This window comes from Apium graveolens, chromosome 6 (assembly GCF_009905375.1).
Source record: "Apium graveolens cultivar Ventura chromosome 6, ASM990537v1, whole genome shotgun sequence".
Taxonomy (NCBI): Eukaryota; Viridiplantae; Streptophyta; class Magnoliopsida; order Apiales; family Apiaceae; genus Apium; species Apium graveolens.
In genome coordinates, this window is record NC_133652.1 from 38,214,239 (window position 1) to 38,338,440 (window position 124,202).

Below are 124,202 nucleotides of genomic sequence, written 5' to 3' on the forward strand. Positions count from 1 at the left end.
TGCTTGACGGACAAACAACTTTCTCTAGAATGCGCTTGATCTCTCTATTAGACACTTCAGCTTGACCATTAGTTTACGGATGATAGGCAGTAGTGATGCGATGATTCACATTGTAGCGCTGCATCATAGAAGTGAACTTACGATTGTAGAAATACGACCCCTCATCACTTATGATAACTCGTGGTGTTCCAAACCTTGTGAATATCTGCTTATGAAGAAAACTTAACACTACCTTTGCATCATTAGTCGGCAGAGCCTTGACTTCTACTCATTTCGAGACATAATCGACTGCCAGCAAGATGTACTGATTATTGCAGGACGAGATAAATGGTCCCATGAAATTAATTCCCCAAACATCGAAGACCTCAACTTCAAGCATCACATTCAAAGGCATCTCATCCTTTCTGGTAAGATTCCCAACTCTTTGGCAACGATCACACCTTAAAACGAATTGATGTACATCCTTAAACAACGTAGGCCAGAAAAAACCTGCTTGAAGAATACGAGCTGCTGTCTTTTCACCACCATAATGTCCACCATAAACTGTGGAATGACAGTCTCGTAATATCCACTCCGTCTCACAGAATGGGATACATCTCCTGATGATCAGGTCAGCTCCTTGTCTAAACAAATATGGTTCATCCCATATGTACCACTTCACCTCATGCAGAAACTTCTTCTTTTGAGCCGCATTCATATTAGGAGGCATTATATTGCTAACAAGATAGTTCACAATGTCTGTGAACCATGGCTCTTCCTCTTGAATTGCGAACAACTGCTCATCCGGAAAAGATTTGTTGATCAATGTCTTATCATGTGCAGTAGAATCGGGATTCTCCACTCTAGAGATGGTCAGCTACTTGATTTTCAGTACCTTTTCGATCCTTGATCTCTAACTCAAATTCCTGTAGCAAAAGCACCCAATGAATAAGTTTAGGCTTCGAATCGTTCTTTGAGACCAGATAGCGGATGGCAGTGTGATCAGTGAATACTGTCACCTTTGTCCCAAGTAGATAAGATCGAAATTTCTCGAAACCAGAAACTATAGCCAAGAGCTCATTCTCAGTAGTGGTGTAGTTCAATTGAGCTCCATTTAGTATCTTACTACCATAGTAGACCACATGAAAGATATTAGACTTTCGCTCCCCAAGAACTGCTCTCACAGCATAATCACTTGCATCACACATCATCTCAAAAGGTTCTATCCAATCAGGTGCTGTAATAACTGGTGCAGTGATTAAACTCTTCTTGAGAGTCTCAAATGCTGCCAAGCATTCATCATTAAATTTGAAAGGCACATCTTTCTCGAGCAAGTTGCACAACGGCTTAGAAATCTTAGAGAAGTCCTTGATGAAACGCCGATAAAAACCCACATGACCAAGAAAACTACGGATTCCTTTCACAGAAATAGGTAGCGGAAGATTTTCAATGACTCCCACCTTGGCTTTATCCACCTCAAGACCCTTACTAGAGACCTTATTCCCAAGAATGATGCCTTGTTGTACCATGAAGTGACATTTTTCCCAATTGAGCACCAAATTAGTTTCCACACACCTTTTGAGCACCGAACAGAGATTATTCAAGCATTCATCAAATGAATGTCCAAAGACAGAGAAGTCGTCCATGAACACTTCGATATTATTTCCAATTATATCAGAGAATATAGCCATCATGCATCTCTGAAAAGTGGCAGGTGCACCACATAAGCCAAAAGAAACTCTACGGAAAGCAAACATGCCGAATGGACAAGTGAAAGTAGTCTTCTCTTGCCCGAATAACCATCCAGAAGAAAATAATACTCGTGACCAGCCAACCTGTTGAGCATCTGATCAATAAATGGAAGGGAGAAGTGATCCTTCCTTGTGGCTTTTTTCAACTTTCTGTAATCCATGCATACCCTCCAGCCTGTGACTGTTCGAGTGGGGATGAGCTCGTTCTTCTCATTTTCTACCACAGTAATACCTCCTTTCTTAGGTACACATTGTACGAGGCTCACCCAAGAATTGTCAGAAATAGGATATATGATTCTTGCGTCCAGCCACTTTAGAATTTCTTTCTTCACCATTTCTTTCATTATAGGATTAAGCCTTCGCTGTTGCTCAACAGTCGGCTTGCTACCTTCCTCTAGCAGAATTTTGTGCATGCAGTATGAAGGGTTGATCCCTTTTATATCTGCTATAGTCCATCCGATGGCCGATTTGAATTCTCTTAAAATCCTCAAGAGCTTGTCCTCATCACTACCTGAAAGGTCAGATGTAATAATAACAGGCAAAGTAGATGCATCACCTAAAAAGCATACCTCAAGTGTTCAGGCAATAGTTTAAGCTCCAATGTAGGCGCTTCCTCAATAGATGGTTTGAGCTTTCCCTCAGCATTCTTGAGATCAGTATTACCAAGAGATTCAAATGGCATGTCTAGCTTTCGTTTCCGAGGAGAAGCATTTAGATATTGTAACTGCTCATTGCCTTCCTCATCATCACTGTCAAATTCCCCCAATAAGGCTTTTTCTAAGGCATCAGACCTTAGCACATGATCAAGTTCTGAAATAACTACAGAATCGACCAAATCCATCTTGAAGCACTCCTCACCTTCCGTAGGGAATTTTATCGCATTAAACACATTGAATGTCACATCCTGATCTTGCACCCTCATGGTAAGTTCACCTTTTTGTATATCAATCAAGGTACGGCCTATAGCCAAGAAAGGTCTTCCCAAGATTATGGGAAACTTCTTATCTTCCTCAAAATCCAGAATGACAAAATCTGTAGGAAAGATGAGCTTGTCCACCTTTACTAGCACGTCATCCCCGATGCCTCATGAGTATGTAATAGAACGATCAGCCAATTGTAGAGACATGTAGGTGGGCTTTGGATCAGGAAAATTCAGCTTTTTGAAGATAGACAACTGCATCAGATTGATGCTTGCTCCCAAATCGCAAAGGCACTTGTCGAATGACAACTTGCCAATGGTGCAAGGAATGGTGAAGTTACCTGGATCCTTAAGCTTTGGAGGTAACTTTTGTTGCAGCACAGCATTGCATTCTTCCGTCAGAGTAACGGTATCAAGATCATCCAGTTTCACCTTCCTTGAAAGAATACCTTTCATGAATTTCACATAAGTAGGCATTTGCTCCAGAGCCTCAGCGAAAGGTATGTTGATGTGAAGTTTCTTGAACACCTCCAGAAACTTACCAAATTGCTTGTCCAGCTTTTGTTTTTGCAATCTTTTAGGAAAAGGTGGTGGAGGATAGAGTTGTTTCTCCCATGTATTACCCTCAGGAAGAGTGTGTTCAACAGTAGTCTTCCTTGGTTCCCCCTCTTTCTCCTTTTGTTTTTCTTCTTCATCTACGACTTCAGCTTCTCCATCTTTTGCTTTTTCAGCATCATCAACTTTTCCAGACCTTAAGGTGACAGCTTTGACTTGCTCCTTAATTTCCTTCCTGCCTGGCACTTCAGTAACGCTGGGAAGTGTGCTAGGTTGACGATTGAGCAATGCATTAGCTATTTGACCGATTTAATTTTCTAAGGTCTTGATAGAAATAGCCTGACTTTTGCACAACAACTTTAACTCCTCAAAATCAGCACTAGAAGGTGGAGCATCACCTCCTTGTTGAGGATATGATTTCCTTTGAGCATATTGCTTAGGTTGCTGGAATCCAGGTGGATTGAACTGTTTACTTGCAGCTTGATGATATGGTTGCTGAACAGCATTCTTATTATTTCTCCAACTAAAATTGGGATAATTTCTGTTATTAGGATGATAAGTAACTGGCACAGGCTGCTGCGGTCGCTGATAATTGTTCAAATACTGAACAGATTCATTAACAAGAGAACACTGATCCGTAGCATGAGAGCCTGCACAAAGCTCATAGACAATAACTATTTGATTGACTCCATAGTTGGCTAAAGAATCGACCTTCATAGACAGCGCTTGGAGCTGCGCTGCAATAGTTGTAGCTACATCAACTTCCAGAATACCTGCTACCTTACTAGTCATCATCTCCTGAGTTGGGTTTTGATACTCATTTGCAGCCATAGTTTCATTAAGATTATAGGCTTCAGTATAGCTTTTGGCCCACAAAGCACCTCCAGAAGCTGCATCAAGCATGGGCCTAGATTGAGCCCCCAAACCATTGTAGAACCCAGTGATCACCATCCAGTCAGGCATACCATGATATGGACACTTTCTCAACATCTCCTTGTAGCGCTCCTAAGCTTCGCACATAGATTCTCCTTGTTGCTGTGCAAACTGAGTAAGAGCACTCCTCTTAGCTACAGTCTTGGCCATGGGATAGAACTTCACCAGAAACTTTTGCGCGAGGTCTTCCCAAGTAGTGATGGACCCAGCTGGTAAAGAATGTAACCAGTTCTTAGCCTTGTCCCTCAGAGAGAATGGGAAAAGCCTCAGCTTGATAGCCTCATCAGTAACACCATTATATTTGAAAGTACTACAGATCTCGACAAAATTCCTGACATGCATGTTGGGATCTTCAGTCGCAGCACCTCCGAAAGAAACATAATTCTACACCATCTGAATAGTGCCCGGCTTGATTTTGAAAGTATTGGCCTGAATAGCCGGATGAATGATGCTTGACTGAATGTCATCAATTTTAGGCCGAGAAAAGTCCATAAGAGGTGGATCAGCTGGAACTATACGATCACCTATTGTTACAGGTTCTTTCTTCTCACTCTCTATATCTGAATCTTCAAAAACTATCTTCTCCAGAAAGTCAAGAGCTGAATCTGTCTCCTCAGCCGTATCTAGATTTCTCTTACGGGTGCGAGAACATGTTTGCAAAAATGCTCGCTAGAGTACCTGAAACACAACCGGAAGCAGTAAGTAACAAGTCTTAATCAATGAATCTTAATGACCACTGATGGCAAGTACATAAACTAAACAAATTAACACCGAGTCCCCGACAGTGGCTCCAAAAACTTGTTAGGCACAAATCATGTGCTAAATAAATCACGCAAGTATACGCGTTCGCAAGTAATATAGAATGATTTCTAGTTCGTTCCCACAGAGACTCTGGCTAATTATATTTAATCAACACTTACTCACCAATGTATGATTACTCTTTAATGTCAAGATAATAACAATTAAGGTTGATTAACTAATATTAACTACGAGAATTAAACACTTAAATTATCAATATTAAATACACATGAGATCATAACTTCATTAATACTTCATTCAATAGTTATTGTTATTATCCTTAGCATGTAATGGTGATGATATTAATCGAACAACATGAAACTGATAATCGCCAACTTTCGTTGTACGAATACCATTCTACCAAGCATCCACAATTAAGATAGAAGTTGAATAGTCATCAATTATATTGAGACCCTATATGTCTACAGAATTTGACAACATAACGATTTAAGCACAAGTTATTCATTATAATTACACAGGGCAAGTAAAACGGTTAGAGTTACCCACTAATCATGCATACAATACATGAACCTATGCTAGCATGGCAAGTTCTAAATCTCAAGATTCACTATCGCTTCACAAGAGATTAACACGCTATCTTACATGTTCGCGACGCACATAAGACGAATAAGCACAACCTATACTAGATATCATACAATCACCATATACCAAGGTATTAAACAATTAACTAAAGAAATCCATAGTAAATCCGTTATGACCCCATGATCACGATTAGCCCATGATAGAACTCATCATCACCATGGGTTTATATGAAAATATGATATAAACACAACGATATAAACTAATAAAAATTACTTAATAAAAATAGAGTACGTCATAAGAGTATTAAGGTTCAAAGAGTAAAGAAAACTAGCATTCACTGTTACAATGAATTAAAAGAATCACAAGATAAACGTATGCTTCCTCTTCTTCGTTGTTGCGTGCTAAAACGGTCTTCTTAATCTTCTCTCCTTGTTACTTGTTCTTAAAAACAGCTCCCAAGATTACTTATGTAAGAGTCCACAAGAATTAGCAGTCACAGAAGCCCACTACAACTCGAATTAGAAATTCCAGAATATGAAATTCCGACCCCAGGCAGCCGCCTCCTCCTTCCAGGTGGGCGGCTGCTACCAAGCGGTCGCCTGCTACCACGCGGTCGCCTGCTCCTTCGGATTTTGTTGAATTCTTCGCACAACTCCCCGCAACTGATTTTGTTGAATTCTTCGCACAACTCCCCGCAACTGATTCCAAGTACTTCCCTAGGCTTATTTTGATGAAATTCTCCTGTACAAACAAGTCATACCCTGAAATGCAAAAACACTCGAAAACACATTAAATACACAAAATACTTGAGTTCAAGACACCAATTCAAGCCATTATGAGACGCTCTAAGTGGTATAAAATGCCACTTATCAATACTCCTTCGGATTCTGAAGATAATCATTGTACTAATGAACCTGCACATGTTGAGGGGGAGAAGCAACAAGGGTCAGTTGATGGTACTAACACTGAAGAATCATCTCAAGGTTCTTCTCAATCTAGTCTCTCAGAATCCAATGTTGATTCAACATCAGATGGACATGAGTCAAGTCCCAATACTTCATCAGCAGATAACACAACAGATTCAGGGGGAGCCTTAAATGCATTTGATGAGGCATACAATTCAGGGGGAGCATCTAGCTCCAGAAGGACACTTCTCAGTGCCAGAAAATGGACTAAAGATCATACTCCTGATCTGATCATTGGAAATCCTGATGATGGTGTAAAGACAAGGAGTGCAACTCAGAATGAATGTTTATATCACAATCTACTTTCAAAAGAAGAGCCAAAGAAAGTAGAAGATGCACTCAAGGATGTAGATTGGGTCATGGATATGCAAGAAGAATTGAATGAGTTCGAAAGAAATGAAGTGTGGAAGCTGGTGCCTAGACCTAAGAATAGGTCAATTATAGGCACAAAGTGGGTCTTCAGAAATAAGACTGATTCTGATGGAACAATCATCATAAATAAGGCAAGATTGGTGGCTAAAGGATATTCTCAATGAGAAGGCATTGACTATGATGAAACATTTGCTCATGTTGCTAGGATGGAAGCAATCAGAATCTTCTTGGCATATGCTGCTCACAAGAAATTTAAAGTCTTCCAGATGGATGTCAAGAGTGCATTTCTCAATGGAGAACTTGAAGAGGAAGTCTATGTTGAACAGCCACCTGGTTTTGTGGATCCTAAATATCCTGATCATGTTTATAGACTTGACAACGCACTCTATGGACTAAAGCAAACACCTAGGGCATGGTATGAGACTCTTGCTCAGTTTCTGCTGGAAAGTGGATTCAAAAGAGATACAATAGATAAAACTTTATTTTATCTAAATCAAAGTAAAGACCTGCTTTTAGTTCAAATTTATGTGGATGATATAATTTTTGGATCAACTAATCAAAAACTGTGTGATTAGTTCTCAAAGTTGATGCAATCAAGATATCAAATGAGCATGATGGGAGAGATGAGTTACTTTTTGGGATTGCAAATTAAACAGACTGATAATGGGATCTACATTAATCAGTTAAAGTACATAAAGAATATGCTGAAAAGGTTTAATATGCAAGATAGTGCAATAGCAACTACTCCAATGGCAATTGCTACAAAGCTTGATCCTCATGAAGGTACAACAGTTGATGTCTCAAATTACAGAGGTATGATTGGTTCTCTTTTGTATCTAACGGCTAGTAGGCCAGACATTATGTTTGCCATCTGCCTGTGTGCAAGATTTCAGGCAAATCCAAGGGAGCCACATCTTATTGCAGTAAAGAGAATTTTCAAATACCTCAAGATTACTGTATCACTTGGTCTCTGGTATGCAAGGGAAGCTGATTTTGCATTATGTGGTTATTCAGATGCTGATTTTGCTGGATGCAAAATAGACAGGAAGAGTACATCAGGGAGCTGTTAGTTTTTGGGAGGCAGATTAGTCTCATGGTTCAGTAAGAAGCAGAAATCTATTTCTACTTCGACTGCTGAGGCTGAATATATTGCAGCTGGGAGTTGCTGTTCTCAGTTGTTATGGATGAGAAATCAGCTCATGGACTATGGATTATCATTTTCAAAAATTCCTATTTATTGTGATAACCAAAGTGCTATTGCTATGACAGGAAACCCAGTACAACACTATTTTACTAAACATATCAGCATCAGATATCACTTTATAAGAGAGCATGTTATGGAAGGAACAATTGAGCTTCATTTCGTTCCTACTAATCAGCAGCTGGCTGATATTTTCACGAAGCCATTACCTGAAGCAACATTTACAAAGCGTGTCAATGAACTTGGTATGGTTTGTTGGGACAAATAAATTCTTTTAAATTTACATTTGATCAAATCCTGATGTATATTGATCAAATCCTGATATGTCCTAAATGTTGTTCAAAATATTAAGCCAGGAATATTTGATGTATTTTATTGTATGCATGATGAATTAAGTGAATTTATTTGCTAATTGTGCATGTATGAATATATATCATTGTCATCATTGCAAATCAGTCTAGGGAGACGCGCCTCAACAAGACATCTTTTGGTTAAATCATTAAGTTAACTCTACACTTAATAATCAATCAGTCTCCTAGTCCTTTGATATTCCTTTTCTATCTCGATTATTTAAACCATCATTTTCATTTCCGTCAAATCACCTCTGCCTATACAAAAATCATCCTCTTCACTTTCATTTCTCATATTGCTCTTCTCCATCACAAAAATGGTTCTCTACAACATGCTCCTGAACTATGAGAGTTTCAATGTAGAGTTTAGCTGTGATGACTAGCATCAGGAATGGCACATCACTGCCATTCCTGATGAAGTGTGGAACTCGGTTTCACAGGAGATAAAGACAGATCTCATGTTCTTTGAGATGGATTATCATCTTCATCTCGATCGTCTGGAGGAAAAAAGACAAGAAGTTCTTCGTCAGCAAGAACAAATCATCCATCTTGTTGTGCTCTTCATGGAGAGTAGGATGAACTAATAAACATCATCTTATTCATCAAATTAGACTAGGACCTTCTTGTAATCATCTTTTGCATGTAATCAAAAATTTCATGAAATGTACTATCTTGAATTATTAATGCAATGTTGTTTATTTTGCTTACAAAACCTAATTTATGATCTTCAATTGTGTATGCATGTTTTTGTTCTTATGTGTAGCCTATTAATCTCTACATCACATTATTAATATCTATCTTTTGATGATTCTTGAGATTAAAATTGCGGTTTTCTGATAAGCTTGAGTTGTTTTGACAAACACTGATGCATTTGAATCGACAAATCCTGACGATCTCAAATCCTGACAGATAAGAGGTACCAAATATTGATGACATGTCAGCTTATTTTATTTAGAATATTATTAAAAAATGATTTATGAATTATTTAATGCTGAAAATGTGATTGTTTTCTTAATTATTGTTTAAAAGTGGATAAACTGTTGAACAAAGTCACACAGCATTTTACTACAAGAGCAGTGCGTTCTTTGTTGCTGATTCTGCACATTACTCCACTTTCCACTCCAATTTTTTAGTAATCATCCTCTATCAGAAGTCTAATTCACCAAACTTCCTTCTCCAAGTGTGTTACATAAAATTGAACTTTGCAAACTTCTTTTTGCACAAGATACTCTGTGACACATATTATCATACACACAATCTCACTGTTCACATCTAACAAACATCTTTCCTCAATACTTATAATCATCATGTGATCTTCTGAGCTTTCACCCCTCTTCGGCCAAACGACCATTATTCATGGCAACACTTTTGGAACCAACAACTACTTGGCTCCACTTATACATTAGCAGTTTCCTCAGTCTTTTCATGATATACAGGATTTCTTACTCCAATGTCCAATTGGATATGCTCTCACAAATCCTACTAAGGTATCTTACAAGGCTGTAATGCAGGTATGAGATACAGCTCTAGTCAATACAACAAATACTGGTTCTTCTTTTGAATTTAAGGGACACAGGTATGAAGTTGATGCTGATGTTCTTGTTCAAGCATTAAGACTGTCTGCCTGTGATGGTACTCCTGACAATTACACAACCGAGTAGTTGTTTGATATGCTCAGAACTCTGAACTACAAAGGTGACATCACAACTATTGGGAAATTGACAAGAACAAAATTAAAGAGAGAATGGAATTTCTTCTTTGATTGCATCAGCATATGTTTCTTGAATAAGACAACAAATTTTAATGTCCTCCCCTCCACTTCTCTGAAAATTGGGTATTCTCTTCTTCATTCTGGTAATTTTGACTATGTTAACACAATTATTCAATTCATAATTGCTAGAAGAACATATGCATCAGGTGTCATTGGGTATACTAGATTTATTCAACGGATTTTTAATTATCTATGCCCTAATGTTGAATTTGATAATGATAAATTACTTCCTGTATTTCAAATTTCTGAGAAAGCTATTACAGATCATATCAAAAGAGATGAAAAGAATAAGTTTTCAGGACTTCCCTTCCTGTCTCAAGAGGTCATGCAATTTCTATTAAGAAATAGACCTACTCTTGCACAAGTGCCTGCAAATCCTGATGTTGGCACCTCTATTACAATTCCTGATGCTGTGGAACAAGACACTACCCATCTTGTTTCTAACCCAAGCATTTCTTCTACCAAACAAAACTCTAATCCAGCTCCTAAATTAACCTCCTCTGATGTCTCCTAAAAGACATCAGTTGTAATAAAGAAAAGGCTGGTTAAGAAATCTATTCACTCTAAATAGAGCTCAACAAGCCTCATTGAGTGAGAGTAAAAAGAAAGAAGAATGCTTTCCAGTACGGAAACGAAGACTGATCATGCAAGATGATTCTAACTCTGATGATCAATAGTAGCAACTCCTGATGACTCTGTTGACACAATTGGAACTAAAGAGCCAACTACTGATGCTAGTGCTCTGATCAAAAAGATTCCAGTGAACAAAGAAACTGATGAACCCAAGTACACTACCAAGAGTATGCAAAAAAGAAAAGTTGAAGATGTGGTTAGGCACATCAGATAGAAGAAAAAGACTCAGTCCTCTGCTATGGATGTTAGTCCACAAGAACCTAAGTCTCAAAGGGATTTAGATACTGAGGAACATCCAGTCACACAAGAACCATCTTCTCAAAGGGAAGATGCAGACAAAGAGGCTGCACAAATAATTGTTGATTTTGCTCAAGGTGATATCCTCGTTGATTCTGAAAAACTGCTGCAAGAAAAGAAGGCTCATCAGGATGTATTATCAAAGATGGTTGCAGTTATTAATGATCTTATGTTCGAGGAGAGTACACAAGAACCTTCACAAATCATTACTAAAGCAGCTCATAGTCCTCTGGCCCCCATAAGAACCATCATTTCAAAGTACTGATGTTGGTCTAGTGCATTCTCATGACGAATCAAATCCTGACACTACAACAACTCCTGATGCTGACCAATTAACAATTCACGCAGTTTCTACTGATGACTCATTGCTGCGAGCTAGTTTGTTAAAGCATCATGATGCTATGTTTGTCCCTCCACTGACATCACTGCCACTTGATGATTCATCTTCAGGTATTGCTTATTTTTCTCTGTTGTTCTCAATATTTGTATGATTATAAATAGTCTCTTATTTGAGGTTACCTCTATTTATATGACAAGCATACTACTCTTCTCAGCCACCTCTTATTTCTTTGCAAAATGTGTGAATGTGCCTTTCTGTGAGATTGAGTGAAAAGATTTTGTGAGAAAATTCAATTTTGAGTGGCAGTCTCCTGTACTGGCAAAATGAGAGGTAGTTTTGAGAAAAGAATTTTATAAGTTTTTCTTTGCTTATAAACTTTCTTATGTGAGAATCATATTACTATTAAAAGTAATATATTGTGTGAGAAGTGATGAGATCACTTGAAAAGAGAAGAGAGATTTAGGTGTTACAATATTTTCTATTTCAGGATCTCATCAAAAACAGATAATTATTGTTAAGGATCCTCTCAAAGGCAACGCTATTCTACCAAGCTTTGTAAATTCTTCTGAGGGTCTGTCTTGCTCTGATTCTGATGAAGACAATGATTCTGATGATCCTGACACAGCTCAGCTGAAGACTACTATTGATGCATCTAAGAAGTCCAAAATTGGTTCTTCTTCACATTTCAATGTTGGTCCCTCTTATTACAATGCTGATGCTGAGCATTTTCGAAAGGCTGAATGGGATTTTGCATGGAGAGATGCACATACTTCTATCTCCTCAACTGTTGGTATGCAACATGTTCACAGGGCATATGATGAACTTCAAAACCTTGATCTCAAATTGCATCTTAAGGCTTCTACCATTTTTGTGAAAGGAATTCTCTCTGAGCTTGCTGCTATGAAGACATCTCATACCACTTTACAAAATAAGATTGATGCTTTTATGGTTAATCCACTTACTTCAACTGAACTCATAAGTGTGAAGAAAGCTGTTAGAGCTGTGGTTCAATCTTAACAAAGCATGGATACTCAATTTTCTTCCTTGGAAGATAAAGTGTCTTCAATGGCTGATAAACTGGATGCTATGTTTTCTCTTCTTTCAGATGTTGATGCCAAAAAGGGGGAGAAGATAGCTGTCACAAAATGTACACCTGACTCTATTCAATTGAAAGATAAAGATACTGATGATGATGATGGTGATAAGAATCCAGTTGCTAATGTTCTAATTGCTTATGTTGTTCAACAACCTCAACATTCTAAAAAATCTGGTTCAGGACAAGTAAAGACTATTGGTGCTCATGAAGTTAAGCACAAGACTAATGCTGATGTTATAATCTCTAACTTAGCAGATGCTAAAGGATTATTCTTTCCTTACAGACACAAGGAAACATGTGAAGAAATTGTTCTGTATTACAAAGATAAGAGGTTTCAGCAAAAGAATGCCAGAAGTGCTCTTGGGTTGATAACTGAAGAATTTCCTGATTTAACAACTGAAGAAGCAGTTATGCAATAGAAGGAGTTATTTAGGTCAAATTGAAGCTGAAGCAAGCACCTCTAAATGAAGAGGAAAAAGAGGTGGGAGAACTACAAGAGCCGGAGGAAGAAGAGGAAGGGGAAGAATATCTAATTCAAGTTGAGATTCTGCAATTGATTCAGCATTTCTGAATGTTCTATTCAAAGAAGGTTTTGTTCCCATACAAGGAAATGATGTAAAAGAAGAAGCTGAGAATGTTGAAGAAATGATCATTCCCAGGAAGAAGAAATCAACCTTTGACATTGCTCAAGTTGATATAACAAATACAAATGTGTCTCTTGAAGCAGACACAAATCCTGAGGTAAAGGCAAATCCTGATGCTGTGAATCTGAAAACTGATTTTGATATTGATGAAAAGGTGATCAAAGTATTGGATGAATCAATTCTTGATGCACAGGAAAGAACAGAAGGGAAGTTGATCAAGCTTGTAATGACTATATGCAAAGAATTCTAAATTCAAAGAGAGAGCTATGGCAGAAATCAAAAGGAAAGATTCATAATTTATCTACAAGCTATGCTCCTCTTAGCAAGAAGGATAAAATATAGAAAGATATCTACTCATTTAGTTATCCTAAAGGATTCAAGCATATTAATTTTATGTCAGCAGGACTAGGGGATCCTACTCCAGAACAGAAGAATGTTGATAAGTCCATCAAGAAACCTTCTTGGGCGGAACATAATGAAAAACTAAAGCTTATCAAAACTCGTACGAGAGGAGGTATTGGTCATTCTGGAATGGAAACTCTGAGGTCTGATTTACTTAACACAGATACTCTGACTGAAAATCTTGGTGAGAAGATTACTCCTTCACATCTTGAGAAAGTTGAAGCTGTAAAGATTGTCTACAGAAAGATAAATGATAATGATGTCAGAGAGGAGATTTTGTACTTCTTGAGAGATAGTAAAGTGAAAAGCTTTACTCTACAGCAACTCTTGATAAAGACCGTGACAGAGTTGAAATATATTCATTATCTTCTTAGAGTTGAGGACAATGTCGCCAGAAACTAGTCTTCTATGATACTTGAGAGTATCAGAAGAAGAGTCATGACCAGAAAAGACAAATACAATGGTGATTATGTTCCTATGTACAGAACTTACACTGGTCAAGAAATGAAGATGGAAAAGGGAGCTGCAATTCTGAAAGTTTTTCTCAACAATCCTCAGTTATCTTTAAGTCCCGGTCATAAAGATGTCAGTTTAAGCTTTATGTTAATTGGTGATCTTGAAATAACTAAGAGTTCAATTTCTAAATTAAGATCAGCCATTTATCAGCTTGGGGAAGATACTGAAGAAAAGAAAGAGTTGAAGAAAAAGCTTGTCAAAGTCCTTCAAGACAAGGTGGAAGAAAGGTTAAATAAATTTCTGGAAACAATTATCAGTTATCTTAGGATACTGAAGTAAACCTTATTCCTTGTACATTTTGTAACTTGGTTTTGGCATCATTGAGAATGGAATTTATGCTTCATTACATTAAATATAAATTGGGGGAGATTGTTACGTGCTGATTCTCAATGATCAGGAGAAGTTCAGGATCTGGCTGTTCTGGATGTCATCGGTATTTGATGTGCCATCAGGATTTGATGCCCATCAGTATCTGCAGAGGCATCAGTATTTGAATAGCAGTCTGTTGTGAAGATTGAGTCTGTTCCTTATTTTGAGGGATGGATATATGTTCATTCTGAGTGATAGAACTTTGTATATTCAGTTAGAGATATGTATCATTTTCTGTTAGTATTTGATAATGCATATCCTAGACTTATTTGTAGCAGCTGCATATTATATAAACACAGTTTAGGTCATCACATTATGAATAACTCGAGCATTGTACGACTTAGCAGCTCTCAAGAACATCAGTATTTCTTGATAGAGTTTGTAACAGTTTTTATCAGAAATATAAAGAACTGTTATATTTTTATACTTGTTCGAAACATATATACAATTGTATCCAACCCTCTTAAACAATTGTAATTTTACTGGGCAACAGTTTTTGCCACATGTGTAATTATAGGGATTAGATCAAAATTAAAGCACTTCAATCAAAGCCTCTTACCTAAACTTTTTTGGGTGAGAGAAACTCAAACCCCATATTTAGAGAACCAATTTTGCTCCCACATCCATGTCACATCATCTTTCACTAAATTCTTTCACAGTTTTACTAATAAATTATAACATATTATCTCTACCACCTTCCAAACTTATTATTAAATAATATTTTAAAGATATAGGTAAGGATTATAGGGAACATTATTGATATGAAATAACTTTTTGATTTCCTAAATTTTTGGAAAGCAATAATTTACTATATTTTTACTAAATTCTTCCACAATTTTACTAATAAAATATAATATATTATCTCTACCATCCTCCAAACTTATTATTAAATAATATTTTAAAGATATAGGTAAGGATTATAAGAAATATCATTGAAGCGAAATAACTTTTTGATTTCCTAAATTTTTAGAAAGCAATAATTTAACATATTTTTGGGAACCAAAATAGGTAATCCTATTAGAGTTGATCTTAGATCGCAAATCTGGTCATAACACAAATAACGGAACATCTAGGTTGTCAAAATACATTTTCTTATATTGAGAAAAATCTTGATATCCTACTTCATCGTACTCTTTACTATTAGGGGTCATTTGGTTCAAACAATTATATAATCAAGTATGAATTTCGTTCATTCAATTTCCATACCTGGTGTTTAGTTAAGAAAATAATTTTAAACTCATTCATCAAACCCCCAAGATATGGGTTTTTGATAACCAAGAGGGGAGGTGGGTATGAGGGAGGAGTATGAGGAATGAACCTTATTTTCATTATTTTCATTTCTATTTAAGCGATTTCACGTAAAATTTAATATAAGTATAAATTAATGAATCAAAAATTGATTAAATTAATATTTAAATTCATTTTTTTCAAATAATTAAAAATTTAAATACAAAAATATTTTATATTAAATACATTCATTTCAGCACTCAACCAAATACATGATATTAAAAATGATACATTAACCCCATACCACCGTAACCCGATTTCTGATTCCAACCTCGTACCACAATTTGAACTGAACGACCCCTGATAGGTTAGGGGTGATTCTATCTCTGCTAAAATGCAAAGAAATTTCAGAAAAGACTTCTGTGGACTGTATTGACTATTGATGTAGCAACTGATAAATTTTAAGTGACTGTTATTTTAAGAAAAAAGCAATTATATGGTATGTTCAGTGCTTGATAAGATTTTTAATTAATTTTTTTATTTTCACTCGGAAAATGGAAGCCCCGTTTGTTTACCTACTAGTGCCAGTGTTGCAAAAATCAGCAATTTCGCCGATTATTCGGCCACTTAATCATTATACGGCAAGCAACCGATCTGATATGATGAAATCTGAAGAAAAAACATTTTTTGAGTAAAATCGGGTCAACCTAGTCATAAATCGGGTCAAAGTTAAAAAAATCGGATTGTTTCCGACCTCCGTCTTATACAAGCACTGGATCTCCGACTTTCGGCAAGGCTTCTGACAACATAATATTCATTGAAGAAGAAAAAGACTCAAAAACTGGGATACATACATTCGAGGGTGACTCAAAAAAGAAGTTACACTATAATAATCTAAAAATTAGGCAAGTAAATGTTGAGTTATCGAGTTCTGAGTTGCGACTCAGTAAAACAAAAATTAAAGAAGACGGCCGACACGAGAACATAGAACATTTCCTTGGTTTGATGGTACTGATGCGTAGTACTATTTGATGTATTCTACTTTGTACTACTATCTATCTAGTTAAACCAAAATAAAAAGATAGAAAAATAAAGTATAGAAATAATCTACTCCACTTAGTAGGACTACGGGCATAATAGTGATTATATATGACTAGTAGTATACTCTTTTATTTTGGGTGATGCTAAATGCAATAATATTTTACTTAATACAGTAATGAGAAATTATTCTGATACCTCCTAGCTCTTAAATGTCTTCTTAACTTAATAAATGCTATTTTGACTATCTCATTGTTGCTACTGATCATCACACGTTGGTAAAGTCATGTCCTCAAATATCGACATAATTACACTTAATATAAAATTCACTTTGATAGTATTTATTTGAGTAGGTTAAATTATTTGAAAATATGGCTATAATGAATGAAATAAATATATTTATTTTTATAAAATGTGATTTATTAAAAATTACATATTCTAAGTTCATATTAGATTATTCTATTTTCATATAAAATTTTATACGTACGCTATATCTCAATTTAACTGATTCATATTAAATCATATTATCCTAACAAATACATTTAAAAAATAATAATATAATCCTTACAAATGAGCATAAATTATAAATAATATTTTTTTATATTATAATGAGCAAGGAGTTATCTAATTTAAAAATTATATTTTCATATTTATATTATAATTTTGATAGTTTTCAAATACAAAAAACATTTATGATCAATGTAAAACGAAATCATTGCATAGAAAAATTCAAACAAAAGTAAGGGACACAGAAATTCGTAATTATATTAAGTTTTTAGTATGAACTAATATGTTGTAAATAATTATGTATATAGTTATTATAAATTATTTTTATTTGCACGTAAATGAACTTAAAAGTTTATACAAGGAAGAAAGGTCACGTGATAATCACCAGAAAAAATAGAGTTAGCGCTGGAAATAGTGTATCATTAAATAGTCCAGTGGCATAGAAAATAAGCAAAGTTCAAAGTTGTAATCTCTCATTACTCTACGGAGCAAAATTTTACTGCATTTAACAGCATGTTTATTTTATTTAAGGTAGGAGAATGATTTCAAGAAGTTTGAACGCTCTGATCTCATTATTATATATTTCTTTTAAATAATGCGTACAAGTATATTTCTTCATATATATTTATTAATATTATAATACATCCGATTAATGGACTGATTAATCCTTCCTATTAATCCCCGATTTGTCGATTAATCGCTAATCAGTACCACAACCGATTAGTTCCAATAACCGATTTTTATAACACTGACTAGTGCAGATTTAAAAGAAACAATATACTTCCATAAAATACGGTGAGACATTTTTATTGTCAATTTGGAAATGGAGTCCAATCAGGATTTTTTCCCGGATTTCGTGGACACCAAATTACAATTAAAATTTGAAAAAAAAATTAAGTAAATAAATGAACCAAAACATGAACTTGTAAAAAACCAAAATCAATTAGTCCGGAATCCAATCAAGATTACATTCCGAACTTCAAGGGCACCAAATTAAAAATAAGATCTCAAATCTTTCTTCTAAGAATATCTCCAATTATAAGAAGCCCTTAGCTAAAAATTTAGGCAGCACACCAAAAAAATATCTGAAAAATTCATTACTCCAATAGAACAAAACATTTATCTATATAATTTTAGCCAACCTCTTTAGGTTGGCTATATTTGTCGAAAATCTGCTAGCCTGTAGTGAAATTCCACGTCATCAGTTACCAGATAAAATAATACATTCTCTTTATAATAACTTCAAGTAATAATAACATACTATCAATCAATATACTTATATAAAGGAGAAGACGGAGGCGTTTAGGTGGCGCCTCTCAAATCGTCTCATTTTATTTTTCTAATTTTCTCAATTTTTTGAGTTAATAAATAACAAACCTAGAATTACTTTATATTCTCCTAAATATACTATCATTGTTATTAATATTCTCCTAAAATTTTTACAATATCTTCCATTAAGATTATTGAAATCAATTTACCATCACAATATTCTCCTAACACTTCTACTTTCTCTTTAAATGTACTTACCATTATTTTCTCCTAAATATATCATAATTGTTATTAATATTCTTCTAAATGTTTACAATATCATCCATTAAGATTATTGAAATCAGTTTACCATCACGATATTCTCCTAACACTTCTACTTTCTCTTTAAATGAACTTACCATTATATTCTCCTAAATATACCATCATTGTTATTAATATTCCCCTAAAATTTTTACAATATCTTTCATTAAGATTATTGAAAGCAATTTACCATCACAATATTCTCCTAACACTTATACTTTCTCTTTAAATGAACTTACCATCTTGATATTATACCAAACTTACATTTTAATACCATTTATATTATTTAAACTAAAATCAACTTACTATATTATATACTTATGTAAAGTATATGACGAGAGCAGTGAGTTGACGCCTCTCATATCATTTCAATCTATTTTTTTAATTTTCTCAAATTTGGTGAATTGATGCCTTTCATATCATTTCAATCTATTTTCTCAAATTTTCATGTTATTGAATAGAAGAAAACATCACATTGATTATTGACTAAAAAATAATATAATTTTATTGTAATCAGAGAGCGGCTCATTGGATTAAACATGTTTAACGAGAGAACGACTTTTTGAACTTCTTGAATTTTACATTAATTTAATATTCATAATTTCAGAATGACCAAGATCATATAATAAATTAAATAAAAGAATATTATATTAAAAGACCGTTGCGAATCGCGGCTTAGTAAACTAGTTATTAAAATATAGCTAATCATATTAGCTAACTCTACCGAGAAAAATCGCATTACAGGTTCGACAAATTTTACATATCGGTTATTTAAAACTATTTTAGCCAATCACTATACTTAACACCATTGAAAGATGTTCTAAATAAATAAAGAAACCCAACCTTAAACTTGTGAAGAACCAAGATCAATATATAGACTATCCAAGTAAATCCGAAGTCTCTAGGATATCAAATAAAAGATAAAACCTTAAAATTTTCTTAAGGAGTCCAACCTTGAACTTATAAATAATCAAAATCAAAAGACTACCAAGTCAATCCGGATTCTAATCATGATTGCACTCCCCTGTCCCACTCCCCTATCCGGAAAATTCGCATAAGGGAGTGGGGAAAAATGATAGGCTAGATTGTAGGTTAACCCAAATAAAATAACTCAAGGTCCAATAAATCAATGAGCTCGGAAGCAGAAATAGTCAGACGACTCTAGATGCATGTGGAGCCCAGAACACATTGTCACTATAAAATATTCCCACAATCGTTATTTGTGAGTAAGACCATCCGCAATGCGGAGTCCGGATCCTAGTTTTATGGGACCCATTTTTTGATCCATGCAAGCCGAATGTAGTTTTTCACTGGAGTTATCTGCGCTGCCCCAATTCTGAAAGCCCAAGTCCACATAATGAATGGCTTCCATTCATTTACTTCATATATTATATTTAGTAAACATAAAACTACAAACCTTTTTTATTTATTATAATAACATAAATTAAACGTTAAACGATTATTTAAAAAACAAAATATATTATTAAAAAAACTCACAATTAAATGGAAATACATAACAAAAAATGCATTACAAGAATACGAAAAACATAAAATTAAAAACATTACATATTAAATAAATTAATGATTATTATGTAATTGCGAGATATGCTCAATTAAATCAGCTTGTAGTCGGCGATGCTTCTCTCTATCACTAATTCGAACATTATTTTGAATATACCTTTCGTAAGGAATAGAAGGTTCTTCCTCTAGAATCGTTTGTGATAAACCATTTATTGCATCATCGTAAGTTGGTAGAGGACCAAATGGAGTGGCATATGTATCTCTCTCATGCTCGACAATCATGTTATGTAATATGATACATGCCCTCATTATTTTTGTGAGATCTCCTTTGTCCCAAAATCGTGTTGGACCACGTATAATTACGAATTATGATTGTAATACACCAAATGCTTGTTCTACATCTTTTTTTTTGGCCTTCTTGATATTTTGCAAATAATCTTCTCTTATCACCCTGGGGAAGGGGAATATTTTTAATGAGTGTTTCTCATTCCGAATAAATTCCATCTGTTAAGTAGGATCCCATATTATAATCATATTATAATCATGACCATTAACATTGTAATTTACTTCAGGAGCACGACCTTATAGCACTTTGTCAAATACCAGTGACCGATCTAATACATTTATATCATTATTAGAACCGGCAACTCCAAAAAATGTATGTCATATCCATAGATCTGATGAGGCGACTGCTTCAAGTAATATTGTTGGAACCCCTTTATGGACGCTCGTAAACATTCTTTTCTAAGTTGTAGGATAATTTTTCCATTGCCAATGCATACAATCAATACTGCCCATCATACCGTGAAATCTGCGATCCTCACTCTTTTTAATCAACATCGTGCATCATTAGAGTTTGGCTTTCGGAAGTACTCACTCTCACATACCAAAATAACATTAGTGACAAATTTATTCAAGCATTCAATTGCCTTTGACTCACCAATACGCACATAATCATCAACAACATCTGCAGATTTCCATATGCCAACATTCGCATGGCTGCGGTACATGATAAACCTTTTCTTCCTAATGCATCAACTATTTGCTGAAAATATGGATCTAAATTTTAAAGAGCCTCCACAATACGAAGAAAAATATGTCTGCCCATTCGATACCTTCTTCGGAATATCTCAAGAGGATACACTGGATTTTCTAGAAAAGTAATCCCTTACTAAACGGCCATTGGCTGCTTTACGATCTATGTTTATAACTTTTCATTGCATGGATGATGAGCCTTCTCCATAACACTAATTTAAAAGTTGTAGTCGACGCTCCTCAATTGAATTATCGAGTAGCAACTCTTCAACAATTTCTTCTGCCTCTGTAAAGTTGTAATCCATATTATATACTTTGAAGTTGATTTTGAATAATGAAAAAGAATTATGAAATGATGTTGAAACACATATTTATATAGATAATAAAAGGAATATAATCTAACGGCTAGTTTTCAACGGTTACAATACAAGAAGAAAAAAGCAAACACTAACTTCCAAAGAATACAATACAAAAAGAAAAAGACAAATACTAGCTTCCAACGGCTACATCATCTCTGATTTCACTTCAGCAAGCAACTTGGCATGTATTTTCTGTTGAGTATCATTCATTATAGTTGTATCACCCATCAAGATCCGTATATCACAATACTTCTGTCGAACATCATTTAATTTCTTAATTAAATTTAATATTCTGTCAGTATCGGTCTTCAACTCTTCATACTCTTCATCTTTTTTTATTTTTTCCTTTCCCTTTCCTTTTCGATTATTTGGCGCATTTCTACCTTTAGGACGAACATGAGATTCTACAACATTCTCATGTGTCTTCATCATTCATTGATGTTACCGGAATCACTCAATTTCATTCTCTTTTCACTTCCACAACTCGATGTTGGAGTTCTCCACTTGGGCCTCCGAAGCTCGTTGCAATGCTTGTCAACATTTGACTTTTTCTTGTATTCAGTCTTGTGACAAACGTGAGCTTCCGCAATTATATTGTCCATATTTGAACCACTGCCCACCGTTCGTTCAGCTTTTTCGTAACATGCATCATATCATTGAGCCCCTTCATTTATTCGTTGCCACCTTTTCTTCATAGCTATAGCTCCTCTTTTTATAAGCCCTGAAGTACTTTCTTCGCAATACTCACGAATTCGATCCCAAAATGCTTCACTTTTTTATCATTACCGATTATGGGATCAGTTGATACATTCAACCATGCGCTAATTAAAAGTTTATCTTTACTTCACGTCCACTGAGAGATACCTTCTCGCACATTTTCGACTTCGTTGACATCAACATTAAGATCGATAATATTAGTATTATCGAAAGCGGAACCTCGTGATTGTGGGGAATCATTAGTAATAGTAGTTTGTTGGGTTCCAATTTGTGGGGGTATATTTTGAAAATTTTGGACAAATGGAAATTGTGAATGCGAAAAATACGGATTTGGAAATGGAAATTGAGAATTCGGTGCTTGAGGATTGTAAGTTGGATTTTGCGGGTTTGAAAATTGAGAATTTTCCATATTTGGATTTTGGGCATATGGTAAATAAGGATTTGGAAACTGATATGGATATTGAGTATTCAGAAATTGGGAATTTTGTGGGTTTAAAGCAGAATAAATATTTGGATTCATCTTGTATCACAAAAGTAAAAGTTTAAATTTGTAGAAGAGAGTGTGAAATTTTTTATCAGCAAACTTTTTATTTATAATAAAAAATTTGGACCGTTACAAATTTTAAATTTTTTTGAACGTTAATATGTTAACGTTAATATATACGTTACATTTATGCAGGGTCTGTCTGAAGTTTAGCAGTTAAAAGAAAAGTAAAAGAAAAGTAATTACAAGTTAGATTGAAGGGACAAATTCAACGCACTTGCTAGAAAATAAAAAAAAGAGGATAAAAGCTGTTGCAAGTGGCTGGCCACCAACTCGGGCCCTGACCACATCCACTTTTTGCTCCAATGTAGTATACAAAATGGGGATCCAAGTACAGGTCGCCAACGCAGCACTTGGGCCACTTGGGTCTGCGTCGGAGACGGTCTAAGAGAAATATTCTCATGTTATGACACATCTACACCTACATTTACTTCAATGTCCTCACACGTAACGATACTCTAGGTATGTGTCAACACCGACCTGACTCCAATCACAAACATTTTGATACCTAGGTTTCAGAACAATTCAACAGCTACATGTCAGTTATCAGTTCCAAAATCCTAATTGGGGCCTATAAAGTGCCCCTAAAAAGATAATTTTGAGTATTACATTCTATACAAATATATATATATACAATTATACACATTATTTTTACGTAATTCCATAATTACTCTTCCTCTTCAAATTTTCTCTGATTCTCGCTTTTGGGGATTTGCAAGAGCCCATTAACAATTACACGGCCCAATCTGTATTCTGAAATCTGAGTTGGCCATAAGCTACATGGAGGAGTCTGGGGAATATGAGTTATCAATACTAGTATGGATGCCCGCTTCGCGTGGCCTTAGATTTTTAATAAATTCAGAGGACAATCAAGTGATTACACGGAACTACTTTTCCAAAATTAGGAGTTTGGATGCGTATTGTTATTTTTTTTATGAGGGTGGGTTAAATGAATGGGATTACATATTTGTGAAAACCGTTTAAAAAGGATTGAGTGCGACGAATTTTTTTTGCTGAATTACTTCCTCTTCTTTGTTATTTTCGGTCCGTAGTGAAACCTGATATCGAAATCAGTTGAAGATTTTAACATTACGTTGACGGTTTTCTCAGCTATAGAAACTGTACGTTTAACAGTTATAGAGTAGTAGTGGTAAACATAATATGGTAATGTCATAATGTGTTCTGTAGTACATGAATAATGCAAAATGTAATTTAAGAGTCAAAGATCCGTACCTGAGAGGGTGCGTTCTTTACCCGGAATTATCAACTCATTCCTGTACAACAGGTAGCTTCTGCAAATAATAAATATATTTTCAAATTCAACTAACTCTAATATAAGTCTATATATTGAAAGTGTTGAATAATTTGATTTCAATTTTAGTAATACGTAAAATGAATTGTTCCATAAGTCTATATATTGAAAGTGTTGAATAATTTTATTTCAATTTTAGTAATACGTAAAATGAATTGTTCCATAACTTCAACTTTTGCTTTAATAATATTGGACATATCATTTGCGGGAGATATATTCTATAATTAAACTTTTTTGGAAAAAAATAGTTCAAAATTAATTTACTTTGTATAGTTTAAGTTTATTTATTCAAAACAATTGACTCAGGTAATTGTAAACTATGTACGTAGCTTGAAAAAATTTATTAAGTCATCGATATGTTTTTCACCTCCAAATTCCTAAAATTACATAACAATATCGTGTACTCATCATGTTAAGCAAATTGTAATTTACAAATTTACTATGTTTAACTTCTCTAACTTTCTTAAGACCAAAATACCAATTTTAATATACGGATGTCACTACCAATTGCAGTATTTGTTGTTACAATATTTGTTAGGTTAGTGCTTAATATAAATTAATTGAATAATAAAGTTTGTAAAACCTTTTGTAAGGAGTTAATATGTAGATGTGAGTAAATAGTGCATTTTTAATCTGTTTCATTTAAGTGAATAAATACATATCTTAATTTTTAAATATAATGGACGTTTGTAAGTACTTTTTCGTTGTATAGTTTAAGTTCTTTTATTTTAAACCAATGATTAAGGTAGTTTAAAAATTATGTATGTTGTTTGATTATTTTTATTAGGTAATTTACTATTTAACTATTTTTAACTTCTATAGGTTGTTAAAGAACACATTTCCAAACTTAATATTCGGATTTCATTACTCTTTAGCAATTTTAAAAAAAAAATTAACAACATAGGTGCAAATAATAATTGTTTGTTACTATACGTAGTTCTTGAACAATGTATTGGTTTGGAAAAATATTGAAAATTTTAAGTTGAAGATAATTGTTTAATAGCATTTTTTTATTGTTATAGGAATTATGTGATTCTTTTGTAAAAAGTCTTCAGAATTTACATGATGTACTTACGTTACACTAACCAAACTACATGATTATAGTGTCGAAATAATTCTCCTTTTATGTATCCAATATATACGTAATGAAGTACAATTAATGTTTCATTTTAAAAAATCTATATAAAATTTTAATCGTATATTGATTGACATACTATTTTTTTGACATAACTGGAGCCATCATTTGTGGTTTAAAAGTAATGTAATCTATGTTTTTTGTAAAAATCATATTTTTAATTTTTTATTCAATTAAACTCACAATTATGTATTTAAATCAAAGTTATTATTATGTATTTAATTATTTATTATAACAAATACTGATTGATTGAAGCGTTTTCATCTGCTACCTAACCATTCGTCGAAGAGACACGCCTGTTAGATACCGTGTCTTGGTGAACGAACAGACGGACCATTGCATGTGATACACCTGGACTATTCATCTCCCCCAAGACCTCTATTAAAGCAGACTGCATCTGATTAGAAACGGTTCATTCATCATCTCCTCTCACTCATATTACTATTTCTCTTCCGCTTCATTCAAGTTCAGATCAATCACAGCAATGGCCTCCACTTCAAAGAACAGGTGATTCTCTTAACTCATGCATCTAGATACTTATGTGAATACTCCCATTTATCTGAATTTGTACTCCCTTTATATGATTTTTTGCGTTTGCTTACTGTTATATGATTTTCATATTATGCATGTCTTCTTTTTACTCACTTGCATATCTTCTACAACCTTTGTCCTCTTCTCACTTTCATGTGCTGTATAATAGGATGTCCACACCCATATTTGATGTCCTCACTTTATGCCTCAACTTGTGTAGATTAATGGTTCATACCTTGTGTTAAATATAGATTAACTTAGGCCTCTTATTAAAATTTGGATTCATGTGTTGTAAGTGCTAAATCAGGGGGTAAAAGTTTGTAGTTTTCCAGGGTTGGGTTCATTCCTCATACTTGTCATATGATTTCTTTCCCTATTATTTCAACTGACTTATGATATTCTCATCATTTCATTTCTTGTTATTACATTATTGGTGAACTTAGATTTAATTTTTTTTATTTTACTCCTATGATATGGCCTTTTTAATGTGTCCAAACAGTGGTAGCAGTTCCGATGAGTGCAAAAGTGCCAGATATGAGAACCGGAGATTCATCAGGTCAGAGAATATGGAAAAGAGCATGACTAATCTCAATGTTAACCTGGCAGCTGTATCGAGGATGGTAGAGGGGCTGGGGGAGAGCCACATGCAGTTCACTGGGCACATGACGATGCAGCAGGAAGAGTTCAACAATAGGTTCAAGGCGCAGCAGCACCTTCTGCTTGAGGAGATTAGGCTTCTGAGGATTGAGCATGGTGAGATCCGCATGAAGATGAATGAGTGGTTCTGAAGGCTTAAGATTGTGGCTGGTTTTATGTTTGTTTCTATTTAATTACGTTTTAATTTTTTGATGAACAATGCCATTTTATTTTGGATGATCGGATTCAGATGTAAACATATTTATTGGTTTACACTAATGTTTTATGAATGTGGTTTGTTTCTAAATGTTTTCATTCATTTTCATTTTATTTCAAAACTAATTTTATCGTGTATTACCATGGAAAGGTAATGCTTCATTACCTATCTTTGAAGTAGACATTACTTAGAGTAGGACTACTTGGCAAAATAGTGTTTAGAGGCATCTGTAAGTAACTATTAGTAGGAGGAAGGCCAACAGACTGACGTAATTAGTAAGGCTGGTTGGTAGGTAAATATACTCAAGGTTCTGTATACTCAAGGTTCTGTAATGTGGCAAAACTATTACTTCACTTAAACTTACTACTACTCCTAAATATAGATCATGTCAGTAGCCAATTAGTATTGTGCAGCATCGAGCCACTCAAAAGGAGTATGGCTGATGTCCTGGCAGATACAGTTCACGATATTCAGTTCTATATCAGTTTGTGCCAATATTGCTTCTCGTATTAATTTGTAACATTAAATTATAATTTTTAAGAAGAAGAATATAATTTCTGGCATTAATTTTCTTTATTTTTTTTAAATTTATATTTCGATTCTGAAATTTAGTTTTATAATTTTGGTTCGGATTTGAATGCACCTTTAAACGTAGGATGTAATATAATTGTATTTGAAAATTATTTATTTCAGTCAAAGTTAATAAAGCGAGCAAAGTTAATCAATTTATTGAGAAAAAAAATGTAAAAATTGGAGGAAGGAACATGTATTTTATATAACACTATATTTAAAATTGACAAAATTTTGACATGATTATGAAAGAAGAGACAATTTTGTTTATCCTTATATTATAATATATTACAGGAATAACAATTTGTATGGTTACATTTAATTTTAATTAAGATCTTGATAAGTGTGAAATAAAATGGGTGGGTTTTTCAAGTTAGTTGTAGTACCAAATGCGTAAAATCCGAATCCTAGAAATTAGGTAATAAATTTTTTTAGCATAATCATAAGTTAATTTGGTAAAATAGAAAGGTGTGATAAATTTTACAATTATTTATGCAATTACACATACTGTTATATTATTATTATACGTATACATGGTCACACTTGTCAAATATAACAGTTTAGGGTGATTACGCTTGAAAACCATAAAATTCATTATATAATAGTTTAACCTCCTCACTTTGAAGGTTGGAGGGAAAAGTAGAAGCATGGGGACATAGAGTTTCACATTGTACAGGATGCAAAATGCAAGCAAAATAGATTGTGGAAATCATTAGAATATGATTCTTTGTCCTCTACTGGTTTCATGGATTGGGTTTCTATTTTGTTGCTGGAGACCGAAAGGTAAGATTTGACATCATGTCCAGGTGGTAGTTGCTGCTTGATTCCTGTAAAAGGCAGTCAAGCGAAGAATGGTATTGAGAATATACGTTGTTTAATACTGACAGGGGAAGGTTGGGGTGTAATGCCTTACCGTTGTTGTATGTTGCTGCATAGAGGCTGTGGCCTCTGTTAGATATTGGTTTGGATCGATGAAGGCTGTGCAAATGTTTGTTGCGAAGTATGTTTTGGCCTTGTCCAATACATTGAATTCCTTTATGATAAGTTTGATGGTGTATTTCTTGTTAACCAATGCTTTCAACTCTGAAGGGAATAACTTATCTTCTCCCATCTGAAAGTATAGTAAGAAGTTAGCGGTCTTTGGAAGGAGGCATGAAATCATAGGTAAAAGTATTAGATGTTACCTGTTTGAGGAGGTGCACAGCTCTTTTTCCAACGACAGCTCTTACCTGCTGGTCGTTCAGTATGATGTCAATGCAACCCGTGTTATTTGATGCCTTTACAGTTAACTTGAATCTATGTATATTGAAGAGGCCGAAGAAGGTATTAATTTGCTGTCAAATGTAGACATAAAATTCTGTGGTGGAGAAGTTTGTAATCTCTCACTTACATCTTGTCGGGGCAAGGCAGGATATGATTGCAATGCATACAGTACCATTGATCTTCCTCAAATTCTATTTCTCCAAAGCATTGTGTGTAAATTGTCTTGTACCATGGATCGGTCTCTTTGACCGCAGTGATAATGAGGTGTGCACAAATTTATCTCTTCAAGTACATAAACTATAATATTGAACGAAGAAAGAACTGGTACTTGTTTAGGTTTGCATTACCATGATGTATTCCTTCCCCGGGCTTATAATCCTCGCAACATTAAGCATTTCCACCGCTACATGTTTGTCCATTGTATACAATTCTTGTTGGAAAGCAGGTTGTGTCAATCTAATGATATTTGGCGAATGTTGAAATTGTTAGATGCATGACATTAGTGTAAGGATCATGTCAATCTAATTTCTTTACTTACTTCCGTCTTAGCTACATCACACTGTAATGATTGTAGTTGATATAACATTGAGTCCCCCCTACACTTGAAAGATCGACTTGATCTTGGAAGGGAAACATTTGTTCACACATGCACAATGTATATAGAGAAGCGTCAAAAAACGTAAAGAGGTTATGGATTCATCAATACACGGAATAACTTACTACTTTCATACCATTCCACAATCCTATTCGGCTACTTGTAATAATCAGTATAGTAGGTTTTTCATGAACTTCTTTCATCTGTTCATCAAACATTTCAACAAATATATCCCAGAAAGTGACATTGATTGAGGACCTACGCATTATTTCCGGGATATTTGACGATTAAGGACGAAAATAACCTAAAAATATGGAAATGAAACATAGAAGGAAAATGTAACCTTCCATCGGTGAGTATTAGCTTAACTTGCTTCTGAGCATCATTGAATTTGTTAACCAAATGTGTGAGTGGCTGATAAAATTTCACAATTCCAATTACATCTGTGGATACAATTATTTAAAATTGTTAGTTTCAGTTCAAGGTTTACATGTTAAAAACATTTATTTATTGATTTCACCTGCCAAGTGAGTTGTTTGTTTTGTAAGCTCCATCAGCTCACTATGATAATAGAAATCAAAAGCATTGTTTTCAATAGTACATGTACTTTCCTGAATCTCTTTAATTTGAGTGTCTTTTGAGAAAACCAATTGCACATCATTTGTGAGGCATAAGAACTTGTCATCGGGTTTATATGCCTGAACAACAAACTTCCTAATGATATTGCACTTGCCCACAGTGAACTTCTCTCTTAGCGCGTCATCTGCGTTTCCAGGGATGAAAGTGTGCATCCTGCTATTCTGGGGGGTTTGCAGGAAATGGACATTATATTCTGCAGCTGTATGTATAATAGTAAAAGTTCATAACATACTTTACCTTGTCATCTAAGAGAATGATGTTGAAACTTTTGAAAATCTCGCCTTTTCTTGTAGCTCCTCTCCAGAACCTTGTAACTCTTACTCTGATTTTCCAATCAAACTTCCCAACTTTGAGGCTAGTTAGGTCATCAAACTTTGCTTTGGACATGTTGCTCTTCACAGGGTAGGTACAAAGCTCAATTTGTTTGGTGGTTGAAAGTTCTCTGCTGTAAATAACTTTCATTAAAGTCAGAGAAGCATAATGTGTTATGTTTAACACCTACCACCATTTGCACTTGTGTTTGTTTTGATAACAGCATTTACTTACCCACAACTATAAATGATGAAGGAAAATTTTATTTATTTTCCTTTATATTTGATTGTGGTGTGCTTTTAAATTACCTATTTGTTTTTTCCAAATGGCAAAAATGAACAATTGTTCTGTCACACTTTATCTTTTATAGCTTGTAGCCATAGGTGGACAATTTTGCAAATCTTGTATTCTTGTAAGGTGTTTGTAATGTATGCTAATTTCTTTGTAATTACTTGTTGTTTGGCGTCAACAATATGGGCAACTAATTCGTTCATATCTTATCATAATTAAATGCATTCAATTACAACTGATGTTCTTAACAAAATAGATAATGAAATTGTCTGAATAGTTACAACTGCACACATTGGCTTTACGTAGACAAAATTCCCAATGTAAATGAATCTCCTGAGTCTCTTCACTTAGCCTTCTTTTTCTGGAGAAAGTTTATTGATGGTCAGACAACAAAACTAGGGATATTATAACATGCTGTCAAATGTCAAATTCAGGTAACATACTTTGTCTAATTTAGGGTCCTTCTTAAACTGACCTTCTTCATCAAATGGCACTGGTGCGTGAAGTTTCCTTGCTCGAACCTTCTTGCTTGTAGATTTGGTTGTGTTCAGGGCTTGCATTAATGTATCTTCGTTCAGTGATACCTACATGCAAGAAGGTAGTCATACATTAGACATTTTTTAAACGTATATTATACTTTTCATGCTAGTCTCTTACATTCATAGCTGACATTTCATTTGTATCAACAGTTTGGTTAGAAGACGGAGGGAAGCTCCCACCAGATTCATTTTCGCTACCAATTCCAGTAGCTTCGTACACTTCTGAAGCTTTCATGACATTTTCCTCTTTAATGATGACCGTCATTTTGTATTTCTGCTTCTCAAACATTCTCAAAAATGGCGGAAATTGTTGTTCTCCTAGTTCCTACATGTGTAAATGAGTGGTTTCAGTAAAATGTATGTATTAGTTTACAAAATTATTGCAGCACAATGTTGGACGTTAACCTCTTTGTCTGGAGAATACAGATCTTCAACAGTTTTCTGTGAAATTTGAGCAACGGCTATGTGAGGTAAAACTATTGTCAACGATCTAGTGTCATCCGAGCATTTTGTTTCGAACCGAAAACTGTATTACAAAGAAACTGATTATGCATGCAAAAACTGGTCAATGTTCATAGTATTGTAAGTTAATTACTTGTCATATTACCTTCTTCTGGGATGTGGTATGATCCTCTTACAATTTTGACATTTGAATTTGTCAACTATGAATGGAACTTCAAGGAGACATCTTGTGCATTTTGTTAGGTACCAATTAGCATCTTCATTAACCTTGTCAATCACAACTTCACACACAAATTCCCTCTGAAGAGGAATATCATAAGTTAATTCCTCTCCAATGACAATGACAATACCACCTAAATAATTACAGTACCTGAATATGTGTTTCAGTTAACAGAGTAATATCTCTCACAGTTAGTGTCTGTTTGGTGTCTTCTTCATCAACATCTGACATTTCAGTCATTTCATCGCATCTGAAGGCATTGCATAGCATAAATAGGAAGGTATATTATATTTTCTAAATTTTCTTAAGTAAAAAATTAACCTGTTTATGAGGTCATGAACACTGTAATGGTCGGGATTGATAAAAATTCTTGTTGCAGGGTAGTTTGTAAGGTGTGCTCTGCCTATATCCGTAACGCATTTATTACTCAACATTTTAACTTAATTACATAATACAAATCATTATGAGGGTGCCATTACCCATACCTTCATACGAACTCACTCTAGCACAACTGATAATAATAATAGGTTCTTCCTCCTCAAGTTGTTGCAGAGCTTTGTCAATTATAATTCCAAATTCGTCAAACAAAGTGATAGACACACAACACCTACGTAACGAAAAGCTGCTTAAGTAAGTAGCCCAGTATGTAATTATAAAGAACACTAACACATTGTCGAATTAGAAGACAAACCTCCCATCTACCAAATCAAATTTCAGCTTTTGTTTTTCCTGACTATTTTTAGTTGAAGTAATGAGGGGTCTTCGGTTCTTCAAGTAACCAACCATGTCTAAAATTGAAAACATTTTAGTAGTAATAGGTGTTGTTATCAATTACAAAAATAGTATAGCATCCATACCTACTAAGAACCTATTGTCTGTTGCAAGTTTCTCAATTTCAGTCATGTGGAAAAGATCAAAAGCATATTTTTCAATTACTAATCCCGACTCAGTTGCTCTGCTTAATTTTGTGTCCTTGGTGAAGAATATGTGTTTTTTGCTTCTCACAGGGCGATATGTTTCGTCACCTAAAAAGTCCTTCACTTTAAAGTTGTCAACTATGTAAATGCCTCCTTCAACCAAAGGGCAAGTCAACTCCGCACAATATTTTGCATTTGCAAAAGCGTGAATTCGATGGTTCTGCCTATTGTGAATCAGCATCATATTGAAAGGTGTTGTGGAAGTGAGACATGTAGTCCCCAGTTGTAATTATGATGTGCTACTTACCATATCATCGATGAGCAGCATATTAAAACCCCAAAATTCTTGTGTTTCTCTGTTCATTCCTTTCCACAGCGCCTGCACTCTTACTCTACATTTCCAGTCATAACTTGAGTTATCCATATCACTTAAATTTTCGTAGTTGTGTAGATCCATTTGTAGGCAACTTATTGCTTAGTATTAGGTACCTGCAGATCCGTTCAATAAATGTGTTCAGAGGTCACTCAAGTAAGACTATTGAATGTAGAGTGTAAGTGCCAGATTTAAAGATTCATACCTGATATGCTGCGAACTGGAGGTGGAGCTTCACTAAGTCTTCACCTAACTTCTTAATGGTATGTATATTTCAGGCTTCTTAATGGTAACTAAAGAGGTATGTAACCAAAAGCTAATCATGCTCTAGTTAGTGCCTAAGTTCGTACAGTAACACGACATGTTACTTGGTTGATGACTGGTTGAAGATGTGGCACGTAATGGCAGGGTACATTCTCCAACTTAAACTTAACTAATACAGGGAGAGGTTTATACTTAATTTCAATAATATGGTATGACCTCATGGAAGTAAAAAGTGGTAAACACCTAGCTTCCAAATTATTCTAATATATTTTTAAAATAACCTATATCTCGTATAAGTATAATATATTCAAAGTGTTGATAATTTTCTAAATCAAATATAGTAATACGTAAATTTATTTGTTTCATAACTTTGATTGTTGTTTTTATAGTAGTGGATATATTATTTGATCGAAGTTATATTCTATAAATAATATTTCTCACATTATCAAAAAAAATTCAAATTTAATTTACGCCGTACACACTTGGTATATTTATTTGAAACCAACGGTCAAATTAATTTTTAATATTTGTAAGTTACTTCATCCAGTTCATTACGTGATTGATATTTTTTGAAATCCAAACGCCATATATTACATAAGTAAATCGTGTGTTAATGATGTTTAGGAAATTATAATTTACATTTTTTTATTTTTAACTTTTTGAAGAACACAATACCAATTTTAAAATTTGAAAGCTAAGAAATGATTGTACTATTTGTAATTACAAAAAAAATTTAATTGTGTAATAAAATTATTGAGAAATAATATTTATATTTATAGCTGTTTTATTAAACTTATTAATTCCAAACCTGGGATATCTTAATTTATTGAAGGAATCTGAAAGTACAATTTCACATTAATCTTTAGTTTCGTATGCACGTAGCCACATATTATTATATGCAGCATATAAATATTTGTCAAATAAGGCATGTTGTAGTTGTACTACTTACGAAATGTAGTCAAATTATGGTTCATACACTCTAAATAAATACATTGAGCAAAGGTTTATTTAATAGGATGTTTTGAAAATTAAATCATGTGAGATAATACCGTTAGCAACTACATAAAATCTGTGACTTTGAATTGGACCAAGTAAATATTTTATACTGTAAGTTACGGGCCTGTGGAATCTTGGTTCCAACGGATTGCTCGTGCCATTAGTTGAAAATGTAATAGCAGCTTATGTAAAGGGAGGTGCAAAAAGTTTATTGCTTTTGAATATACATAGTTCATAAAAAACGTATCGGTTGGACAACATAATTAAATTTCCTAAGTTAAACCATATTCTGAAAAGAATAGGATTTATGCTTTTATTTTAAATTACATCTTCGACATGTACACAATGATTTACCACCAAGTGCATAGCCAAAGTATTGCAGCTTTGGGTTAACTAAGAAAAAAAACTAAAAACCCCAATGTACATACGTTACATTAACCAAACTATTTGATTACGGTGAGTTAATAATATTTATTCTGTAAATAAATTATGTTTTTTTTAAAAATTATGACATTAAATAAATATGTTTTCATTTAGAATTATATACATACTTAAATTAATAAAATAATATATTAGGTCGTATTTTTATCGTACTCGCATATAAAGTTTTCAATATTTGTACATTTGTATTTGAATAAGGGTACAACATTACGTGAAATAAAAATTACTATTATTTATAACACTATTTTATTGACATTAGTGTCGCGTTTATTGTACTTTTATAATAAGGTATTTTATGTTTTAAAAAAAAATTCAAAATCATTAAGTAATATTTGTAATTAGTCAAATACATTGATAAATTAATAAAGTTTATTATTTTTAATTAAAAATGTCCAAATTAAAATAACAACTACTATTAAGTATTTCATTATTTATTATATGAATTTGTAAGTTTTGTTTATTTCTGTATTTTTAAAAAACGTGGGTGTCAAATTTGGCCAACCAAAAAAACGTGTGTGTCCTCTCACCATTCATTGAATAGTCACAGGTATTACATACGGTGTATTGGTGAACGAACAGACGGTACATTGCATGTGTTAGAACTGGACTATTCATCTCCCCCAATACCTCTATTAAAGCCCACTGCATCAGACTCAGAACGGTTCATTCATCATCTCCTCTCACTCAAATTTCTTCTTCTCTTACGCCACATCAATCAACAGAGCAATCAGAGTAATGGCATCCGCTTCCAACAACAGGTGAATATCTTGACTTGTGCGTGTATACACATATATAAATAAACCTATTTCTCTGAACTGTTAGTCCATTTTTATGATTATTTAGCGTTTGTAATAGGTTTTATGATTTGGTTTCCATGTCTTCTTCTACCTTCTTTGCCTGTGTTGTACACCCCTTGCCATCCTCTTCACTTATGCATGTATATACATATATAAATTGTCCAATTCCTCTGAACTTTTAGTCCATTTGTATGGTTAATTAGCATCCCCTTCATGTTTTATGATTTGGTTGCCAGGTCTTCTTCTTACTTACATGCCTCTCTTCTACACCGTTCCTCCTCATTTCACTTCCTTTTGGTATATTAACATGTCCACACCAATATTACTTGTCATAACTTTAGGCACTTTTGTACTTTAATGTTTCATAGTTTGTGTAACAGATAGATTAAGTTGCCGCTGTTATTAAAAATTTAATTCATGTCTTGTAAGTACTAAATCGAATGGTAAAAGTCCGTAGTTTTACATTGTTCGATTCATTTCCAATACATGTGTCATATGCTTCCTTGCCCTATTCTTTGAAATGACTTTTCACCTTCTAATCCTTTCATTTCGCAGTGTGACATTATTGTTGCACTTATTTTATTTTTTTTACTTTTACTCCTATGATATTGCCTAACCTAATTTCTCCTCCAGTGGTAGCAGTTCGGATGAGTGCGAAAGTGCAAGATGTGAGAACCGCAGATTCCTGAGATCGGAGAATATGGAAAAGAGCATGACCAATCTCAATGTCAACCTGGTTGCTGTGTCGAGGATGGTTGAGGCGCTGGGGGAGAGCCACATGCAGTTCAGTGGGCACATGACAGTGAAGCAGGAAGAGTTCAACAAAAGCTTCAAGGCGCAGCAGCAGCTTCTGCTTGAGGAGATTAGGCTACTGAGGATTGAGCATGGTGAGATTCGCAGGAAGATGAATGAGGGATTCTGAATGGCTAGCAGTTGGGCTGATTTAAAGTCTGTTTATGTTTAATTATGTTTTAATTATGTTTTAATATATTCATGAACAATGGGGTTTTCTTTGGATGTTAACAATATTTGGCCTAATGTAAGGAAGTTTCATGGTTATTATGCTGCTTACATTTCTGTGTTTTGCATGTCAAAGTTGTTTTTTATTTTCAATTTGTCTTCTAAGTAATCCAATCGTCTATTACCTCCATAAAAGTCATGCTTACTTAACTTTCATTACAGTTAACGGAACTTTTAAAAACTGTAAAGAGAAACATAGTTTGTACAACCGTGTGTATGTAACTATCAGTACGGGGAAGTCCAACAGACTGACATTAGAAGAAATTGTACTTGGCAGGTAAAGATACTCAAGGATCTGTTCTCTGCATGATCTATTTATTCATTAAAACTTACTACTTGTGCTAAACATAATTGTGTCATAAGGCAATTAATATTCTGCAGCATCGAGCCACTCAAAGGAATGATGGTTGATGTAGTGCCAAAGGTGTTTGACGTCTGCAGTACTCTTCTCCAACTCCTACATCTGAAACAGCGGTTGTCTTCCACTCCGAACTGTAACCTTTAGTATGATGTATATATTTATTCTGTTATACATGTACTTGTATACAGATATTTGTTAAATACTTAGTTTGGGAGTTTAAAAACCAAATTATTTTGAAATGAAATAGTAAGGTCATATTACAACTAACATTTCAGTACTCTTATTCCTCTCTATTTAGTTTCCTTGAAATATTATTTATCAAGTACAATTGTAACATTAAATTTTAACTTTTTAAAATAAAATTGAAAGTTGTGGCATAATTGGGCTAAATTTTTCTTTTCCTTTTAAATTTCATTCTAAATTGTATTTGATTTTCTTTTTTGGTTGAACTTTTAATATTTAGCAAACTTACACAATTTATTTAGTAAATAAAAATTTAAAAATTTGAGAAAGAAACATGTATTTTATAGTGCACTATATTTAAAAAGTGACCTGCTTTTGACATCGTTATTAAAAAATAGACATTTTAGTTTATCCATGATGAATATTACATGAACAAATTAGTGGTTCTGTCACTTTAGATGACAATATATTACACCCACAACAATTTATATGGTTCAATTTTTTTAAATTTTATATCTTAATGTATTTAAAATGAAAGGGCTGGGTTACCGAACTAAGTTGTAGGACCAAATGCACAATATCCTATTTCGATAACTTATTACAAATATGTCATCATTATAGAACAATAACTTCTCAGTAAATATATATTCTTTACTTTCATGGCTAAATGTTATTATGCATATGATATTTTTTGTAAAAATTCAAATTTAGTTTTCACATATATATGAAACAGTTCTTTAAGAAAAATTATTTTATAAATTGAAATGAATAATATGTTTGGCTAAAGATTGACATATGATCTGACTGCTCAAGCGGAAGAGCTGGTCAATTGCTCAAATTCTAAATTTGATAAATTAATAGATATATTTAATCATAATAAAAAATAACTTTCCAGTACATTTATATTCTTTACATATTCTGTTATCAATCAAATTTAGTTTTCACCTCAATATTAAACAGTTTTTTAAAACAACTATTTTCTGAGTTCAAATGAATAACATGTTCGGTTCTTTTTTAACATATGTGAGTGCTTAAATTGAAGAGCTGGTCAAAATTCGAAATGCAATTTTTTTTAAAAAAAAACTTAACTTTTATTTCTTAATGTATTTAAAATAAAAGGGGTGGGTTACTGAACTAAGTTGTATGACCAATTGACCAAAATCAAATTTGATAACTTATTAAATATTTGTAATCATCATCAAATAATATCTTCTCTTTTAATAAATATTCTTTACATTTTTTGTTGAATGTTATTATATATATGACATATTTTGTAAGAAATGAAATTTAATTTTCACCTAAATATGAAACAGTTCTTTAAGAAAATTATTTGCTAAATCCAAATGAATAATATGTCTGCCTAAAGGTTAACATATGATCTGAGTGCTCAAGTGGAAGAGCTAGTAAAAAGGCAGAAGGCAACAGTTTAGACACCTGAAATTACACGCATAACAATTTCTATGGTTACATTTCCTTTTATTTATGATCTTGATGTATTTAAAATAAAAGAGGGGGTTACTGAAGTAAGTTGTATGACCAATTGCCCAAAATCCAAATTTGATAAGTTGATACAAAAATTTAAATAATTGAATTTTTTTTATCGGCTTACAGTTCAAGATTCTTATAATATTATATATTGTTAGGTTTTAATTTAATATGAATAGTAAGTGAATTAGTATCAACGAATTAAAATAACTTTTTATTAATTATCGAAAGAATAAAATATTGATATATGATATATGATTTGGGAAGTAGATTTTGACCAAATGGTTGTAATAGGTAATCATAGACAATGTATAGTGCCTCCCTTAATTATGGTCGTCAGTCTTCACCGGCCTAAATCTTGTTTATAAACAAACTTCATATTTATATATATATATATTTTTTGATATAAAAATTACTTTCGCAAAATTAATATTTAACGTTTAAGAGAAAAATCTATTGCAAATCGTGATTTGTTTTAGTTATAATTAATAATATGGTTGGTTGAAGATGCATTTGATTTAAATGCTAAAATTCAAGAGACTATGGAAATTCATATATATTATATTAATAAAAATTGTTTTTTTTCCTTTTTTTCCTATAATGGTGTGCAATATTATAATAATAAAATTTTTGAATCTAGTATTTTGGTTAAAAAATTGTATACTCCTTCAAATCGATATAATAAAGAATTGATATAATGTTTGACCGAATATATGGGTTAGTTAAATTCAATAAATGCATAACATAATTTATAGTTATAAAAGACCTCTACATTTTAATTAAAAAAAAGTTGAACTGAACCACATACAACCCAATTGCAGTTGCAAGTTGCAGTTATTGAACAGGCAGGAGGAGAGCCGAGGAAAGGGGTTGTCCAGTAACTTCCACAAACTGAGAAAGGGGTTTCTTAGGTTCTGAGCGGCTCATTGCGCATTGTTAAAGATAAGAAGTTCTTTTCTTCAATCTTTACTATTTGTTCATGTGTGCAATATATATGATCAATTAAACTATTAGACATATATGTACTGACGCAGGAAGAGTGTGTTATTCAGAATGAAAAGAATGCAATTGCTATGTACTGTTTTTGTAGAAGCATATAACAAAGGAGAGCTGGTATGTTGTTTCCTACTTTGTGATGACAAATCCTTATATTAAGGCTTATACTTGTACTTCAGTTCTATTTGAATTTTCTTAGTCAGTACAATTAATCTATTTATATTTTCCCGATTCAGCCTTTGCCTGAGGAGTTTGTAAAAATTGTGGGAAATGAATTGACCGGAAAAGTGTATCTCCGGGTTAGAAATGGTGATGCATGGCAATGTTCGTTGGATAGTGCCAATGCATGCATAGGAAATGTTGGAAAAATTATGGATTTCTATGCAATCAAACCATACAGTGTCTTCATTCTTGATTACAAAGACCATGGACGTTTTCATGTTAAAATATTTGATGGTAATATGGTGGAGATTGATTACCCACTAAGGCCTATTCAATATCATAAAGTGTGCGGTACAGGACGTGATCAGAAAATTTTTAGTCCGGCCGAAATTGAGAAACTAGTAGCAAGGTTCTTCTACAATGCAATGGGTGATAGCCACCTAAGTGATAGAGTTTACATTGAGGGAGAATACCTTCAAAAAAACGCTTACACTCAGGTTATATTTTTCTCAATCGAATGTCAGTTCCGCTTGCTATTTCTACTATTAAGTTTAATTTTAATTCTATATTGGTTAGGTGTTGCCCAATGATGTAATCGCCCGATTAAAGTACATGAACAAATGACCTAGGTTCAGTTATGCCTGAACAAAAGTACTTGGATTATAAACTTGAAATGGGAGAATGGGAATTTGCTCTTTAACAAATAGTGGACAAAATTCTGTGAATATGTGAACTTGAAAGAAGGGGATGTTTGTGTGTTTTCGCGTACAGAGCATTCGCAGAGGTTGAATATAAGTATCATTGACAATGATAATGACAATGAATCAAAAACTGAAGGTATATTTGCAGATCTTTATCAGACCTCAAAAAACTTTAACTGTATATGACAAAATTGTTAACCATGTTGTATTCTTCCTGGGCAGTTCATGGAACTGGAATTTCAGCCAAAAAAATATTTCAAAATGGTTAGTCATGACATGCTACATGACGGGAATCTGGTAACGTAATTGCATAACTTACATTTGTTATAACAATTTTAGGGAGTGGCTAATACATTTATGTTCTTCACATCTATATTTGTACTATATAGGAATTACCATCAAAGTTTATAGACACTTATGGTTCAATGCTGGGTGACAAAGTTAGGCTGTCGTTTGGTGACGGGTGGCAGTACATTGCTAAGTTCTCTGAGCACAATAAAATTTTGTTCGATTTGGATGAAGTTTTCAACAATTATTCTGTGAGGGAGAGTTTTTGGATTTTCTTCGATTGTGTTGGTCCATCAAGTCTATACTTAACAATATTTAGCACAAATTGTATGGATATTCTTCATTCTGCACCCGCTAAAGTGTCTTTGAAAGAGCTGGGGAAAAGACTGTGTTTTAAGGTTATGTCTACGTCAGATTCAGATTCTTCAGGTACTTTTCATTTCAGTATGTAGTATATTACCAAAGAACCATACAAAATAACCAATTTTGTTTGCTTTATAACTGATGCTCATTTGGAGAGATCGCCAGGCCAAACAATAGGTACAATAGTACTCTGTCCATTTAGGTAGGATGTCTGTTGGCCTGTATGCATAATTAATAGTAATTATTTTTATTCCAGGATTGGTTAATCACATTTCATCAGGAGGAAGTCAATTACCTGTGATTTTGCATGATACGGCTGCGGCAAACGTCGAGGAAGGTACCTTTGAATTGATGCCTTAATGACTTGTTATAGTTTTATATGTATGTGTATATTTTGTGCGGGTGATCGTTGGGATGTATGCAATATTATAAATAATTATTTGTATTCCAGGATGGGTTAATGAGATATCATCGGGAGGAAGTCAAATACCTGGGATTTTGCATGATGCGGCTCAGGCAAATGTGGACGAAGGTACATTTCAATTGTTGGGTTATTGACTTGTTATAGTTACATAAGTAATTGTAAAATTTCATGCCGCTTCAGGAGCCACCCAAGCAAATCCAGAAGTATTTTTTGGGGAAGAAGAAAATACCCTTTCCTTCACAGTAACTCTGTTGCCGTCACATGTTGATCAAAGAGGACACGGAGTGGTAAGATTACCTGTACCTAGTCCTTGTAAAAATTTGATCATGCTTAATCCGTACTTGTCCCCATAACTTTTTTTTATCTTCCATATAGTATTTCCCAAGACACATGCTCCAAGTATTTCGACCATGGACCAAATCTACTCTCATCAAACTTCTATTTGGAGATGGTACTTGGTATGTCGCTGTTCAGCGAAAGAGGAAATCATGCCGATTTGGATTGTGCTAGAACGATTTCACCTACGACAATAACTTTGTTGCAGGCATAGACTACGATACATTTACCAAAATAACTACACATTCAGAGTTGTAATCCTTACTTAATTGCACTTCCAATCTGGCATGAAGGTTATTTGTACTTTAATTCGGTACTTATTTATACTTTTGAAGTTTGTTACGTTTGATCAACTATTCACATTTTAATTATACCCCCTTTCTTCACCTATTTCTACGGTCATAGGCGTAATTCTTCTTTATTATGTTACATGTAAGATGAAACAATTCAGAATACATTTGTAGAAGAATAAACTACTACCAATCCGTAACGTAATTTACAATATATAATGGTTAAGAGCAAAGTATTTAACATGGTAAAACATTTTCCCATAATCAGATTTACATAATTACTTGATAACAATAATGTATTCCTACACATTTATAAATTCAAACAAACTAAGCTTCTGGAAGGCCGTAAAAAACTTCTTTATAAACAACGTTCTGGGTGATATTTGTAGCTGCACCAGACTCATCATCAACAAATATAGTGAGGCGAGTGGGTGAGGTTACTCGACTAATAGCAACATAGTACTGTCCATGACTGAACACTGACTTAGGTAAGTATAGCCCAACTGTCTTCAGGGATTGACTTTGAGATTTGTTGATTGTCATGGCATAGCAAATCTGTAAAGGCATTTGTTTCCGTACCAATTTGAATGGCATCTTTGTATTTGAGGGGGAAAGCTCCATACGTGGAATGAAATGCTTCGAACCAACAAACGTACCATAGATTACTTCACATTCCACACAGAATCTCAGGCATTTGGTCACAATCATCCTTGTACCATTACACAAACCTAGGGTTTGGTTCAAATTATGCATTAGCATAACAACAGCCCCAACCTTCAATTTCAGATCATGAGGTGGCATCCCAGCTACATTTAAGGAGTTCAAATACTCTATTGGGAAGGCTTCATTCAGATCCTCATCTGTCCCACCAAATTCCTCTGCAGCATCAACACTAAAATAGGACACAGATTCTCCGGGGAGCTTGTCTACAATAAGCGAATTGAGGTAGCCCACAGTCTGGTTGGTAGGGGTCAAAATAGCTCTCTCGCTCAAGTACTGTGTACTGTGCCCTTTGTGAGCAAAATTAGGATACGTGCTACGAATCATGTTATCAACTGTGTTTTCAGTTTGTACGTCATAGAACTGAGACGGAATCATAATTTGATTTTCAGTGACTGGGAAATTGCAGACTCGAGCTGGACTGACCTGGCCATTACCAATGTCAAGTACCCATTTTGCAAACTTTTTAAACTCTTCACTTTCACTATCACTCTCACCTTGTTTCAAGCGCATGTTTTCTGTCAGCAAGAATACTTGGAAAATGGACCACAGTCGTGACCTAGTGATACAGGCAGCTACAATATCAGCACAATCTCCATACGTAATTACTGGGAGGATTTGACGGAAATCACCACCCAGAACGACGGTAATATCACCAAACGGCATGGCATAACGTTCTGGATCAACAGCTTTCATGATATCCTTCAACGATCGGTCTAGGCATTCAAATGCGTACCTGTGCTGCAAAGGCGCCTCGTCCCATATTATTAGTTGTGTCTGCTTTATGAGTTACGCAACATCTGAATCATGGGCAATATTACATGTTGAACATTCATAAAAAATTATTGGAATTTTAAATCCGGAGTGCGCAGTCCGACCACCGGGCATTAATGTGGCAGCAATCCCTGAAGAAGCAACTGGAAGCACAATTTTACCTTATGAACGTAACTTACATATAAGAGTTCTCCATAAGAATGTCTTTCCACAACCCCCACTACCATAAACGAAGAAAATCCCTCCAACATTAGTGTCAATAGATTGTATTACTGCATCATATATTTTCCTCTGCTCCTCTGTACATTCCTGTAGTAGCTTGGCAGTTTCATACTCCATCTTCCTGGTGTCATAGCTTGTCTCTTCAATTATCAAATTGTTTGTTCCATTGTTCAAATAGCTGCGAGGAGGTTGAGGCAACTGATCAAATTTCTTCAAGGATTTACCAACTGTTATTCCCAAGGAACTAACAATGAGATTTACAGAAGGGGGTTGAATGTAAATCTCAAAACTTCTTCAAGTTTTGAGCAGTTTCAAAGGCTAAGTGTTTTGATGAACAATTGTGTTTAAATTGCTTTGAACAGGTGCAGACAGATATATATTCAAGACACAAATGTAAAGAACACAAAGGCTTCAAAAACTTTTCTGGTGGATTTGTTGTTCCACCAGATATGTGTATTTCAGAAAATCTGTGATTCAAAGAATTGATCACAGTTGCGTCCTAATACAAACTAGATGATTTTCTCTCTGGATTTTTCTAAACAGCTCTGGAAAAATTCACACTCTAATTACTAGTTGCAACTTGGTTTATATATCACCAAGTTTACAAGTGAAGACAATAGTACAAATACAATTAAAAAGGTTCTTCACATGTTTCTTCTTCATTTCTCTATCCAATGCAATCTAGGATAATCTGTGGATCTTTGAATACTTCCTTGTTTGCACCAGAATGGAAATGCTGCATTTTATTGATTCCTCCAAGAGGCTACCATATTCCAATTGTCTTTGTCAACCCATGTGCCTCTGTCAGCTTATGAATTGTAACTGTCAACTGCTATGGAACTGAGCATCCGTTGAAGCTTTCATCCGTTGATGGCTTTATCTATTGATGCACTCATCCGTTGATGCTTTATCAGTTGAAGCTTTATCCGTTGATGCATTAGCAGTTGAAGCTTTAGCCGTTGATGCACTCATCCGTTGAGGGATGTTATCCGTTGAAGCTTTAGAGACATCCGTTGAAGCTTTGTTTCTCATCCGCTGAAGGCCTTTAATTTATCAGTTGATACTACTTCATTTATACAAAATTACAAGGCATGAAATATTTACAATTAGCCCTCCTATTTGCATATCCACTAGTAGTCAACATGACTTATAATTTCTCACAACATCTAAGAATTATAACTTAAATACAGAAACTGAAATGTGCTACAATACTAAACTTATTTCTAAGTAAATCTACTCCATCAACGGATAGCCAGAATGGTCTTATCCATTGAGGCTACAAACACTAGATTTCTACTTAAGTGTTTTGTTTAACTTATCATCAAACTAATACACATATTCCTAACAATCTCCCCCTATTTATGTCTACTAGAATTGTAGGCATGAATTTAGGTTTTACTTGATGATAACAAAACACTTAACAAATATATGAACTGAAATCAAGTAGAAATTCAAAAGTGTTGCAAAAGTGTATGTACTGAGATAAAATTGAAGAATTATATTGTTTCCAAGGATGCTCCTTTAGGCTGAGCAAATTATTTTCTTTTCCTTTGATCCCTTGTTTTCTTCCCTAGCCTCCTGTCATTTTCCTCTACTGGGAGTTGGAGTTATCTGTAGAATTCAGCTTCATCTTCTTCACTGATGTCCAACTTAGATTGCATGTCCTTGAGAGTTTCATTACTATCAATTTTAAGCTGGTCTTCAAGTCTGAAAAATCTTCTGACTCCTTTATTGTCTCTGAACTCCATCAACCAATGAGGTGATTTATGAATTGTAATTCCATGCTCAGGTATGAGTAATGTTCTAGGCAAAGAATTAGACTCCCACCAAGTTTTCCTTATGCTGGCAATCTTGTTGAGAATCTCAGTTTTGGCAGTCCTGGTAAAGCCAGAATCCCTTTTGACAGCTGAGTAGACTCTAACCAAGGTAGAATAGCCTTCATTCAGAATTCTTTGAAGAGGCCAAGTCCTTTCCTCACTTCCTTTATACTTGAACACTAGCCTTTCTGGGAGCTGTTTGTATGCACTTATTCCCCTTACTTCCTCCAGCTCATCCAGATAGAGTTCAATATCTGTAAACTCTTTTATGTCACAAATGTGAACATAATCATCCTTTGAGGCTTGTGGCTTAGGCTTAGGTTTATATTTCTGAGAGAATTTACTTGAGGTTGGGGTAGGTGTTGATTTGGATTTTCTTTTCAGTTTCTTTGGTGGTGGAGAGGTAGTTAGGAAGGTAGGCAAGTTGATGGTATCCCAATCAATAGGTTCCACTTCAGGGATGATTGGTTCACCATGGACATTTATACTAGGATCAACAACAAAAGGTTCAGGAATGGAAGGTAGTGGTTTGGATTTTGATTGGGTTTCCACAGTGTCATCTCCACTCTTCCTTTTTGCATTGGCCTTCTTTCTGTTCCCTTTCTGCCATTCCTTTCTTTCCTCCACACTCTCACCAACCACATTCCCCATATCCACATTTCTGCTTTCAATCTTGTCTTTTTCACTCTTGTCTTCAATCTTCTTCTTTTCTTCAGTCTGACTTGACTTTAGCTATTTTCAAGCTTTGCTTGTGCTCTTTTGTCAGCCTTCAGCTTTTTAGCTTCTTCCTTTAACCTCATGGTTTCTTCCCTCTTGGATTTTGAGAATTTGGGATGTCCTTGCATCACACTGATACTCTTTCCCTCTCTATAAATGATAGCCATATTCATTCTTTCCACTACATCATTGGTCTCTTTGTGCTTTATGATGCTACCACCCAAAACTTTGTCTTCATCAGGTTTTGGAAGAGGAAAATCCACTTCTTTTGGTTGACCAAAGTTTAGAGGGTTCTTTGTAGAGTCCCTGTTGAATCTAGTGGATGGCTTGAGTACCATGGGTTTCCAATTCCTGAAAGAAGTTTCTCCAACCTTATTCCTCCTTACTGGCTTGTGCTCCATAATGATTGGCTCAACCTTTGTGCTATGTTTCACAGATAATGATTTTGAAGTTGTAGAGCCAAACACTTGTTGCATCCTTTCATCAATTTTTCTCCTTTGCTCCTTCACCTTCATCTCAGCTACTGCTATCTGGATAGCTTTCCTTTGATTTGAAGTGTTGGAGAAGTGGTGATGGTAGGAACTATCACTTTGGATATTTGAATGTTTGTAGATGGCTCCCCTCCCCCTTCCACTTTATTCTCCCCCTTTTTGTTATCATCAAGGAGAGGAGTCAAGCCTTGTGCTTTAGCCAGTTGCATTAGAAGACTTGTTTGAGACTGTGGATTTTGAAGAATGGTGACCAAAGAGTTTTCAATGACTTGAACTCTGTCCTCCAACTTGGCCAGCCGCTTTTCAGCAGCTGTTTCTCTTCTCAGTCTCAGTAATAGGTCCTGCATGGTACCATAGGGCATGACTGAATCCAGCTTCTCAGAATTGTAGGACTTCAAGTCAGCTATATCCTTCTTGAGTTCATTCACACTCAGATTCTGTCTTAATTGCTGTAGCTTCATGAGATGTAGAGAATCTAGGTGGGCTTGAAGAAGAGCCTTGGTACCAGTATTGGAGGTGTTCTGAATGGCTTTTTGGATAGACATGATTTGTTTGACTAAGGATACATTGAATTGTCCTGGTGTTGACTCCTTTGTCAATGCCCATTCAGGTAAATCTGGAATAGAACTTGGGCCTTCATCTCCCCCTAAGTTCATGCTTCCATCAAATGAAACAGAGTCATCATCATTAGAATTTACTCCAAATTCTTCAGATGGCTCACCAGCTGTAGAAGGCATCAAGTTGACAGCAGCTTTATCCCTTTGTAGAGATTATGAAGTATGTACTAGATTTAAAGTCTTTTCTGCCTCCTCATTGCCCTGAGTAGCCAACAATTGATAGGCTGACACAGGATGAGTAAAAGTGTCAGCATCCAAGGAAATGTTATCAATTACAGCTTTGTAATGTTGCTGAAATTGTCTTTCCTTTTCAGCATCATCCACAATCATTGACTCATTAGCAATGGCTGGATCCACCCTTATACCATCTATACCTGCTTTTCTCTCAATTTCTCTCTTTTCTTGCATCAGGGGCTCCCCCTGGCTCACACTCCTCACACCCTCACCTTCACCTACTAAGGTGGCACTCCTCTCACTTTCTTTTGCCATGCTGGAAGAAATAGCATGCATATTTAGACTCTCAAGCTCTCCTTTTGCCTGGGAGCAACCCAGCCTCTCACTCAAATTTTCACTCCCTTCCATCAATCCTAGAAGTGATTGTATAGTAACCATGTCTTCTACACTTGGAATTGATTCAGTTATTTGTGTAGAGACTATCAACGGATAGGGAGTATCCGTTGAAGTAGGAACTGATGGTATCAACAGATAACCGCTGTTAAGCTTATTCGTCGAAGAACAACCACTTGTCAACGGATGAGGAATATCCGTTGAAGAAGGAAAAGAAGTAGAAATTGAAAGTGACATAATTGTTGAATTTGTGGGGATTGATTTTTATTTAGGTGACACAGATTCTTCAACTAAGTCTGAAAGAATTGGCTGATGATCCAACAAATCATCTAAAAGATGATGATCACCAGTATTTGAGTGGGGCTCCTCCCTGAGTTGTAAAGAGGGAGAATCGGAAATTGATGTGAATATCATGTCCACATCCAGAGATGGTGATGGAGAATTTGGTGATTGATGTGTGTCAATTTTGAGAGAATGGGGCTGTGACTCCATATTTGTTGGAGTCACATCAAGCTGAATTTGAGAAGGCATAGATACAGGTGGGTGTATCTGTACAGTGTGTGCACCCTGTGTGGAAACTAAGGTTTTGACCCTCTTTCTTCTTGTAAAGGCTTTTACAGGTGAGTGTGTGGCTTCAGTGTCCCTCCCTCTTTTGTTCTGTATCCCTGGTTGGGGACTATTTTCAATAGCTGCACCCTTTTGGGAGGATGCAACTAGGGATGAGTTTGAATCCTTTTCAACCACCACAGTCTTTTGAGAAACTGTGGCTTAGCTAGCTGGGGTACCACTCACCTCTCCTACCTTATCATGGGGGGTTTCTTGATGTTCACCCCTCCCCTCACCACTCACACCCTGTTCACTCCCCTCAGGGTTTATGGTAGTTGTTACAACTGTTGTCTTTTGGGAAACAACAGAGGTGGCTTTCTTTGACTTTGGTTTTGAAACTTTAGGTTTGGTGGCCTTTGTAGGAATCTGTTGGGACAAGGACACAGATTCCATGACCACACTTGAAGGCAAAGAAATAATGGGGTTGGAAGTAGTGGGAGTTGAGGAAGTATTTACCTCACTTACCTGAGGTGCATTCATTATTGGTAAATATACCAATGGCACCTGATTGTTGAGGTTAATTCTCAAAAGATCTGCAAGGACCCTTTTCTCTTGTGCCCAGCACTTGAGTTTATTACTCTCATTGGTTATGACCAAACCTTCAGCAACATGGTTAGCCAATAATATAAAGAATCTAGCATAGTAGATGTTATGAGGTCTATTAGCTTTGTTACCTAACCTGGTACCCAATTCTAGCATAACATAGTTGCTAAAATTAAAATACCTATCAGAAACTAGCATATAGAGCATATTAACAAGAGATGAAGTTATTGCATCAAAATTACTAATTTTCCCAGAGAAAACCTTGATAAAGGCATCACGAAGAAAACTCCATTCTTTCCTAAGGCCTTTTCTTCTAATACTCCCTAAACTAGCAGAATCAAATGAATAGCCTATAGAATCTAACACGCTAGATGCATCATTATCAGTGTGTGGTGTCATGGCATTGTTCTCAGGTAGTTTGAAACAGGATTGTATATCATCATAGTTAATACAGTAATCTTTACCTTTTAGAGAGAAAGTGATGGTCATATCGGTGGGGTTGAACTCTGCAGTTGTCCAAATCTCCTCAATTACCTCACAGTAAATAGTTGGGGCTTCTAGCATTGCATAGCTTAGTTTGCAGTTTTTGATGAAGTCCATCATCTTGTGATAATCTGAGTGGGCTTCACTCTTTTCCACCAAAGCTACGAAATTGTTTTTCTCATAAACAAATCCAGACTGAGACATTATCTTTACTATTGTTGCCATTGTAGTGGGTAGAGGTTGCAGAGAAAAGTTGAGAGTTTTGGGAGAGAAAGAGAGTAAAAGCTTTTGAAAAATTGCAAGAAAGCGTAAAGTGAAAATAAGAATTCAAAGGGCTTTTATACTTTCTCAAATTAAAACATAAGGAGAATGATTAAACAATATTTTTTAAGTAAATTACAGCCGTTTGAGAATAAAGAAAACTGTATGAATTCTAAAAACTACCTTTAATACAAATACATATAAATGTGTATATATATGTATCAAGAGTAAAAGAATCAACGACTGTGACTTACTTAAAACAACTAATGTGACACTTCAACGGATGAGGTAAAGAGTTATTCGTTGAATATTAACACAGTTTTATCCGTTGAAGGATAAAATTACCAGAAATGTATTTGTCTTTCAACGGATAATGAACATCCGTTGATAGAACAATTTTGGCTTTCAACGGACAGGGAATATCCATTTATAGGATAATCTTTACTTAAAGCCAATTTTGTTCTTGCAAAAAATTCATTTCGGGCTACAAAACAAATTATAATAAGGACATGAATTTATGAATAATTAAGCATACCTAGCTCACTTACTAATCTTGTGAATGTTGATTCGTCAAGTAACTGGGTAAATATGTCTGCAATCTGCTTTTCACTTGGAACAAAATGAAGTTCCACTGTACCATTCATCACATGTTCCCTTATGAAGTGGTACTTGATGTCAATGTGCTTGGTTCTTGAGTGTTGTACTGGATTTTCAGTAATGGCAATGGCACTTGTATTGTCATAGAATATTAAAATTTTGTCAACATTTAGCCCATAGTCAAATAGTTGATTCCTCATCCACAGTATCTGTGCACAGCAACTACCAGCAGCAATGTACTCAGCTTCAGCTGTTGATGTAAAAACAGAATTTTGCTTCTTGCTGAACCCTGACATAAGCTTATTCCCTAGAAATTGACAGGTGCCCGTTATACTTTTCCTGTCTATTTTGTAACCTGCATAATCTGCATCTGAGTAGCCAATTAGATCAAAACCAGACTCTCTAGGGTACCAAATTCCTAGATTTGGAGTCCCTTTGAGATATCTGAAAATTCTTTTAATAGCCACTAAGTGAGATTCTTTAGGGTCAGCTTGAAATCTAGCACAGAGATATGTAGAAAACATTATATCAGGTCTACTAGCAGTTAAATATAGAAGTGAGCCAACCATGCCTCTATAACTTGTAATGTCCACAGACTTTTCAGCCTTGTTTAATTCAAGCTTGGTGGCAGTGGCCATGGGAGTTTTTGCAGATGAACAATCCATTAAGTCAAACTTCTTTAAAAGATCATAAATATATTTAGTTTGACTAATGAAAATTCCACCACTAACTTGTTTAACTTGTAAACCAAGAAAATAAGTTAACTCTCCCATCATGCTCATTTCATATTTACTTTGCATTAACTTAGCAAACTTTTTACAAAGCTTATCATCTGTAGAACCAAATATAATATCATCTACATATATTTGAACAAGTATTGTAGAGCCATTTACATTTCTAAAGAAAAGATTTTTGTCAACAGTACCTCTTATGAAGTAATTATCTAGGAGAAATTTTGACAAAGTCTCATACCAGGCTCTAGGTGCTTGCTTTAAGTCCATAGAGTGCTTTCAACAGATAATACACATAGTCTGGAAAGTTTGGATCTTCAAATCAAGGAGGTTGGCTTACATAAACTTCTTCCCCCAATTCTCCATTCAGAAATGCACTCTTGACATCCATTTGATAGACTTTGAAATTGGCATGGGCTGCATAGGGTAGAAAGATTCTGATGGCTTCAAGTCTTGCAACTGGAGCAAATGTCTCATCAAAATCTATTCACTCTTGTTGAGAATAGCCCTTGACATCCAATCTAGCTTTATTCCTTATGACAATGCCATTTTCATCCATCTTGTTTCTGAATACCCATTTTGTGTCAATAGAGCTCTTGTCCTTTGGCTTGGGTATCAGCTTCCATACCTTGTTCCTCTCAAATTGGTTTAGCTCCTCTTGCATTGCTAAAATCCAATCTGGATCCAATAGAGCTTCTTCCACTCTCTTAGGTTCCTCCTGTGATAGAAAACTACTGTATAAACATTCATCTTGAGTAGCCCTTCTAGTCTGCACCTTAGATGTTGCATCACCAATGATCAATTCAAAAGGATGATTCTTGGTCCATTTTCTTTGAGGTGGTAGATTAGCTCTAGATGAGGTTGCCTCAGTATTGTCGTGATATGAGATAGAGTGTTGATTGGTTGAAACTCCCCCTGAGTTACTGATCCTTTGAAAGGAACTGGGAGTTCTATCAACTGATTAAGTAAATTAATTATTCGTTGATAGACTATGATCAACGGATGCTTCATTATGTACTTCAACGGATTATGTACTTTGTCTTTCAACGGATGCTGCATTACTTCTATCAACGGATGCTGAATTATGACTTTCAACTGATGCAGCATTTTGTGTATTATCCAAAGGCAGATTTTGAATCCTTTTCGAGGTGCCTTCTTCATCATTCTCATCTTCACTATCATCACAATATATCTCAATGTTGTCAAATTTGAGTCCTTCATGATGTCCCTCATTTGTTAGTCCATCAATCTTTTTATCATCAAACGTAACATGCACAGATTCCATAACAATGTTGGTTCTTAGATTGTAGACCCTATATGATTTTCCAGCAGAATAACCAACAAATATCCCTTCATCAGCCTTTGCATCAAACTTCCCTTTGTGATCAGGTTGATTCCTTAGAATGTAGCATTTGCAATCGAAGACATGAAGAAAGTTTAAGGTTGGTTTTCTTCTCTTGAACAATTGATAGGGAGTCATACCTTTTTCCTGATTGATTAGAGAAATATTCTGAGTGTAATATGCACAGTTAACAGCCTCAGCCCAAAAATATGTTGGGAGTTTTGACTCTTCAAGTATTGTTCTTGCAGCTTCAATTAGTGATCTATTCTTCCTTTCCACCACACCATTCTGTTGTGGAATCCTTAGAGCTGAGAACTCATGCATGATCCCATTTTCTCCACTGAACAACCTCATGGTAGAATTCCTGAACTCAGTTCTATTGTCACTCTTGCTATTCCTTACTTTGAAATCTGGATGATTGTTGACTTGCTTGATTTGATTGATAATGATTTCACTAGCTTCATCCTTTGATCCAAGAAAGTAGGTTCATGAAAACTTTGAGAAATCATCTACAATCACTAGGCAATATCTTTTCCTTGAAATTGACAATACATTGACTGGTCCAAAAAGATCCATGTGTAGCAGTTGTAATGATTCATCAATTACTGATTCAAGCTTCCTACTGAATGATGCTCTCTTTTGCTTTCCTTTCTGACAAGCATCACACAGTCCATCCCTTGAGAATTCCACTAGAGGCATTCCTCTAACTAAGTCCTTTTTGACTAGATCATTCATTGTCTTGAAATTCAAATGGGACAGCTTCTTGTGCCATAGCCAACTTTCATCTGGACTTGCTTTGCTGAAAAGACAAGTAATTGATTCTGCATCTGTAGAGTTGAACTCAGCCAAGTACACATTCCCTTTTCTAACTCCAGTTAGAACCACTTTGTTGTCCTTCTTGTGACAACACAGGCTTCAGAATTAAAGGAAACAGTATTCCCTTTGTCACATAGTTGACTGATGCTCAATAGATTGTGTTTGAGACCATCAACTAATGCAACTTCATCAATGATGACATTTTCTTTTGAAATCAAGCCATATCCCATAGTGAACCCTTTGCTGTCATCTCCAAAGGTTATGCTAGGGCCAGCTCTCTCCTTGAACTCTGTGAGCAGGGTGAAATCTCATGTCATGTGCCTTGAACAACCACTGTCCAAGTACCATAGATTCCTTCTTTTTCCCTGCACACAACAAAATCAAATCAAGTTAATTTTGGTACCCAAGTTTCCTTGGGTCCAGCCTTGTTAGTCTTTTTCCTAGACCTCATGCTTCCTGCATCTTTTGACTTAGGTAACTTTGGGTCAACCTTGGTCTCTGATGTAGTTGGTTGAAGTATAGGGTTAGTCACAGAATCATTTAGCACATTTGGTTGAATTTAATAAGGCATAGATTGTGCAAACATATTATTCCCCATAGGCATGTTGTATGGTATTTGAGGCATACTGAATGCAGCAAAATAAGGATTATTAACATATGGCATGTTTGCAAAATGTGCATGAGGATTCTGTTGAGACATAATAGGCATAGCATGCAGAGGTGACATAGACATGTTAGGCATGGAAGGAGTTGAAGGCATGGGAGCATTCTTAACAGACTTGCAGTTAGCAGATAGATGATTAACACTTTTACAATGCACACAACTTTTTCTAGGAGCATACTTATCAGGTGTGTAATTGTTATGTTTGTTAATCCCTACCTTCCCACTTCTATTAGATTTCCTTTTGGTTTCCTTTTAATCCTCAACCAACTTAAGCCTATTTTTCAACTGATCTAAAGTCATGTATCCTATATTCACCTTACTGGCATCTTTGGATGTGCTAGCTTCTTCTTTGACAAAGTTCTTGGAAGTTGAACCAAACTTCTTATTGAGATTTTTCAAATTGTTCTTTTTAGAATCACTTGCCTGTTTTAATTGATAAGCCTTCAACGGATGTTCCTTATCTTGCTCACGTTCTAATTGTTTAGAAAGAATTTCTACTTTCTTAACAGATTCTTCTAGTTCACTCTCAACAGATAAGCATTTGATTTTAATCTTTTCAAGCTCAATTACCTTACCCTCTAACACGGCATTCCTATCACTTAAAAACAAATTATTCTCTTTAACTCTTGTGTTTTCTTTAGCTAGTAATTTAAGGGAAACACGCAAATGATATAATTCATTGGGCATGTCATTTATAGCTTCATTGCATTCAATTTTAGAAAGCTGAGAGAGGTCAGTAGTGATTACCTGGTTGCTTGATGAACTAGTTTCATTTTCATCAGAATTAGCCATCAGGGCTAGGTTGACATGTTCCATATCATCATCTTCATTGGATCCATCCGCTGCCCAGTCATCCTGAGTCAGAAAAGCTCTTTCCTTTTGTTTGAGCAAATCGAAATATTTCTTTTTGTAATCCACTTGCTCAAATTTCTTCTTCTCAGAAGTTGGCTTTCTGCACTCATTTGCAAAGTGTCCACTTATGCCACAGTTATAACATTTAAACTTAGATTTGTCCACCATGTTCTTGTTTGACTTAGTGAATCTAGCATTTTTCTTGAATTTCATATTTGCAAATCTCCTGGACAAAAAAGCCAAATATTCATCAACATCATCAGAGTCATCTTGACTGGAACTATCTTCAACCTCAGCTACTTGCTCCTTTCCCTTGCTTGATTCTGATTTGCTTGTGCCAATTTTGAGACTTGGCATTGTCTTTTCTTCATTCTTGGCTTCAGTCTTCTCATTGTCAGCTACAAGTGCAACTGATCCACCTTTTCTCTTTCCCTTTTCCAACAGCTCATCTTACTCCATCTCAAGTTCATAGGTCTTCAAAATTCCATATAATCTTTCAAGTGTGAAGTCCTTATAATCCTGAGAATTCCTTAGTAAAACAGTCATAGGCTTCCATTCCTTTGGTAGAGACCTCAGAAATTTTATGTTGGAATCCTTGACTCGGTACGTTTGGCCATACAGCTTCAATCCATTCAACAGTTTCTGAAATCTATTGAAGGTATCATTCAGTGATTCTCCTTCTTCAAAATGAAAGTGTTCATACTGTTGAATGAGAAGCTGCATTTTGTTTTCTCTAACTTGTTCAGTACCTTCACAGATAAGTTGCACAGTATCCCAAATTTCCTTAGCAGTCTGGCTGTTAATGACATTATCAAACATATCTTGATCTAGGCCATTAAACAGAATGTTCATGGTTTTCTTGTCCTTGTGAACCTCTTCAATATCTTCATCAGTCCATTCTGCTTTTGGCTTGGGAATAGACTGTCCAACAGCAACTGTGGCAGTTGCAGCTGTGGCCACCTTGTGAGGGATGTGAGGACCATTTTCAATGCAGTTGATGTAGCTTTCATCTTGAGAGAGAAGATGTAGATGCATCTTCACTTTTCAGTGATGATAATTATCTCTTTCCAGGATTGGAATCTTTACACCAATATCCTTCTTCTTACTCATGATGTTAGTAGAATAGATCTTTAAACTCTTTGTAAGTTAAGAGCTTGCTCTGATACCAATTGTTATTCCCAAGGAACTAACAATGAGATTTACAGAAGGGGGGTTGAATGTAAATCTCAAAACTTTTTCAAGTTTTGAGCAGTTTCAAAGGATAAGTGTTTTGATGAACAATTGTGTGTGAATTGCTTTGAGCAGGTGCAGACAGATATATATTCAAGACACAAATGTAAAGAACACAAAGGCTTCAAAAACTTTTCTAGTGGATTTGTTGTTCCACCAGAGATGTGTATTTCAGAAAATCTGTGATTCAAAGAATTGATCACAGCTGTGTCCTAGTACAAACTAGATGATTTTCTCTCTGGATTTTTCTAAACAGCTCTGGAAAAATTTACACTCTAATTACTAGCTGCAACTTGGTTTATATATCACCAAGTTTACAAGTGAAGACAAAAGTACAAATACAATTAAAAAGGTTTTTCACATGTTTCTTCTTCATTTCTCTACCCAATGCAATCTAGGATAATCTGTGAATCTTTGAATACTTCCTTGTTTGCACCAGAATGGAAATGCTGCATTTTCTTGATTCCTCCAAGAGGCTACCACATTCCAATTATCTCTGTCAACCCATGTGCCTCTGTCAGCTTATGAATTGTCACTATCAACTGCTATTGAACTGAGCATCCGTTGAAGCTTTCATATGTTGATCGCTTTATCCGTTGATGCACTCATCCGTTGATGCTTTATCAGTTGAAACTTTATCCGTTGATGCATTAGCAGTTGAAGCTTTATCCATTGATGCACTTATCCGTTGATGGATGTTATCCGTTGAAGCTTTAGAGACATCCATTGAAGCTTTGTTTCTCATCCGTTGAAGGCCTTTAATTTATCAGTTGATACTACTTCATTTATACAAAATTACAAGGCATGAAATATTTACAATTAGCCCTCCTATTTGCATATCCACTAGTAGTCAACATGACTTATAATTTCCCACAACATCTAAGAATTATAACTTAAATACAGAAACTGATATGTGCTACAATACTAAACTTATTTCTAAGTAAAGCTACTCCATCAACGGATAGCCAGAATGATCTTATCCGTTGAGGCTACAAACACTAGATTTCTACTTAAGTGTTTTGTTTAACTTATCATCAAACTAATACACATATTCCTAACACCAACTGACCGGAGCAACTCATCTATTTCTGCAATATTTGATATCTAAAACTATTTAACAGCATTCACCCAATTAATGAAAAAATGACGAACAACTAATGGACTGCATTTCCAGCCCACAAAAATTTTAAAATTTGTCCTACACTGTAATATAAAAAGGTGTCATACCTCCTAAAGCATAGAACTGCAGTTGCATGTCATTAAGAGTGAATAAGGTATTTGAACAACTTTGACGTCGTCTGAGTAAAATGTCATCAACCATGCTCTTCCAATGTGTACTCCATAAAGTCTTCAAATCAGTGACTTTACAATTGACAATAATATGGACAAAAAGTTGTCGAACCTGGGGAGGTAATCCACCTGCAGAAGCTTGAGTCAACACTTCATGCCATTCTTTATCATCGTCAAGTAAACCATACTCTTTACAGGCATCACGAAATATACTGTAACATACTCCTTTAACGGTACGTAAAGACTCAAAGGAGGTGGCACCACGTACCTTCGTAAGCAATAAACGAAGAAACCAAGGCTCACCCGTACTGTGATGCACATAACATAATCTACCTATTTGAAAACCACGCTTCCTCATGGTCCATTTCCTCTCACCATCATTCCACACATAAAACTGTGGGATTTCATCATAAGTGTACTTCCGTGCATTAACATCAATAGAGTTTAAATAAAAAAAGGCTTCCAGTTTACTGAACTTGTTCTTCTCCCTGGCAGCAACTTTCCCTAGCGCTTCATTGGCACGGAAGGTGCAGTTTTTGTCACATGGTAAGTGAAATTGAAGTCTCTCAACAGATATACTTCTATGATGGATAGGGAAGCCAAAAATCCTATAGGCTGATTCAGCACCGCATAAATATCTCCCATCAAAATATGCATTTATCTCATCTATTCCCCCTTCATCAGTGTCATTCAATTGCCTTTTTCTCTTCTCTGGACATGAACTGTAGTACGATCATGGCCTTTCAAACAGTATTTAAATAAATACTTAAGAATGCGTGCATGACAACATATTTCCACATTCATATTGCGTTGATACTTGACTAAAAGATCCCGGTTGTATGGTACTACCCACTGGTTGTCCAGCTCAGCCTTCCTTATTTCAACAGTAATGTTAGTCCTGCGTCGCATATACATCGGGAAGCCACTGTCATCAAAAGTAGTTCGAGCACAGTACCTGAAACCATTCAATTATTACAAAGTTTAGGTATTAGGGTAACTTACTGGATTCTGAAATGACACAAAAAAGGGTATGCCTATATCATACTTTTTCGGAAAATGACGTATGTAACGTAAATCTTTCATGCATGGAGACTTTACATTTTGCAAACCACATGGACCGTGGATCATAAATTCCTTCACGGCTGCATAACCAACCGGATCTAATAAAGGATCTGGAATTTCTGCGGATACAAAATTATCCACATTCTGCTTGAGATTTTTTTTGAATTAGCATCTAGCCATATTAACATATGTACATGTGGAAGGCCTCTTTTCTGAAACTCGACGACATACATAACTGCAAAATGGGAAAATTTAGATTATATTGGCAATATGCAAACAAAAATGTAATTAGAAATTAAACTAAGAAAGTCCTGGTAAACAATCTTACCTCCAATACAAACACCAAAGTGTTTTTTGTCCTTAATATCTACCATTAACTGATCAAGTTTTAGCCTAAACACCCTTGATATGATGTCAGGACAGTTTGGAGCAATGCAACCAGGCACATGCTCCATCATCTTTTGAATTTCATCCCAAAGAGAATTACAGGTCATAGTCAGGAATATGTCAGGATGTCCGATGTAACGGCATACGGCCAGCGCATCTTAAAAATTTTGTTGCATGTATCGCTTCGAACCAACGTAGCCAGCTGGCAGAACTATACCTTTACCGGTATTTTAACTGTCCACATCACCTCTGCTAACAGATTTAAAAATATTGTTGTATAATTCATTCCGTAAAGTAGTTTGGTGAGTACGGATCCATCATAGTCGTGTCTGTTCAATGGTAGAAAAAGCATCTACCATATACTGTTGAAATAGTCTTCCACCTAGCCGAGGAATCAAACCTACAATACAACTTTCATTATTTATTTCTGGGGAACATAAATAAACATATATAAATTTCTAAATATACTTTACCATCAGACTCTCTAATTTGGGAAGTATATGAGTAGTAATTCTTCAGAGACAAAAAGCCACGTGGTTTGCAAGAACTATCAGCAGTCTTTTAAAATTTAATCTTTGGGTGAAATCCATCTTCTCCACGTGGAAAGAGTAAAGGATACTGTAAAGCCATCAACTTCGGATGAACATAAGAAACACGGACTAAACCTTTACCTTTTTCGTTAACAACTATATCACGATCGCCACAGGTTTCTTCAGTGTCACCAACTATAATGCCAGCAACTTCATCAGTGCTAGAAATATGACATTCTCTTCCACTCTCAGATCTGATAACTTTGAGTGTAATCTGCAGCTCAACTATTTCATCGCTTTCATACAAATCACGCTGCTGCCTAAACTCACCAACCAATTGATTAGTTTCATCTAACATTGTTATAAGAACTCGTAAAACCTCTTTATCAACACTTTCTCGGTCATGAACACTAACCCACCGAAGACGATTATCAACTTCGTTAATGGTGTCATAAATGTAAAGTTGACAAAATTTGGGGATTTCATTGTCATTCGGTATTAAAGATCCAAAAACATGGTGGTTCTGACCATTTAATCTGTATACATAAGGCGCCCTTCCATTGTTAATTGAATGATCTATGTTACCACCGGTAGAAGTAAAGGCAAAAATTGCATTGTAGAGCCGTATCAATCTATGAAAAGTAGGACCTCTTTTCTTGTCGTTGTATAAATCCAGCAAATACTCGGGGGTAGGAGGGATTGGAGGCAATCTCACGGCACCTTTCATGCAACAAAGAGAAAATATAGGACAACCTTTAGTCACATTTTTATTTACCCTTTCTTCCTTCCACATCCGAGCATGACATTTGGAACATATGGCAGTAGGACCACCCAAAGAAGCATACTCCTCAGGAACGACACGTCGCGGTGCACGTCTGCTCTGCATCAAATTACAATCCAAATTCATCCCATCAATAATGACATCATCATCACCATCAAGCGACCAACTAAGACAATCTGCATCATCTGCATTTTTTTATTTTAGTTTGACAAAATTAAATATGAATACTTTTTTAGGAGTACATCTTTGTTTTTCTTACCACTTGATTCACAATCACTTGCTTCATAATCTGATCCTTCAGAATCATCAGACAAAAACGAAGGAGCAACTACATTCGGACCTGCAAGAAAATATTAAATGGTAAATCATAATTACGTAAGACATAACAATGACGCAATATCACATTCATTTTACCTTCATTAAAGTCATTACTTTCTTCCTCATCATCACTAACAATCTCATCTGCGAATAATTCTCTACCAAATCCAAGATAATTTTCCTTCCCTTTCCGGTTCAAAGGTTCACGTCCATTTAACGAAACATCATTAATGTTTGATCGCGTTTCCTCTGTTTCATAATTAAAACAACTATTATTTAGTTAATCCTGTTACCATAAGGATAGACAAACAAAAGCTTAACAATGCTAGACTCTAATATTTACCTCTCAACATATTTCTAGAAAATGAGGCGCTACCTGAATTTGTTACATCTGATAATGGAGTTCTGTCCTGACTACCTTCAAGAGGATTCATGTAGTTTACTCTGCTATTTGATTGGAGAGTAACAATAGGACTACTACATTCTACTAACCAAATATTAAACGCATTATTGCTTCTTAAACATAAAATAGCAATTGCTTTGCAAGAAAAACACAGAGTAAATTAAGAAAACAAACAATACTTGCAACTGTTTCATTCAAGTGGCCTGACCTAGGCAAGTCACCAAGTTTTCTCCTCTTTCCCACCAACCTAACAATATTTGGCGTGGATTCCGTCAACATACCTGCATTACAGAAAAAATAATGGGTAGTCCGAACATAAGCCTATGTATGTTTTCGGTTTAAATTTTGTAAGAATTAGAATCTGTACTTGTAGGTGTTTTGTTTTGGCTCCCACTACTAACTATTGCTGGGGTGAACAGAGGTGATCGGTTCGTCTTGGTTGACGGAGTATGAACGTTGGCCATTGATCATGTTAACACGGGTGCTGAACAAACACAAACAGAAGTCTTACTTATATTCACGCATACGAAGAGAAGGTATTCAATAACAACTAACTTACCTGTGGTCGTACTCCTTACCTGTGGAAGAAGATAAAGCACAACGATCAGCAACAACAGAGTCGACAACTACATTCTCTTTGTTACGATTCAATTGTTTCGTTCTTCTGTAATTCCGACCATAATCTGCATTCAAATCTTCCAGGTTAAAGAACTTGTCACCTTCTTCACCACCCATACCTTGCACAATGAATCAACCAGTAGTCAAATTAACAACAGGAATTTGTATACACAATATTCAAGTGGGTGAAGACACTATTCAAAAGAGGGGGAGAAGTCACTAATTAACCTAAAGAAACTAATTAGGATTTGAATTTCAAATTCAAAAGTGTATTGGACACATTCTTACCTTCCAAGAGAAGCTTAAGAAGTTTTCAACATAAGCTTTCTTCCCATCCAATATAATCTTTATTCTCATCCAATATGTAATTTTAAAAAACTAATCAGTGGCAACTTTAGTAATTTTTTACAACTTAGTGGGTACAATGCTAAAAAGGGGTTGAAGTTACTATTCAAAAGGGGTAGTAGGAACTATTATATACATAGATATATCAAATTTAGTCACTAATTTCTAGACTCCGATTTTCCGTTTGCAGTGTACTTTTAGAGCTCTAAAAAGGCGGAAAGTAAGCGGAAGGCACATAGAGTAATTTTACTTTCCCTCAAAATTGTACTCCTAAATTTTTTTAAGGAACAAAAATAAGTGATGAAAAATATAAATTATGTCGAATTATTCAAGTCTTCTCACAACCCAAATGCATCCTTAATTTTGTCGCGTTCACCGATAAGAAGGCTAGTTTAAGGGCTTGGATGCAAAGACAAGGCCATAATTACATGTGTTAATTGTTATAGGCAAACTAGAATTGAATTGAACAGGGAAGTTACAAACAAGAGGTAATTTAAAATACAGTTTCCTTGATACTTTTTTTTGAACTTTTGGGGAATAATAAGAACATGTACACTTAATAAATGAGGCGAGTGAAGGCAAAATATACACATGAAATGCCTACAACAACATATATAATCACCGTATATCAAAACCTATAACATTTCACACTTATGAATCTATCAGCGTGGATATATATTTGTGATTGAAGCAAGGTCGATAGAGGAGTCCACTGATATATTTTTGGTTTCACTAGATATTTCATTCACCCTTGAACCACTGCTTCTGCGCATCAAAAACGCAGGCTGTGAAGGACTTTCAAGAGCGAGAGAAGGGCTATTCAGCAGAAGCACCACCGATGCCATGGTAGGTCTTTCCGCAACATTTTCTTGCACACACAGTAGCCCAATGTGAATACACCTTATCATTTCAGGTATTGCTTCTGAACTGTGTTTTAGGATTGGATCTATAACATTAGATGCATTCCCTTGTTGCCAACTCTTCCATGCCTGGGAGAACACAACAGGATGAAACGCGATAAATAGAGTTTAACCATGTGACATTTAACTACTGATGCATCAAATGCAGTGAAAAAGCTTTTGTGTAATTGGACTTACAGCACTGGTCAGGTCCTGGACATTCTTGCCATTTCGAAAGCAGTTGTTTTTTTGACCACTTACTATCTCCAGAACTAATACACCAAAGCTGAATACATCAGACCTAACTGAGAACTCTCCGTACATTGCATACTCAGGTGCCATATATCCACTGCAACATACGGATACAAGATTTCTCATTGTACATCAAATTGATATAAGATTAACTGACATGATCACTGTGCTCCTAATTACTGATGCACGGGTTTCAGAATAATTAAATAACTTACTATGTCCCCACAACTCTACTTGTATTTCCTTGGGTTTCATCCATGCCGAAGAGCCTTGCCATGCCAAAATCTGAAATTTTAGGATTCATATCCGCATCTAACAAAACGTTGCTTGGTTTTAGGTCTCGGTGAATAATACGTAGTCTAGAATCTTCATGAAGGTAAAGAAGTCCCTTAGCAACTCCTCCTATGATTTTGTATCGTTTTTCCCAATCCAGGAATGAGCGCCTTGTTGAATCTGCTGTAGCAAACCAATCATGTATCATAATCTCTCAAATTTAATATGCATCATAGACAATTAACGGTGAAGGGAAAAATGAGTCCTTGTATGCTAAATTGAATCATACGGGAACATTTAACCAAGAATGTAGATGCAAATACGTACCAAATATGGAATGATCAAGACTTCCATTAGGCACATACTCATAAACAAGAAGTCTTTCGGTTCCTTCATAGCAGAAACCGAGAAGCCTAACTAAATTTCTGTGTTGTAGTTGTGCCACTAACAGAACCTCGTTTTTAAATTCTTCTTCACCTTGTTCTGAGCCTCTTGAAAGGCGCTTCACAGCTACTTCTTGATCATTCTTAAGCGTACCCTGTAAAATTAGAAAAGAAAATGTGACTAGATAAGATTTATGGAAAAATAACTATGAATGACAAATTCATATATAAAAAAGCATTAACTAAATATCATATAATTTTCCTTATATACGATAACTTTGACATACGACTTGAACACATTAATACATTATAAACAGCTCCAAATCCACCCTGTCCAAGCTTATTGCTAGGTGAGAAGTATTTTGTAGCGACTTCTATTGTATCAAAGTCATACTGCAAGGAATCAGAGCTTCTTATATCTTCCACATTATCATCTGCAGCAAAACATGGACAAGAATAGATCAAAAAACATAACACTGCATTACAAAGACAAATCGACGAACTGCAAAGTTAAATTATTTCCAAGACTTCTGTTAGACTATAATAGCTAGTTGCCCTAGGTAGATTCATGATATTTACAGTTCTTCCCTCGATAGGAGTATGTAAAGCTCTTTAAACTTCAAAATGTTAAAGTCTCTAACAACACAAAACTTACTCTGCAACGTCGCAGTATCAGTCCTCTGCTTTGGCTTTTTCTTGAACATGCAAACCAAAATAAGCAGGAGTATAACAAAGCCAACAGATACAACCACAACTATAATTACTGTTCGCATGAGAATATTATCTTTGCCTGCACAAAGCACAAATTTTTTATTATACAAGAGAATCTACAGAGGAAATTTGTCAGGTCTAAAACTTAATTACATTTTATCTTCTAGGGTCAGTAGTGAGGGGTGTTCCTTGTTGGGCTTTCTGAGCATACCACATGAGTATAATATTGTCTCCTTTGGACCGAGCCCACACGGGTTTGTTTTTTGGGCAATTCCCAAAAGGCCTCCTGCTGCTTACATGCTAACATTCCTATCTTGCTAACATTCCTATCTTAACAGGGGCTTGCCAAAGCACAGTGTCAAGTTATAAGCAAAAAATTTGTTAATATTATACTAAACTAATTAACCTCTTATCACAAATAAAAATTTTTGATCGTAAATTTTAGTTATAAACATATACCTAAATAAGTTTCTTGAGTACATGTGAAGAATAAATCACAAAAATTTAAACTGATGGTGCAGCGGGTGCCACAAACGATCAGAATTGGACAAGGGGCCAGAGACCCTCTTCCTCTGCAGACAGCAGATATAGCTCCTAGCTAGCAAACTATTGGAATTACATGCAATAGAAAATCATCATTTTTGTTGTGAACTAGCAGAAATAGGGTTTAGGATGTCCTACATGACAAACATGCATTGTAAATTCAACATAGTATGCTATTAATGAGTAATTTTACCATGAGAAGGAGCTGATGACGGTGGTGAAGGCAGTGGTGGAGCAAAAACCAGAGTCGTCTCATTGTAAAAAGGTGCAATATCGAACCTAAGCCTACAACTTGGTTTCATAATTTCTGCTCCTATTCTTCCAGGTGGAAAATCATTTAAGGCCTTGTCAAGACAGTCATGACAGTCATCTAGTACTAAATCGGGAGTGCACTGCATGAGCGCATAAATAGTCCTATGATCTGCTCCACTTCTATTCCCTGTGGCAAACTTTAGTTCAATTGCTTGTTCCCTCACATCATCCAACAAGACTTTAAGATCCTTACCAAACTGAAGAGTATCAGTTGCATTTTTCTCATGCAATGACTTCTTAGTTGGGTCAGTAACTGTGTTGTTAAGAACCGAATCATTAGAATACCTTAACATGCACTCATCGTACCACTCCACAGCCTCCTTCTGATTAGGACATAGCTTTGTTAGATTGTTGATTGAGTCTTTCACACAGCTTCTGCATATATCAGGTTGAACGTCGCCCCTACAGAGCACAAGTACGTTAGCTCTGTCCGAATCTTTGCCCACAGAGGCATTGTAGAAACCGGAGTTACTAGAGTTTGCAGCAGAGTAGAGGTTGGCTAGAGCACTGTCAAGGTTCCTTTGGTAAATACTGTTAGTTGTATAGTTGCCACTAGTTCCACAGGCGTAGTCTATAAATCTGGAGTGACTAAAAGAGATAGTGCCTATGAGAATACTAAAGAAAATTATTGTAGCTGCAGGAGAGGCCATTAGTATCACTGTATTATTAGTATTTTGAAATATGCCACCAAATTTGGTAAAGCATAATCCACAGACACTCCAATATCAGTGTAAAGAATAGTCTTTGCTAGCCAAAGAGTCAAGAGTGTGCAGCTTTGATAATAAAGAGCCTGATGTTCCATTTCCATGTCATGTATTTGATTCCATGTTTCATATCTCGATCTATCCACATCAAAAATTATTAAGGATATCTTAATATATTAAATTGCCATGATAATCAAATTTCCCATTTCGTGTTTCTCAAAATTGCCATGATCATATTAAAGTTTCCAATATACTTTTAAATTATTTTAGACTACTATATACCAACAAATATATAGGCATCACAAGTTTATAAATTCATCAAATAACTAAAATTATTCTCATAATTACAAAATATTGTTTTATAAATATCTTAATTATAATCCTTCTTGAGTGAGTTTCATTCTAGAAATATTAATTCCGTTCTCTAGATATATTTTCTTTAAATATATTATTTTATTTGCCGATCATGCATTAAGTGAGGTCCCTTTCCTTTTCCACAAGTTGTATGAAAGAATATTCAACAAGCTGCTACGATCATGACAAAATAGCGACTTCCCATCAAGGACCAGATTTAAGTTTTAACAAATAAAGAATTTTCTAATTTCTAATAAATTTGAACGTGCCACATTTGACTTATCATTAACTGTACTTTTTTTGTTATAAGATTCAAATACTAATTTATTTAAATATATTATACTCTCTCCCATTTCATAATTTTAGCCAATCTAAATTTGACTAACATTACAAAATTTACAATTTTACTTTTTGAATAAACATATCAAAGTTTTTTATGATATATTTTTTTAAAAAAAAAAATTAATAAATGATGCAATACATTAAGTTTGTTATTTAAAATTGATCAATTAATCTCTTTAAAAATCAAGTAAGACAAGAAACAAGAAACAAGAAACAAGAAACATGATATTGTATCTGTGTTGGCTGTATTTTGTTTAAGGGAGCTTGAAAAGTATTAAGCAAAAATGACCCTTTTGAAAATTCTTTCTAAGAATATATCAAGAGGTAGAGATTATTTTGCCTTGTTGTATGAACATGTGGAAATGGAATGAACTATCGTGGTTAGAGGCTTAGAGCCAAAATGTTGCGAAATGGACAGCCAACAAAGGTATTAATTGGCATGTCATGTAATTTTCAATCAACAACATACACAGCTAGCTAGCTCAATGTAAGAATAGTTGCTGGAGTCCGTAGCATGTGATTTGCTTCGACTCAGCGAGACAACGATAGCATTCTCTACTAGCCAAGGCATTGGAGGGACCAGGATGAGCATCTTCCTGCCCCTCCAGTAGCCAGCCAACTGCAGCTGAGCTTCTACTTCACCCTCATGTTCTTCCAACCAATTAATTTTATTAAGAGCTACTATGGATTGGACACTCGTGAGCTTCTTTGAGCAGGAGTGCAGGATCACTGATTTGCCCGACATAGAATATACGTTAAAAATTGTCAGGAACAAAAAGCTTGAGACGAGGCCAAGTACATTTAAATGAAATGTAGACAACAGAACTGGGACAGAATTAGCGATGCTCTGTAAAATCAATTACTTTGAATTTAACAACACCCTGTAAATTTAATCATCGTGGATATAAATCGGTGATAGAACCTTTATCGACAGAGCAATCTTTTGATTTGCCATTGACCTTTGAAAGCAATGGCATTTCTGCACCAATTGTACTCTGCATAAAGAAAGCAGGCTCAGAAGGTACTGGAAGAGTAAGAGAAAAGCTATTTAGCATAAGCACCACTGAAGCCATGGCGGGACTGGCTATTATATTTTCTTGTACACATAGTAGGCCGATGTGCACACATCTTATCATTTCATGAACTGACCCTGAACTGTTCTTCAGTATGTGATCTATGACATTAGATGTTGCCCCTTCTCGCCAGTTCTTCCAGGCCTGAAAGAACTCATATCATTATATGTTTTATAATTATTTTATAGTTTATAAATGGTGCATGAACGTAGTAATAAACTTTATGAAATCTAACTTACAAAGCTAGCAAGGTCCTCTGCATTGTCCCCATTCCGAAAACAATGGTTTTTCTGACCACTTAAAATTTCCAGGATTACTACACCAAAGCTAAATACATCAGACTTAACTGAGAACTGACCATACATTGCATATTCCGGAGCCATGTATCCACTGAAATGAACAGATAGAGATGTTAACATACCTTTCAACTTCTAGGCTCAAAAAATCAATTTCATTTTCAGTTATATATCATGAGTGGTATAAAATGGTCAGAGACTTACTGTGTTCCCACAATTCTATTTGTAATTCCTTGAGTTTCATCCAAGTTAAATAGCCTTGCCACGCCGAAGTCCGCAATTTTCGGATTCATTTCTGCATCTAGCAAAATATTGCTAGCTTTTAAATCACGGTGAATGATCCGTAGTCTAGAATCTTCCTGAAGGTAGATAAGACCCCTAGCAACTCCACATATGATCTTGTATCGTGTGTCCCAGTCCACATACGAACGCTTCACTGAATCTATAGTAACCAACCATGTATCATTATTGATTGTACCATTCAATTTGGCATTTTAAACTTGATAGAAATACAGGTGCTCTTATTAGTTAAAAGGGGACAACTAGCAAAGCGTTAAAGGGTAAATCACATACCAAAAATGAAGTGGTCAAGACTTGCATTTGGTACAAACTCATTGATAGGCCAGAAGTAACAGGCCCAGATAGAAGAACAGAGGCCCAAAAAGAGATAACACCCCATGCTCAAGCGGGGGTGGTCCCCAGTGCCACGTGGCACAGGACAAAAGAGTCAATTGTCTCATGTTACCCAAAATGTAACAATTGCATCCCAGCCGTTCATGGGTAGATATCCCAAGACAACTCTGATGGAGAAAGGACACCTGACCACACAGTGCATCAGGACCGTCTAACCAATCACCAACCAAGAATGATCAAAGGTCAGGATGAAGAGGTACAAACCCCAAAAACCCTAAATCTTGGGACCTATAAAAGGCCCTAAAAAGAGGGTTTTAGGGGTTGAAAAAATATTTGACTGTTACACACCTACACACACATCCTCACATATATTTTGAATAGCTCATTTTTCCCTCTTCTTCTTCTTCAACAAAGCCCATTTCTTACTCACACACCGGAGTTGCCGCGGGATACAACCCCACCTCCGGTTCTGTTTTGCAGAGACCCCTATTTGGCAGGTTAACCACACTCCAACCGCCACGGAAGTTGGGTCCCAGCGCGTGTGAGAAAGGAGAAGGCCTGGGAAGAAACCGAGTTATCATTGGCGCTAGAAGGAGGGGTCGAACCTCCGGTGACGTGGTGTCATCTCCAGCTACATTACACAGCTACAAAACCAAAGAAACTCTCTCTCTGGTAAGAACAAAAACCCTCACTCTCTTTACAGCTTACTTTTCTTATTTTCTCCTCCAGAACAGTCACACATCCTGGTACCATCACCCATAACCTGTTCTGAAACTAATGACCACGCGAAAAAGCAAAACCTCGATCTCCGAAACCATTCAGCCCACCGTTGCCCCGCCCAGGGACGGCGAGATGGAAGATATAGATGAAGAGCCCCCCACAGCTCGTGCTTCGTCTCAGCTTTAGCACGGAGACCAGGTCAAGAGGGCCACGCTCCGGGACCGCATCCGAAAGGAGGAAGAGGCCAAGGCCAAAGCCAACATTGAAAAGAGAGTCCAAGAGGAGGAAGCCAAACTAAAGAAGAAGGCACGCCGGATCCATGTCTCTTCGGATTCTGAACCTGAAAAGGAATCTAATCAGGAGCAAATGGCCCGGGTTCTCCGGGATCTCAAAAGAAAGGTGGAAAGAGATGTGGAAGTCGGGGCGGCGGCCACGCCCTTCACCAGAAAGCTGGAATCCACCCCCAGGGAACCTACACTCAAGCACTTCAACTTCGACTCTTTTGACGGGCTTGCCGACCCTGAAGAACATCTCAACTACTTTGAACAGATCTCAAACATATATGATTACAATGACCTCACCAAATGTCGTTTCTTCGCTTCAACACTAAAGGGAGGGGCACATAAATGGTTCAGTCGAATTTCCTCCCGGAGCATCGACTCTTGGAAGGACTTTCGGGAGATATTTCTCAATAGGTTCAGGGCGAACCGTATGAACGAGCTCCAGATGTGCCACTTGGAAACCATTCAACAAAGAAGTAGAGAAACTCTGCCAGAATTCATCAAAAGGTTTCAAGAATCAGTCAACCAGCTCTCCAACCTTGAGGAGAAGGAAACCGTGAATATTTTCCTGCGTAATCTCCACCCGGTTTCATGTGAAGGCTACGTGAAGGACCTAATCCATAGGGAGCCCCAAAGCCTCGCCTCGACTTATGCGATGGCTTCAAAGTTCATCAAAGAAAATGACTTCCTCACCTCGATGAAGATGAATAGGCAGATCCGGGATGATGATGAGTCCCCGGAACACCGCCGCGCCTATGGAAAAGAAAAGAGACACAGGACAGACAAACAGATCAATTATGTGCAGCAATCTCGGGGGACCCCACCCCGGGACGACTACTCCAGACCACAGAAGATTGAAAGGAAGTCCAAGCCCAAAAGAGAGCCAAAACCAGAGCCCGAATGGACCCCACTCAACCGGCCCCGGGCCGACATCTTGAGAGAAGTCAAGGGAAAGCCCTTTTATTACCCCCCCCCCCCCGAATCCGCTGTTGGCACCCCCCGGGAATAGGGCCCGAGACAAACATTTTCGGTACCACGAAGATCATGGCCACACCACGGAGAACTGCTTCTCTTTCAAAATGTTCATTGAAGATCAGATCAAAAAGGGCAACATGAACCAGTACCTACAAAGAAGACTTGATGACAGAGATAAGCCCTCTGGTGGCGGGAAACATGTGGTCAACATGATTTTTGGAGGAACCTCCTCCCCACCCCAGAGTCCAGACGAGGGCAATGATGTCCTGATGATCCAGCCTGCTGAAGATGAGCGCATATATTTTTCCAATGCCGATTATGAAGGCCTGGATCCCGAGCACAACCAAGCCCTGGTCGTGACTCTCGACATCGCCGACAATGAGGTACAAAGAATTTTGGTTGATAATGGTTCCTCAGCTAACATTATTTTCGAGCTTACCCTTAACAGGATGAAGTTGGGGCACCTCCGCATGGATCCATGCCTCGAAGTCCCTCTCTATGGATTCGGGAATAATATGATCCCGATCCGCGGGGTAATATACCTCCCCATGGTCTTTGGTGCCGCACCCCGGCAGGTATCTCATATCATGAAGTTCTACATGATAAGTGTTGCATCCTCTTATAACATAATTCTGGGAAGACCCACCATCACCAAGCTTCGGGCCATCCTGTCTACAATTCACTTGAAGCTGAAGTTTCCCACCCCGGGAGGCATCGGAGAACTTAGGTTGGACCGGGGCACTTCGGGAAAATGCTACGGACAGGCGCTGGTCATGGCCGAAACTAATCCAGAAAACAGAAAGAAGGCAATGGCCTTACCCAAAGGCCAAAGCCGCAAGAAGCATCGTGAACATTTCAGCAAAAGGCTAAAGTTGGACGTCAACATAATAGATAATTCGGGATATATCGTAACCAACGCCGACGCCCGGATACAGAAATTTATGGAAATAAGAGAGAAAACCAAGGTAGAACCTGCTGCCCAGACGGTGGAGATAGAATTGGACCCCGGGAACCCCACCCGGAAGTTAAAAATTGGAAAAGGCCTAGAGACATCCTTCCAGGAAGAGCTCATCTCGCTGTTAAGGGAATATGCGGATGTATCCGCATGGGCATCGGAAGATATGCCCGGGATCGATCAGTCCGTGACAATGCACAGTCTGGACGTAGACCCAAGGAAAAGACCGATCAAACAGAAAAGGAGAAACTTCGCCCCCGAACGACAGCAAGCAATAGACGAAAAAATAGAGAAGCTACTCAGGGCCGACATCATCTGCGAAATCAAGTATCCCGACTGGCTCGCCAATATGGTGCTAGTCAAGAAACCGAATGGAAAGTGGAGAATGTGTGTCGACTACACGAGCATCAACGCTGCATGTCCCAAAGATTCCTATCCCCTCCCAAACATTGATCAACTTATCGACGCAACTTCGGGCCACACCATGCTCAGCTTTATGGACGCTTTTTTCGGGATATAACCATGTCCGCATGAATCCGGAAGACATCGCCAAAACAGCCTTCATCACTCATAGGGCAGTCTATGCCTTCATCATGATGCCTTTCGGGCTCATCAACGCCGGAGCCACCTACCAGAAAATGATGAACACAATTTTCAAAAGCTAACTGGGGAGGAATATGGAATCTTATGTAGACGACATGATCTCCAAGTCACTCACGATCCCAGATCACATAAAAGACCTCAAGGAGTATTTTGACAACCTGAGGAGATACTACATGAAGCTGAACCCGGAGAAATGTGAATTCGGGGTACCTTCAGGCAAATTCCTGGGATTCTTGGTCAGCGAAAGAGGAATAGAAGCAAACCCAGAGAAAATCAACGCCATAATAGAAATGAAGATTCCTTACACTCAGAAGGACATCCAGAAGTTGGCGGGATGCCTAGCGGCCCTGCGCAGGTTCATCCTGAAGCTGGCGGAAAGATGTCTTCTATTCTTCGAGTTGCTAAAAGGTGCCCAGAAAAAGAAGTTGGTGGATTGGACCCCAGAATGCCACATAGCTTTCGAAGAAATCAAGAGGCACCTGATGAACCCCCCGATGCTATCCAAAGCCAAGCCCGGAGAGCCTTTATCCCTCTACATCGCCGCTGGCCCCAAGGTTGTCTCTTCGGCACTGGTCCGGAAGGAAGGAGGAATGCAGAGCCCCATCTACTATGTCAGCCAAGTCCTCAAGGACGCCGAGAATCGATAACCAAACTTGGAAAAATTCTCCTTGGCCCTTGTACACTCCAGCAGGAAGCTGAGGCAATACTTCCAAGGCCGAGAGATCAGAGTGGTCACAGATCAGCAGCTCAGGAAGATCATCCACAAGCCAGATGCCTCCGGAAGGTTGGTTAACTGGGCCATTGAATTAAGTCAATTTAACATCAAGTTCGTGCCACGCACGGCAATAAAGGCCCAGGCCTTAGCCGAATTCATCATGGAATGCACCTTCCCGGAGCGGCATCTACCCTCCCCCCAAGAGATAACCCCGGAAGGAACCAACCCGAAAACAGAATTCTGGAAGCTCTATGTTGATGGATCATCCACGGCCGAAAGGTCCGGAGCGGGCCTCATCCTTATCAGCCCGGAGGGCTTTACCATTCAACAGGAAATAACTTTTGCTTTCAAGGCAACGAATAATCAGGCTGAATATGAGGCACTCATCTCCGGACTCAAATTGGCAAAATCTCTTGGTATTTCAAAGATGACCGTTTATAATGATTCTCATATCGTGGTCAAGCGTGGAGAATATATCGTGAAAGATCCAACATTGGCACAATACCAGGCAATGGTACGGAATATCCTGGAAGCCACTCCCGACATCACCATACTTCAAATCAACAGAGAAGAGAACTTCAAAGCAGATGAGTTGTCCAAGCTCGTGCAGAATACTTCGGACCTCGCCAGTTCTGTATACTTCGAAGAACTCAAAACACCCAACACAGAGCGAGCTGAGGTCCTGTGCATCGGGAGCCCAGAAAATTGAATGACCCCCTACATAGCTTACTTAAGGGATGGGACGCTCCCGGAAGACCAGAACAAGGCCAGGTACTTGAAGCACAAAGCTGCTTGTTTCTTCCTGGAAGATGGTCAGTTATACAGAAGAACTTTTTCAGCACCCACCTTGAAATGTGTGGACCCAGATGAGGCTGATTATTGCCTCCGAGAAGTTCATGAAGGCATCTGCGGAGACCACCTGCGGCCAAAGCTCTAGCTTACAAAGTCATCATACAAGGATATTACTGGCCCACAATCCACTCCGACTCCATCGCTTATGTTAAGAAATGCCCCCAATGCCAAAAATTCAGCAATATTCCCAGGCAAAGCCCCAGCCTTCCAGCATCGGTACTATCTCTGATCCCATTTGTTGTTTGGGGCATAGACATCATGGGCCCCTTTTCCCGAGCAAGAGGTGACCTCCGCTACGTCCTGGTGGCCATCGATTACATAACAAAGTGGGTAGAAGCCAAGGCTATGAGAACAATCAATCAACAAGATTGCATCAAGTTAATGGATTCAATTGTCATGAGATTCGGGATCCCTGTAGTTCTCGTCTCCGACAATGGCCCGCAGTTCTTCGGGTCCGAATTCGAGGCATATCTAAAAGAGCTCGGAATCAAGCACAAAAGAGCATCGGTTGCACACCCAGGGGAATGGACAGGTCGAAGTAACAAACAGAACCATATTTCGGGGCCTGGAAAAAAGACTAGAAGAGTCCAAGAAAATTTGGCCTGATGAGCTTCCAAAAGTCCTGTGGTCCTACAGAACAACCCCCAGAACGGGAACCAATGAGACTCCCTTCAAGCTTGCATACGGTACTGAAGCCCGCATACCAACCGAAACCGGGTCCCCTTCCCACAGGGTCATCAACTTTGACGAGATCTCAAACATTGAGGGACTTAAGACCAACCTGGAGCTCCTAGATGAGGTAAGAGACAAGGCGATAAAAAGGATGGAAGACTACAAAAAAAATACAAAACTATACTTTGGGAAGAAGGCAAAAATCAGAGAGTATGAAGCAGGAGATTTGGTACTCCGACACACCGAGGCCTCGGACCCAACCAATCAAGGAAAACTCCAACCCAACTGGGAAGGCCCCTATAGGGTTAAAGAAGTGCTCCGACCAGGAACTTACAAGCTAAGCTACCTCGGGGGAACCGAAGTCCCAAACACTTGGCACGGAGCCCGCCTAAGGAAATTCTACCAATAAATCTAGGGCGCACATTCCGGGATATCCTCTACTTTTAGGCTATAACAGCTGGATGTAATTTTCAACATTTTCCCTGGAATGTATTTTTGCGTTAATATGATTTAAATAAGAACTCCAAATTGAGCACCCCATAGCTCAAGATTATTCTACTATCATTCGATCACTGTCGCTATATTACATAGAAAATTTTATTCAGTTAAAATTTTAAACCCCTTCCCGGGGACCATCACACAACCCATGTGTACTTAGAAAATTTTATTCAGTTAAAATTTTAAACTCCTTCCCGGGGACCATCACACAACCCATGTGTACTTAGAAAATTTTATTCAGTTAAAATTTTAAACCCCTTCCCGGGGACCACTAACACAACCCATGTGTACTTACAAAATTTTATTCAGTTAAAATTTTAAACCCCTTCCCGGGGACCATTACACAACCCATGCGTACTTAAAAAATTTCTACTCAGGTAAAATTTTGACCCCTATCCCGGGGATCGCAACACGAACCACGTGTACTTAGAAAAATTTCGATAAAAGAAAGCAAAACCAAATACGAAAGGAAAATATATTTACACACATCCCCGAGGCAAACCAAGCCCCGGGACAAATCCAAATCAAAGTCATACGGAAACCAAATAACAAAGTCTAAAAGCCACAAGGGCTAAGTCTGAAATAACTGCAAGTTACGAAAAATAAATTATAAGGCATAAGGCCTGGGTCTTCATTCTTCAGTTCTCGGGAGGAGAAGGAGTCTTCTCGCGGCCCTCTTCGGGAGGCGGAGGCGGCTGTGTCCCGGAAGTACCCGCCTCAGCGGCTCTGGCTTCTTCACGGCGGAGCTCTTCGGCGAGGTACAGCTCTATGAATCCGTCCATATCACCACCCGGATTCTTAGCCAGATAAGCAGAAGCAATGTCCCAGCAGATATTGACCTTCTCAAAGATCTTGTTGTTGAGCTCCTCGTAGTAAGCAGGGGTACCCCGGAAGGACTCCAGCACCTCCTCTGCTCGGGGCCTAGAAGCAAGCTCCCTTTTCAATTTCTCCACCTCCGCCCGGAGGGATCCAACCAACTGCTCCGCAGCCTCTCGAGACTTCACCGCCTCAGCAACAGCTTTCTTATGTTCTCGAGACTCATTTTCCTTCACCTCCCGGTACTTGGTGAAGCTTTCCTTCTCCTTAGCTAGCTCCTTCAGCGCGGCCTTATTCTTGGCCTCCCTTATGCGGAAGTTGTGGAGAATGGTGGAACAGCCGCTGATCCGAGCATTGGCCTGAAAATAAAATGACTAAGTACTAACACAAGGGCAGGAAAGAAAATGATAAGGAAAAAGTCTTACCTCCGAAATATCCCGGACAAGATGATCAAGGAAGGTATCCAGATCCTCCGTGGCATAGCAGTCGAAGTCAGCAGGGTGGCATAGTTGTCAAACATCTCATTCTGGCGATCATCCAAAGTCATCCGGGCTAAGAGATTCTTCAGTGCATCCTCCTCCACCAACTTCTGGCTCTCCTCCTCAGAAGGACCCGACCAAGAAACCCTCATACGCTGGGGAGTTCCGAAACCACCAGCATCCTCTGCTGCAGCCTTCCTCTTACGAGGATTCAACGATCCAACCTCCACCTCTTCCAGCTCAACTACCTCAACCTCCTCAGGCTCCGGGACAGCAGGTGTAGTAACCACCGGAGCACTTTGCCTTACACTATTTCCCGAGGAACCAGCATCCCGGGTCTGAGAACCACAACCTCTACCAGCTGATTTCTTCCCCGAGTCCAATTGAACGGCGCCACCAATATTCTTGAACCTTCCGGCCAAATCTTTGAATTGTTGCGACATAGCGTAATGGAAAGGATTAAGGAAGGGGAGGCCTGCACAAGGAACAACAGTTATAAAAAGGAACAGGGCAAAGATATACATCAAGAAAAGTACAAGGGAAAAGCTACTAATGTAAAACACTTACAGCCAACATTAAATAATGTTTGATTATCTAAAAAGGTATCCCGGGTCCACTGGGCACCAAGAGCAACCACAAAGTCATACATCTTCACCAGGGCATCTCCACCGAGCTGCTCAGATGGGAAACTGTTATTTTTCAAAACAGTTTTGTACAAAGGCATAAACTCCAGGTCCCAGCCCCGGACGAAGATGAACTCCTGATGCCAGCCCCGGAGCGAGTTCAACATAAAGACAGGAGCCTTTTTGGCATCGGAAGGGAGCCCACAACCATCTATATTAAAGGTAAACTCAAAAAGGGGAGGCAAGGTGGACTTCTTAATCTTAAAAAGGTAGTGGAAAAGCTTAAAAGTGGGAAGATACTTCTTTACATGGCAGCAGGCCAGGAACCAGGAAACCCACTTAACAGAATTCGGAGCCAGTTGGGTGAAGGGTATCCCGTACACATCACGGCACAGAGACTTGGTAAACTGATGAAGGATGGGCCTCATGCTACGCAGATGCTCTAAAGGAATTCCTACCCAGCCGCCAACAGGGCGGTGATAAACCCTCTCGTGAGGCTCGGGCCACCTCCACTCCATATCATCCCCGAAGTGAAAAATGGCCTTCACCAGGTCATCTATCTGCTGAAAGGTATACTTAGAGAGGTCGGGATGACGGGGAGCTGGAACATACCTAGTCCCGGGAGTATTATAAAAAAGTTGATCCATATGGGCCCCATCATAAGGTTCTATGCCCCCGAGCCTATAAGCAGTAGTAAGGTCCCTAAAGTAGTAATCGTGGGGAGGACTATTCTCACGGGTCTGAACAAAGTAATGGTTTATGTCTATCCAGGACCCGTCTCTCCTACCCAAAGTCTTCCCGGGGTTTAATAGGAAGGTAGGTAACTCCTCAACTATGGCTTGGCGACGGGGAGGCATATTTTCTGGTTCCGGGGAAGAGTCACTCGAAGAATGTTCGGGAAATCCAAAGTGGGGACGGTCAGGTCTACGTTTCAGGTTAGCTAATTGTTTCCTTCTACCCCTCCTAACCATATAACCCCGGAGTCTATGCCATTCCAGAAAGAAAAAGAAAAAGAAAGAAACACAAAAGCTACTCAGAAACAGTTAACCCCAAAATCAAAATACCAAAGTACTTCATACAACCAATACATACATATATACGCCTATAACACATGTTATGAACAGTCATAAAAGCAAAGAACAAACCCAGTTTTGCATAGATTAAAACCCTTATTCGCACATATGCACATACCAAAACACAAACCCAGATTCACTACAAACATCAATTGTTTTTCGCAAACAAAAGCTATAAATCTAAACAACAAACCACCTGTTTGACTCACCAAAACTCGACACAACAAAAATAAACTGATTCAGATACTTGGGCACGCATGCATTCTAAAAACTCAGGCTACAAGTATTCGCCAAACAATCACGAAGAAACAGAGAATAGAACGAAGAAAAATTCGAAAACTTACAAGAAAACAGGTTAAATAAGGCGGCTTCGAAGGAAAAGCTCCCAAATTCGACTTGGAGAAAAATTGCAGAAAATTTTCGTGTTTGTAGTTGCGTAAAGTGAAAAAAAATGAGACAGGTGGAGTATTTATAGGCACAAAGGGAGAGGTAACCCACTTAACTGCCTCGCAATCCGGTCCGTTGATCGAAGACACGGGGCACAATCCTGAGCGTCCAGAAAATAACCGTTGTAGTTAATGATTACATCACTGTAATTATTTAACAGGCGCGGCTTTTGAGGAGAAAAGGAGGGAAAACTGCAACGTTTCGTGCATATACATATACTTACACATATATTCGTACAAGAAGCTCAACCGCCGCCTGACACTCCGGAAAAAGCGCTAAAATACTACTCACCTGTCACATCTGCACCCAGGCCTACCCAAACACAATCCCGGGGACTTATACCCAACAACACCCCGGAGTTAGGGGCCACAAATCAAAGAAAAAATGACAAAATTTTTCCAAGTGCCAAGAACTAAAAGGCCTACCCAAAAATAACCCCGGGGACTTGTACCCAACAACACCCCAGGGTTAGGGGCCACAAATCAAAGGTAAAATGACAAAATTTCTCCAAGTGCCAAGAACTAAAAGGCCTACCCAAACACAACCCCGGGGACTTGTACCCAACAACACCCCGGGGTTAGGGGCCACAAATCCAAGTAAAAATGACAAAAAAATTTCAAGGGCCACCAACCAAAGGGCCTACCAAAACACAACCCCGGGAACTAGCACCCAACGACATCCCGGGGTCAGGGGCCGCAAATCAAAGGAGTGAAAATTTTTCCAAGACAACTACTCCCCCATCCGGGAAAACCCGCATAAGGGAGTGGGAGGCAAATGATAGGCCAGAAGTAACCAGGCCCAGATAGAAGAACAGAGGCCCAAAAAGAGATAACACCCCAGGCCCAAGCCGGGGTGGTCCCCGGTGCCACGTGGCACAGGACAAAAGAGTCAACTGTCTCATGTTACCCAAAATAGAACAATTGCATCCCAGCCGTTCATGGGTAGATATCCCAAGACAACTCTGATGGAGAAAGGACACCTGACCACACAGTCCATCAGGACCGTCCAACCAATCACCTACCAAGAATGATCAAAGGCCAGGATGAAGAGGTATAAACCCCAAAAACCCTAAATCTTGGGACCTATAAAAGACACCAAAAAGAGGGTTTTAGGGGTTGAAAAAATATTTGACTGTTACACACCTATACACACACCCTCACATATATTTTGAATAGCTCCTTCTTCCCTCTTCTTCTTTTTCAAGAAAGCTCATTTCTTACTCTCACACCGGAGTTGCCGCGGGATACAACCCCTCCTCCGGTTTTGTTTTGCAGAGACCCCTACTTGGACAGGTTAACCACACTCCAACCGCCACGGAAATTGGGTCCCAACGCGTGTGAGAAAGGAGAATACCCGGAAAGAAACCAAGTTATCACTCATAATTAATTATGAGTAGTCTTTCAGTTCCTTCAAAGCAAAAACCAAGAAGTCTAACTAAATTTCTGTGTTGCAGTTTTGCCACTAATATGACCTCGTTTTTGAATTCTTGTTGACCTTGATTTGAACCCAGAGAAAGCCTTTTCACAGCTATTGCTTGACCATTATGAAATGTTCCCTAGAGTATTAAACAAAAAATATCGAAAATCGCTTTAGGAAAAGTGAAATCTCACAAGTAACAATGAGAAAATGCATTATCTTGCCTCTTGTGAATTTTGTGATGACTGAAAACTTATTTTAGTTGAACTTGTACTTTACCTTGTAAACAGCTCCAAATCCACCTTGCCAAGCTTATTGCTGTCTGAGAAGTAGTTTGTAGCAACCTCAATAGTACCAAAGTCATATTGCAAGGATTCATTGCTTATATCTTCCATATCTTCATCTAAAGAAAATGTATACAAAAGTGAATTAACAAACATGACTTTGCACAGAAAAAATGCAATCTGAACTTCAATTATATGGAAGAAATCAAACAATCTGATTGTATCGACAACAGGACAAGCAACAAACTTACTCAGAAATCCCCCAGTTGCAGTCCTCTTCTTTTTCCGTCTTCTATATATGCAAACCAAAACAAGCAGGAGTATAACAAAACCAACAGAGAGAACAACCACCATTATAATTACCTTTTGCATGTTGGTATCATTTTTTCTAGCAACTACAAAAACCGTTAACAAATAAGGTTTCAAAATATAATATTTAATCCGTAAATATGGAAAGTAGGATCATCTTTTTACCACGAGGCGCTGATGACAGTGGTGGAGATAGCTGGCGTGGTCCTGGTGGTGGTAATGCATCAAAAATAGTCGTCTCGTTATTAAAACGTGCAACCTCGAACCTAAGCCTGCAACTAGGTTTCATTATGTGGCATCCTACTCCGACTGAACGTGATGAAACAATACTGATTGTCTCATCCAGACAATCACTGCATTGTGTTGAAGATAAATCAGGAGTGCACTGCATAAGCCCATAAATTTCTCCACTTTTATTCCCTGTGGCGAATTATCTTTGAATAGCTTTCCTTTTCAAACCATCTAACAAATCTGTAAGGTCTTTATTAAACTGAACCATATCACTTGCATTGTTCCCATTTACATTAACCCAGTCTGGCTGTGTTGCTAGGTTGTGAAGAATGGAATCATTGGAGTACCTTAACATGCACTCGTCGTACCACTCAACAGCCTCCTTTTGGTAAGGACATATCTCTCTTAAGTTGCTAATCGAGTCTTTGACACAGCTTCTGCATATATCCAATTGAACATCGCCCCTACATAGCACGATCGCGTTAACCATGTCTTTAAATCTTGCCCCGCGGAGACATTATAGAAACCGGAGTTGCTAGTGTGTGCTGCAGAGGAGAGGTTGACTAGAGCGCTGTCAAGATTGTTATTGTAAATACTGTTATTTGCGAAGTTACCATTAGTACCACAGACTTTGGCTACAAAACCGGACTGGCAAACAGAGATACTGCATATGAGAATACTAAAAATGATTGTGATTGCTAAACGAGAAGCCATCTTATCTTAATACAGGGGTTTGTAGTGATTCTAACTAAAGAACATCCACTTAATTTTGTCAAGTGCTGTGACTTTTGAACTTTTTGTTCTTCTCCATCAAGATTAAGATATGAAGATTAAGATATGAAGATATTTTGATGATTGCAATTTGCAATTGATTATGCCATATGTCAAGCTTTGCGTCTTCATACTTAAATGAAGTCAACTAGCACAATACACTATATACGAAAACCACGGCCGGCTCTAACGCCATTTCTAACCATGGCTTATTGGCCTAAATTTGGACAAATCTATCCAATATTAGTCTATTGCCTTCTTCCAATTTAGGTCGGCGGGCACTATTCAGTAGTTTAAATCTTTTTAATAATAAAATAATAATTTTTTATATTTTATATATTTGTTAATTTGTTAATTGAATATTATTATATATGTATTAAGTAGTTTTTTATTATATTTTTTAATTTTTATTTATTTATATAATAGTTATTTAACAAAAATATATTAACCACCATGAATTGTTGTAATTCAAATTAATAATACATTAAACTTTCTCCTTTGCAGGCTCAGTATAATCAGAAGGGTCTTTTTGAGCATAATGAGCTGGAATGACCATATCACCATCTATTGATTCTTCAACTCTAATCATAAGAGTGAAGGGCCCATTTTTGAGTATCTGAATATAGAGTGGATTGGCCATCCTGATAAACAACAACATTTTCTTTTTCCAAAGAGTGTAGTTAGCTTTGTCAAAGATAGGAATTTTGATGCTATTGATTTTCCGTGTATTCATTCTTCCAAGATCTTTAATCTGTTTACTTCCAGATTTTGCTCTGATACCACTTGTTAGGAAATGAATAACACACAGAGGAGTGTAAATGTGTTTTACTGTTTTTAAGCTTTTCTTGAATCCTTTCGGCTTGGTTGAACAAAGTAAATTGAATCTTGTAATGAAATGTGTTACCGCAAAAATTAAAACATGCAAGAATAAGGAACACAAATCTTTTCAAAACTCACTTAATTTTGTATTAAAATTAAGAATGTTTTGCTACAAAATTTCTAGGCTCTTTGGTGTTAAAGAGTTTAGCTTATTTCTTGAGAGTGTTACAAGATACTATCTAAATTTTTTTTACAACTGGCTAAAGGACCAGTGTTAACTTTATAACTTAGTTAACTGCTGGTTTACACAGTGTACAATAAGACATGCTATTAGCTTTTCTAAACTGTCACTTGTCATTTCTATTTATAGACAAGTAGATCTTCCATTTCTGGCTTAGCATATCTTGGCACCCCGTGTTCACTTTGATCTTCCTTTGTCAGTTAATCTTCACCATTAATCTTGCACATTCTTCAAGCTGCTTTTTGTAGACTTGTCAATCCAGCTGTTTGGATTATTTGTTGATTGTTAATCTTGGATATTGAACTGATCTGCAACTTTGTACTTTGAGATTTTACCTCGAGATCTCCAATTTAGGTTTATAGAAAACTTGACATCTCGATAAGTATATTGGCTTATCGAGATCTCTAGTACTCTATATTTAGTTTGGCTTGTAGAGGTCTTCAGTTCTCTATAAGAGAATTTAGGTTTGTCGAGATCTCTAGTCTTCACATCTTCACTTTGACTTATCGATAACTCTTATTTCTTTATTGGCTTTTTGACTTGTCGATATCTCAGAGTTCTCTAGTCAAATTTAACTTGTCGATATCTCAGAGTTCTCTAGTAAATTTTAACTTATCGATATCTCTGAGTTCTCTAGTGAATTTTGACTTATCGATATCTCTGAGTTCTCTAGTGGAACTTGACTTATCGATAACTCAGAGTTCTCTAATGAATGTTGACTTGTCGATAACTCTGAGTTCTCTAGTGAATAAATGACTTGTCGATATCTCTAATCTTCATGTCTTCAATTTGACTTGTTGATATCTCTGAGTCCTCTATAAGCTTTCTGAGTTCTCTATAAGCTATTCCGGAGTTCTCTATAAGCTATTCCGGAGTTCTCGAATGACTTCTCTATAGCATTAAATATGTGACTTGTAGAGATCTTGACTTAGAGTATTTTTCCTAAAACAGATTTATTCAACTCCAAGGTTCTTCATAATTCTTCTGAGGCATGATCTTCTTGATCTTTTTACAGATAGAATTCTTAGGCTTGACACTGTTTATAGAAAAAGGCTCAAGTCTGCTCCTTTGACAATTTTACAGACTTTAAATATTACAAGTACAAAATACAAATTAAGATAACAATACAACTTACTTAGGTTTGACAAATTGTCTTAGTCTTGTTAAAGTACAGACATGTCTTTTACAACAATCTCCCCTAATTTTTGAGAAGATTGTTGAACACAAATTCATGTCTGTTAACAAAATTAACCCCAAGTTTAAAATGATTACGAAATGTATTAGTTCATTATTCTCCTTAGATCAGATGTCCATTTAGCTTTTTCTTCACATTTTGATCGGGAACACTAATGATGTTGTCATCTTCAGTACTCTTTGACATTATCACTTATATATTACAGTGTGCGAGTCACGACCATTATCAAGAGCTTTTTTATGCATCATGTAATTGTACGTTGTTTTTATATTTGTAAATATTATACAATGTCTAACGTATATGAAATATAGTTGATTGTTTATCAATGTGTATTATTTTCATATAAGACATTACCAAATTACACTAACATTTCTAATATAGCTTGTTGTATAATTTATATTTAATGAATGAATATAAAAAGGGTAGTCAGTGTACGTTTAAGAAATGATTAAACTTAATCTGTAGAATGCCGTTAGTATATTTACAAAAAAAACCCTAAAAATTAACATATATGTTCAATACAGAGTTGACCAAAATTTTTGGATTTTATTTAAATATATATTATTACTGAATTCACTACTAACTTACAATTAACTTACTCAATTTAAAAAAATAAAAAATGCATAACTAAAGTTAGAATGACTTGCAATCATAATATACAATAATGTAAAATTTACACAACTATTAATATAAAAGTTGATTTTAATGAAAAATTTTAGTTTTTCAAATTCAACGTATGTATGTATGTATGAAAAAATATTAGTTTTTTTATTTACACTATTGTTAAAAAAATAAGATTAAGTTATATGTGTATGTGTGTCAGCATGCAAATTATATTTCTTAGTAAATTACGATGATTTCAATTATTTATATGTTAAATATCTGATTTATGTACATGTATAATCATTATTAACATCTAGTGAGGCAATTGATTACTTAAATAACATGCATTTATAATTATTCAAAAATTAAAATTATGTAATAAATAAATTGAAATATTATATATATGGTATTCAAATTATCACTGAAAAACAATCCATATCTATTTCTTCGCAACCGAGTATCAATCATGATTGTAACATAAAAATGAATTATATATTTTAAAAAGTTATTATTGATATTAATGATTTTTTTAAAGAAATCGAAGGAAAAATTGTAATTATATCGTTATTTAAACCGTTTTTGTGTTTCTTTCATTACGACTCTAATATTTCTTCATATAATAATTTCATAACATTATATACTATTCTTCTAAAATTAAATATTTTTCAATTCGAAGTTTTATAAATATTAGTTGAAGTGGTTAATTCCTTCAAATTATTGAACAATATATATTTTTTCTTAAATAGTATAAAATGTATTGAATCAAATGCTCCAATATAGTATATATATAAATTTTATTTGAATAATTCAAAATATTAAAATAATTCAAAATATTTGTACAATATTATCTTGATCAATAAATATTGCTTATCTAAAATAATTCTTTTCAAAAAGCTAATTTTTTTAAAGTGAAAAATGAAAAATAAATCGATTTAATATATCATCATAATTTTAACAAATCTCGTGAGATCTCATATCAAATCTCGAATATTTTTAAAATCGGGACAAGTCCCAAAAAACAATAATGCGCTACCAGTGAAGTTAATAATTTTAATATCAATAATCAAATGACTTGATCCTATAAAAACCTCAAACACATTAATTTATATTAATATAAGATATTAAAAATATTTCACATTATTGGTAAGATATTCTCACCGAGTGTGTAATTTAAATTTACTAAACGTAGAATGTGACGATGTTTTTCGGCCAGGTCAAGTAATCAAATTTCAAGTATTTTTTGAATAATGGGTCAAGTTCTGATTTCAAATTCGAAATAAACTAAAATACATTAACTCATTATAATTCAAACTTATTTAAATATGTAATACCAATATAGATTACTTATATATAAACGTTCTATTTTCAATATTTTCTTTAAAGATTATATATGTACATACTAATTACTTTTTATAATAAAAATATGTTAAAAATATATGAGATTTATTTTTAAACTAAAAAATGATTAATAAATAAGATTATAATTCATTTATGTACTATGCCTAACTTTAAATCTAAAATTCAATTCTTTAAAATTAACTGTACAAATATCAAGTAACTATCTTTTTTTTGCGAAATTCAAATATTTATCTTTAAAGTTAAATAAAATATTCATTTAGCACACTTACATATTATGTGTATGATAAAAATAAAATATTCATTTAGCACACTTACATATTATGTGTATGATAAAAAAACACATGTGACAATATGATGCAGTGGTATGAGTTTGTATAGGTGAATGAAATATGTTTTCAGTTCGATTCCCACAAACCACCCACATATTTTATATAAATATTAAAAACGGGGGTAATTTAGTATTTTCAATGAGATATATTATATTATAAATTTTTTATCTTCCATGTCATTTTTAACACATAAATATTAAAAATAGGATAGTTTAGTCTTTTCAATAAGAGATATTATATTTTAAATTTTTCATCTTCACTAATGCAATAAAAATATATAATAAAATATATTAAAAAAATTATATTTTATGTACGATTCTATTATGGGACACAAATAAAGTTGATAACCTAGTTTATAGGATGTCAATTTTTCCCATTCCAAATTGACACCCCAATAGGCAATAACACCTCTCAAATATACTCTCAAATAAGTACTGGCGGGGGCACCCTACTGGCCCACTGTAGACAGACTGACTTGGGAGTCTCGGGAAAAAGCAAATTTTGAGGCCTTTAAAAATTAGTCAATTAAATTTTAATTTTTTAATTTTTAATGTTTACTTTGTTTTAAACTTTTAAAGAGAAAAATGCTCAGTGATTAACCGAATATGCAGTATATTTTTAATGACACAGTTTTAAGTTTTTAAATAATTTTTATAATTATAAAAATACCCTATGTATTCATATTAAAAAACAATTGTACTCAACTAAACATCAAGCTCATTTTTAAATTAGATATAAATTAATTGAAAGCTATCTTTTAAACTATTAAGTAAAATAACATGTGTAAAATTATAAAAAGATATATATTTAAACATATATAAAATTTGTACATAAAAAGTTTTAGGGAAATAGTTGTATAAAAATGTTATAAATATTAAATTTCTTGAATAATACGGGTTTTTAGTTTCTAAAATATTCATATTTTAAATTTTGTAACTGGCTAGATAGATTTTATTAGCTATGAACAAAATAATTAGAATATTGCACAATTTTCTAATAAAATATAAAATATTATAAATAATGAAATTTGTATAAAAAAATTTATTAAAAAATTTAATTTAGAGTTAAGTAATAAAAATAATGTTTTTACTCTTTATAGTAAATTTAAGTATGAGTGTAAGTATAATTAAAAAACTATTGTATACAAATGATAAATTAAAGAGTGTTAAATGAATGCTAATTAAATAAGTTAGCACTAATTACTACACAACAAAATTATTTATATTAAATATTTTATAACTAAAAAAATATTTAAAGAAAATCTTAAAGTAAATTACTACAAAAAATGAGTATCAAGTTTTTTTAATTTATTGAATGAAACCAATTTTCTTGGAAAATAGAGGAATAATTTATTTGAAACATTATAAGAAATTATATAAATATATAGTGGTTATAAATTTGGGTGCCTTACAATTTTGAAGAATTTTTAATGGTTGCACATCTTAAAATTAAAAACCAATGCAATATTATATGTCCACCTAAAAATTGAAGGGGATGCTGGCATTGAAAGGGAAGCGCTGGCCAAATAAGAAGACATTAATTTGCTTAGTGTGTAATTAATGGTGGGTTTTAGTGAGAATGAACAATTTGTGAAACATTTACCATATTTTTGTGTGAAAATTTTGTCATATACTCTTTTTAAATAATATGATCGAATTTATAATTATTCAAACTAATACTTGAATTTTTATTTATATTATTATTTATACTATATTATAATTGACGAAAAGTTCGTCGGTCATTTTAATTCTAATTGATAGTGAAATCAACTTCTTTTATCAATTTAAATTCTAATTTATATTAAATTCTAAATAATTATATTTGATATTAAAATCAAGTCTTATACAAATAAATTCTGATTTATATTGATTTCTCTATTATTTTAACTAGATATTCAAATCAACTTATTCTACTAGTTTAATTTTTATTTAATTAATTTTTATAACAATATGTATTATAACAAACAATTAAATTATCATATAGATATTATAGATATCTATATCTACACTATCAAAAGTTAATTTATCAAAATATAATTCGACTAACTAAAATAAAATCATATATACTATTTGCTCATGTCAAAACAAAATTATCATATTGAACCGGGTTTAAAGATTAAAATCAAACTAAAAAAATTTAGTTGGATTTTATCGGTATAATTAATCCGCGTTAAAACACAACTATGTAAATTATTGATTTATGATATAATGAAGTTAATATCAAACTAACCATAATTCATTTATTATTGATCGAAACTAATACTTAACTTTTATTTAAAATTCAATCATTTTTTTTGTAAAAACACTAGAAATATCAATAAAACTATATTGTTCAATAAGTATCATTATCTTTTTCAGTTATCACTTATTAAAATAATCATGAACATATACGAATATTAACATATTTATCATGAAATCTTATCATTTAAAAAATTTAAATAAGCAAATTTAAGATTTCAATTCAAATTAAATTTTTTAAAAAATTATATAATATTAAAAAAAATTCTATATATTACTAAATTGGGTATTTGGAAAAAAACCTCCTATTAAATCTTATTTCACTCTAAACAAAAAAATAAATTCTATGTTTGGTTGGGTATCAATCCTGCCAAAATAATAGTACATTCGTCAATTACCTTGTTTAAAATTGATCTTATTTGGCTAGGTTAACTTATTAAAAAATTTAATATTCATACACATGCTTCCGTTGATTCTTTAAATTAGGTCATCTGATCATCTCAGCAACTCGAGAACTCGTGCTTAATTTATATAATCTATACTAAACTATAATAACTAAACAGGGTATCTACACTAAAGCAAAATCATGTATAATTTGATGCACAAAATACCAAACTACCAAATACCAAATTTTGGTACTTACCTTCTGTTCTCTATAAACTTTGTTTTTTAACACAAATAGACTTCTATTCTTTGTAAATTTTATTTTTTTTAGTTAGTGTTCATCCAATCGTCTATTTACTTCATAAAATAAAAAATATTTTTTAAATGATTTATAAATTATATTAAAAATTTATTAAGTTACGTTAAATTAAGTAAAATAACTCATATTTATTTTTAATTTTAGAAAAACTACAAACTACTAAGTAAACTACTAACAAGAATTGACTTATACTCTATGTAAACTTTATTTATTTATAAATTATATTAAAAATCTATCAAGTTACGTTAAATTAAGTAAAATAACATATATATATATATACTTTTATTTTGAAAAACTACTAACTACAAAGTAAACTATTAACACGAATTGACTTGTATTCCCTGTAAACTTTATTTTCTATAACATTATTTTAAAAATAATTAAGTAATAGCAAATAACTTTAGTAACATTTTTTAACTTTTAAACTAAAAATTATTGATTTAACGATCGTATTTGTTACTGTCCACCACAACGTTTATTTACTTTAAATTAAAAATCATATTTTTACAGTAACAGATTTATGGGCTGTATTTAGATTATATTAAGTAATATTAAATTAAGTTTAATAACATCTATTTACTTTTAATTTGTAAATTAATTTTTATCGATAATAAGTAATATTAAATAAACTATATTGAAAAGGCTAATTATAAGATAATTATCAAATTATACTAATTATATTAAATTATCTAAAGAACAGATATTTGGTTCATAAGATAGAGTTACAATTCATTTCACAAAAATAAAACTAATATGTTAGATTTCTATATCAAGTAAAGTAATGCAAAACTAGAATTATAGTGGAAAATTTCATTACTTATTCGATTCTTTTTAACCGCATAACTATTTTTTGCAAGTAACAATTTAATATTTGATATTAATATATTAATTTTAATTCGTGTTTCGCACGGATTATGAATATTCTCTACAAGTGTTAATCCGATATTTTTAGTCTCGGACTCGTGTTTCGCACGGGTTATCAACTATCTATACTAATAAGCGTCCCAAATCTTGGTACTCCCTAGATACTTATACAACTATTTTTAAAATTTTATGTACTAAAATCTCAACTGACTAAAATTTACTTCTACTCTCTGTAAATTTTATTTCCCTCAATTTTTATTTGTTGCTTAATATCCAAGCGTCGGTTTACTTTAAAATAATCGTATTAGTAAGTTAACATGTCAGATTTATATAAGTAACTAATTAGGTGCATGCATAACTGAAATTATACGGTGAAATTTTAGAGTTACGTTTAAATTCGCTTTTTTAACTACATATTTTAACAGCATTTTATATATTATATTTAGATCTGTATTTTACACGGATTATGTATTTCAGTTTTATGCAAATAATAATGTGAACTATTATTTTTAATTTTGGGCCCGTGCGAAAGCACGGGTTACCAACTAGCAATTTGTAGTTTGGTTAACCCTGTTTTTGGTCATCCCTTTCAATCACGACCATTAGATCTCTTAACCAAATGATCATAACCGTTATATCCGAATACCAAAAAAAAATACACCAGCCAAAGCTTACAGGTACGAATCCCGCCAGCAACAAACATTAGTTATTATATAAGGTTAATGGTTCAAATCTCATCAATCATATACTATTTTATACTATACTATTTGATTTAACTTAAAGTTATACACAATCAAATTATAATTATATTGTTATTAATTAACGTATTTATTTATTTATGTTAGAATTTCAATAAAATCATATAAAATATAAATAAAAAATATAAATATTAATGGAACCAGTACATCGCACGAGTTTTAAGGTAGTAATGATAATGACACGGGTTTTAAGCTAGTAATGATAATGACCTCTTTGTATAATGTATTCGTTAACAGCCTATGCACGACTTGACCGAATGGTTAGAGTCAAATTTACATGTGAAATGAACACGGTGTTATTTCCCATTTTTAGTTTTTTTTTTGAATAAGGTGATATAATTAAATAGCAGAAGCATCATACATAACATTCTCCTACACTGGATATTGAGGAGAAGAGAAATCAGTAAAGCAATTAGCCTCACAAGGAACCCTAGCTAGCAGATGGGATACTTTGTTGGCTTGCTTTTTAACAAATGAGACAATTATATTCGGCCGAGATTCCACCATTAAACGAGTCTCCCGCAAAATGTTGCCCACCTCAAGGAAATTCTGAGTACCCTTACGAACAGCTTATACCGTAAGCATTGAGTCGCTCTCGACTTCCACATTAGAGATGCCTAGCTCCGCCACCCATCTTATAGCCGCTAACACGCCTGCCGCTTCAGCTACAAACACTGAGACCTCACCACTGTTCCTCAGGACACGAGCTTTACAAAAACCCCCAGTATGATCCCTAAGGACCATTCCCACCGAATAACTCATGTTTCCTGCGAAAACTGAAGCATCCATGTTTACTTTCAAAGTTCCAGAGGCTGGTGGTTTCCAATGTACCATTACTTCTTGATGAGTCTGATGTCGGACCATGGTATTACTAGACTTTAAACAGTTCACTTCACGCCATTGAGCTACTAGAGCACTACTCCACTGCATTGCCAATTCTGGAGTCATTGTTTTACTTTCCCAGACTTTCAGATTGCGTGCTAACCATATACCCCATAACCCTGTAGCTAATAACACCAGCTTTTCCTCACCCTCCTCTGCCAGCTTTTGCAATACCCATTCTGGGCATAATTCCACATTTACCGTATTGAAATAGACCCAGATACTCCCAGCATGCCTTAGCAAAAATGCAGTCCATAAAAATATGTAGCGGGTGCTCTACATCAGTGATACACATAGGGCAACTAATGGTGGTTTGGACTCCTTTACCTCTTAGCAAATAACGCACAGGCACATTATTTCGACACAGACGCCAAAGAAAAACTTTTACTTTATGAGGTACCTGCAGTTGCCAAAGGTTTTTCCATCCTCCACTATTCTGAATTTGACAACATTCACTATAATTATCGTGCCAGAAGTTATAACCCGACTATACCGAATACTTACCATCTGCTGTGAACATCCAAGCAACAAGATCATGAACCTGATTCTTTGGGATAGGTAAAGCCAATACAGCATTGGCATCACAATTCGAAAAGAAATTGTTAACCTTTATAATATCCCACTGTTTTTCACCAGGCACAAACAAATCACAAACTTTGGTTCCGCAAGATTGATCAGTATACGTATTGTCCACCTTGTAACCCTCCTTGCCTCTAATCCATGGATCTTCAAAAATTCTAATGCTTTCTCCATCACCCAGCGTCCACTTTAAACCTTTCTTGAGTGCTTCTTTAGCTTGCCATAAACCGGACCAAACATAACTAGCACCCCCGCCTCGACTTGCTTCAAACAAGCTAGAATTAGCATAATACCTAGCTTTGAACACTCTGAAAACTAGTGAATTTGGTTGGCTTACAAGGTTCCAGCATTGTTTCCCAAGTAAAGCGAGATTAAAGCCAAATAGATCTGTAATATATAATAGATGATGTCAAAGATTACTGGAGCTAATAATATCATCAACATCTATGATCTGAGTATATCAGAAGATCAGAAGAGTTGAAGGCAGCAGGCAAGAGCAGAATATCAAAGGATGGAAGATTTCTGAATATAAAAGCTGGCTCTTTGTCAAGATACAGGTTAGGGATATTAGCTAGTAATCCTAAGCCAGATTTGCTGAAGCTAATAGAGGCTCTAACTGACACCTCCATCCTAGAAGAATTGGAAATACTTGTGCAAATTAAGAACATAATTGAGAAAGAATCAGACAGCACAGTCTTTACTTAATTATTGTAAACTGTCAAATATTCATTGTACAAGTGTTGTATAAGCTTTTGTATCATTTTATTTTCATTCTTTTAACTTGGGGTTAGTCTTATTAACAGGCATGAATTTGTGACAAGCAAACTTCTCATAAATTGGGGGAGATTGTTGTGCAAGACATGAATGTATCATAACAAGACTAAGTCATACTGACAACCCTAAGTTTAGTTGTATTATAACCTTAATCTGTAATTCATACTTGTAACACTTAATGTCTGTAAAATGTAAATGGAGCAGACTGGAGCATTTTTCTCTAAACAGTGTCAAGCCTAAGAATTCTATCTGGAAGACGATCAAGGTCATGCCTCAGAAGAATTATGAAGAAGCTTGGAGTTGAATAAATCTGTTTGGTAAAAACATTCTAAGTCAAGATCTCTACAAGTCACAGAATTAGTGTTATAGAGAAGTCGTTCGAGAACTCAGAAAGACCTATCGAGAAATCAGGAATTGTCTATCGAGAACTCAGGAAATGCTATTGGAGATATCGATAAGTCAGATACCCATTCGAGAACTCAGAGATATCGAAAAGTGTACATTCATTAGGGAACTCCGAGTTATCGATAAGCCAAAGTCCATTAGAGAACTCTGAGTTATCGATAAACCAAAATTCACTAGAGAACTCAGAGTTGCCGATAAGTCAAGTCAACAATGAAGTTTCAGAGATATCGACAAGCCAACATGCCTATCGAGATGTCGAGTTCTCTACAGCTTAATTGGAGATCTCGAAGTGAAGAAATTTCTCTAAGTACAGAATTGCATAACAGTTCAATATCCAAGGTTGCAAATTAACAAACAATTCACACAGCTGGATTGACAAGTCTACAAAAAGCAGCTTGAGAGATGTGCAAGATCAATGACAAAGATTAACTGACAGAGGAGATTAAAGTAAACACGGGATGCTAAAGATATGTTAAGCCTAGAATGGAAGATTTGCTTTTCTATAAATAGAAATGACAAGTGACAGTTTAGAAAAACTAATAGCATATTTATTACACACTGTGTAATCCAGCAGTTAACTGAGTTATAAAGTTAACACTGGTCCTTAGTCAGTAAGGAGAACCAAGATAGAAAATCTAGTATTCTCTCTCAAGAAAGAAGCTAAGTTCTAAAACAAGAACTTAGAGATTTTGTAACAAGACACTGCTTGATTTTTAATATAAAATTAAGTGAGTTTTGAAGATCTTTGTTCTATATATTTACATTGTTATTTATGTTTAACATCTACTCCACAAAATCATTGATAATGTTAGTCCCTTAACAATAAAGCAAGAATTACAGAAGGGGGGTTGAATGGAATTCTTGAACCTTTTTCCCGCAATAAAAATGTTCAACTCGAATATAGATAGAAGTGTTTTGATTAGCACAATGCGGAATAGAAACTTAATTGAATCAAAACATAAGTAATTAAAAACAAGAGTTTTTAAAAACTTTCTGGTGGATTTAAACAATTCCATCAGAGATATATATTATATATCAAGAGAACTCTGTGTGCAAGATTGCTCACAGCTGCTTACAAATTGAACTACTGAGAATACAGGGAAAATGCTAAAGATTCTCCTTACAAAGATTTCTCTGTTTTTGTATCTCAGCTCTCTTGTTTCTATTTGCTACTTTCTTGGTTTATATATTTCCAAGATTACAAAGTCAAAAAGACTGAATAAATATAAAAACTATCAGTCTTAAGCTTTGCTACTTTTCGTCCTCTATTACCCAGTTAATGGGCTTCCATAGTAGATTTGTATACATCTCGACGACTGTGCTCAGCTTTCACTATTCAACTGCTGTTTGAATTCTTTATATGATCATCCGTTGGACTTTATGAACATCCATTGGATATATGATCATCCGTCAACTTTCTGAACATCCGTTGATGGCTTCATTGATCATCCATCGACTGCTATATTAAACATCCGTTGATAGTCATTTGATCATCTATCGATGGCTTTGTTAATCATCCGTCGGTAGCTGTTTTGGCACTTGACTTCATTTCACTTATGCAGAATTACAAGACATCATTTATATACAATTAATCAACCTATTCTGCATATCTAGTTAAAGTCAACATGACTTATAGGCTACTACAGAATCTATATAAAGATGTATACAGAACTGTGCTACAGACTCATTATTACATAAGCTACTCACTCGATGGATAATAAGTCAACATCCGTCGAGACTATAATGAGTTATCCTTCGGGACTATAATTCTTATCCGTCGAGTGCTACATTATTTCACTAAGTAAAATCTACTTAGATATTTTGTTTATAAAATCATCAAGTACACAACATATGCACAACAATCTCCCCCAATTTATGTCTACTGGAATTGTAGCCATAAATTAAGAGATACTTGATGATAACAAAACATCCTAAACATACAGCTTTAAAGATAAGTAGATAATACTGAAAGTGCTTCAATTAATTAAAATGTACAAAGTTTGGCTCACAGTCATTTCAAGATGCTCCTCCAGCCTGAGCAGATTTTTCTAGTTTCTTGAAGGTCTGGATCTTCTTCCAAGCTTTCTGTTGTTTTCATCAATCTGATTTTGGAGCTTCCTGTGGAATTTCAGTTCATCAGATTCTGAGAGATCTAGCTTTTCTTGCATTTCCAAGAGAGTCTCATTGCTAGAGATACTCAGTTGGTCTTCTAACCTGAAGAAACTTCTCACACCTTTGTCATTCATGAACTCCATTAGCCAGTAGGGCCTTAGATGCACTCTTCTCCCTGTGTATGGGATGATTAGAGTCTTTGGGAGTGCATCTTTAGCTCTAATACTCCTTAGTTCTTCAATCTTCTTCAATACTAGTCTTCTTGCAGTTACATTGAACCCAAAGTTCTTCTTAAAGGATGAATAAACTTTAATCAGTTGAGCTTGGCTCTCTTGAAGAATCCAGTGAAGTGGCCACACAATCTCCTTTCCTCCTTTGTACTTGAACACTAACCTTTCAGGTAGGTTTCTGTATGCATCAATTCCCCTCACTTCATCTAGCTCATCCAAATAGAGGTTTAGATCAGAAAATTCTTTGATGTCACACAAGTATAAGTAGTCTCCCTTGTTGACTTTGGGTTGAGCTTTAACTACTGATTTGGATTTGAGAGGTGACAGCTTCACTTTCTTGACTGCCCTTGACTTTGTCCTTTTTGGCTTGCTAAGGATTGGTAAACTGAAGTCAGGAATTGGTATGTTATCACACTCTATTGGCTCATCCTTGGGCACAATAGGTTCACCATGAATATTCCTGTAGGGATCCACCACCTTTATATCTTCAAATACCACAAAGGGATTTGATGCTTGAGTTGTAGCTGGTGTGGGTATCTTAGAAAATTGATCTTCCAATTCCTTGTCAACAATATCCAGTTTCCTTTTTGTTCTTCTAGCCAATTCTTTCTTCCTTGGGGATTTCTTCTGTTCTTCAATTTGCTTCCTTGATTCAGTGGCTTCAGATGGTTGAGAGGGAATTTGTTGAGATGAATTCACAGCATGTAGCTTGGCGAAGATAACAATCTGCTCTTTCTTTTGTTTAGTCTTCTTTGGATCTAGAGCAGCTTGCTTCTTTTCCTGCTTTAATCTGGCCTTTTCTTCTCTCTTTACTTGAGAAAATTGTGGATGTCCAGCTACCACACAAATTTCCTTTCCATTTCTGAATATCTTAGCAATTCTTCTTTTTGAAGCTGAATCAGCTGGATCTTTATAGAAGACAATTGATCTTGACATAACCTTCTTCTCATCAGGCTTGGGTGTCTCATACACAGTGTCCAAGGGGTTCTTCAAAGATGATTTTGGATAGTTTGCCCTTGGTTTAAGAATTATTTCAGCCTTTGGAGACTTGATGCAGGAAGATTGTCCTTTTTCCAGATAGTTCATGCTCATCTCATTCACACTGATTTGCTTGACTTGAGAGTGATGGATGGCTGACTTAACTGGCTCCTTGACAAGTTCAAACTTTTTCTGTATCTCCTCATCAATCTTATCCCAGTTGATCAAACTCAACTTTCCTTTCTCAGCAACTTCCAAGTTTGCTGCTGCTATTTTAATTAGATTTATACCATCTGCAACTGGTGGCTTGGAGACAGTAATTGAAGGTACAATTACTTTGCTGATTTGTACTTGAAGTTTCTCCCCCTCACTTGGTCCTTTCTCCCCCTTACTTTGTTCATTCTCCCCCTTTTTATTATCATCAAGTTGAGGAGTTAGGCTTTGTGCTTTAGCCAGTTGCATGAGAATATTTGTCTGAGACTATTAATTTTGAAGAAGGATGGCCACAGAATTCTCAATAACTTGAACTCTATCTTCCAGATTGGCCAGCTTCTTTTCAGAATCTGATTCTCTCCTCAGTCTCAGTAATAGAACATGCATGGTACCATATGGCATGACTGAATCCAGCTTCTCAGAATTGTAGGTCTTCAAGTCAACTATATCCTTTTTGAGTTCATCCACACTCAGATTCTGTCTTAATTGCTGTATCTTCATGAGATGTAGAGAATCTAGGTGAGCTTGAAGAATAGTCTTGGTACCAGCATCTGAAGTTTCCTGAAGGGCTTTTTGAATAGCCATAACCTGCTTGACCAAAGATGTACCAAATTATCCTGGTGTAGATTCCTTTGTCCATGCCCATTCAGGTAAATTTGGAACAGAACTTGGGCCTTCATCTCCCCCTAAGTTCATGCTTCCATCCAAAGAAACAGAGTCATCATCATTAGAATTTACTTCAAACTCTTCAGATGGCTCACCAGCTTGAGAAGGCATCCTATTGATAGCAGCTTTATCTCTTTGAAGAGATTCTGAAGTGTGTACTGAGTTCAAAGTTTGTTCTGCCTCCACATTGCCCTGAGCAGCTAACAGTTGATAGGCTGACACAGGGTGAGTAAAAGTGTCAGCATCCAAGAAAATGTTATCAATTACAGCTTTGTAATGTTGTTGAAATTGTATTTCCTTTTCAGCATCATCCACAATCATTGACTCACTAGCAATGGCTGGATCCACCCTTATAGCTTCTGTACCTGCTTTTCTCTCATGTTCTCTCTTTTATTGCATCAAGGTCTCACCCTGGCTCCCCACCCTCACACCCTCACCTTCACCTACTAAGGTGCGACTCCTTTCACTCACTTTTGCCAATCCTGAATAAATAGATTGCTGATTTTCACTCTTTTCCTCTCCTTTTGCCTGGGAGCAACCCAACCTCTCACTCAATACACTCTCCTCTCTCAGTCCTAAGAGTGACTGTAAAACCACTAAATCTTCTGTACTTGAAATAATTGAAGCTTGAAGTTGTGCAGAGATACTCGACGGATAAGTGATATCCGTCGAGTGAGTGGTAATGCTATCCGACGGATAACTGCTGTTAGGCTTATCCGTCGGGATACAATCACTACTCGACGGATGAGCAATATCCATCGAGAGAGTAGAAATGAATGAGGTGGGAAGAGAAACTATTGTTGACTCTGTTTTGATTGAAGATATTTGGGGCACAGATGTCACAATAGTATCTGAAAGAATTGGCAAGTGAGCCAATAAATCATCTAAAAGATGATGCTCACTTGCACTAGATTTTGGCTTCCCCAACAGAGTTAAAGAAGGGGAATCAGGAATTGAAGTGTTTATCATATCCACTTCCAGAGAGTTTGTTGGTGAGTATGGTGTTTCAGATGCTTCTATTATTAGAGATTTTGGCTGTGACTCCACATTTATTGGAGCCACATCAAACTGAATTTGAGAGAGTGCAGGGACTGTGTCTTTAGCACCAGTTTGCACTGTGTGTGTGCCCTGTGCATCCCCAGAGGTTTTAGATTTCTTCTTTCTTGTGTAAGTTTGGGGTGAGCTTGTGTCCCTAACCCTTTTGGCCTGTGCTCTTGGCTGAGAGCTTTGTTCAATAACTGCATCCTTTTGGGAGGATGCAGCTAGAAGTGAGCTTTTATCCTTTTTAAGCACTGCAGTTTGTTGGGAAACTGCAATGTGGCTAGGCTGGGATTCACTCAACTCTCCATCCTTATTCTTGGAGTTTCTTTGATGTTCACCCCTTCCCTCACCTGACTTTCCCTCCTTCACACTCCCCTCTTTTACATTTGTGGATTTTTCAACTGGCATCTTTTGAGAGATGCCAGAGGGGGTTTTCTTTGATTTAGATTTGGAAATTGTAGAGGGTTTGGAGGCTTTGGTAGGCAACTGTTTGGTCATTGGCACAGTTGCCATAGCTACTCCTGAAGTCAAAGAAATAGTGGAGGTTGGAATAGTTGTAGGGATGGATGAACTTACCTCACTTATCTGAGGTGCCTGCATTAAAGGAAAATAGAACATTGGCACATCCATGTGATGGTTGGCTCTGTTCAAATCTGTAATGAGTCTTCTCTCTTGAACCCAACAAGCCAGTTTGGTGTTTGGGTTCTCAAGCACAATCTCTTGACATAGATGGTTAGCCAATAACATGAAAAATCTAGCATAATACACATTATTTCCTCTTTTAGCTAACTCACCTGGTTTAAAACCTAACTCAAACAAGACAAGGTCACTGAAATTATAAAATTTATCTGTAACTAGCATGTATAGCATGTTAAGCATGGAAATATTCACTGAATCAAAATTACTGACTTTTCCAGAGAAAACTTTAGTAACCACATCACACAAGAAACTCCACTCCTTCCTAAGACCCAATCTCCTAATATCACTTAGTTTAGTAGTAGGAAGTGCATAATGCATGGAATTAAGCATATTGATAATATCAGTGTCATTGTGTGGTGAAGTCACATTATTATCAGGAATTTTGAAATATGCTTTTATCACATCACTATTGATACAGAACTCATTACCTTTGATGGTTAGAGTGATGGTCTTGTCAGCAGAGTTGTAGATAGCAGTGGTCCACATCTCTTCAACAACTTCACAGAAGATTGTGGGTGACTCCAGCATGGCGTAATTTAGCTTGCAATTCTTCACAAAGTCCATCATCTTGTGATCGTCCTCTGATTGCTGAATACCCTTATTGACCAAAGCAGTGAAGTTCTTCTCATAAATGAACCCAGTTTGAGACATAATCTTTACTACAGGTGCCATTGTTAGAGAATGAAAGCTTGAAGAGAAAGAGAATATTTGCTTGAGAGAGAATGAAATAAAAGCAGTTGAATTTGAGAATGATAAAAGAAAACAATTGGAATGAAATAAGCTTTTATACTATCTCAAAAATAACTGATAAAAATAATAAAGAAAAGTAAATTAACCAATAGAAATTGCCTAAAATAGCCGTTTAAAAGTAAACTGTGAAATGGAACTCGTGACAACCCGGATCCCCGACCCCGGATTTGGGGGTGTTACAGCAAGAGCTGGGATGATTCAGATAATGATGAAGATGAAGAAGTTGGAAACTATGCATTCATGGCCTTGGAGCATGGAGATTCTTCATCATCTAAATCACAGGTACCAACTCTTACCACAATTGATTTAAATATGAGTCAATATAAGGAAACTATTGAAAAGATGAGCACATAAATGTTTCACATTCATACAAGCATGGTTGCTGCAAATGAGGAAGTTAGCAGATTGAAGAAGATCAATGAAAAACTTGAGAGTGAAAAACAAGAGGTTGTATTGTTGCTGGTTGAGCTTGATGCTGCTAAACAAGAAATTGCATACTTAAAGAATAAATTAAAGTGTGCAAGTGAAATTGAAGCAGTGTTGAGAGAAAGGCTAGAGAAGAATGAAGTGAAGCTGAAATCCTTCAAAAATGTGGCGCCCTCCAAACCCGGGTCAGAAGTTTGGGGTCCACACTCACACCTTATTTATAACCTGCTTATAACAATAATAAAGATAATAATAATATATGCAGTGACCCTACTTACCAACCACCACGGACCGCAACATGTTAAAGTATGCACACAAGCCAAACACACTAATATATTACAAACCATTCAAATCCCAACTATTCCAAACTGAAAACTGAGTATTAAACTTTATTACAACTTTTACAACATTAAATTATCCCAAAAGAAGCCTACTAGCTCAGCTTTCTCAACCTGAACCCCTAGCTCTCGCGCTGGACTGGGGATCCTCTTTACCAACTGGTTCCTTTTTAACTGTAAAGAATATAAACAACATCGCACAAATGAGCTAACTAGCTCAGCAAGTCACAATGACAAAACTGAGAATAATGATCATCAGGTGAACATGATTATGATATCAAGTGAACAATGGATTATGATTTAGAATTGGATATTATACTTTTAATTTAAAAACCAAGGTTAGGCTACTGATCAGTCACGCACTAACCCCGAGCAAGGCACACAGCATTGCTCTAACTACTGGATCCAAGGCACACATTGGCCTAACTTGACCATTGTATGGTCTGACCACGAATCTGGTCCATATTTTTATAAAAACAATCCAATTCTAACATAATAACAGAATATGCAATAATAAACAATAACCAGAATCATTAACAACAATGAGTGTTTAACAATGAAAGGGTTTCAATCTTTGTAAGGATCAATAAGGTAATTTAAAAGCTTGGATGATGGGTAATGAAAGAATTGGATAACAAATGAATCAACATTTCAGGGTTTCAAAGATTTGGGCTTTCAAAGCATAAAATACAATGGTTTGAAGGTATAAGCAATCTGGTTCCATGTTTTATATTTAATATGTATGTATTTGTGGAGTAGTATTGTATACTTGCGGTTCGTGTTTGGGTATACAACAATCAATAGTATAGAAAGAATAAGGTTCATGGCTCAAGAACAATAACTGAAATCAGGGTTTGGGTTTCAGTGCTTCAAGCACTTGCAATATCAACAAGACTATCCAGTACTACAATATCTCGAGAAAGTTCAGAACACTTGCCTGGTATTAGCTTACTACACTGCACTCGCTTCCAATCACAACCGTTTTACTCCTCAACTATCTGTTTCCCTTTCCTACGTCGTTCCTCTTCTGCTCACATATCATAAGCATCTATCAATAATCGACTCATAGAATTCTATTCAACACATACTTCTATCTACCCTTCGTTTCACCCAAATCCGATTAACGGATTGAAAGTTATGCAATAATCAAGTAAACACCGAATATATAGACCAATAGTCCATCAATAAGTCACGTATAGCACATAATACATCACGTAATCAATGATATATCATTTATAAAGAAGTCTCGGGTCATAAATAGGCTTTCTGGTATTTAAAATGATTTTTAAAATATTTTTTGGAATTAAAACGGGTCGTTGGATCAATTTCGGATTAATAAATAAGGTTCGGTTGGCCAATTCTGGCTCCGAAATAATTTTAGAATAATTATCGAGCCTTGGAAATAATTTAGAATAATATTTTAAAGCTCGAAAATATTTTTCAAAATTTTTAAATCATTTTTAAATAATTAAATCTAATTAAATAATTGATTAAAATCAATTAATAATTAATTAAATCAATTAATAAATTAATTTTCGAATTAATTGACCAATTAATTAATTAAAAATTAACTGAAATTAATTAACTAATTAATTTAGATTTATTTTGAATTAAAAATAATTTTCGGAATTAAAATAATAATTTTCAGAATTTTCAGAAATTAAAAATGAATGTTTATAAAAAAAATAAATAGGAAATATGATTTTTAAACATTTTTAAAACAGGAATCCACTTTTTGCAAAGTCTGGAAATTTCAGGGACCTAACTGTATCGTTTTTAAAACTACAGGGACCAAACGCAATTTTGCAGTCCAGTCGCCGGAAAACGTCAGGGGTGGCCGGAGAAGACGATCCCGGCGTCCTCACCCCACCAACACCTCCAGATCAACACTACACAACACCAGGAACTTATTCATGAAATCAAAACATTCTAATCATCCCTGTTCTGGCCGGAAATTGGCCAACAACATCGCTGGTTTCCGGCGAATATCGTAAATCTTTAAAACACAACTCCCTTCGATTCAAGCATCCTCTGTTAATGAGCTATATATCAATCGATTGCAAATTTCATAAGGAACACAACCCACTATAAATCAACAGCTAATAACCTTTGAATCAAAACCCCCAAATTTCAATTGAAAACATTCATACGGGTTATAAACCCTAATTTTAAAATTCGAAAATTAAACCCACTTTTGAGCATGTTATTGAACTCCAAATCAGACGTATAACATATAAAAATCATCAGGAAAACAAGCTCTACAACATGCAATCATCAAATCATACAAACAATCATCCGAACAAAAATTCATATTTTTAATAAATTTAATTCGAAAATAAATAAATTTCCAGAAAATACACCTTTGATTCTGCAATGAAACAAAGCTCAGAATCTGATAGAACACTACAAATCCTTCGTTTTGGTTACTCAAGCTTTGAAAACAGAGATCGGTAACGCCTTCGTTTTGCTGTTTGATTCTTAGAACAGTTTATGAATATATGATTTTTCTTTGTAAAATTATATAATTATCTGTCTGCAAATGATTTTGATACGAAATAAAATACGGAAAAAGGCTATTTATATTTACGGAAAATTAGTATCCCGTTGGATCATTCCGGATATAAAACGGTACGTTTATTTGTAAAAACTGATCCAAACAGTATCGGTTTTCGGGATAATTATCCAAATCAGTACAATTTGTACTGTGGTCTTGGTCTCAGCGCCTGGTTACACGTATTACGAAGTGATAATTGGGATAGTTTAATAAAAAGCTCACGTTTATCGAAAATACGGGTTTTATTGATTTACCGAAACGAATATTGTATCGAAAATGTTGCGCCGGGACCCGCGCAGGACAAACCGTATGCCGGATCGAAAAAGTCGAAACATGGAATATGCTCGGAATATTACAATTAGGTTAGGAAGGAGTTCTCGGAAGAGTTTCGGGTTCCAAAAACGTAACAACAGTTGACGTCGGTTGGTTCCCGTTTTTATAAAATAGATTTTAAATACTCGGAAAAAAAGATTTTATAAATTTCATATGATCCTTATAAATCCATAAATCAACATAAAAATAATTAGGAAGATATGACAATTATCTATGTTTTATTTTGGACATATAAAAATTAAAATACTCAATTAATATTATTTTTGAATATCCAAGTACAGATATCACTTAACAATTAACTCACAGAATAGATACTGAACACACATAATAATTATTTAATATCAAAAATAATTACACGATATATCCCGGATATTACATTCTTCCCCCCTTAAAAGGATTCTGTCCTCAGAATCTCCTAAGAAAACAAATGAGGGTACTTTTCTCTCATATTACTTTCTAACTCCCAGGTTGACTCTTCAACCTTTGGGTTTCTCCATAATACTCTTACTAACTTTACCACTTTATTTCTCAATACTTTCTCTCTTTCCTCTAAAATCTCTATCGGACTCTCTACATATGACAAATCTGCCTGAAGCTCTATTGGCTCATATTCTATTACATGCCTGGAGTCTGGATTATATTTCTTGAGCATTGATACGTGAAAAACATTGTGGATGTGCTCCATGTGCGGTGGTAATGCCAACTCATAAGCTACTTTGCCAATGCGCTTTAAAATCTCAAAAGGTCCGACATATCTTGGGCTTAGCTTCCCTTTCTTCCCAAACCTCGTTAGTCCTTTCCATGGTGATACTTTCAATAATACCAAGCTCCCTTCTTCAAATTCCATGTCCTTCCTTGAATGGTCTGCATACTTTCTCTGACGATTTTGTGCGGCTATTAATCTCTTCTGGATAATTTCAACAACTTCCTTTGTCTGCTGCACCAATTCAGGTCCGAGTATTTTGCGTTCTCCTACTTCATCCCAATATACTGGAGATCTACATTTGCGTCTATAAAGGGCTTCATAAGGTGGCATCCCAATGCTGGCGTGATAACTGTTGTTATAAGCAAACTCTACCAGGGGTAAATGCTCGTCCCAACTTCCTTTGAAATCAATAGCACAAACACGTAGCATGTCCTCGATTGTATGGATCGTTCTTTCACTTTGGCCGTCCGTCTGCGGGTGATAGGCCGTACTCATATTCAATCTTGTTCCCAAACATTCTTGAAAACTCTTCCAGAATCTTGAATTAAACCTTGGATCTCGATCAGATACGATAGACACTGGAACTCCATGACGAACTACAATTTCTTTTAGGTACATATGGACCAACTTGTCGAGCGAAAATCTTTCATTTATAGGCAGAAAATGAGCTGACTTGGTAAGTCTATCCACTATAACCCAAATGGCATCATGATTAACCCTTGTCCTTGGTAATCCAACTATAAAATCCATGGCAATATGTTCCCACTTCCATTCTGGAATCTCCAATGGCTGTAAAAATCCACTTGGTCTCTGATGCTCTGCTTTAACTCTCTGACAGGTATAACATTTGCTAATCCATTCCGTAATTTCCCTCTTCATGTCTAGCCACCAATAATTTTTCTTTAAATCTCTGTACATTTTGGTACTCCCTGGATAGATGGAATATCTTGAACTATGTGCCTCTTGTAAAATTTCATTCTTTAACTCCGTCACCGGTGGAATCCAAATTCTAGATGAAAACCTCAGAATACCTTGGTCATCTTGTTGTGTGCATAATTCCTCACCTACCAAACGATTTATATCTTGATCCATTACCTCTTTCTGGAATTTCTTTATTTTCTCCAATAACTCCGGTTGAAAAATCATACTGTACACTTTTGCTTCCTCAGGCTTGCAAATTCTAATCTCCAATTCCAATTTCTGAAATTCTTTATATATCTCTTCAGGTACTGATAGCACATTCAACCTTTCCTTTCGACTTAACGCGTCTGCTACAACGTTCGCCTTACCGGGATGATAATTAATCGAGCAATCATAATCCTTGATCAATTCTAATCATCTCCTTTGCCTCATATTCAGTTCCTTCTGTGTGAATATATACTTCAAACTTTTGTGATCCGTATAAATCTCACATTCTCTCCATACAGATAATGTCTTCAAATCTTCAAAGCAAATACTATGGCTGCTAACTCTAAATCATGAGTAGGATATTTCTGTTCGTGTGGTTTCAATTGCCTTGACGCATACGCAATTACCTTGTCGTGCTGCATAAGAACACATCCTAATCCTTTGTGAGAAGTATCACTATAAATTACGAAATTCCCTTGATCGTCTGGAAGTGACAAAACAGGTGCCGTGATTAATCGTTGCTTCAGTTCCTGAAAACTTTTCTCGCATTTGTCGTTCCATATAAACTTCTCATTCTTTCGTGTAAGCTTTGTTAATGGTGTGGCAATCCTTGAGAAATTTTGAACAAATCGACGATAATATCCTGCCAATCCTAGAAAACTTCTTACCTCGGTGGGTGTTCTCGGTCTTTCCCAATTCGTAATTGCCTCGATCTTTGCCGGGTCCACTTTGATCCCTTCATTACTAACTATGTGTCCTAAGAACTGAACCTCCTGTAACCAAAACTCACACTTCGAGAATTTAGCATACAACTTCTTTTTCCTTAAAATCGCCAAAGCTGTCCTTAAATGTTCTGCATGATCCTCTTCCGTCTTTGAATAGATTAAAATATCGTCTATAAATACAATAATAAACTTATCCAAATACTCCTTGAAAATTCTGTTCATCGGGTCGATAAATGCTGCCGGGGCATTGGTCAATCCAAAAGACATTACTAAAAACTCATAATGTTCATACCTTGTTCTGAAAGCTGTCTTTGGTATATCTTCTGGCTTGATCTTTAGTTGATGATATCTCGATCTTAAATCAATTTTGGAGAAGTACTTGTCTCCCTTCAACTGGTCAAACAGATCATCGATTCTGGGTAACGGATATTTGTTCTTGATTGTCAGCTTGTTGAGCTCCCTATAGTCGATGCACAGTCTCATGCTTCCATCTTTCTTCTTAACAAATAATACCGAGGCTCCCCACGGGGATACACTGGGTCTGATTACTCCTTTTTCTAAAAATTCCTGTAGTTGCTTTGCTAGCTCTTTCATCTCAACAGGCGCCATTCTGTACGGGGCCTTGGATACTGGTTCTGTTCCAGGTGCTAAGTCGATTGCAAATTCAATTTCTCTATCTGGAGGAAGTCCTGACAATTCATCGGGAAACACGTCTGGAAATTCATTCACTACTGGAATATCTTCAAGTTTTGCTGGCTCCTGACTTCTGTCGATCACATATGCCATGAAATGCTCACATCCTTGTCGTAGTAACTTATTAGCTTGAATCATCGTTAAGAACTTTTTTACTTGTTTCTGACCTTTGAACGTTACTATTCTTTCGTCTAGCGTTTTCACCATTACTTTCTTATCTCGACAATCTATCTGGGCATCATGCTTAGATAACCAATCCATCCCTAATATAACGTCAAATTCTCCTAACATAAATGGTATCAAATCTACACAAAATTTACTACCAGAGATCTCAATCTCACAATTCCCACAAACTTGGTTAACGGTTACACGTTCTTGATTTGCTAATTCCACAGTCATTATTTCATTTAAACACTCAACTGGACAATTTAACTTACTAACAAAATCTTGTGAAACAAACGATCGAGTTGCTCCCGAATCTATTAACACTTTGGCATATAAAGAATTCACATTAAGCGTACCTGCCACGACATCCATATCCTGAATAGCATCCTTCACAGACATATCCAAAACTCTATCCCTTGGAGTCTCATTCACTGTTGGGGTAGATCCCATAATCCTCAATACATTACTGACTGGGGCTGGTGTCTTGCAATCCCTGGCCATATGTCATGGCTTTCCACATTTGAAGCACGTAAATCCAATGGTTGGAACCTTCACTGCTGGATTCCGGATAGGCTGATCCTTATTTGCTGGCTCTCTTGCTGGCTGATTTCGGCACTCCCTCGAATAGTGCCCTTTCTGATTGCATTTGAAACATACCACATTCAAATTATTACAAACTCCTCCATGCTTTTTTCCACATACTTGACAATCCGGAAAAGTTAGTCTCAACTGACTTGGCTGATTCACATTAGCTGGAGGGTTGCCCTGGCCTCCGTCTCCTGCATTTTGTCTCCTGAAATTAAAATTTCTCCCTGGCTGGAACTTCCCCTTCTTAAAGTTTGGAAACTTCCCTGGTTGTGACTGACCCTCACTTCCCTCAACCTTCCTTTTCTTGCTTTCCTTTTCCTTCTGGAACATCTCACTCTCTGTCTCTGCGATCATAGCCTTCTGTACTACTCCTGCATAGGTATCCAATTCAAAAATGGATACCTTCCCTCTGATCCATGGTTTCAAACCTTGCTGAAATCTTTTAGCTTTCTTCCTGTCAGTATCCACATACGACGGTACATACCTTGACAATTCCTCAAACTTACCCTCATAATATGTTACCGACATGTTCCCTTGCTTTAATTCTAAAAACTTCAGCTCCATTTGATCCTGAACAAACTGAGGAAAATACTTTTCTAAAAACAATTCCTTAAACCTTTCCCAAGTAATAACATATGTGCCTTCCAATGTCTTCACCATTTCCCACCAATAGGTGGCCTCATTCTTCAAATAGTAACTTGCAAACTCAACCTTCTGTTCCTCCTTCACTTTCACCAAGGCAAATGTCTTCTCTATTTCTTTCAACCACACATTTGCTTCAATCGGCTCTAGGGAACCCTTGAATTCTGGTGGGTTTACTGCCTGAAAAGTTTTGAAAGTTACCTGGGGATTGGTTTGTCTTTGTTGTTGTTGTGCCAGGTGAACTGTTTGTTGGGCCAAGATTTGAAGAATCTGGGCTATTGCTGGGTCCATGGGTCCTGGGTTCACATTCGGGTTTGTATCATCTTGGTTGTTGTTGTTGTTGGTTTCTTCATTCTGGGTGTTGGTGCGGGTATTTCTTCTGGGAGGCATTTTCTGTAAAGAACCAATCAACTTATTTAGCTTTTCAATCAATCTTTTGCATAAAATAATAGTTTTGCAAAACAGAAATATTTCTTTTTCTTTTTTTTCTTTTTTTTTAAAAGAGTTGTAACTAAGTAAATTGCATGCTTCTTTACAGAATTTAAACAGTTATGGAAAACAGGATACATGGTATCACAAGGGTATAACTGGTGCAATAAATAAGGTAAGGTAAAACAGGTGCAATAGAGTAAATGACAGTGCTGGGAAGGAAAAAGGTACTGATATATATATAGATCAAAAGTTTTAAGTAGTACAAGCGTAAAGACGCTTCGAAAGTAAAAGCAAAAAGGGTAAAATAACCTGCTCACTAGTCAGCATAGCTAGTCTATAAATACAACTCAAAAGTCTATTGATACACACTACACACTAATGTACATACTACATAACCATAACAACGCTGCTCCGCATCTCCATCTCTGAGTTTCTGTCTCAACTCCAAGGAAACTCTGGTCCTGTCAGCCTCTTAAAGTCCTCCATCACCTCAGTAGCCCAGCCCATCAGTGCATCAGGGCCTCTGCCAGGTAGTGTAGCTCCATGTAGCCTAGCCTCAAGGACCCTCCGTGTCACATGAATCTCCTCTCGAAGCTCCTTCACACCACGATCCACATCTGTAGTCCTGATGATATGCTGTAACTCTCTGATCTGAGCCAACAAGGAATCACACTCCAATAGAAGGGCCTCATATCGGTAATAAGGAACTGGGGGCAATGTAGACTGGAATGGGGCACTCGCAACTGAATACCCAGTGGAATCTGAATCAGCTAGTGGGGGTCCTCTAACAGGTGGCCTCATGCCTGGAGGTGGAATAGCCTGCAGTGGTACGGGCTGCAACACCGGTGGAGGTAGAATAGCCAATGCTGGTGGAATAACAGGACGTGGATCCGAAGACGGCACTCCAACTGAAGGCTCTAAGTGATCAGCTGATACGGGAATAAAAGAGTCGGCCATCGCTGCTATCTGAAATCATATCGCAATATAAGAATCTCGAACCATAACGCGAATTACACTAATACCTGATATACCGAAGCACTCAACCTCTCGACGTTCTATCTTTCTATTTCTTACTTCTAATCCTAACCCTCTACCCATTCCTGTCAACCTAGGCTTGTGTCAGTGACTTATAACCTGTAGCTCTGATACCAAACCTGTGGCGCCCTCCAAACCCGGGTCAGAAGTTTGGGGTCCACACTCACACCTTATTTATAACCTGCTTATAACAATAATAAAGATAATGATAATATATGCAGTGACCCTACTTACCAACCACCACGGACCGTAACAGGTTAAAGTATGCACACAAGCCAAACACACTAATATATTACAAACCATTCAAATCCCAACTATTCCAAACTCAAAACTGAGTATTAAACTTTATTACAACTTTTACAACATTAAATTATCCCAAAAGAAGCCTACTAGCTCAGCTTTCTCAACCTGAACCCCTAGCTCTCGCGCTGGACTGGGGATCCTCTTTACCAACTGGTTCCTTTTTAACTGGAAAGAATATAAACAACATCGCACAAATGAGCTAACTAGCTCAGCAAGTCACAATAACAAAACTGAGAATAATGATCATCAGGTGAACATGATTATAATATCAAGTGAACAATGGATTATGATTTAGAATTGGATATTATACTTTTAATTTAAAAACCAAGGTTAGGTTGCTGATCAGTCATGCACTAACCCCGAGCAAGGCACACATCATTGCTCTAACTACTGGATCCAAGGCACACATTGGCCTAACTTGACCATTGTATGGTCTGACCATGAATCTGGTCCACAATTTTATAAAAACAATCCAATTCTAACATAATAACAGAATATGCAATAATAAACAATAACCAGAATCATTAACAATAATGAGTATTTAACAATGAAAGGGTTTCAATCTTTGTAAGGATCAATAAGGTAATTTAAAAGCTTGGATGTTGGGTAATGAAAGAATTGGATAATAAAGGAATCAACATTTCAGGGTTTCAAAGATTTGGGCTTTCAAAGCATAAAATACAATGGTTTGAAGGTATAAGCAACCTGGTTCCGTGTTTTATATTTAATATGTATGTATTTGTGGAGTAGTATTGTATACTTGCGGTTCGTGTTTGGGTATACAACAATCAATAGTATAGAAAGAATAAGGTTCATGGCTCAAGAACAATAACTGGAATCAAGGTTTGGGTTTCAGTGCTTCAAGCACTTGCAATATCAACAAGACTATCCAGTACTACAATATCTCGAGAAAGTTCAGAACATTTGCCTGGTATTAGCTTACTACACTGCACTCGCTTCCAATCACAACCGTCTTACTCCTCAACTATCTGTTTCCCTTTCCTACATCGTTCCTCTTCTGCTCACATATCATAAGCATCTATCAATAATCGACTCATAGAATTCTATTCAATACATACTTCTATCTACCCTTCGTTTCACCCAAATCTGATTAACGGATTGAAAGTTATGCAATAATCAAGTAAACACCGAATATATAGACCGATAGTCCATCAATAAGTCACGTATATCACATAATTTAAATCATGTAATCAATGATATATCATTTATATAGAAGTCTCGGGTCATAAATAGGCTTTCAGGTATTTAAAATGATTTTTAAAACATTTTTCGGAATTAAAACGGGCCGTTGGATCAATTTCGGATAAATAAACAGGGTTCGGTTGGCCAATTCTGGCTCCGAAATAATTTTAAAATAATTATCGAGCCTTGGAAATAATTTAGAATAATATTTTAAAGCTCGAAACTATTTTTCGGAATTTTTAAATCATTTTTAAATAATTAAATCTAATTAAATAATTGATTAAAATCAATTAATAATTAATTAAATCAATTAATCAATTAATTTTCGAATTAATTGACCAATTAATTAATTAAAAATTAACTGAAATTAATTAACTAATTAATTTAGATTTATTTTTGAATTAAAAATAATTTTCGGAATTAAAATAATAATTTTCAGAATTTTCAGAAATTAAAAATGAATTTTTATAATAAAAATAAATAGGAAATATGATTTTTAAACATTTTTAAAACAGGAATCCACTTTTTGCAAAGTCTGGAAACTTCAGGAACCTAACTGTATCGTTTTTAAAACTACAGGGACCAAACTGCAATTTTGCAGTCCAGTCGCCGGAAAACGTCGGGGGTGGCCGGAGAAGATGATCCCGGCGTCCTCACCCCACCAACACCTCCAGATCAACACTACACAACACCAGGAACTTATTCATGAAATCAAAACATTCTAATCATCCCTGTTCTGGCCGGAAATTGGCCAAGAACATCGCCGGTTTTCGGCGAACATCGTAAATCTTTAAAATACAACTCCCTTCGATTCAAGCATCCTCTGTTAACGAGCTGTATATCAATCGATTGCCAATTTCATAAGGAACACAACCCACTATAAATCAACAGCTAATAACCCCTGAATCAAAAACCCCCAAATTTCAATTGAAAACATTCATACGGGTTATAAACCCTAATTTTAAAATTCGAAAATTAAACCCACTTTTGAGCATGTTATTGAACTCCAAATCAGACGTATGACATATGAAAATCATCAGGAAAACAAGCTCTACAACATGCAATCATCAAATCATACAAACAATCATCCGAACAAAAATTCATATTTTTAATAAATTTAATTCGAAAATAAATAAATTTCCAGAAAATACACCTTTGATTCTGCAATGAAACAAAGCTCAGAATCTGATAGAACACTTCAAATCCTTCGTTTTGGTTACTCAAGCTTTGAAAACAGAGATCGGTAACGCCTTCGTTTTGCTGTTTGATTCTTAGAACAGTTTATGAATATATGATTTTTCTCTGTAAAATTATATAATTATCTGTCTGCAAATAATTTTGATACGAAATAAAATACGGAAAAAGGCTATTTATATTTACGGAAAATTAGTATCCCGTTGGATCATTCCGGATATAAAACGGTACGTTTATTTGTAAAAACTGATCCAAACGGTATCGGTTTTCGGGATAATTATCCAAATCAATACAATTTGTACTGCGGTCTTGGTCTCAGCGCCTGGTTACACGTATTACGAAGTGATAATTGGGATAGTTTAATAAAAAGCTCCCGTTTATCGAAAATACGGGTTTTATTGATTTACCGAAACGAATATTGTATCGAAAATGTTGCGCCGGGACCCGCGCAGGACAAACCGTACGCCGGATCGAAAAAGTCGAAACATGGAATATGCTCGTAATATTACAATTAGGTTAGGAAGGAGTTCTCGGAAGAGTTTCGGGTTCCAAAAACGTAACAACGGTTGACGTCGGTTGGTTCCCGTTTTTATAAAATAGATTTTAAATACTCGGAAAAAGATTTTATAAATTTCATATGATCCTTATAAATCCATAAATCAACATAAAAATAATTAGGAAGATATGACAATTATCTATGTTTTATTTTGGACATATAAAAATTAAAATACTCAATTAATATTATTTTTGAATATCCAAGTACAGATATCACTTAACAATTAACTCACAGAATAGATACTGAACACACATAATAATTGTTTAATATCAAAAATAATTACACGATATATCCTGGATATTACAAAAAATGCTTCTGAGTTGATTGGCCAATATCATGAAAAGAACAAGCCTTGTGCAAACATTGCCATTGGTCTTGACTATGAGGGTTTGAACAACAATAAGAAGTCTGTCAGTAACAAAGGAAAATCAACTGAAACTGAAGATGTTCCAATTATTTTGAAGAAAGTTGAATCACCTTTGTTCAAGGCATGTGAAGTGAGCTTCAGTGAAGAAGAGTTGATCATCAAACAGGAGATAGCTGATGAGGACAAGGAAAAGGAAAATGATGAGACAACTCAGTCTTCCATCTCTGTTGAAACACCAAAAGCCAATCAAGAAACTAAGGAGCTTGTGAAGGAGATTAAAGCTGAACATGTCAAAAAGAAAAAGAAGAATAGAAATGGAAAGATTGGGATAAACAATAGCAATAATTTTGCTTATGTTGTAGATGCTCCTAGAAAGAGGTGTGAGAATTGTGGATCAATGAATCACCTAACTCATCTTTGTCAAAAGACTGTTAGCAATCCATCTGAAGGAGTCTGCAAGTACAAAGAAGCCAAGGCTAATGATCCCTATTCATTCTGTGACAAGTTTGTCTGCATTCTCTGCAACATGAAAGTGATGAAGAGTTGCCACAAATTGAGAATTGATCTCATAGAATCAAAAAATTGGTTCTGTATCTGAAAGGGAAAATGCTCAACAGTCTATGAATTCCATTTTATCTCAAAATTCTCATTCTACTTCTGCAAAATCAGTTAACAAGAAGAAAGTGCCCAACACAGCTTGGGTAGCTAAAAACAATTAATCATCATTGTTTGTAGGGCAAAAAAAAGAAGGTCATATGGATCATTGATAGTGGATGTTCCAGGCGTATGACAGGTGATAAGGCCATGCTAGCACAATTTGAGGAGATGGTTGGCCCTTTGGTGACCTTTGGAGACAACAGCAAAGGATTCACAATGGGATATGGCAAGATTGTTACTGGAAATATTGTCATTGAAGATGTAACACTAGTTTCTGGATTAGAAGTAAATCTTCTAAGTGTTAGTCAATTTGCAGACAGAGGTTTTCAAGTTGTTTTCAACAAAGAAGATTGTGCTTTTATTAGCAAAAAGACTGGTGAAATTGCTCTTAGAGGAGTAAGAAAGGGAAGCTTGTTTGTTGCAGACTTAGACTCAACAAATAAGGAAGGAGTGCGTTGTTTCTACACCAAGGCATCAGAAGAGCAAAGCAAACTGTGGCATAAAAAGCTATCTCACTTGAATTTCAAAGCAATCAACACCCTAGTCAAAAAGGAGCTTATGAGAGATATGCCCAATCTGAAATTTGCTCAACTGGAAGTTTGTGAAGCTTTTCAGAAAGGAAAAATGAAAAGAACAAGTCACAAGTCAAAATCTGTGAATTCTATAAGTGCACCTCTGTAACTTATTCATATGGACTTGTTTGGGCCAGTAAATGTCTTGTTCATTTCAAGAAACAAATATGCCCTTGTCATGGTTGATGATTTTTCAAGATACACTTGGGTTGAGTTCATGTACTCTAAAGATGAAACTCCATACATTATAATTGAGCACATCAAGAAAATTGAGAAGCAAGCTGAAGGAAAAGTTAGTGTGAAAAGATTGAGGAGTGATAATGGAACAGAATTCAGAAACTCAACATTAAGTGAATTCTGCAAAAGCAAAGGCATTGTTCAAGAATTTTCAGCATCTAGAACACCTCAACAGAATGGAGTAGTTGAGAGGAAAAATAGAACATTAATTGAAGCTGCTAGAACTTTGCTACAAGATGCTCAGTTGCCAACTAGTTTTTGGGAAGAGGCTGTTAATACTGCATGCTACACTCAAAACAGATATCTCATCAACAAAGCTCATGGCAAATCACCTTACTCAATCATGTCTAACAGAAAGCCTACAGTGAAACATCTACATGTGTTTGGAAGCAAGTGTTATATTCTAAAAGACAACTCTGAATATGTGGGAAAATTTGACTTTAAAGCTTTTGAAGCAATTTTTCTGGGATATTCATTGGAAAGAACAGCCTACAAAGTTTATGTGATTGATCAAAAGAAAATGATGGAAAGCACGGATGTGACTTTTGATGATGACAAGTGTTCAGGTTTAAAATGCCTTGATGTAAATGATGCTGAAGCCCCTGCATTTGAAAATCTAACCATTGATAGTGATTCTGATGAGGAAGATGAAGTTGTGACACAACAAGTGACAAATAAAGAAACCTCTGAACAAAATCATGGAAATGAAAGCTCTCTTCAGACACCTGAATTTGATGGCACAAACTCGGGGGAGAAGGAGAAAATGGAAATGACAGTCATGGTAATACTAAAGAAAATGATGAAGGCACTAGTCAACAGACACACACCAGAAAGTGGGATAGGAGTCATACAGTAGAAGCTATTATTGGTGATCCCTCAGCTGGTGTGAGAACTAGAAGTGCAACTGCTAATGAATGCCTACATGCATGTTTTCTATCTCAAGTAGAGCCCAAGAAAACTGAAGAAGCCCTATTGGATCCTGACTGGATATGTGCCATGCAGGAGGAGCTGGATCAGTTTGAGAGAAACAACGTTTGGAAATTATTCCCTGCACCAAAGAACAGAAGCATAATTAGAACTAAGTGGGTGTACAGGAATAAAATGGATGAAAATGGAATTGTTACTAGAAACAAAGCAAGGTTGGTTGCTAAAGGCTACTCACAAGAAGAAGGAATTGACTATGATGAGACTTTTGCTCCTGTTGCAAGACTAGAAGCAATAAGAATTTTTCTGGCATTTGCTGCACACTCAAATTTCAAGGTGTATCAAATGGATGTCAAGAGTGCTTTTCTCAATGGTGAACTAGAAGAAGAAGTTTATGTGCAACAGCCACCTGGCTTTGAAGATCCAGAATTTCCTAACTTTGTTTACAAATTACTTAAGGCTCTATATGGATTGAAACAGGCACCAAGAGCCTGGTATGACACACTGTCATAATTTCTACTCAAACATGGTTTTACCAGAGGTACTATTGATAAGACTCTCTTCTACAAGAAGCATGGTGAAGATATGATCCTAGTTCAAATCTATGTGGATGATATCATCTTTGGATCTACAAATGAAAAGCTTTGTCAAAGATTCTCTAGGCTAATGAAGAGTGAGTATGAAATGAGCATGATGGGAGAATTGAGTTACTTCGTTGGCCTTCAAGTTAGTCAAAGAAGTGGTGGTATTTTCATCAGCCAAACCAAATATATGAATGACTTATTGAAGAAATTTGGTATGGTGGATAGCTCACCAACATCTACACCAATGTCTACTGCAACCAAGTTGGATGAAGACAAAAAAGGCAAGAGTGTGGATATTTCAAGCTATAGAGGGATGATTGGATCATTGCTGTATTTAACTGCTAGTAGACCAGACATCATGTTTGCTACTTGTCTATGTGCCAGATTTCAAACCAATCCAAAGGAATCACATTTGATGGCTGTAAAAAGGATTTTCAGATACTTAAAGGGAACTCCAAACTTGGGATTATGGTATCCTAAGGGAACTGGTTTTGAAGCTGCTGGATACACAGATGCAGATTTTGCTGGATGCAGGGTTGATAGGAAAAGTACTAGTGGAAGCTGTCAATTTCTTGGTCAAAGACTTGTGTCCTGGTATAGTAAGAAACATCAATTTGTGTCAACTTCCACAGCTGAGGCTGAATATATAGCTGCTAGAAGTTGTTGTGCTCAAGTGTTTTGGATTAGAAATCAGCTAAAGGACTATGGTGTAGTGTTACACAAAATTCCTATTATGTGTGACAATACTAGTGCCATATCTATAGTAGTTAATCTAGTTAATCATTCTAGAACAAAGCACATTGATGTTAGGTACCATTTTATCAGGGAACATGCTGCAAATGGTACCATTGAGCTCATTTTTGTTCCAACAGAAAAATAATTAGCTGACATTTTTACTAAACCTTTGGATGAAGCAACCTTCACTAGACTTGTGAGTGAAATTGGAATGCTCAATTCTTCATCCTAAGGCAAGAACTCAGCTAATGTTTTGCAGCAGATTAATTTCTAATAAATCAACCTAGTTTGATTTAATTGGAAATTAACTGAAATATGAATTATAAATATTTCAGAATCTCTGTATATTTATTTTTCTTAAAAACTCATAAATTAACTTAGAATATTTCAAAATTCTAAGTAAACTGCTTAATTGTTAATTTACATCTTAAATGTATAAAAATTAGCACAAGGCAGAAAAACAGTACTCAAAAGTATAGAGAACTGAGTTCTCGATAAGTCAAAATGACTTATCGACAAGTTATTTTGGAGTTCTCGAGTGAGTCCTTGATAAGTCTATTTACATACTTCTCGAATGACTTCTCGATAAGCTTTATTATGACTTATCGATAAGACCATGCAGAGTTCTCTAATAGTGTTAATTCACAGAGTTCGCGACAAGGATATTTTGAGACTTATCTGGTATCAATAACTCAGAACTAAAATAATTTAATTCAATGAATTATTTTAGACAAATACTTTTGGAAAATTTATTCTGATTTTAATTTGATTCAATTCAAATAAATTAGAATTATTTTTAGTCCATTTTCGGACAAACGGGGCTGTTAGGTCACACACACACTGTAGAGGGGGTGAATACAGTGTATAGTACACTCAAATCGAACTTTAAGAACTTAAGTAACAGAAAATAAACTTTATTAAAACAATAAACTCTGTTACAGTATGGAACTGTTACCTCTCAGTGATGAACAAATATCACGAGAGCTGCTAGGGGTACAATGAATAATCTTCTCTAATAATGATAACACTTATAGTGTAAATCCTATATCTGTATTTATATACTACACAGTTACAAGATAATCGCTAATTGATATGGAATATAATTTTGCTTCCTAAAATATATCAATCAGATATCTTTTCTTCCAAGTATTCCATTCTTTACAGAATTCCTTCTTCATGCATATCTCTTCTAATGTTTATCTTGATCTTCTTTCCTTTAATCAGCTACTGTCCTTATCTGATTGTCCTTCAGCACTTAAGTTCCGATATCTATCTTCTGACGATTATCTCCTGATAACATATGTACTGATATCCTTAAGTCCTGACTTCCAGTATAAGTACTGATCAACAGTTAAGTACTTATTTATCCTGTTCAAGTAAGATCTGAAAGCTAAACATAAAACATATTAGCCATGACATTATCAAATATATCTAACAATCTCCCCCAACTTGTAAATTAACATAATATACAAGTTTAACAGATATTTGATGATGTCAAAAACATTAAGTACAAATGCATGAGAATTAGACTAGATAACTACAACTTACAGTCCTTAAAGCTTTTACCAATTTCAACTTCTGATAACAACTTCAGTCTGTATAAATATCAGAATTTAAGCAGTTGTAGATCTTTGACTTGGCTTCATCATTTTCTGATCTCTCTGATGTCAGGAGTTGTTCTGAGATAGTTCTTCAACAAACATTTCTCAGCATATCTGAGTTCATCAATCATTCTCCTTTTGACATCTTTAAGCTCTGCAGTATCTTCACCAGTTTGAAAGATTGCAGCTCTGAGATCATTGATCTTTGCTTTTCTCAACTCCTAATCTAGTCTTATGACATAAGCTTTGTCAGACTCTAGATTGAATTCAAGTCCCTTAATACCAAGATATGTTCTGATCTGTGCAGTATTAGGCTTCATATCAACAATATCACCATTGTGATCTCTGTACTTTGGAACATATATGCTGTCAGACTTAACAGAATAAAGCCTTTTCTGTCTCTGAATCTGTTCTTTTAAGTAGTTTGCAGCAGTCTCTGTTATTCTGTCATCCACTTGAAGTAAGAAAAGTACATGCTCCAATTCTTCAAAATACTTCAATGGAATGGCATTTTATCTTATATGATAAACCCTACCATCTGTCATGAAATACAACATGATGTATTCTTTCAAGTAGGTATGGTAAACCATCTGTACAGATTCCAGTTGATTCAATCTCTCAGGAGTTGCTCCAATACCTGGTTCACTCAAGGAAGTTGGATCATTGGTAGTGTTGTGTACTCTTCTTTCATCAGCACTTCCCAATCCAGTTTTATCTCTAGCTTCCTTTCTAGTAACTACTCTTGCTTCAAAACCACTTGCAGTAGTCTTCAAAGATTGAGTCTGTTTTGCTTTAGTGAATCCTAGTAGGAGTGTCGTCGATCTATTTTCTGATATCAAGTTAACTTGAGCTCTGTCAGAGGTTACTTGCTTCTTCTGAATATCAGAACTTACAATTTCTTGACTCTGAACAACTTGAGCCATGTCAGAGGTTGTTTTAAGAACTTTTCTTGAAGTCAGAGCAAGATCATCTTTTTCATCAGTAATTTCTTCTTCCTCAGGAGGTACATAAACCTTGATAGGTTCACCAACCTTTTCTTTACCCTTGGATCTTGGATCTATCTGTGGTTGTGATCTAGCCAACGTTGCTTCAGTATGTGTCCTTTCTTTGATCACAATGCCTTTGAGTTTTGGAAGTGACTTTTTACCAGAAGCTTCAGATTTAGATGTGACTTTCTCTGATTTAAGTCTGGCTTCTTCTTCCTTTAAACTTTCCAAGTCCATTCCTGGATTTTCTTGAAGAAATAACTGTCTTGACATTTCCTCATCAAGATCTAGAAGTTCATCAGAACTTATCCTTTTACCAGCAGCAGAACTTATTCTTTTCCCAGTATCAGAAATTGTCCTGTGACTAGCTTGTCTTGATGTAAACCTTCTACCTTGACTATGACCGCTACCCATTCCAGAGTATCCTTGATCATCATTTCCATCATCCTTTCCTTGCAGTGTCTTGTTAGTGTTGCATTTGGACTTAATTACCTTCTCCCCCTTTTTGGCATCAGCAGGTAGTAAAAGAGAGATAAGTAATTCCACTGAGGATTGGATTTCAGTAAGTTGCGATTGCTGAGAAGCTTGATTTATTAGAATGTCATCAATCTGAGCTTGTTGTTTCTCTTGAGTTTGCTCAATATAAGCAATCCTGTCAATGGTAGGTTGAAAGAATTTTTTCTTATCAATTTTCCAAACTTGTTCTTGTTTGATAAAGTTCTCCTGAATCTTGTGTAGCTCTGCATGAGTAGTTGAATGAAGACCTTGTAGATGTTTAATACTTAATGCAGTGACTCTAAGCTGGGTTTTTAAATCATCAGAATTTAACATTTCATCAGCTTTAGTCAAGTGCTCAGCAAGATGTATTGCAGTTGGAACACATGAAACTGAGTTCCATTCCTTAGTCCACTCCTGACCTGCAGGAGTTTCACTCCAAGGTACTGGTGCAGCCCCGGTAACAAACTTCTTTACCAGTTCAGACTTAGGAAGAGTCTGTGGAGGAGTATGTCCTGAAGGACCTGCTTCATCAGCATCTACAGTTGGAGCAGCATCATCAGTATCTCCAGCATTTGCAGCATCAGAACTTAAAGAATCAGTATCTTCTGATAAGAAAACAGTGTGAGTAGCAATGGAGGCTTCAGCATCCTCTAATTGCTGATCTGATACTAAGTTCTGATCAACAGTCATATCCTGATGCTCACCTAAAGTCTGATCATCAGCATCTTGATGCAGAGAAGGTGTTGTTGATAACTCTGGAGTTTGAACAGCATCAGTAACAGGTGTTGTCGAAGGATTATTTGTTGTTGGAGCTTCTAAGAGAAATACTTCAGACACAACCAAGTGTTGAACATCAATATCAGCACTTGTGCCTGGATCAACAAGAGACACAGATGGTGAGTTAGCCTTGTCAGATACAGCTTCCTGAGATGGAGTTGATGGAGAAGAAGTGACTAGAGCAAATTCCTTGTCTTGTGAGATCAGAGATTCCTGATCCCCTTCCTTAGCTGCTTCCTCTTCATCATCTGAAACTGGCATGTATGCCCTCTGTTTCTTATACTTCCTTGTTGATTTGGATTCATTGGAAAGAGGAATCATGGTTTAAACCGCACAAGAAATAAGAAATAGTGGACTGTTCAAGTACGAATACCATTAATCCTAATCATAGTGACTATTAATCTTCCACTTCAACATATTCTAGTTCGAACTGAGACTGTTATCAAATTTTATTCACAGATAAGCCAAGTAAAGGATTAAACTGAGAAATCAGAACTTAGACCTATACCAGAACTTAACAGTCATCAGAACATAATTTCTTAACTCAAAAAAGGAATGCCCATCTTAGTAAATTCTCATACAAGTTCTGAGTTATAGACTTCAGAACTTAATCATCAGAACGTGTAACTAGAACTTGTCCTCAGAATTTGTGCAATAATGACACAATGACTGTTTATCTAAAATAACATAGACCACCACAGAAATTTTCATCATTCAGATGGAGTGATTAGTGTGTGCATTAAGCTAAATAACAGACAAAGAGTAAAGTCTGATTCACTTCAGTACATCTTAGAAATAAGGCAGAACTAAAATTTTGCTAAAGAGCTGTCATTGTCCCGAAACCTACTGATGAATGAGTTCATGCTTGAGTCCACCTCAACTGTTTTGTGCTAATTTTATGCATCTTTTGAAATTCTATTTTACAGTGGCTTCTCAGTGTAAGTGAGTCACGACCGTGTATCAGAATTTATGTTATTATCAGAGTATTTCTCCAGTAATCATAGAGTGTGAAAAGTCACCAAGAAAATATTTTGCTTTTCTAATGCATATCTACTTAATACCAGCAATGCACTTGGGTCGTCCCTTCCACATTTTTACTCTAGATCTCAAAGGAGTACCTGATTTTATTCTTTAATCTTTTTACTTTTTCTTTTGATAAGTGAGGTTTATCAGTACTTAGTACATTCAGCAGTTTTACTAGTATCAGAACTTAACAGATGAGTAGCATTATTCTAATTTTTGACTTAGTAATAAGATATACAAAGTAAACTTAACTAAGCTCAATTATCAGAATTTGCTAGTGTCATAGGGTTTCCACTGAAATAATTACTTCTTACATGGAATCATTTGTTTATTGAAGACTACTAGGTCAGTATCTAGCACAGTTATCCTCATAGGATTGAAAAAAAACAGACATATCACTTATCAGAGTTTAGAAACATATATCAGACAACAGTCAGTACTTAAAGACATTTATCAATTAAGCACAGAATATACAATGAGATTAATTCTGTAAATACTGAGCATAAAGTCTAATAACACAGAACAAGACTAAGCAGATTTAGAGAAAGAACCTGAAACCATTCCAGTTTCATTTACCAATCTTGTAAAAGTAGCTTCATACAGTGGTTTTGTGAAGATATCTGCTAGTTGTTGATCTGTGGGAACAAAATGCAATTCCACTGTACCTTCATCCACATGTTCCCTGATGAAGTGGTACCTGATGCTGATGTGCTTTGTCATTGAGTGTTGAACTGGATTACCTGTCATAGCAATAGCACTTTGATTATCACAGTAAATAGGGATTTTGAAATATGTTAACCCATAATCCAGTAACTGATTCTTCATCCAAAGAATCTGTGCACAACAGCTTCCTGCAGCAATATACTCTGCTTCTGCAGTTGATGTGGAAATTGACTTTTGTTTCTTGCTGTACCAAGAAACCAATCTGCCTCCAAGAAATTGGCAGCTTCCACTTGTGCTTTTCCTGTCAATTTTGCAACCTGCAAAATCTGCATCTGAGTAACCTATTAGTTTAAAATCTGATTCTCTAGGATACCATAATCCCAGAGCAGTTGTTCCTTTAAGATACATAAAGATTCTTTTTACAGCTGTTAAGTGAGGTTCTCTTGGATCTGCTTGAAATCTTGCACAAAGACAGGTAGCATACAAGATATCAGGTCTACTAGCAGTTAGATAGAGTAGAGAGCCAATCATACCTCTGTAGTCAGTAATATCTACTGATTTACCGGTATCCTTATCCAGTTTTATCGCAGTGGCCATTGGAGTGGATGCACTTGAATAATCTTGCATTCCAAATTTCTTCAGCAAGTTTCTGGTGTACTTGGTTTGACAAATAAAAGTGCCTTCCTCATTCTGCTTGACTTGAAGGCCCATAAAATAGCTAAGTTCCCCCATCATACTCATCTGATATCTTGACTGCATTAGTTTGGCAAACTTTTTGCAAAGTTTGTCATTTATAGATCCAAAAATGATATCATCAACATAAATCTGGACCAGAAGTAAGTCCTTTCCATGGTTGAGGTAGAACAGTGTTTTGTCTATTGTCCCTCGGTTGAATCCACTTTCCAGAAGAAACTGAGCTAAAGTCTCATACCATGCTATAGGAGCTTGCTTAAGTCCATAAAGTGCTTTATCAAGCCTGTAGACATAATCTGGATGTTTGGTATCTACAAAACCTGGAGGTTGTTCAACATATACCTCCTCCTCCAATTCTCCATTGAGAAAAGCACTTTTCACATCCATTTGAAAGACAGTAAACTTTTTGTGAGCAGCATAAGCCAAGAATATCCTTATGGCTTCTAACCTAGCAACTGGTGCAAATGTTTCATCATAATCAATTCCCTCCTGTTGAGAATATCCTTTTGCAACCAGCCTTGCCTTATTCCTTGTAATTATGCCATCACCGTCAGTTTTGTTTCTGAATACCCACTTTGTACCAACAACAGATCTATTCTTTGGTCTTGGCACTAGGGTCCAGACTTTGTTTCTTTCAAATTCATTCAACTCTTCCTGCATTGCTTGCCAATCAGCATCTTGAAGAGCTTCTTCCACTTTCTTTGGCTCAGTCTGAGAGAGAAAAGAATTGTAAAGACATTCATTTGAAGTACCTGTTCTAGTTCTGACACCTGCATCAGGATTTCCAATTATCAAATCAGGTGTATGTGATTTTGTCCACTTCCTTGCAGATGGAAGGTTTTCTTTAGAACTGGATGCTCCCCCAAGATCCATGCTATTTTTATTTTCATTTTCTGATGCTACCCCTGAAACTATGCTCTCTGAGTTGGATTCTTCAGTATTTAGATTTTCAGCACTATCAGAACTTGCCTTATCAGAACTTGAAGAGCCAGATGTATGTTCTGATGTTTCTTGAGATGTGGTAAGATCTTGAGTATGCTCCCCCTGCATAGGTGCATCTTCCTTTAATGTAGTCTCC

General features: G+C 35.8%; 3 protein-coding genes across 4 annotated transcripts; 1 reads left to right on the forward strand and 2 right to left on the reverse strand.

Moving 5' to 3' along the window:
- Positions 1-42,397: 42,397 nt before the first annotated feature.
- LOC141664918 (uncharacterized) lies at positions 42,398-58,966 on the reverse strand. The gene is made up of 7 exons (XM_074470875.1): positions 58,801-58,966; positions 58,667-58,707; positions 58,456-58,616; positions 58,228-58,365; positions 57,348-58,132; positions 43,838-44,013; positions 42,398-43,567 (listed from the first exon to the last, which is right to left on the reverse strand). The coding sequence occupies exons 1-7, from the start codon at positions 58,964-58,966 to the stop codon at positions 42,398-42,400; spliced, it is 2,637 nt and encodes an 878-aa protein (XP_074326976.1).
- A 3,377-nt stretch (positions 58,967-62,343) lies between these two features.
- LOC141663701 (cysteine-rich receptor-like protein kinase 7) lies at positions 62,344-66,009 on the reverse strand. Of its 2 annotated transcripts, none has more exons than XM_074469492.1 (7): positions 65,109-66,009; positions 64,317-64,451; positions 63,968-64,095; positions 63,606-63,816; positions 63,221-63,461; positions 62,952-63,102; positions 62,344-62,843 (listed from the first exon to the last, which is right to left on the reverse strand). In XM_074469492.1, exons 1-7 carry the CDS (start codon positions 65,875-65,877, stop codon positions 62,517-62,519), a joined length of 1,962 nt encoding a protein of 653 aa, XP_074325593.1. In that variant the 5' UTR covers positions 65,878-66,009; the 3' UTR covers positions 62,344-62,516. The 2 variants fall into 2 exon arrangements, with proteins under 2 accessions (XP_074325593.1, XP_074325595.1); XM_074469494.1 differs by having other exon boundaries at positions 63,221-63,458; positions 65,109-66,008.
- Positions 66,010-73,038: 7,029 nt separating this feature from the next.
- On the forward strand, positions 73,039-73,587 carry LOC141664919 (uncharacterized). Its single transcript, XM_074470876.1, has one exon. It carries the CDS (start codon positions 73,039-73,041, stop codon positions 73,585-73,587), a length of 549 nt encoding a protein of 182 aa, XP_074326977.1.
- Positions 73,588-124,202: the final 50,615 nt, after the last annotated feature.

Coding starts and splice junctions, on each gene's coding strand:
- LOC141664918 (XM_074470875.1), bottom strand. CDS start 58,966: ATGACCTGTAATTCTCTTTGGGATGAAATTCAAAAGATGATGGAGCAT. Junction 58,708..58,800: donor CTTTGGTGTTTGTATTGGAG/GTAAGATTGTTT, acceptor CCCATTTTGCAG/TTATGTATGTCGTCGAGTTT. Junction 58,133..58,227: donor AACCGGGATCTTTTAGTCAA/GTATCAACGCAA, acceptor ATCGTACTACAG/TTCATGTCCAGAGAAGAGAA.
- LOC141663701 (XM_074469492.1), bottom strand. CDS start 65,877: ATGGCCTCTCCTGCAGCTACAATAATTTTCTTTAGTATTCTCATAGGC. Junction 63,817..63,967: donor GATTTGGAGCTGTTTATAAT/GTATTAATGTGT, acceptor CTAATTTTACAG/GGTACGCTTAAGAATGATCA. Junction 62,844..62,951: donor TCCAGGACCTGACCAGTGCT/GTAAGTCCAATT, acceptor GTGTTCTCCCAG/GCATGGAAGAGTTGGCAACA.
- LOC141664919 (XM_074470876.1), top strand. CDS start 73,039: ATGGAATGCACCTTCCCGGAGCGGCATCTACCCTCCCCCCAAGAGATA.